Genomic DNA, 144,179 nt, shown 5'->3' with positions numbered 1-144,179 from the left:
ATTTACTTGATTGTCTTCCAATGTTCCTCTCCTGGATTAATCTGATACCTACTCATTACTCCCACTCAACAGCAGGTGTCTGGTCTAAGGCATACTAAAGCATATCTGAGACCTCTCACTGTTTATTTAAGAATTCTTTCATGGATTTATCTTCTCTGGAATAGTTGAAACTTTTCCTTAGATAAATAAAATCTATGTCTAGAAGTTGTGAAGCTTCTATAGATTGCCATTGGGATGCATTAGAGTAAGTAATTTCTAGGTATACCACAAGCCATAGGTTTAGATAAACTCAAACCTATAATACTAGGAACAAGAAGTTTTGTTAAGTCCATTGAATAGACTTATGAACGAAAATTTCCTATCATGTCCTTGTAATAGAAAACTTTAGGTTACTCCATGTGAATGGATCAAACCATAGTTCTCTTGGCTTTCTTCTTAGTTTCTTATCTTGACAATCCATTACTTGTTTAAACTCACAATGGATTTTAATCACTAGTGTCTTCCAAGTTATAAGAAGGTGAGTTCCTAGAAGCTCTCCCACTACAACAAGGTACCGAATCTCTTAGGGAGTGACCCACTCTTTCCATGGTCTCTCTTGTTTAGAATATTTGGTGACACTTGATCATTAATCATAACCTCTATCACCATTATGTTTGAAATTTCATTTATAATATCTGAGCTTGACTGATCTTGCCCCCATCGTTAATCTCTCAGTAACTAGGGTGAAAAAATAATCCAAAAAGTATGAAAAAAATACATTTAGGCTATTTTTGACTGTAAATGATGATCTAACGGTAAAAATTAAATTCTGAAGTTGATTTTCAATTTTAGAGTTTGCATTGTGATGGCAGGACTCACTTAGGGTATGTTGTAGCTTAACTTTGTAACTCCCTTGGGGTGAAATTTGGAGTCGATAGCTTCAGATTCATGATTAAAGTCTGAGACATGACTTGATAGGTCATTAAAATAACTTCAAAATGCAAGTTGAATTATGTCAATCAAATCTATATTGAGTGAGTTATGACCATTTTACTGAAGGTCGTTCTGGGCTCAACGCTCAAGTTGACATCCCAGTGCCCAAGTTGACGTTCAGCGCCCAAGTTGACATGTAATATCAACCTGGACGTTGGGCAAGTTGGAAAACGCACCAGGTATGTATTTTTTGATGCCTAAGTGATATTTATACATCACTTAGCATGTTTATGTCTTCTAGTGAAGCTAGTTACTAGTTCTCTGAGATATTGCTATTTTGCAAATATGGGAGACTCAAAACTCCCAATTTTAGAGCAAGTCATTTTGCCAGAAAAGTGAAAATATGAAGTTGTGAATTTGACTTTTCTAACTTTAAGGCTCTCAATTATTATGAAAAACTAGGCGAATGGTCGAGATGGAATTCAGAATTAAATAAGCAGCAAGCCATTTGTCAACCTGGGCATTGGGTACTCTTTTTGGAGCTTTTGGGATGTCGTTTTGACACTTCCAAGGTTCTTGAGCTTGAGGACAAGGTCTCCTACCCTATTTTTGACCATTTAGGAGGGAATGATCAGAGAAAAATTAACATTTGATGATTGAAACCAACACACTAGGTTGACTGTCAACCTGGGCACTAGGCCCAACACTAGATTAACCTAGGCGCTGGGCTCAGTTTTTAGGCCCTTAGGATTACAGTTTCCTCCTCGAGTTTGCTTGCATCTTCGTTATTTCTGATGACAGAAAAAATGCTCAGAACACTTTTTGAAAAAACTTGTTGAAAATGGCCTAAGTTGACAATATGTCAACCTAGGCGCTGAGTCTAGTTTCAGGTCACCTGGAAGTTCTGCTTGGTCCCCAGAAATAGTTGAATTTTAATCTTTAATGAAAACAGAGAATGTCTAGAAGAATTTTCTGAAAAACTCATCAAAATTAGCCCGGGGTGACAAAATGTCAATTTCGGCGTTGGGCAAGCACCAGGTGTCAACCTGTGCGCTGGTCCCTTGTTTTGGAACCTAGGTTGGGCTGCTTCCCCATTTTTGATGAAGATAAAGAAGACGCACGAGTCAGATTTTTGATATGATGCTTGAAAGTGGCCAAGGTTGACACATTGTCAACTTGGGGGCTCAGTGCCTAGGCACCGGGTGCTCAAAAATAAAAGTTCTTCAAATTTGATTCTAATGCCTCAAACATGTTCAGTTAATGTCCCAATACAAAGTTTGACCCATTTGCACTAACACGGTCCTAAAAAACTGAAATCCTAGTTGGGGTTGTCAACTTGGGAGTTGGGTAAAACCCTTGGTGCCCAAGGTGATTTTCGATGTGCTAATTCTTGTATTTTCAGCTCCCGGGGCCTGGACTTGGATGCTTCATGTATTCAAGGTATATAATGCTGAAAGATAATGAGTTGGAAACAACTTGGCAGAATCCAAAACGCCCATACTAGAGTTCTCGAAGTCAACCTAGGTGCAAGGCTAGGGGCCCCTCTCAGGTTGACTTGTTATGATTCAGGACTACTCAACTCCGGGATGTTTTCTTTCTTGTCACATGTCAAATATTGATGTCCACGTCATTAGGCTACTTTTGGTGTAAGCATTAGTAATTAGATAAATGCTATATTTGGTGTGATTTCAGTAATTGAAAAAATATATCTTTTTGCACTATATCAAAAATATGTTAATGTACAAAATATTTAAGTTAAACTTAATTTTTTTAATTTATTTTTACCAAAAAATTCTATTTTTTAATTATTTTTTTAATTAATAGAACAATTTTAGTCCATATAATATAAAAATGAATTTTTTTTTCTAGATTAAAAAATTAAGCATATATAAATTTAGAAATGTATGATAATAATGTTCTTCATTCTATAAGCTAAATCTACCAAGACTGGTCAACGCTACACATTTTTGACTTTTCTCTTTGTTCATCCAATAAGATCAAGACAAATACTATTATTCAATAAAATTATTGAATTAGTTTAATATATAATTCTATGTTCTTTAGAACAAGACAAACAACATTCAACCTATTAATATTATATATAATTTTTTGTTTTAGCATTTTTTTTTTTTTTTTTGCCGAATAATATATTATATACCATATTCAAGCATCTAATCTACACGAAATTGGAAATAATTGAATAAATACAAATTTATATCCCATTAGGATGGTTCCGTAGAGTTTCTTACTAAATTTATATTAAAAAAATTTACAGTTAAACCCTTTTATATGTGATGCTAACTCCCTCAAAAAAAAAAATTAAAAAAAAAAATAGTGATGTTAACATAGTATTATATGTAATATATTTTTTTAGAAGATATATGGTAATATATTAAAATTAAAAGGAAAAGAAAAGAAAAGTTTTCAAGTAAAAACAAGAGCAAACAAAGGGTAAAGCCAAGTCAACGGTCTAAAAAGGCCACTCAAATGGTAAAGACTCCATTTTTCTTCTTCTTCTTTTCGTTACTTTTTGGTAGCTTCTTCCTTCTAATCCCAAAAATATAGAGAAAAGGGTACTCAAAAAGTGTCGTCAAAGATCTCTCTGCAATCAAAATCTCAAACCTCAAATCATTTCTCTGTTACCTCACACTAGCTGAAGATTAAGGATCTGAGTTTTGGATTTGGAGTGTTAAATAACAAAGTGTTGTCATTTCTAGTATATTGGGTTTTATCAATCTTGTTTTGTCCTTTTTTTTTCCTTTCCTTGGGAGAGAAGAAGAAGAAGAAGAAGAAAACAAAGACCCTTGTTTTCATTTTCATAGATTTACTTGGGTTCTTGTTCAGCTCTCTACTTTATCTGAATTTTGCTGGTTTTTGGGTGTCTCTGGGTGTACATCATACAGTTTCTCTTGAGGTTTGGAAAGAATTGTTGTCTAATTTAGATGGGGGCTTGTTGGAGCAACCGAATTAAGGCTGAAAGCCCTTTTCATACAGGTAACCACCGGTCTTCTTTTTGAATTTCATCAAAATTTATGGTTTCGTTATTATCTTATACTTACTGATTGAGATGGTTTGTTGTTGTTTAGCTTTAAGTCTTTAGAAGAACACGATTTTTGCCTGTGTTGTTAGGATCGATACATGCATATTTTATTTGTTTTAGCCTTAAATGAAATTTAGACAACGACTTCTGCTATTTCCTAATCTGAACCATTAATTGTTCCTTTTTCTATAGAAAATTATGCCTTGAAATGAAAAATTGAGGAGTTATGCTACATGTCATGGTAAATTGGTTTTATCTTGTGCTTGTTTTAACAACTCAAGCTAATACATTACATATTCACAAGGTTTAGCTTTGTAGATAAGAGTGAAATGTGTATGGGTTCATGATTGTCTATATCTGGATACAGGATTTGGTACCATCCTGGTTACTAGTTACTTTGTTTTGTTGAATTTTTGTATGCATATATATCTTTACCCTACATGTGAATAGTGAGTGTTTGTTTGATGTGTCACATTTGGGGTTTTGTTGAAGGGTTTAATTCCAAGAGCACGAGCTCCAGTGGCAAATCCTCATCATTTTCTTCATCAATGACACCTAGAAGTGAAGATGATATCTTAAGGTCCCCAAATGTAAAGAGTTTTACCTTTAATGAACTCAAAACTGCCACTAGAAATTTCCGACCGGATAGCGTGTTGGGCGAGGGTGGTTTTGGTTCTGTATTCAAAGGTTGGGTGGACGAGCACACGCTTACTGCCACCAAGCCTGGGACCGGAATAGTAATTGCTGTGAAGAGACTCAACCAAGAAGGGTTTCAAGGTCACAGGGAGTGGCTGGTCAGTATATTTCTTATATTTTCGATGTTATTATGATTTTGGCTTAGTAACGTTACTGCTTGTCTGTCTCCATAACAAACTTCTATGAAGAGAAAAGTTTTATAATAAACATTACACTATTGAACATACAGGCAGAGATCAATTATCTGGGGCAGCTACATCATCTTAATCTTGTGAAGTTGATTGGTTACTGCTTTGAGGACGATCATCGACTCTTGGTGTATGAGTTCATGCCTAAGGGAAGCATGGAGAACCATCTTTTCAGGAGTGAGTTTGTCCACTCCTCTTGTGATTTCATTTTGAATTATTTACTTGTCTCTTAAAAAAATAGAATGTGTTACCATTCCATTTGTCATCTTCCTACTGATTGCATTCGCTCTTACATTGTTCCAACAGAGGGTTCTCACATTCAACCTCTTTCATGGAAGCTGCGGATGAAAATTGCCCTTGGTGCTGCAAGAGGGCTTGCCTTTCTCCATGGCGCTGAAACAAAAGTCATTTATCGGGACTTTAAGACTTCTAATATTTTGTTGGATTCAGTATGTGTCTTTTCTTTTTTTCCTCAACATATGGTTCATTTCATTGTAATGGCTTTTTTCAAGTTTAACGATTTCACTCGGTAATCTTATTTGCCTTTCCACTGCCTTATCTGTTTTAGAACTACAATGCCAAGCTGTCTGATTTTGGGTTGGCGCGTGATGGGCCGACTGGTGACAAGAGTCATGTATCTACTAGGGTCATGGGAACTTATGGCTACGCTGCACCAGAATATTTAGCCACAGGTATTTTATTTTATTTGTTTTATTTCTTTTATGCATTCTTGACATGTAAGGACCACTTTTGATTTTCATTGTCAAATCTTGAACCCCAAACTTATATTTAAGCTTTCGATGTGTTAGTTGTGGACAAGCTTGTTTGTCTAAAAATCTTTGCTTTCCAAGTGTGTTTTGGTTTCACAATAATAAAACTTGGTGATTTAAGATTTGACTTTCATGGTCAAATCTTGAACCCCAAACTTATATTTAAGATTTTACTTTCCAAGTGTGTGTGGGTTTAACAGTAATAAAACATGGTGATCGATCTTTATAGTATAAGTGTTTTCATCATGTTTAATCTTCTCATACACTTGCATCTTTTGTTGGATAGGTCATCTCACTGCAAAGAGTGACGTATATAGTTTTGGAGTTGTTCTTTTAGAAATAATTTCCGGTCGACGTGCCATAGACAAGAACCGTCCAACAGGACAACACAACCTTGTTGAGTGGGCAAAACCGTACCTGACCAACAAACGAAGAGTTCTTCATGTCATGGATGCTCGTCTAGAAGGCCAGTACACCCTTAGCTTGGCCCAAAAGGCAGCTAACCTTGCTCTTCAATGCCTCGCAATAGAACCCAAGTATCGACCAAACATGGATGAGGTGGTAACAATATTGGAGCAGCTCCAGGATTCAAAAGACAATCCTAAAGGCACTCCAAAAGAGCAGCGCGTAAACAGTGATGCTCATAAATCCAGCCGAAGCAGCTTGATAGATGGTTCTAAACTCAATACTTCTTATCCCAGGCCTTCTGCTTCTGTGCTTTACAGTTAGGAGAATTTTGTTGTGTAGCTATCATATGACTTCTTATTAGAGTTCAAAACATGTTCATAGAGAAGGTTGTTTACGAAATGTATAGTTTTTGTTTAAATGGATGTATGTATATGTAAGTCTGCCATATAAAAATGTTTATCTGAATTGATCATGCAAAGTCCTGATCATGGTTTTAAGTATTTGTTTAACTACGTTTGCAATCAGGTTTGTATGAGGTTGTCACCATGTTTTGAGTACTTGAAATTCAGTTTCTAGTTTGGTTAATTGTCTAACCAAAACTAGAATTGTTTCATCTTTTTTTCTTTCAACAAATTAAGAGTTGTGCAAGTCTCTCTTACGCTATCTTTTGGTATGAAACGGGTCACCTTGGAGTTGTCTCTTGGCTGTAAAAACATGAAGTCTTGTGAGCAACAACACTTAATAAATAATAATAGAAAATCAAATAGTTAGACGTGTAACAAAATATATGAATTTTATTTTTTAAAATTTTACAAGTGCTCTAAACAACTACAACAAATACAATCATGTAAAAAAAGCATTTGACTGAATTTTTTTTACAAAATATCAAAAGAGATAAATGTGTAGCAAAATAACCTTTCTAAAATTACCCAAAGGTATTAAATTGCAAAATTTAGTGAAACATAAATATAAATAAAATTGACGCAATTGAAAAAGAAAATATTAATTGTCCCCCTACTCCTCACCTTGGTCCGGCTGTGGCGTTGGACCTTAACTTTCATCCTTAACCGAACACCTCCATCACCTCACCTTTTCATCACATTTATTTTCTTATTTCCTATCTTCTTCTTCATCATTTCTCAATAGTTTCCTAAGTAAACCAGGCTTTAATTGAAGAGAATAGTAACTTTCAAGTCTACGAGAATTATCAAGAATAAGGTAACCAATTCTTAGTATTTTTTTTTTTTTTTTGAGCAGTGGTCAATATCATTGATAATCAAAATATCATTGGTAACCAAAGAATATCGTACAAGCTAAAGGTCTATGCATCCCAAAAAATAAAATAATAAACAGTTATCTAGCCAAACAAATTATTACTTATCTGAAAATCATACACAACTAATTTATGTGCAACCACATTGGCCGACCGATGTATATGGATCTGGGACAATCCTAAAAATCTAGAAAACATACTTGTTATGTCCTCTAACAATGATCTGAGATCAATGTCTCCTAGCAAAAACACACAATTGCTAAGGGATCAAAATCAACAGACAACAAATATTGAAGGAAAATACCTATCCAATGTCACTAAAATTGCCAGACAGTATGTTTAAATTAATGGAAATCTCCATATTACACTCCTAAGTTAACAGTTGATGTTTGTTCCGCTTCGTCCAAATGTTCCAATTGAAAATAAGATGTTCCAAACTGTTGGAATTTATTTTACCAGGATCTTAGATCTACTCACAAGTATGTTGTTTAACACCCTAAATATGAACAATCTAAAACGATAAATAAACACATATAAAGTTAAGAAAACCTTACATTGGTTGCAGCGGAATAATGTCTCCTTCCACTTAGATCTCTAACCCTTGTATCCTTTCTGTCGCAGAGTATTATCAAGATCTGAGCCCGAATGTCCTTCTCTTTGTGTGTGATCCTTCACAGTCTTCCAATCTATGATTGAGGTACCACTTGCTGTATGTGGGCACTACTCTATCACTGAGGGTTTCGAAATTATGAAGAGGAAAAGAGAGAGAGTAGGTTCGGCTATAGAAGAGAGAGGGAAGGCTCAGTTTTCTGAAAAAGTAATTTTCTGACAGAAAGCTTGTTAAAAACTTATGATTTGACTGAGCCATCACTTTCTGTTTATAGGCAACTACTAGGTTTAGGTTAGTAATTATTTGGCATTAAAATAATGAAAATATCAATTTGAAAAACCATCCCAAGTGGCCGGCCATAGGTGTTAATGGGCCTTACTTGGATTTTGCAGTTTTCACAATTTTTATTTATATTTTCTCAAAAATGCCAATTTTCCAATTCTAACCTTTTAAATGCCAAAACTAATTATTTAAGAACTAAAATAGATTATTAAATAATATTGTCATTTAATTTAATTATTAATAAAACATATAAAGTCGATTAATAAATAAATAAACCTAGAATCTCTTTTCTTTACAATTTCACCCATGCTTAGTGAAAATTCACAAATTAGACATAGTCTAACTTTAGAATTATAATTGATTAATCGCAAATCAATTATTGATTCTTACAAGCAGTATAGTCTCAACTAGAATGGGGACCATGGATCTATATGCTGAGCTTCCAATAAGTGAACCGAATTTACTAAGTAAATTCCTACTTATTTATTCTTCGTTGAATCCACTCTTAGAACTTAGAATTGCACTCTCAGACTTATATAGAGCATATTATATGTTCCACGATATAGATATGCTATCTCACTTAACCATTGTTATAATCTTATTGTGATCAAAGATCCTCTATATAGATGATTTACATCGAGATGGGATAATTTTACCGATCTCACCCCTCAACGTATTTTGCCCCTTAAAACACTTAGCTACCTGTAAATGATGTTTAGTGATCTAAGAATTAGTCACTTAAACAAGAGCTCATCCATTTACTTCTATTTAGCTAAGCTCGAAGGGAATCATCACTTGACTTCTATACACCAGTAGAAGCTATAGATTCCATATTTATGTTCAGCACTCCCACTCAATCATACTATCATGTTCCCAAAATATACGTATCAGCCTGATCCAAAAGTAGGCTTAGCTAATAAATCAAAGAACATGAATAGTACTCCTGAGTTGAGCCTAAGCATATCAGGATTTAGATTCTTTTAATCTTAAGATCAACTACTGATATTGACTTGGAAAGATATGACGGTAAGTTTATAATATCTTAACTAAGTTGGAATATCGGTCTAGTCCAATGTATACTCCATACATTCGAAACTAGTATACTTTACTAATGTCCTGGAAAGAACATAACACTTACTCCAAGTGTAAGTACACATCATCGCTGATTATCACATTAGTGTAAATCCAAAACACTGATGAAACAGGGACTTAGTCTTTTGATTCATATAATCACAATCACATTCCACTGTGTTGACGATACTGTAATTGTGAATAAACATATGATCTGGACTTAACTGATTTTGTGTGTAAATGTAATAAACATATTAAACCATTAGCATGTAAAATTCATGCAAACATAAATCACTTCAAATTTCTTATATTGATAACTAATCAGATTGTAAAGGGTTTTATTTAGGGCACAAAACCCAACAAACTCCCACTTGCACTAACATAAAACAAACTGTGCAAATAAATCAATCTGATGTTTTGATCTTCAGATCAAGTGTAGTATATTTAAATCCACCCAAACTTTTGGAAACTAGTTCATAAATACATTTATGAAACATCCTTTACTATATGCTTTACTCATCAAGGGATACTGAAATCCTTACTGTTTTAAAGTACATCTGAATAAACAGAAGACATATCTCTCATATTTTAAAATATGGAATTGAGATAATACAACGTAGACTTTTCTTCAGTAATATAACTTTCTGGTAATTTCGAATTTACAAAGTTATAATTCTTCTCTGGTGGAACTTGAATTATTATATAATAATTCATCCACCCCCAGAGTAACCACTATCTCATAATTCGAATGAGTTGGGGTAGATACTAGGATAACTGATATACAGTTCCTTAATATCTAACATATAGATTACTTTCATAAATCTTTCTTGAATATCTTTTAATGTTCCTTATTTGATTACATCTCAGATAGCTCCCACTCAATAGCAGATGTCTGGTTAAATAATACTTTTAACCTCTTTATTGTTTGGAGAGTTATCTAGTTGTGACTTTTTGTATTAGTCTGAAACTTTAAGTTTCTTTTAAGACTAAATCATCAACATAGCAGACTAGTATTTGAAGTGAAAAAATACTTGCTAGAGATTAAGTAATCAAAATTAAGATACCATAAAAAGTTATGAGAATTAAGAATTCTTGGCTCAAGTCGTTCGAATAGACTGAACTAGAGTTCTTTTATCTTGTTCTCATAATTCTGATAAGTTATATCTATCCACATGAATGGTTAGATTTGCTTTTCAGTAGTGTTCTTAAGTTCCTATCACAAGTGTCAACCAAATGAAGATGGGTAAAGAATTTTAAAATTCTCCCACTCAACTAAGGTAGTGTGATACATTATCAAAGAACTTTTATAGGTATCAATTTTTACTACAACAGTAAAACTAAATTGGAACATACAATCAAGATCAATGATTTATATTGATAATAGCTAATTCATTATATTACTTCCATGTTTAAAGAAAATATGTGTAACATAGGGTATTGTGGATAAACTCCACCCCTAAGTATATAGAGATTATGATCCACCCCTAATGCTTATAAAGATCATGATTCTTTAAGTGTTATAGAGATTATGTGGAGTTGAATACAATCCAGAGTTCATTAGATATAAAAGATCGTTGAACTGCATAGTTTTCTTAACTTTTCTCCACCCCTATCAGATCAAAAGATCCTTTTTATTAAACAAATTCTCAATAATTGTATTAGAATTAACAATTATTTATAAACATAGAAATAAATTCTAGTGTTTATTTAATATAACTCTATGAAGAGTTGTAAATATTATAGAATTTGTATCAATAATAAAAACACTTACACATACAAACATATAAATATAATGTGGTAATTGTGGTTTAAGATAAAGTAAATGAAGCTCAAACTCATAAATTGCAATTTGTTTGAAATAGAAAATAAAATATTATTAATAAAAAATGTATTGCAACAATATGAGAAAAACAGGGATAAAATCCCTAACTAAAATTCGAAATCCAAATTGTCTTTAAACTAAAATAATTAATTCAAAAATAGATAAATGAGCTTCATCTTCATCTTGGACGATCTTCACCCTTTGTCCAGCTTTCCGATCCAACTCATGAAGATAGCATCTGAGTTCAAGTAGCTTGGCCTGTAAGAAGAAGAAACAAATAAACAAAGTTAGTCCAGAATCAATAATCCAATTGGATAATAATTCACTAAAACTCTTAAAGTTTATAGAAAGAAATACCTTGTTTCTTTGCAAGAAGTTTAGGACATTGGGGTTTCCAATGACCTTTCTCATTGCAGTAGAAACACTTTCCTTTGAGTGCATCACCAGAAGCAGCAGCCTTTTTGTTTTTCATGGCTTTGGCACGCTTCTTGGTGTTTCTCCACTTCTTCTTAGATTTGGGTTTAGAAGCAGAGGCAATATTTGCCTCAGGTTTGACCGTCCCATTACCATTGCTAGAATTTTGAGGCTTACTCCCTTTCTTCTTTGGGCCTCCAATCAAATTTTCATATGTCTGAAGGTCATTGACTAACTCATGAAAGTCTATGTCCTTTTTATTCATGACATAATTTGATGTATAGGGCAGAAATGCTGGAGTCAGACTATTCAAGATAAGACTTACTTGAGTAGTGTGATCCATTTCAGCACCATGATCCTGGGCTTCTTGGAAATAACTTGCCATGAGGAGAGCATGATCACGCACGTTTTGATGGGGTTCCATCCGTGCATTGATATATTTCTTAGTCTCGTCAAAGCGAGACTGAAGAGATGCCCTACCGAATAGCTCAGTTAACTTCGTCATTACTTCAGCAGCCTTTTTGTTTTTAGAAAACCGAGTTTTAAGGGTGTCAACCATGCTGGAAAGCAAGAAGTATAGAGCTTTGTCATTTGCTTTCTGCCAACGCTCATACTTTTCTTTCACAGCTTTGGATGCATTGTCCCCCGACACTTTTGGAGACGGCTCAGTTAACACAAACAAGGCACTTTCTCCTATGAGAGCAATATTAATGTTCTCATTCCATTTTGGAAAGTTAGATCCATTTAGCTTATTTTCGGTCAAGAGTGATAACATGGAATTCATCATGGTTATACAGGATACTACAAAATAATAAATAGAAATCAATAATGGTTTAACAAAAAATGCAATTCAGAAATTATAAGCACATAGCATGTAGGAATGATAAGAGAAAATACTAAAAAAAATCCTAAATAAATTCCAAGGTTTTCAACAAACTAATATCAGTGTCCCGTTTAGGCGAGAGTCAAAGCTACCATCCATTGAATAGAGTTGTCAGCTCATCTAAAATGTTAAACATTCTAGCAACCTTTTATTCGATCAAGATTGGAATCCAGCATTGTCCCGTTTAGGCGAGAGTCAAGGCTATTTTATCTTATGAGCTTCTACCATTGTTTCATATTTTGTAAGTCAAATATAGTCGCCACCATTAGGGTGATCCATACCATGTAAAACACTTACAAAGCTACTTATCTTTCGAGATTAAACAGTGCGAACTTGCTAATGAACGTTCCTCCATTAGGGAGGATTACTCACTAAAACAAACGCTATGTAAAACCAACAATGGAGATCGAATATCTTAATAATAATAAAGCTCATTCTTTAAAATGTATTTTCTTTATTATTTTAATAAAATATATTCATTAAATACGAATTTAGAATTAAAATTCTAAATTAGAATTTAATTTAATATTTATAAAATTATACTTAGATGGTGATGAAATAAATTGAATTATTTCCATCATAGTAGTAATTTTGATATATAAATATTAAGAAAATTAATTTAAGTTGCATTAATTTAAATTAATTTGCAACTCAAATTCAATTTTCATGAGAATATATTTATTGTATTTTGAAAAAGAAAGTATAAAAAACTTTACTATTTCGAAATACTAAATAATAAATACTTAGAAAAAACACTTCAAGCTAAAATATATGCTCTCAAAATAAATATATCTAATATGCAATCTAAATACAAACCTATATACTTTCCACGAGAAATATCTCATGTAAACAAATAACCAAAAGAAATACAAAGAAAACTCAACCATTTAAAAGATCTTGACGAAGATTGGAATAAGTTTACAAAAGCACCAATTAACCTCCTATTTCATTTGTGGATAAATCATATTCCGCGTGTTATAGTGTAAATTTTTTGTCTAATAATACGAGTATAGTTTCATGAAAAGCTTTCACTTGGAGCTAATTTTCACAGAAAAAGATGATTTACTGCAAGTGTACACTTGTCTCCACCCCTGTACTGTTAATTGCAGAAAGTGTTGTAAACCGTAGAAAGTACTGCAGAAAGTGTTGCTAAACGTAAAAGATATTGTTAACTGTAGAAAGAAGAAGTGTGAACACAACAACCAACACAATCAAAGAGAATGATTGGTTCACCTCGCTTGATGTGAACTTGTGAGAAGATGCGACCGAGAAAGGGTCTAATCGCATACTATGCCCCACATAGTAAAAGGATAAGGAGGGCCGAGAGAAGTTAATACTGGTTGTGCATATGCCAATTATATGCGATGACCAAGTTTTTGGGTTTTGTGCCCTAAATAAAAGACATTTCAATATAATCAGATTTACTAATTAATATAAGATCAGAAATCGCTTTTTTATTGCATGGTTCACATGATTTATTTCATGATTATGTTTAATGTATAAATTCTATTAAGTCCAGAACATATATAAATATATATTTATTCATGATTATAGTGTTGTCAACACAGTGGAATATAATCATGATTATACGTTCAAAAGTTTAATTCCCATGATTTGTCACTTCACTGGATTTAGACTGGCATGATAATCGGCAATAAGGTATACTTACACCTTGGATAAGTGTTATGTCCTTTCCAGGGCATTGGCAAAGTTTACCAGTATCGGATGTATGGAGTATACATTGGAAGGGACCGATATTGAACTTGAATAAGATATCATAAACTTACCGTTATATCTTTCTAAGTCAATATCAATGGTTGATCTTAGGTCTATGGATCTTAATCCTTATATGGTTAGGCTCAACTTAGTTGTATTATTTATGTTCTTCAAGTTGTTTGTCGAAGCTAATAAATGGTTCTGACGGATATTTACATCTTGGGAACATGGTAGTTCAATTGAGTGGGAGCAATCATAGATATGCAATCTATAGCTTCTATAAGTATTTAGAAGTGAAACAATGATTTCCTTCGAGCTTGGCTAAATACAGATAAATGATTCAGGCCTCATTTCAGTAATAATATTAGTTTACTGAAGTATCATTTATAGGTTGTTAAGTGTTTTAAGGATAAAATACATTGAAGGGCAGAACAGTAAATTTGTTCCTATTCAGTGTAGATCATCTATATAGGATCTTTGACTATTAAGATTGTAACAATAGACAATCATAACGTATTTATATCGTGGTACATATAGGGCGTTCTATATAATTGAGAGTGTATTCAATTCCAAATCTATAGTGGCGCAAGGCGGAATTAATAAGTTAGAGAATTTACTTGGTAAATTTTAGATCTACTTATTGAAAGCTCGGTTATATAGGCCCATGGTCCCCTCACTAGTTGAAATAATACTGCTTGTAGAATCAGCTAATTGATTTTAATTAATCAATTATAGTTCTAAAATTAGACCATATCTTATTTATGAATTTTCACTAAGTAAGGGCTTAATTATGAAGAAAATAGGTTTTAGTGTCAATTAGTTAATTAAGAGACTTTGTATGGTCTAATTAATAAATAATATAAATGATAATTTTATTTGATAATTAATTATAGTTATTAAATAAATAATTTTGGTATTTATAGGATTGAATTGGAAAATATGGTATTATTGAAAGAATAATAAGTGGTTGAAATAAAGTAATAAAATTGTAACTAGAGAATGGTCCTATTGATGGCCGGCCTTAGTGTAATTTTTGCCCAATATTTTATTCTTTTTTAATCCATATAATTCAGCTCTAAGTCCTAGTTGAAACATTATAAAAGGAACATGATGCTCTCACTCATCCACTTGATGCCTTGAACCAAATCAAATTTAGTTTTCTCTATCACACAACTAGTAGATGAGAGAGTTCCTTCTATAGTGATTTCACCTCCTTCATTGTTCTTCACCATATTCGAACCCTTAGTATAAGAGTGTCATGCCCACATATAGCAAGTCAAGTACTTAATCATAGTGTGTAAGACAATGGTAACCAAACCCGAAGGAGAGAAAGAGATTCAGGCTCAGATCTTGATAATACTCTGCGACAGAAAGGAACAAGGGTTAGAGATCTGAGTAGAAGGAATCATTATATTCTGCTACAATCAATGTAAGATTTTCTAAAACTCTTATGTGTTTAATTTCATTGTTTTAGAGATATTCATATTTAGGATGTTAATTCAACATACTTGTTAGTAAATCTAGATCTTAGTAAAATATTCCCAACAACTGGCCTCAGAGCTATGGTAATGATTTACTTTCATATAATATGGATTTAAAACGATGGATTTTGTTTATTATGTTGATTTGGATGTGTTCATGTTTGTTTATGTGTTATTTGATGAATGTATGTGATTTACAAAAATTTTCCATGAAAATAATTTTATTTTTCATTCTGAAAATATTTTATTTGGATTCCTTATGAAAAATTAAGCAATTTTTTTTACGGAACTTGATTCCGATAAAAATTAACAAAGTTATGGTGATTTGAAAAATCGGGTCCAAGGTGTGTTGAGATGGTGCACACGCGCACCAGGTACTCAGAAAAGAAGGTCCTTGCGCGCACGGAGCTCAGACAAATCTTGTGTGAAGGCTCGACATGTCCCTCGGTTCAGACACGCATGCGCACATCTAGATGCTGCAGGCGCTGAGAAATGTTGTTCATCCGAGTCTGCATCTCTACAATTGCGCGCGCGTAGGAGGCTGGACGCAGCCTCCTCGTGGGCAGCCAAGTGTTTTGCCCCAAAAAATGCGATTTTTTGTGGATTTTTTTTCACAAATTTTGAATTTTTCTAATTTTAAACGCTAAAAATCAAAATAAAATATTATTTTTAATATTTAAACTTAAATATCAATTTTACAAATTAATAATATTTAATTTTTAATATTTTGAGGTTTAAATTCTAAAATTGATTATTTTATTTTAAATTATGGTTAGATTTTAAAAATTTGTTAATTTGTTCATATTTATATATTATTTAATTATAAGATTAAATATTTTAATATTGGCTATATTTTAATTAAAAGATAGCCTTATCTTTTTAATGTGAAATATTATATTAAAATTATCTTATATGATATATTAAATAAATATAAATTTTGAAATTAACTTAGATTTTCTTATAGACATTCTAACCATAATATTTTTAAATTCAAAAATAGATTATTTTGTGGAATATTTATAAATAGTATTTTAAATATTTAAAAAACCTAGATATTTTGTAGAAATTTTGAAAATACTTCATTTGAGATGTTTTGACATATAATTAGAATAATTATTAGTTGTTTATTATTTTATTTTAAAATAATGATTACCTGACCATATCTATTTTAAAATTAATTTATTTTGTTATTTTAATTTTATTAAATTATAAGATTAGAAAATAATATTGAAAATATCTATTTGGTTATTTTCAAATCATTTTTCTTATTAGATATTTAATTTAATTTGATAAAATAATTAAAATAAACCTAGATATTTTAAATTAGTTTTTTTTTTTTGAATTTTAAATTTTGAAAAGATATTTAAGGTTGTTTTAACAACCATAAATTTTCAAAATTTAGTGGGTTAGTTGAATAATAATTTAAATTATATGAGAAATAAATATCTTATTTCACATTTGTTACATGGATTTTGTTTTCAATTTTTTTTTTAACAAACCTATTATTTATTTGATCTAAATTGCTATGATTAACTTGTTGACAGATCCAATGATCTGATTTTAATCATAGTCCAATTGTTAATAGATCCTATAAATAATTTGTAATAGGTAAATTTTGTATTTCTTTCATCTTTGTAAACCTAGAAACATGATATGGCCCATCCAAATCAATTTGACATGTGTAAGCCTATATGTTTGCTTTTGGGCTTAAATGCATATAAGATGCCCATTTATTTCTAGATAGATAAATGGACTAGGTTGCTAAAATAAAATATCACATTTGATAGGTTTATTTAGGCCAAATTAGTATTGGACTTATTCAATGAATAACAATTATTTAATTTAAGGTTAAATTCCTCTCCTTTGGGCCTTGTGTGAGAGTTAGGAGGCCTTTAGTAGTGGGTGCGACATACTGGACCCAACTCTCCCTCACATGAACAACCCCAATTGTGAAGGCCCATTTAACTTATTTAAATAATTGTATTAGGCTAATTATACTAGTTTAACCTAAGTCATTCTAGTTTTCATTCTTTGTCAGACAACTAGAGACTTGGAAACCTCCTTCTATAAAATTCGAATCTCCCCTCTTCTCCTTCATAATTTTGAGCCTTATAGTGAAAGAGTGCATGCCCACCCATAGCAAGTCAAGTACTCAATCATAGTATGTAAGACTGTGAAGAATCCAATACCTGAAGGAGTATTGGGCTCAGATGTTGATAATACTCTGCGATAGAAAGGAACAAGGGTTAGAGATCTGAGTGGAAGAAGAAATATTATTCTGATGCAATCAATGTAAGGTTTCTTAACTTTATATGTGTTTAAATTTTATTATTTTAGAGAATTCATATTTAGGGTGTTAATCAACATACTTGTTAGTATATCTAGATCCTGGTAAAATAATCCCCAATAGGTGGCATTTAGTAACATTTTTGTTTTTAAATTTTTTAATCACAAAAATAGAAGTAAAATTTTTGTTCTTGAAATTTTGTTTTTGAAAAATAAAAATGTGTTCTATAACCATCTTTATTTTTTAATTTTAAAAATAAAAAACAAAATTGTTGACTGTAGATATCATTTTTATTTTTATTTGGTGATTTTATTTAAGTCGGGTCCAAGGAGGTCAGGATCGAGGGCGGGTCCAAGCTCAATTTCTAAGGTCTAAGTTGGAATCGCAGTTTAAAATATTGATTAAAAAATTTTGAAAGTGATTTTTTTTTATTTTTAAAATTTAGATTCTTAATTAAAAAAAATAAAAAAAGTAAAAATAGTTTTATAGAACATGATTTTGGAAAAATATTTTTACTTTTTAATTTTAAAAATAAAAAACTTCTTAAAAAAGTGATAGCAAACGTATCATAAATACTTCCTTAATTTTTAAAATAAAAAGAACTACCGTTTAAGTTGGGTCAAGGCTGGTTTTATTTTAAATGAAATATCAACTTCATCGAATAAATTAGCATTCTGAATATAAAAAGATGTAAGAGTTCACCAGAAATAGAAATATCAGAAATGCTACGATCAGATTGATACCGAGAATGTCTAGCAACATAATGTGTTACTCGGTTTGCTGATCATCTAATGAAAAATAAATTAACATTTGGGAGGATAGATAGCAAAAGCTGGCAGTCTTTGATTAAAAGGCCGAAAGTGGACTTCATTGCTTGGTTGCTTCGAATAGATTGTACAGAAACAAGACTGTGCGTCTCAATTTGAACATGCTGCCAATTATCGATCTTTACCCAACTGAGAGCTTCGTAAATCCCCATGGCTTCAATGACTTTATCTGCATATCTTCCGCCATGGCAACCGGCCCGTGCTGCAATAAGGTGACCAAGGTGGTTTCGGGCAACAATTCTGAAACCATATTTAGTGTCGCTATCAAAGAGTGTTGTATCTACATTAATCTTGATTGTGTTTTCTGCAGGTTTAGTCCATGACTGAGCGCCATCACTGATGTTTTCTAGACAGATTGATGACAACAAAATTTTATCCTATGCTTTATTCCAGTGATCAAGAGCTACTTGTGCAGAAGTAAGCACGTACTTAACAGAGGAGTGATTCTTTTTCCAAACAACTTTGTTCCTAGCCTTCCAAATTGCCCAGCTATACAAGGCAATAAGACAAATCATATCAGCTTCAGCTTGCTTAAAGATGATCTCCAACCAATTACCAAAAGAACCGTCAGGATCAAAAACTACTGGAGTTGCACATTGGCTCCAACAATGAAATGCAAATGGGCAAGAGATGAGGACATGGCTGATGGTTTCAGCTTGTAGATTACAAACAGGACAAGTGACTGAAATATCGACATACTTGCTCACTAGTTGGACACAAGTTGGGAATGCACCTGTAACGGCTCTCCACAAAAAGTTTTTGACTTTTGGGGGAACCTTCAATTGCCATACTTGTCGCCAAAAGTCTGAGTTTGCACCCATCTCTTCGGTACGCTTTTGTTGTTGGAGCATGTTATAAGCACTTTTGACCGAGAACTCACCCGTTCTTTCCCCCTCCCAAGACCATGTATTAATGGAGACATTTGAGCTTAGCGGGATGCCCAAAATAATACTAGAATCTCGATTATTGAACATATCTCGTACAAGGTCATAGTTCCAAGAGCAGCTATGCACATGAAAAAGGGAGCTAACATGTTGGTTCATTAAACCAAGGTGTATTCTTGAAACATATGGGTTATCCTGTAGAGGTAGCCACGGGTGGTTTAGTATGCTTACTGTGTCCCCTGATCCAATTATTCTTCTGACACCCGAACGGAGTAGAGATTGGGTAGTCCAAATACCTCTCCAGACAAAGCTTAGGTTACTTCCTAGCTCTACTGAGAAGAAATCAAAATGGGGAAAGTATCTAGCTTTATAGACTTTTCCAACAAGAGTATTTGGATTGCAAAGTAGACACCAACCTTGTTTAGCGAGCATGGCAATGTTGAAATCATGCAAGTGCTGAAAACCCATGCCACCATCGTATTTATGAGCAGCCATACGATCCCAAGACCTCCAAATAATACCTTTCCCTTTACTAGAAGATGTCTTCCACCAAAACCGGGCCATAAGTTTTTCAATTTCATTACATGTACCAAGTGGAAGGAGGAAGACACTCATAGCATATGTGGGGAGCGATTGGACAACAATTTTCAAGAGAATTTCTTTGCCGACACGAGAAAGAAGTTTTCCATCCCAACTATTAATTCTTACAATTACCTTGGTCTTCAGAAATCCTAGTACAACATTTTTATTTCTCCCAATAATGTTTGGAAGTCCTAGATAGAGGCTTCCTTCAGAGGCTTCAAGCATATGGAGAATATCACAAATCTGGACACGAGTTGTAGGACATGTATTAGGAATTTAGAACACAGTAGACTTAGAAAATTTCACCTTTTGTCCAGATGCAGTTTCAAATTGATTGAGCAAGTTTGAGACACTACCAGAAACACTAGTAGTTGATTGACAAAACAAATAGCTATCGTCTGCAAAGAACATATGAGTGATAGGTGGTGCCCCATGAGCCACCTTGCATCCTTGTAAAAGTCGTTGAGATTCAAACTTCTTGATAAGTGAAGAAAGCCCTTCGGCACAGATGATGAAAAGATATGTCGAAAGAGGGTCACCCTGCTGAATACCTCTCGAAGGAATGATTGGACCCGTAGTATGGCTTCCATGAATAACAGTATAACTGATTGAAGAGACAGATGCCATAATTAGATTAATCCATCTCTCAGCGAAACCCATACAAGCCATAACGAGCCTAAGATAATCCCACTCCACACGGTCATAGGGCTTGCTCATATCTAGCTTGAGAGCCATAAAATCTTTTTTTCTTTTAGCCTTCCTCTTAAGATAATGCATCACTTCAAATGCCACCATAACATTATCTGAAATGAGACGTTCAGGAATGAAAGCGCTTTGGGTATCAGAAATAACAAGGTCTATAATGCTTTTCATACGGTTAGCAAGAACTTTTGAAAGCACCTTATAAGCAACATTACAAAGAGAAATCGGTCGTAGATCACCCATGGAGGTGAAATTCTTCTTCTTAGGGATCAAAACCAAGTTTGTTTCATTCAACTCTGAGACGTTCAGGAATGAAAGCGCTTTGGGTATCAGAAATAACAAGGTCTATAATGCTTCTCATACGGTTAGCAAGGACTTTTTAAAGCACCTTATAAGCAACATTACAAAGAGCAATCGCTCGTAGATCACCCATGGAGGTGAAATTCTTCTTCTTAGGGATCAAAACCAAGTTTGTTTCATTCAACTCCCGCGGAAAATAGCCGGTATCAAAGAAATCAGTAACAAGCTTAACCAAATCTGCTCTCACAATGTCCCAATGTTTGTGAAAAATCCCAGACCCATGGCATCAGGGTCAGGTGCTTTGTCTGGATGCATCTGGAATAGGGCAGTTTTAATTTCTTCTTCGATAAATGGTTTTAAAAGATTTTCATTTTGAGCATTGGTTCCAAAGCATCTGACATCAATGGCAATAGTATTTTGCAAGGAACAATTAGCAGTAAATAAACCTGAAAAGTAAGAGGTGATAACCTGGTCAAGGCCGTTTCCCCAATCGATCCAAGCTCCATCAGAATTTTTTAAGTGAAAAATTTGATTATTCCTTTTTCTGGCACTAGCAGTGGCATGAAAGTATTTGGTGTTTTTGTTCCCGTTGTGTAACCAAAATTGCTTCGACCTCTGTTTCCAATAGATCTCTTGTTGAGATAAGAGTTCAAAGTAATTATTTTGCTCATTAACAAACTCGGCATTCAGGGGAAAATTATGGTGCTGCTTCAGTTGTGCCATTTTCTTTTTACTGGTAGAAATACGACCCTTGAAATTACCAGTGAGATCCGAACCCCATTTTGTCAAATTATCCCCATAAATTTTTATTTTATCAAAGAGGGATAGGTGCCTTTGCATATCCCAGCAGTCTTTTACAATTTGTGCACAAATGGGCTCTCGAGACCAAGCGTTCTCATATCAAAAATGAGGAGCAGTGATAGTACTATGATGGGCATTAGATTGTAAAAAAAGGGGAGTGATTGGAGCTAGAAAAACCAATGTTAGTGAGAGTAGCTTCAGTAAAGGTGTCTACTAAGAGAGACAATTGCTTTATCGAGCTGAATTTCTACACAATAGTCTGTACCTCGCCCATGATCCCAGGTGAAAGGATAGCCGTGAAGGTCCAGATCAATAAGGTTACAGTCATCAAGAACCGACTTGAAACCATCAATAAGAGAAGTTGGGCACGGATGCCCGCCTCTCTTGTCAGATTGGGTTGAAATATTGTTAAAATCACCGATGATACACCATGGGAGAGACGACTCACTGTGCAATGAAAAAAGAAGAGTCCATGTTCGATCACGTTGTCTTCTGTTTGGTTCACCGTAGAAGCCAGTTAAGCGCCATGTCGACATGCCCCTTATACAAACTTCAACATCAATATGATTTGGTGAGATTAGCTTCTTCTGAAATTTTCCAAAACAAAGCCAAGCCTCATTTCCTTCCTGAAGCATCGACTAAAAAGTCGCCTTCAAACCCAAGTTTAACCCTCAAATGCTCCACCAAATATTTTTTACAAAGTGTCTCACATAAAAACAAGAATTTGGGCTTCTTTTGACTACACATGTCTTGTAGGAACTGAACAGCCAGTGGGTTCCCAAGCCCACAGCAGTTCCAACTAATTGTACTCATGGTGATTGGTGGGCCTGAGTACCAGAACCCACCAATTTGTCGTTTTTTGAAATCCCATTAGAACACTCAGTATCATTAATGTCTTGGTCCATCACCTCAGTTATATCAACAGGCCCACCATTTAAAGTTAGGCCCACCCGTCGCCTTTTCAATTCTAAAATAGATAATTCTATATCAGAGGAAAACTTGTTATTATTTTCATTTAAAAAGACAGTTGGCTCATTTATGTCAAGGGTTGACTGCATGGCAAAATTTTTTTGATTATGTTGGCCACGTAAATCATGCCTAGATTCATGGTGAATATCTTCCATGATTTTCTCACCAATTATAGGCTGGAAATTAGAGTTTGTATTAACTGTATCGGGAACAACATGAGTCGTCACTGGTATGCTAGGGACATCGGTCGACCTTGCCGGAGCCATGGAGATGCTGTAAGAAAATTTCTTCCTTTTGGTGGTGCTTTCATGAACAATCCATACGGTTTTATAATGGCTTCTAGAGGCGTATCATAGAGCTTATCACAAAAAGTCTCATAGTGGCCCATAATGCAGCAGATAAAGCAAAAAGTTGGAACACGTTCATACTTGAAATTCGCCCAAAAAGCAACTCTATCGCGTTTTTTAAACTTCATTCTTCTCTTTAGAGGAGTATTTAAGGGGACGGACACCCTAACTCTGAGATAATCACGCCAAACTCCATTAAAGTTATTGGGATCCGATTTGAGAAACCTGCCGATGTAATGACCAACTTTTTGAACGACTTGCTATGTCTTAAACCCTGCTTGTAAATCGTGAATCTGGACCCACATATCAAGGGTATCAAGTTCGGTAGTCTTTAAGTTGTCCTTTATTTGCAGTTGCTTGATTATAAGTTATTTATGGTCATACGTCTATGGACTACCGTCAATAACGCGTTTGATGTCTATTTCGTGATAGAACTGGAATAAGAATTTGTTTTGCTCGAGGATCTTGACTGTGAACCCCTTCCCAGGCTTCCAGAGATCTGCGATCATATTTGGGTCAAGCCTGGTTTAAAAAAAAAGTTCTTTTATTTTTACACTTCAAAATAATTTTTTTTGTATTTTTACAGAATATAACACAGAAACCCATATAGCAACTAACGGAACAACCTAAATCACTACTAAAATTTGTATAGCAACTTACATAGAAACTACCGGAGAAACCACTAAAGTAACTCAAATCATAAATTTAAAAAAATTAAAAAAAAATAATACATGACATAATTCTCTAAAAATAAGTTAGGTTAAAGTGAACCAACTCTAATTCGAAAGGCTTATTGTAGCGGGGCATAGAGAAAATATTTGGGGCTAAGGAGAGAACATTCGATGTGCGGCAAATCGCAACCAATCATGCCTAAATTATACATTATAATATACAATAAATTTCAACAATAGGTGAGATTTAAATTTAACTCAAAAAATTAAAAAAGAGCCTATTAACTTGTTATTGTCTTCATACATATTATTTTCATGTTTTTTTTTAATGGAAATGTTTTTTTTTTAATGGAAATATGACAATTTTGTTTAACTTGAATTAGCCAATACAATGTTTAATAACTCCGCATGAGAGTTATTATTATGAAAAATACGAACTGTTGAGTAACAAGCATTACGCGCAAGGAAATGCGCAGCCTTGTTAGCAGAACGCCTAACAAACTTTAAAGAAATACTACCCAATTCAGACAAGAGTTTCTTACAATCCCAAGCAACCATCCCAAAGGCAGATGGCATTTGTGTACTACTGTTGATGCCTTGTACAACCAACAATGAGTCAGTTTCAAGTGACACATTATGCCAAGACTTACCCTTTATCTAACTTAGGGCCTCCTTGATTTCACAAATTTCAACAATTTTAGGAGCAACATTGCAGATATTGAACTTGGAAACAGCTTCAATGATCCTTCCAGCACAGTCCCTGGCTATGAAACCGACCCCAAAAGAGTTAATAGTTGCAAATACGGCTCCATCCACATTAACCGTAATCGTATCATTAACTGGTTTAGTCCAATGCTCAACATCCAACCCTTGATTATTCTGAACAAGGATTGGTTCCATTCGGTTTTTCTGAGCATATAACCATTGATTAAGGTAAGATCTTGCCTCAAGAACTATACTAGCAGCTGTTTTGACTCTACCTTTCCATAAAACATCATTTCTTGCACTCCATATTTTCCAAGCAACCATTAGAGCTTCAGCAGAAAAACTGCTGGTGCTGCTACATGTGACAGCAGCATACCAGTCACGGAAGTTTGTTGTTGCTGCTGGTGTGATGTCAATTGTAGATCTATTCCAGCACGAAATTGCAAGGACATGGAGAATAGACTCTTCTGCAGTATTGCATACAGGGCATGAATTATTGACATAAACATGCTTAGTTTGGAGTTGTGTACGTGTTGGAAGGCTTCCTGAAATAGCTCTCCAACCAAAATGTAAAACTTTTGGTGGAACTTTTATCTACCAGTAATTCTTCCAAAAATCTCAAGCCAGAAGAGTGTCATGGTCAGATTGATGCAAGTGTCTATATGCACTCTTAACTGAATAGTAACCTGAGCTTTCAAAGTTCCAACTCCATCGATCATTCAAGTTTGTATCGGGAAGGGGAATTCCGAGGATAAGTGCATGATCCCTGTCATCAGGGACGGAGGGACTTATGCCTATACGTAGGCTTAAGCCCTCACTCAAATATATACATTAAATTTTTCACATGTAGATATGTACATATATTAATTCACTTCACTCAATTTATTAAAACCCAATCCACAAAAGCCCTCACTCAATATCTTAATCATAATTCATAAACCTACCCTCATTCTAATCAAGCCCATTTTAAAAGTAGCCTAATACAAATAATAAAAAAATAACACTTTATTAAAAAAAATTACTATTGACAATATTTTAATTTATTTTGTTGAAGATGAAAATTTAAAAGATTTTGACTTAATATTTATTTAAGCCCTCACTCAGTCAAATTTCTGGCTTCGTCACTGCCTGTCATTGAATAAGTCATTAACGACATCAGCATCACAATTCGACCGATCCACTTGCAGCAGACTTGCAACCCAGTTTTCAGCTAAGGCAGGATGTGAAGAAGTGGTATATCGTTGATGCATGCCAGGGAGCCAAGGGTTGTTGGTAATATAGGTAGTTAAGCCATTACCAATTCGAATTCTTGCACCAACAACAATTAGATCTTTGGTTTCATAGATGCTCTTCCAAATAAACGAAGGATTATGACCAAGAGATGCAGATAGGAAAGAGCCAGTAGAGAAATACTTTGCTTTGTAGACTTTGCAAACCAAAGAATCTTCCTCAGTTAACAATCTCCAAGCTTGCTTTCCCAGCAAAGATAAGTTGTACTCCCTAAAGTCTCTAAAACCCAAGCCTCCAATTGTTTTGTGTTTGCATAAGTTCTTCCAGCTATGCCAACTAACACCATGTTTGTCTTTTGAGGATTTCCACCAAAAAGAACTTATTATTCCTTCAAGGCTTCGACACGTTTCCAAAGGCAGAAGAAAGACCGACATTGCATAGCTTGGAAAAGCTTGAGCAACTGTTTTGAGGAGAGTTTCTTTCCCTACTTTAGAGAGAACGACCTTCCCAGTGTTGTACTCTCTTCTGCAGCTTGTCTTTTATAAATCCCAAGATTGCCTTCTTGTTTCTCCTCACTAAGGATGGAAGCTCCAAATACAAACTTGTTCCATCAGCTTCTTGTATTTGCATCAGCTGACAGATGTGATCTCTAGTATCATGAGTAGTGTTGCTGCTGTAAAATATTGAGGATTTATTAAAGTTCACAATCTGTCCTGCAGCTTCTTCAAAGATCTTCAACAATTGGATCACATTAGAGGCTTCTCTCTCATTAGCTCGGCAATATAAGTAACTATGGTCTACGAACAACATATGAGATAATGGGAGCACCATTAGCAACCTTACAACCTCTGAGGTGTCCAATACTTTCAAAATGCTTGATCAAAGCTGAGAAACCCTCAGCACAAATTAGAAATAGGTAAAAAGAAAGTGGATCACCTTGGCGAATACCTCTTGTTGGAATTATAGGTCCCATTTCTCTTCCACTATTCAGAACTTTATAGCGGACAGAAGAGACACAACTCAAAATCAGATGTATCCAATGTTGACTAAAACCCATTTTGCACATCATATCCCTTAGAAATTGCCACTCCACACGATAGTAGACTTTACTAAAGTCAAGACTAAGTGCCATAAAACCTTCTTTACCACGGCTCTTTCTCTTTAGATAATGTATCACCTCATAAGAAATCATAATATTATCAGTAATCAACCTTCCAGGAACAAAAGCACTTTTGTTTGTTGATATCAGTTGTGGCAAGACTTCTTTAAGATGATTGGCAAGCACTTTAGAGATAATCTTGTATAACACATTACAGAGAGAGATTGGCCTAAGAACAGTCATTGAAGATGGATTCCTGAATTTCGGGATAAGAACCATGTTAGTATCATTTAGACCTTGTGGAAGATCTCTTGTTCTCATGAAGCTCCTTACAAGATTGATCATGTCCGATCTTACAATGTTCCAACAACGCTGGTCATAACATCAGGGCCTGGAGACTTATCAAGATGCATTTGGAAAAGGGCTTTACGGACCTCTTCATTTGATACCGGAGCAAGTAGAGAATCATTTTGAGCCTCAGTAACCGTGGTGAGAATATTAGCAGTGACAAGGGTAGTATGTGTATTCGAAGTACAAAAAAGATCACTATAATAATTGACAATAACATCAGATAAACCATTGTTCCAGTCAATCCAATTACCGTGAGTATCTCTGAGCTTGGACACAGAGTTCTGCTTTTTTCTTGATGTGGCATAGGCATGAATGTATTTACTGTTATGATCCCCTTCTCTAAGCCACAGTTGCTTCAACCGTTGCCTCCAGAACACCTCTCTTTGAGTATAGACTTCAAATAACTGTTTTTCAGCTTCTTTAAATCTTTCAATTGAATCACCATCCCTCCCTTTTCTCCATTTTTGAACTTCATCTTTGAGATTACAAATTCTATCTTTGAAATTCCCAGTGCAGTCTTTACCCCAATCGGCTAAAGTTGTACTGCAATGAGATATTTTATTTGTGATACTGCTTCCATGACAGAATTCCCAGGCATCTCTCACGATTTGAGTGCAGAGAGGTTCTCTTAACCATGCGTTCTCGAATCTGAAGTTCTTCCTAGCTGTGATAAAATCATCATTACAAGGAACAAGAAAAAGAGGGCAGTGATCGGAGCTAGACCATTCAAGATTAAAAAGCTTTGCTGAAGTAAATAAATCCATCCATCTTTGATTAGCAAGGGCTCTGTCTAGAAGAACTTCTATCTACTTATTGGTGCCTCTACCTTTCTCCCATGTATACGGATAACCAGTGAGTTCAAAATCATAGAGGTGGCAGTCAGAAAGTGCACGATTAAAGCCTGTAATGAGCCATTCGGGATAGGCATTACCACCTTTCTTATCATCTTGCCTTGTCACATTGTTCAAGTCACCAATGACACACCATGGTAGTGTTGGAAATATATTTTACCAAGATCTAGATTTACTACCAAGTATGTTTCATTAACATCCTAATATGAATTCTAAAACAATGAAATAAACACATAAGAGTTTAAGAAAACCTTACATTGGGTGCAGCGGAATATAATGACTCCTTCCGTTCAGATCTCTAGCCCTTGATTCCTTTCTGTAGCAGAGCATTATTAAGATCTGAACCTGGATCTCCTTCTCTCCTTCTTATTGGTTGATTTTCCACAGTCTTACACACTATGATTGAGGTACCACTTGATGTGTGTGGGCACTACTCTATCACTCAAGAGTTTCAAAATTGAAGAGAGGAAAAGAGAGAGAAAGTGGCGTGTAGAAAGTTTGCTCTGAAGGAATGAGATGCAAGTGCATTGTTTACTAAAGCAAACACTTTCTATTTATAGAATGCCTTCTCGGTTTAGGTTAGAATTGTATGGCATTAAAATAATGAAAACTATAAATGGTAATTGCTATGCATAGTGGGCGGCCAAACAAGGGATATTGGGCCTCACTTTGCAATTTTACTATTTTGTTATTTTTCATATCCATTTTCTCAAAAATACCAATTTTCCAATTTAACCATTTAAATGCCAATTCTAATTATTTAATAACTTAAAAATAATTATTAAATAATATTTTCATTTAATATATTTATTAATTTAGACATATAAAGTATCTTAATTAATAAATAAACCTAGAATCTCTTTTCTTTACAATTTCGCCCTTGCTTAGTGAAAATTCATAAAGTAGACATAGTCTAACTTTAGAATTATAACTGATTAATTAAAATCAATTAACTGAGTCTTACAAGCAGGATGGTCTCAACTAGTATGGGGACCATGGGTCTATATAACCGAGCTTCCAATAAGTCGAACCGAATTTACCAAGTAAATTTCCTAACTTATTAATTCCTTATTGAATCCACACTTAGAACTTGGAATTGCACTCTCAGTCATATAGAACGCTCTATATGTTCCACGATATAGATACGTCATTAGTTATCCATTGTTACAACCCTAATTTGATCAATGATCCTCTATATACACGATTTACACTGTAAAGAGATTAAATTACCGTAACACCCTACAATGTATTTTATCCTTAAAACACTTAACCCTGTATAAATGATATTTCAGCTAAGTGAAATGAGTACTCCACCATTTATTTTCGTTTGGTTAAGCTCGAAGGAAATCATCCTTTACTTTCTATTCGCTAGATAGAAGCTATAGATTCCACATTTATGTTAGCGCTCCCACTCAATTGCACTACCGTGTTCCCAAAATATACGTATCACCCTGACCCAAAAGTAGGCTTAACTAACAAATCAAAGAACACGAATAACACTCTTGAGATTGAACCTAATCATATCAGGATTAAGATCATTTGATCTAGGATCAACAGGTGATATTGAATTGAATAGATATTACGGTAAATTTTAATATATCTAATCAAAGTTCAATATCGGTCCCTTCCGATGTATACTCCATACATCCAATATTGGTAAACTTATATCCTGGAAAGGACATAACACTTTTCCAAGGTGTAAGAATACCTATCGTTGATTATACCATGTCAGTCTAAATCTAGTGTTCTGACAAATCAGTGAATAAACTTTCGAACATATAATTAAGATTATATTCCACTGTGTTGACAACACTATAATCTTTAAAAAATTCATATGTCCTGGACTTAAATAGAATTCATACATTATATATATATATATATAATCATGAAATAAATCATGTGAACCATGCAACATAAAATGTTATTTCTGATCTTAATTAATAAGTAAATCTGATTATATTGAAATGGATTTTATTTAGGGCACAAAACCCAACAGGTAGGTCATATCTCTCAGCCAAATTTCTTAATAAATTCTAGGTTTTTACACGGTTGTTTCGGTGTGGTTCACCATAGCAACCAGTGAGACGCCAAGTAGGCTTATCCCCAACATGGATACTAACATCAGTATGGTGGATAGAGAAACTTAACACTTGAACCTCATCTCTAACTTTCCAAAGGAGAGCAATTCCTCCACTTCGTCCAACAGCATCAATGACTAATAGCCCTTCAAAGCCCAAAGAAAGTCTAAGTTTTTCAACAGAGTCATGTTTACAAAGTGTCTCACATAAAAACACATATTTGGGTCGCTTGTGGATCACCAGATCCTTAAGGAATTGTAAGGCCCGTGGGTTCCCAAGCCCACGACAGTTCCAACTAAGGATACTCATGACCCTTGGTGGGCCTGGAATCCAGGACCCACCAAAGACCCATTTTTTGACAGCCAATAGAGTCTAGGCTCATATCAGCTTCTTCTTCATTAATGACTTCATTAGTTTCCATATTTGTCCTCCTTCTCTTCGTATCTGTAACCATAATTGTGTTTGTTGGCAATTGTTTTTCACTTCTTTCTGATGGAGGTTGACTAACATCTTTGCCATTAACAGCTACATGATACTCTTTAGCATTCATTATGTGTACATTGCCACCTTTTTTACCCTGGTTCATTGCAACAATATCCCTAATATTACGGGATAATTGATTACCAGCATTGAAGACTTCATCATCCTTGCCAAAATTTTCAAACTCATCAGAAAATTGCTTATCAGTGTCAATTCCGGTACGTAACCATTGGGCTCCGATCCTCTGTTTTTTCCTTTTCGGTTCAACCTTCATCCACAATCCATAAGGCTTCTCGATATGATCAATATGGGCTTCAAAAAGCTTGTGGCAGAATTTTTCTGAGTGGCCAATTATGCCACAAATAAAACAAAAAGTTGGGACAAATTCATATTTGAACTGGCACCACAACCAATCACCATTTCTTTTTGAGCTTGATCCTTCTTTTCAGTGGGAAATCTATATTCACAGTGACTCTTATACGCAAATAATCCCTCCAGATACCCATAAAGTTCTTTGGGTCAGATTTTATAATGATCCAATGTAGTTGCCTACATTCCTAGCATTGGCTTCTGTCATGAACCCTATTATGAGATTATGTAGTTGAACCCACATATCAAGCCGATGCAAGCGAACACTCCTTGGGGTCTTCTCCTTGTTTCAGTCGTTCAAAAATCAATTGGATTCTATTGAAAGTCCAGGGACTCCCTTCAATGACTCTCTGAATATCTATTTCATGATAAAACTGGAAAATAAAGAGATTGGGTTCCAACTCTTTCACAAACATTCCATTGCCGGGTTGCCATAGAGAAGCAAGTGTGTTTTGCATTGAGTCAAAATCAATGATCCTTGTAGTTAAGAACCTTCAAACGAGACACCAACGATCATTAATAGGTTGGCCAATATCCTCTGCAATATCATACAGCAGTTCCCCTTCTTCCTCCTCCTCCATTTGTTTGTTATCATATTGCTCATTCAAATTGGCATTTTGTTGACTACTGGAAGCCATGGTCAATTGTAGGCTAGAAATCACACGAACAAGAAAAGCACACACAACACTGAATCACAACAGCATACTCATGTCAAAAGATAAGACATTTTATTGTTTCGCATTACAAAATTTTTTTGTATGGGTATAGCATTAGATAAGTATAATATTGTTCTCTTTTATCTTTTTATTAATTATAAGTAATAAACTAAAACTAAAAGGGTTTGTCTCTAATCTTTGTTCCTTTGCTAATATATCACTTCGGCTTTATTTTTGGCTCTCTAGCACTACTTCTTTATTATTATTATTATTATTTTCATGTTTAATTTATATTGCTGTTCTCCAAGTTGTCGTTTCAACATAATTATCGTTTTTAAATTTATATTGTCGTTTTAGCTTATTATGCGTACAACTACACTGCACTAAGAAAGGAAAAAGTAAAAAAGAAGTCAGAAAACAAAAGAAAAGTTAGACAAACGGAGCTGCTTCTGATTCTGATGATGCTGTCATTGCTGTGTATATTGAAACAAATTTAGCGATAAAAGTAAACTAGCTTGCCAATCTAGTAGACAGTTCAACAAAAAAAAATCATTGTAAAATGAGCATCTTAATTTGATGGTAACTGAAGAAAAAAAAAAGTGGTGTAATTTGAATGATATTCAATTATAACACATTATGATTAAGCATTATCCCAATGGTAGCTCATTACCATGCTAAAATGAAAAAGATTGGGTTAAACGGTAAAACCATCTCAGAATGTGTGTAGAATGACACAACAAAGGGATTTGTTTTAGCCCAATTAAAGGGAATTCAATTCAATTCAAAAAAAAAAAAAAAACAATCAAAGCAAAAGCTGGGTTAATAGCAACCCTGCTTTTGAACACAGAAAGTAGTAATTGGATAAGGGCATAAATACCATTCTTGGTTCTTTTTTTTTTTACCAAGTGAGAGGTGTTTTCATCTCCTCCCTTCTTTTTGGCCTGGAATTTTATCTACATAAATAGATAGATAGAACCTACAACTCCACCGCCCTATCCTTTGCTAGTTGCCTCGACAAAACCAAACTAATACATCAATTTGGCACCATGGTTTTAATACACACCAATCACCGATCAACAATATTACTATTCCTTTATATATTCTAATCTTCATATATTGGGTTTCATCTCCATCTATGATCTATTATCTATTACATGAAATGGTTAATAATAGAGAAAGATACCTCCACAAATTGATTGATTTCTCCATACCTTCGCACTAGGCAACTACAAGACAATAACAATATTTGTTTTTAGTAAAGACCAATGGAACACCCAACAACTCACCCCACATCTTTTATATACGAGCTCAAAATATTAATCCTTCCATTTCCATATGCAATTTGATATTTTTGTTATAATTATCTGAACTTGCTATAGCGGCCTTATCTTGAAATAGAACAATGATAATTTTCTAAAATTTGAAACTCTGCACTGTGACCTTAGGCACATACTAGTACATAATATAGATATGGATTGCACTATTACAACTTTATATATGAATTATATAAGCTTGTAATGTTTGAAGCCCAAAATAAATCATAATAGAAAGTATTATATGTTTCTAATTTAGAGTAGTGGCTAGTACTTTTTTTAGGTTCGTATGTTATAACTTTTAAGTGGTGTTAAATATTAACAATACTCATTACAATTAGATCTCTTGTTATTAATCCTCTCAAATTACATTTAATTATAGAAAAATGTAAATATATATAAATATTGGTAGATCGCATCCAAGACAAAAATGATATTGTTGGTCTTATAATGCCAATAAAAACCATATATATTTTTTTTTTCTTGGAAAAAAATTACTTGGTTTTAACAAATTCACGTATTAACTTTCGGCCCCAACAAAACAAAAACTTACATGATAATTTTGTCACCGATTGAAAGGGCAACAAGGATGATATTATGAAGTGTTATTATTAACCCTAATTGTTGACATTGTAACTAATGACAAAATCATATACTTGAAAGGTCAAGAAATAATCATGTTAGCTGGTGTGAAACCAAAGTTATTATTAATGTGTTATAAAGAACCAAAAAAAGCAATAACGAAGAAAAATGGTGAAGGAAAAAGTACATATGTGAGATGAATAGTAGGCTCCCAAAAATAGTTGAAAATGAAGAAATAATACGTTTAAGAAAGAAAAGGAAATAATAAAAAAAATAATAATAATAAATAGACAAGTCAGTGCCAGTGGAGCATCACATGCTTCTCTGGTCATCTACCGACAAAAAGAGGGTCTACTTCAAATCTTTTGGTTTTCTTTCTCTTTTTCTTTTATTTTTAAAATAAAATAAAAATAATTTATGATTGAAGAGTGGAATTGCTTAGTGAAACCCTAAAATTGGTCAAATTTTGCACTGGGTTTTGTCTAAAACTCAACTTATTTAATGATGAAAAGCTCATATATATATATAACCCTTGCTACGTATTTATATAGCCTTTTTGATTTCCTATGAAATAAAAGATACATAAATGTTCACTTAGTGTAGCCAAATATTTAATGAAAAGCTTCTTCTCCTCCTATGTAACTTGGATTTTGACTTATTGGCATCACATTTAAAATTATACCCGAAAATTGGCAAGAGATTTTGAATATGTGGGCCAAGAAAATTACAAGTTAACAACATGAATATTATTATTTCCATTTTCAAAATAATAATAATAATAATAATAATAATAATTTCTTTCATTACTTGTAGATTAAAGTAGACCTTCGATGTGGGTTGGAAAGTGAATTGATTAAAAATTTGAGGGTAAATAGCGTTATAAGTACTCAAAGTTTTAAGTTTGTAAGTGGCATAATTTTAATGTTTATTTTTAGCGGCATAAGTACCCAATGTTTGTAAAACTGTAAATTTTCTCTAATTTCTTCCGTACAAACTCTGTTACTTTCTTAAACAGGCCACATATAAAGTCTAAATTCTTGATCATTGAGTCTAGACAGAAACATGTAGTATCAGTTACTTCTAAATGTTTCTTTAATAAATTTAAAACGGAGTCTGTACTGATAAAACTGAAGAAAAATTACAGTTTTACAAACATTGAGTTTATGCCGCTTACAAACTTAAAACTTTGAGTAATTATGCTGCTATTTACCCAAAATTTAACTAACCTGTAAATGTAGTTAAGTAAAATCATAATGGCATAGTTAATTGCAAACCACACTAGGTTTATATACGATGCTAAATAATACTGTTAATTATGGTTAAATTCATAATTTTATATATTAAAGAAAAATATATATTTTTTTTCAATAAACATACTCGTAAAAATTTTAGAAAATTTAACAATGAACCCTTACATCAATGCATTTTTATTTATTTTAATATTCAAAATAATTTTTTAATTAAATTTTTTCTTATAGTCATATAAATATTATTGCATCATGAGATCCATTGTAAAAGCTTTGTCTTGCTACTAATAAGATAGAAATAAGAATCAATATAGACGTACCAAAATATATTACAATTTTTACATTAAACAACTTTTGTTTTTTTTTGTTTGAGAAAGAACAACTTTTGTTAATTTAGTTAATATATAAAATATTAATACTATATATGATGTTCTAATAAAAAATATTATTTCTTTAACATTTGTTTTGCACCACAATAAAATTTCACTATAATCGCAATACAAATAAAATTGACTTAATAGGAAGCATTTTTTTTTTTTTTAAGAAACCGGAAGCTTTTTCTTAACCTTCCTGTTAAAAATAAAAGTAAATAACTTCTTTTTATTTTTTACTATAATTTTGAAAATCATTAAAGAAACAAAAAACAAAATTGTAGGAAATCCTTACAAAACAAAAAAGAATTGTAGGGGATCAAACGTAGCCTTGAATGAGTCACTTGTGAACACAATCCAACATTTCAACGTATATTTTCAAATTTTAGAGATATGACACGATGAATCAATAACAAAAACTCAATGGATCACAAATAAAGGTAGAGATCCAAAGTGCTGGCTCTACTTAATATGCAATGTAACAAAATGTTTAACCTTTTTTTTTCCACAAACACAACAAACACATTGTTTTGAGGGTTGACATCTTTATATGGTGAATACTAATTGATTAAAGTCCTCAATAATATCATAACCATGTAAAGTAAACTAAATAAATAATAATAATAACACCACCATAGCATTACTTTATAATTCATGTAGTAACGGGAGTACATTTCATATTTTATATAATAATAATATAATATGGAAAGAGAGAGAAACTGCGGGCTACATTGCTTTTTGCCTCTATTGCAGCCACTTCAGCCTCTTAACTTAAATGGCTAGTTTGGTAATTTCACTAACCATTTTCCCACTTACAAACTCAAAAAACTCATAACACACCCTTCACTTTCACTAACAAAAAAAAAGTAAAATGATTTCCTACCCCTGTATCATATTTCACCCAACTTTTCCCATAACCCTAACCCCATATCATTCTATTACTTTTTTTTTTTCACTCCCAAACAAACACTTCAAATTTTCCTGAGAAAATAGCAGAAAATCTGAAGGCGGGAAACTAACCCCAAGAAAGAAAAAAGAAAAAAACAAAAAACAAAAAAAGTTTAAATTGAAAACAACAAAGTAGAAGGGAAAAGGAAAAAAAAAAAGTGAGGGGTATTAATTAGAAAAGGAAAGGGTATTTTTGGTATCACACACGGAAATTCTTTCCAGTAAATGTTTGACCAAATTGCCAGCTGGGTGGGGCAATGTTCCAGGAAGTGGAGCTCCGCCTATCACTGGCCCGAACCCGAAATGAAAGGGCCTGGCCCACTAAGACCGCATTGGACTGCCAATTCTGGCCCCAGTTTCGGCTCATGGGCATCCACTGGCTCTTAGACCCTTTAATGCTCACCTGCACGATATCCCCTGCACCCGCGACGTTGGTTACCAAAACCAAGTTGAAGTAACGGAAACCGTTAATTGTGAACCTAATTCCACCTGCCTTTCTACATGGAATCCTGTAATAAATAACATAAAAAAAATATTAATATTAATATTCATAGAAACAAAAAGATTTTAATTGATTTTATCATATAACGGTGGGAGTGGGACCCAACTCACACGCGTGGGAGACCGTAACAAAAATAAAATTCGTTTTTTTACAAGACAACTCAAGCAGATTTCCCGGGAAAAGATTTACATGACGATTCTACCCCATTGGAAATGACAAAACCACGAAACGAACCATGACGACTCCTCTTTCTTCGAGGCTTGTTTTGTTGAAATCGTGGGCGAATTGAATTTACCTAAATGCCCTTGACTACTTGGGTCACACGGCAGACTAGGAGGGTATCTGGGTCATTACGAAAGCTAAAAATAGGGGTAAAAAGGATGAAAGAGGTTATGTATTTGGTTTTATTAGGAGGGAAAATGACGTAAAAGCCCCTTACTCATTCGCAACTGACTATTATAGCTGCTGATAAGATTCTGTCGTCGTTCTGTTTGTTTCCCGAGAAAATTCAGTATTCCCTGACCGCTAGTTCTCTAGGCAGACACACGTACGTTCGTATACGACTTTCTTTACTAATAATAAACTCAAACAGTGAAGTGTACTGATGTGATAACCCATGACCATCTTAGAATTACAATTTAATCCCTCAGATTTACAGAGTGTACAAAAAGTAAAGGACAAAACTCACCGGCGGTAGCTGACGGGAACGATTCCGGCACGGTATTCTGCGATTTTGAGAAACATTGGCATAGCTAGGTCGAAGTGAGGACGAGGAGGGTTGCACCAACCACCATTGTCACTGGGTTGAGCGAAGTTAGGAGGGCAGAAATTGGTGGCGGTGACAAAGATAGAAGGGCTTCCGGGGTGACACCATCTCGGGTCTTCGGCGCACTTTAGCTCAAAACAAGCTCCGCAACTTAAGCCATTGTTGAACAGAGCTGTGCTCAGGGCAGCCGTGTTCACACCATACCCTTGACTGTAAAGGTTTCCGTAACCACAAGCTCCACCTGAAACAAAACCCAGAGAAAATTATTAGAAAAAATGATGTTAGTTTTGAAAAGAATCGAGTTACACTGTGTTAGAGATATTATTACAATGGAAGAAAATCAAAATATTACAACTCTATTGTAATACAATACAAAGACCAACAAAGAGATTAAATAAATGTTACAATAACATAATATACAATATATATACACTATATATATTATATATAAGAAATATAGAAGAAGACAAGAACACATGCAATATAAAATATGTGTATATAATAAGAGAATAATATATATGTATAAACACTCACTCACAACCTTGAGTACGTAGATTAGTGGGGATCACCATGACTTGAACAAGGTATTACACCTTTGTTCAAAAGCTTATTTCCCCCTATCTCTAAGCACTAAGGGAACTCTCTAGGAAATAGCTTTGGGAATTATCAAGCCTTTTAGGGTTTTCTAGCAAAGTGCTTTCTTGATAGAAAACTTCTTCTCCAAAATGAGCACCTTAGACCTCTTTATATAGTGTTTAGGATATCACCATTTGAAATTCAAACTCATAACCCCTATAGATGTTATGGACTCAAATGTAACTCTTACACACACCATAACTCCTATAGCATTAAGAATTTCAAATAAAGGTGCGTAACATCTTTTACACTCTTAATGTTGGTGATAATGGTGGAGGTTACTCATAGTAACAACTCCCTAAATGTTACAAAAAGATGATAACTAATATAGTCATATGTTACATATTATTAGTTTATTACACATATTTAATCTATATATTATATTATTATAAATAATATAACAATCCCCCACTAGATTAAATATTATCTCTTTAGTAACAAACTTGTAACATTTGTAACATTTATTTAATCAATCAAAAATATTATATCAAAATATAACATTCCCCCACTTTGATTGACTAAATACACACTTCTAAAGAAATCTTGCTTAGGTGCATTAGGTAAAATATCTTTCGACTTGAATTTTACCTTAGTGTAGTTACCACAAAGTTTGATGAAATTTTGGTTGCCGTAGCATTGAACCATTATTCCTTTAATACAAACCGGTGATAACACACACACCCTCGCTAATGCTCACTTGAGACCGCATGTCTCGCTCTTGCACCGTTAATGGCCATGTGCAAAATTCCAATTCATGGACTCTCTAGAGAATACTCCCAATTCTCATAAGAGGCGGCACCACCTCTAGCCCATATATGTGGAGTTTTAGTGTCTCACCACTCTTTAGACACTTCTTAAGCTTAAGTGAGTTTTCTTAAGCTTAAGCTCCATTAAAAAACCTTTTGGTTTTAACCCTCAATTTTCACAACATGTACTCATCCATAGATGGGACAATTGAGTACCATATTCACTCTATTAACTTGTTAGTACCTATTGAACTTAAGACTAGATGTTTACTAGTGTTAAGATAGGTTACCATCAATGAGCAAAACACTAAGGGAGTTTAGGTCCCATCCCTCGAAAATTCTTGCTTTAATCTTGTACGGAGATTAAGCGATTTGTTATAACCTCTCACTATTGATTCCATGTGAATCATGCATGCCAAAATATAGTGTTCACTTTGTGACCACTTTTCTCCTTAAGTACTTAAGCTTTGAAAATTCAATCATAAAAGATTAATTTTCACACAACTCAAATTCTCAATAATTTTGATACCAAACATATCAATATTAAACACTAATTTAGACACCAAACATGTCTAAATTGCACTTTATTTTAAGACATCAAGCATGTCTCAAATTCTCATATTGGAGTGTGCACCCCCACACTTTCACATTTGAATTATCAAGATAATATCTTGATTTTAAAATATAGAAGACCACTTTGTCTCTATAACTCTTTTAATTAATTTCCTTCTTGAAATTATTTTCACTAAATTTTGACACCAAAATATGTCAAAATTTTACATATGCACATAGCCAAATTTGATTTAGAATTTGAATTCAAAATCAAATAAATTAATCAATAATGTCTCAACACATTTTGATTAAATTTGTGGCTCACCCCCACATTTTTACCATAAAGTGTATATAAAATATCACTTTTGTGTATTTTCCTCTTCAAATGACTCTTTAAGGCCACTTTAAAAATACCATTTGACATTTTTAGTTTTCTCAACAAAATTAAAATATCAAACTCACATTACTACTCATAAAATAATGTGATTATTTTTACTCATAATTTTAAGGTTATCTCCTTATTGAGATTAGCCCAAAATTATACCAAAGTTAACAAAATTCTCATCAATTTTGTTCACAACTTTGATCATTTAAGATTCAAAATTGCTTCTCCAATTTTGTTATCTTTTCACTATTTTTGAATCCACATTGATTCATTTACTTTTGAGTCCAAAATTGTTCTTCCAATTTATGGCTCATTTCACAAGTTTGGATTCACTTTTAATCCATTTGTTCTTGCTTATGACAATGCAAGTCCAATAAAAGTGTAACTCTCATAGTCCACTTTTCCTTATCTCAAATATGAGATGATTATCTCTTATAACCCAATAAAAGATGTAACTTCTCAAAAGCCATATTTTATTATCTCATAAAGTGAGATGTTCACTACCAAATTAAAAAAGAATTTAAAATATTCTTTATTCACAAAATAGATGATAATAATTCTCACAATAATAATAAACACTATTTTATTACTATCAACATTATTATCATGCTATGTAACTCATATGTTAATATAATATGTATGTTACTAATCAATATCTCATATGTAACATACACATAATATCAATATTAAATTCACAATATATATGTTACATATCTCATATGTATATAATATATATACTATAATATACATATATATCATATACACATAATATATATATTAATTACACAACTATATATGTTACATACCTCACACATATATAACATATATATACACATTAATATACATGATATATATTATATACACATATATAACATATATTATGTATGCATGTCTCATATAAATACATAAAAATAATTATTTCTACATATTTAATCTCACTAATATATATTATATCACATGCTCTACATATATATAATATATATTACTCATATATATACATGTTATATATTATATATCTCACATATATACATACAATAACATGATATAAATTTCAAATATCATATATATAATATGATATAAACACATGATCACATATATATAACTCATATATATATCATATATATTACTATCATATAAAAAATATAGTAAATCACATAATATACACCACCATGCTCACCCATGAATGGTTTTCACATATAATCTCTTATCCTTGTGTTCTCACACTTGATTTATCACCTCTTCCATTGAAAAGGGATAAGCTTTTGATTGTTAGAGATATTATTACAATGGAAGAAAATCAAAATATTACAACTCTATTGTAATACAATACAAAGACCAACAAAGAGATTAAATAAATGTTACAACAACATAATATACAATATATATACACTATATATATTATATATAAGAAATATAGAAGAAGACAAGAACACATGCAATATAAAATATGTGTATATAATAAGAGAATAATATATATGTATAAACACTCACTCACAACCTTGAGTACGTAGATTAGTGGGGATCACCATGACTTGAACAAGGTATTACACCTTTGTCCAAAAGCTTATTTCCCCCTATCTCTAAGCACTAAGGGAACTCTCTAGGAAATAGCTTTGGGAATTATCAAGCCTTTTAGGGTTTTCTAGCAAAGTGCTTTCTTGATAGAAAACTTCTTCTCCAAAATGAGCACCTTAGACCTCTTTATATAGTGTTTAGGATATCACCATTTGAAATTCAAACTCATAACCCCTATAGATGTTATGGACTCAAATGTAACTCTTACACACACCATAACTCCTATAGCATTAAGAATTTCAAATAAAGGTGTGTAACATCTTTTACACTCTTAATGTTGGTGATAATGGTGGAGGTTACTCATAGTAACAACTCCCCAAATGTTACAAAAAGATGACAACTAATATAGTCATATGTTACATATTATTAGTTTATTACACATATTTAATCTATATATTATATTATTATAAATAATATAACACACTGATGGGTTCGAGAGATCTAAGAGAGAGAAAGAGAGAATGAGTGTTACCCATTGTTCCAGAAGCGTCGCTGCCGCCATAAAAGGTGGCGTGGGCGTTTTGCCAAGAGCCACCAGTGTAAGGGCCAGGGATTCTTGCATTGGCTACCGTTAGGAGAAATGTGAGTAGTGCTGTGATGTAGAGGACAGTAGCGAACACCATTGTTAACAGTGGGAGAGAGAGAGAAAGAAAGAGGTGTAGGTTTGATGAGGACGAATGGGGAAAGCGGGAAGAGGGTGGGGGTACTTATGGAGGTGGAAAAAGTACATATGTGAGATGAATAGTAGGCTCTCAAAAATAGTTGAAAATGAAGAAATAATACGTTTAAGAAAGAAAAGGAAATAATAAAAAAAAAATAATAATAATAAATAGACAAGTCAGTGCCAGTGGAGCATCACATGCTTCTCTGGTCATCTACCGACAAAAAGAGGGTCTACTTCAAATCTTTTGGTTTTCTTTCTCTTTTTCTTTTATTTATAAAATAAAATAAAAACAATTTATGATTGAAGAGTGGAATTGCTTAGTGAAACCCTAAAATTGGTCAAATTTTGCACTGGGTTTTGTCTAAAACTCAACTTATTTAATGATGAAAAGCTCATATATATATATATATATATATATATATATATAACCCTTGCTACGTATTTATATAGCCTTTTTGATTTCCTATGAAATAAAAGATACATAAATGTTCACTTAGTGTAGCCAAATATTTAATGAAAAGCTTCTTCTCCTCCTATGTAACTTGGATTTTGACTTATTGGCATCACATTTAAAATTATACCCGAAAATTGGCAAGAGATTTTGAATATGTGGGCCAAGAAAATTACAAGTTAACAACATGAATATTATTATTTCCATTTTCAAAATAATAATAATAATAATAATAATAATAATTTCTTTCATTACTTGTAGATTAAAGTAGACCTTCGATGTGGGTTGGAAAGTGAATTGATTAAAAATTTGAGGGTAAATAGCGTTATAAGTACTCAAAGTTTTAAGTTTGTAAGTGGCATAATTTTAATGTTTATTTTTAGCGGCATAAGTACCCAATGTTTGTAAAACTGTAAATTTTCTCTAATTTCTTCCGTACAAACTCTGTTACTTTCTTAAACAGACCACATATAAAGTCTAAATTCTTGATCATTGAGTCTAGACAGAAACATGTAGTATCAGTTACTTCTAAATGTTTTTTTAATAAATTTAAAACGGAGTCTGTACTGATAAAACTGAAGAAAAATTACAGTTTTACAAACATTGAGTTTATGCCGCTTACAAACTTAAAACTTTGGGTAATTATGCCGCTATTTACCCAAAATTTAACTAACCTGTAAATGTAGTTAAGTAAAATCATAATGGCATAGTTAATTGCAAACCACACTAGGTTTATATACGATGCTAAATAATACTGTTAATTATGGTTAAATTCATAATTTTATATATTAAAGAAAAATATATATTTTTTTTCAATAAACATACTCGTAAAAATTTTAGAAAATTTAACAATGAACCCTTACATCAATGCATTTTTATTTATTTTATTATTCAAAATAATTTTTTAATTAAATTTTTTCTTATAGTCATATAAATATTATTGCATCATGAGATTCATTGTAAAAGCTTTGTCTTGCTACTAATAAGATAGAAATAAGAATCAAAATAGACGTACCAAAATATATTACAATTTTTACATTAAACAACTTTTGTTGTTTTTTTTTTTTGAGAAAGAACAACTTTTGTTAATTTAGTTAATATATAAAATATTAATACTATATATGATGTTCTAATAAAAAATATTATTTCTTTAACATTTGTTTTGCACCACAATAAAATTTCACTATAATCGCACTACAAATAAAATTGACTTAATAGGAAGCATTTTCTTTTTTTTTTTTAAGAAAACGGAAGCTTTTTCTTAACCTTCCTGTTAAAAATAAAAGTAAATAACTTCTTTTTATTTTTTACTATAATTTTGAAAATCATTAAAGAAACAAAAAACAAAATTGTAGGAAATCCTTACAAAATAAAAAAGAATTGTAGGGGATCAAACGTAGCCTTGAATGAGTCACTTGTGAACACAATCCAACATTTCAACGTATATTTTCAAATTTTAAAGATATGACACGATGAATCAATAACAAAAACTCAATGGATCACAAATAAAGGTAGAGATCCAAAGTGCTGGCTCTACTTAATATGCAATGTAACAAAATATTTAACCTTTTTTTTTCCACAAACACAACAAACACATTGTTTTGAGGGTTGACATCTTTATATGGTGAATACTAATTGATTAAAGTCCTCAATAATATCATAACCATGTAAAGTAAACTAAATAAATAATAATAATAACACCACCATAGCATTAGTTTATAATTCATGTAGTAACGGGAGTACATTTCATATTTTATATAATAATAATATAATATGGAAAGAGAGAAAAACTGCGGGCTACATTGCTTTTTGCCTCTATTGCAGCCACTTCAGCCTCTTAACTTAAATGGCTAGTTTGGTAATTTCACTAACCATTTTCCCACTTACAAACTCAAAAAACTCATAACACACCCTTCACTTTCACTAACAAAAAAAAAAGTAAAATGATTTCCTACCCTTGTATCATATTTCACCCAACTTTTCCCATAACCCTAACCCCATATCATTCTATTACTTTTTTTTTTTCACTCCCAAACAAACACTTCAAATTTTCCTGAGAAAATAGCAGAAAATCTGAAGGCGGGAAACTAACCCCAAGAAAGAAAAAAGAAAAAAACCAAAAACAAAAAAAGTTTAAATTGAAAACAACAAAGTAGAAGGGAAAAGGAAAAAAAAAAGTGATGGGTATTAATTAGAAAAAGAAAGGGTATTTTTGGTATCACACACGGAAATTCTTTCCAGTAAATGTTTGACCAAATTGCCAGCTGGGTGGGGCAATGTTACAGGAAGTGGAGCTCCGCCTATCACTGGCCCGAACCCGAAATGAAAGGGCCTGGCCCACTAAGACCGCATTGGACTGCCAATTCTGGCCCCAGTTTCGGCTCATGGGCATCCACTGGCTCTTAGACCCTTTAATGCTCACCTGCACGATATCCCCTGCACCCGCGACGTTGGTTACCAAAACCAAGTTGAAGTAACGGAAACCGTTAATTGTGAACCTAATTCCACCTGCCTTTCTACATGGAATCCTGTAATAAATAACATAAAAAAAAATATTAATATTAATATTCATAGAAACAAAAAGATTTTAATTGATTTTATCATATAACGGTGGGAGTGGGACCCAACTCACACGCGTGGGAGACCGTAACAAAAATAAAATTCGTTTTTTTACAAGACAACTCAAGCAGATTTCCCGGGAAAAGATTTACATGACGATTCTACCCCATTGGAAATGACAAAACCACGAAACGAACCATGACAACTCCTCTTTCTTCGAGGCTTGTTTTGTTGAAATCGTGGGGGAATTGAATTTACCTAAATGCCCTTGACTACTTGGGTCACACGGCAGACTAGGAGGGTATCTGGGTCATTACGAAAGCTAAAAATAGGGGTGAAAAGGATGAAAGAGGTTATGTATTTGGTTTTATTAGGAGGGAAAATGACGTAAAAGCCCCTTACTCATTCGCAACTGACTATTACAGCTGCTGATAAGATTCTGTCGTCGTTCTGTTTGTTTCCCGAGAAAATTCAGTATTCCCTGACTGCTAGTTCTCTAGGCAGACATACGTACGTTCGTATACGACTTTCTTTACTAATAATAAACTCAAACAGTGAAGTGTACTGATGTGATAACCCATGACCATCTTAGAATTACAATTTAATCCCTCAGATTTACAGAGTGTACAAAAAGTAAAGGACAAAACTCACCGGCGGTAGCTGACGGGAACGATTCCGGCACGGTATTCTGCGATTTTGAGAAACATTGGCATAGCTAGGTCGAAGTGAGGACGAGGAGGGTTGCACCAACCACCATTGTCACTGGGTTGAGCGAAGTTAGGAGGGCAGAAATTGGTGGCGGTGACAAAGATAGAAGGGCTTCCGGGGTGACACCATCTCGGGTCTTCGGCGCACTTTAGCTCAAAACAAGCTCCGCAACTTAAGCCATTGTTGAACAGAGCTGTGCTCAGGGCAGCCGTGTTCACACCATACCCTTGACTGTAAAGGTTTTCGTAACCACAAGCTCCACCTGAAACAAAACCGAGAGAAAATTATTAGAAAAAATGATGTTAGTTTTGAAAAGAATCGAGTTACACTGATGGGTTCGAGAGATCTAAGAGAGAGAAAGAGAGAATGAGTGTTACCCATTGTTCCAGAAGCGTCGCTGCCGCCATAAAAGGTGGCGTGGGCGTTTTGCCAAGAGCCACCAGTGTAAGGGCCAGGGATTCTTGCATTGGCTACCGTTAGGAGAAATGTGAGTAGTGCTGTGATGTAGAGGACAGTAGCGAACGCCATTGTTAACAGTGGGAGAGAGAGAGAAAGAAAGAGGTGTAGGTTTTATGAGGACGAATGGGGAAAGCGGGAAGAGGGTGGGGGTACTTATGGAGGTGGAAACTCCCCTTTCTCTCTCTCTCTCTCTTAAATTTATTACACCCTTAATTAATGCTTTTGTTTCTCTCTCTCTTACATTTATTTACTTTTTTTTAATTATGGTAAAACAAACAAATTTTTCTTTTTTCAAAGGGGTGAAATTGTTTGGTCTAAGGAAGAAAAAGAATAAAGTATGGTAAATTTGCAAAACTATGTTGAATTATTTCTTCAATATCCTTATGACAAAATACTTCCCTAGAATCTATTAAAAAAATACTTTGCTAGAAATTCTCAAAAAAGAAAAACCTTTATATAAATTTGTGTATTTTTTTGCATGGCTAAAAATGTATAGTGGTGAAAGAAATTCAAATAAAAGTAATTTACATTTGTCTTTTTTTTTTGATTAACTAGTAATGAGAATTTGATAAAGAATGTTAAATTGGATTTAAGCACTTTATTCTTTATTCTAGTAGAACTTCTATTATTTAAGAATATTCAATAATAATTTCTAATTTATTATAAAAAAAAATTAAGTTCTAACTTGAATTAATTATAAATAAGAATAATTTTTATATTGTAATTAGTTATACATTTTTTAAGTCCCGTATTAATAAAATATACTGTTAACGCAAATTTTCGTTAACGATTATGAACCTATTTTTGTAATAAATTTGACACAAAAATTACAAGAGATCTGAGAAAATAATAGAAACAAAAATAACACCAGATTTTTACGTGGTTTTGCAGTTAAATCTGCATAGTCCACGAATTTATCTTATTAAGATATTTTTGGATACAGAATTTGGGTTTTACCATCAGTATATTCCCTTTTCTCTCTAAGATTTTTCGTCCCCTTTTTTGTATAATCTGCTCTTATTTATAGTAATATAGGTTCGCAATTAATTACATTTAAGTTCAAATCCCATAACAATATTTTTCGAAATTATGGGCCTTAATTACGCTCCATGTAAATACGTTCAGTTAATACTAAAAAATCACACAGCTGTGATTTAAACTGTTTGTAAGGAGGTCAACGCTGATGTGGATTTGGACATGCTACCAAATGTATTTCGCTGAGGTGCCTTGCCTAGTACATAAGTGAATGACCTAGTTTACTTGCATTCCAGCGATGGCATGAGCACCAATGTGCTGAGCGAACTTAAGAACTGCTCTTTCACCATAAGGCCTTGCAGACTGGACAATCATGTCTTTCAAGTTATTTTACTTAGTTATTATAATGTATATTATACGCTAAATGTTCTAGTAACCAATTCACCTCGACAATGCTTCTTTACATACAGCGAGGTAGATGCCTCGCTATGCGTTGTCTATGTCTCCCTTGGGATTATGCCTTCTGATGCAAAATGGTTTCTCGTCAATACGTGCATCAATAGTTTGTACATCCTGATCTCGATTAAGACTATATAGTCAGCAAGTTATAAATATTCTCTATTAATTCTGCATTCAATGAGATATTCTATTTTGTATTTAATGATATAATTACCATTATATTTATTTATTCGTATTCTCTGAGACTGACACGTGTCACTTTCTGAAGTACATCCGAATTTTTGGTATAATAATTGCCCCTTAAAAAGTGTTTTTTAAACGATTACCGTGGGTATTTCGGTCATAATCCAATTTAAAAATATGCATGCCTTTGATTTTGGCAGTTTGTGGTTTCGAGGGACATCATTAGCATTAATGAACCATCTTTTCCACTTCTCTCCCATTTTTATTCATTGGATCTTTTACATTTTGATCTGACGGTAACTAAGTTTGAAGTATAAAACTGTAAGGAATCCATTTTTTCACTATTTTTGCCTTTTCAAAAACTTAAGCTTTTTTGAGAAATTCTCATCCTAATTTCCTGAAACTTTGCATGCCCTTCTTGTCTTTGACATTTTTTCTGCAAATTTCCTCGAATTTGCTTTTCGACCTCAAGTGTTCAAAAAATTCATTACGTCGTTCACTTCGTCTCTGGTTGCAGGACTTTTCATCACACGACTACTCGACTTCAAACAGTAAGTGTCCCACTCTTCTTTGTTCTTTTTTTTTTATTATTTTTCTGGGTTATGATCATTTATGTTTCTGTTCTTCCCCTTAGGGATTAGTTTAAGGAATTCTGCAACTACCTCGGGGTTGCCCCTTCTAGCTGAACCCCATCTCGTATAGGATAATTGCGTGCTTGAAGGTCCTATACCATATTTTAGGATGGGAGTGCCCTACTCCTTTGGAGATAGCCTATTTTTACTGGTTCAAGGTAGTCCTTGCGAGGAAAAATGCTACAGGAGGCTTTTACTATCTTAGGACTCATACTGGCGATCGCAGGATCATACTTAGGTTGCCAAACAAGACATAGTTTAAAGAAGAATTCTTCTGGATGACGGGCCTCTCTCCAATAAATACAACTGCCTTTCGCATTATACGTAAGTTTTCTTTCTTAGAAACTTAACTTTGAAATGTAATTATTTGTATTTTTGACGTCGCTTATTAAACTTTTATCTGTTCACAGCGGTTCCCCAAAGACCAATTCCCACTCCTGAGATAGCTGAGCGTCACAAATCTTGTTGAATCTTCCGTTCGGTCTGAGATCGGTAGACTTCTTATGCAACGAGATTAATCTGAGGAGTGTTGGCCTTCTTGCCTTGGATGAATTTACTTGTGACTACAAAGTACCCAAGTATTCTTCGTGGCAAAAGGTCCCAGTTCCAACTAACGAAGAGAGCGTGGACTATGTGGCTCGCGTACATTATCTCGAGAGAACTGCCCCTCAAGAAGAAGGAGCATCCTGAGGTAATCAATGTGGGTGGTCACCCACAGTGCTTAGGGCAGAACGTAACACCCTAGTGTCTTTCCGAGATAGTCGATACAATTTTTACACTTGGAATCCCTTTCTTATAGATCGCATAACACATAGGTTCGATAGTTGATACCCAGAATTACACGTTCAGATTAGCTGTACTAGTTCATACTATGGGATTGCCGAGCAGTATGGGACTATGTTGGATAGATCGGTAGTACTTTTAGAGGTGGTCACTGATAGTACTTTTAGAGGTGCTCCCCATTCCAATATCTTCGTAGGAGAACTAGCTCTATACTCTTATTGTACCGGCCAAGCTTGTAGGTTCTCTTACTTGTTATCTCTATAACTTGGTAGGGGCCTTCCTATTGGGGATTATTTACCAGGATCTAGATTTACTACCATGTATGTTATTTAACACCCTAAATATGAATTTCTAAAACAATGTAATTTAAACACATATAAAGTTTAAGAAACCTTACATTAGTTGCAGCGGAATTAAATGACTCTTTCCGCTCAAATCTCTAACCCTTGTATCCTTTCTGTAGCAGAGTATCACCAAGATCTGAGCTCGATTCTCCTTCAGTTGAATGGATTCTTCACAATCTTACACACTATGATTGAGTACCAACTTTCTATGTGTGGGCACGTACTCTATCACTATAGGGTTTGAAAATTGAAGAGAAAGAGAGAGAGAGAGAGAGAGAGAGAGAGAGAGAGAGAGAGAGAGAGAGAGAGAGAGAGAGAGAGAGAGAGAGAGAGAGAAGGATTCGAATATGAGAGAGATAGAAGGCTCAAATTTTGATTAAAAGGCTTGAGTACATCATCTTTCAGTTTGAGACCATCACTATCTATTTATAGGAATCCATCTAGGTTTAGGTTTAAATTATTTAGCATTAAAAAATTGATAAAATAAATGGTAAAATCATGCTTAAGTGGTCAGCCATAGCATGTGGGCCCACCACTTGCAATATTGCCATTTTTCAACTATTTATCTTATTTTTCTCAAAAATGTCATATTTTCCAATTCAACCACTTAAATGCCAAAACTATTTATTTAATAATTAAAATTAATTATCAAATAAAATTGTCATTTAACATATTTATTAATTAGACTTAATAAAGTCTCTTAATTAACAAATAAATCCTAGAATCTCTTTTCTACACAATTAAGCCCTAACTTAGTGAAAATTCATAAATAAGATATAGTTTAATTTTAGAATTATAATTGATTAATTAAAATCATTTACTTGAGTCTTAAAAACAGTATTGTCTCAAATAGTATGGGGACCATGGGCCTATATAACCGAGCTTCCAATAAGAAGATTTAGAAAGTAAATTCCCTAACTTATTAATTCCTCATTGCACCACTATTGAACTTGGAATTACACTCTCAGTTATATAGAACGTTCTATATGCTCCACGATATAGATACGCTATAAATATTTAATCATCGTTCTAATCCCAATAATCAAAGATCCTTTATAGATGATTTACACCGAGTAGGGACAAATTTACCGTTTCACCCCTCAATGTATTTTATCCTTAAAACACTTAGCTTCCTATAAATGATATTTTAGTAAACTAATATATTCACTGAAATAAGAGCTCTTCCATTTATCTCTATTAAGCCAAGCTCAAAGAAAATCATCGTTTCACTTCTATGTCCAGATAGAAGTTATAAATTTCATATCTATGTTTAGCGCTCCCACTCAATTGTACTATCATGTTCCCAAAATGTACGTTTTACCCGGACCAAAAGGTAGGTTTTAACTAACAAATCAAAGAACATAAATAACACTCTTGAGATCGAACCTAACCATGTCAGGATTAAGATCTTTTGATCTAAGATCAACCAATGATATTGACTTAGAAAGATACAACGGTAAGATTATAATATCTTTACTAAGATCAATATCGGTCCCAGTCCAATGTATACTCCATACATCCGATACTAGCATACTTTACTAATGTTCTGGAAAGAACATAACACTTATCCAAGGTGTAAGTAAGTTTTATCGCTGACTATCACATCAGTGTAAATCTAATACACTGATGAATCAAGGGACATTATCTTTTGAAGCATATAATCACAATTAAATTCCACTATGTTGATAACACTGTAATTGTGAATAACTATATGTTCTGGATTTAACAAGTTTTGTACACATTAAACCATAAACATGAAAACTACATGTAAACATCAATGACTTCTAATCTACTATTGATAACAAATCAGATTAAATTGAAATTGGTTTTATTTAGGGCATAAAATCCCAACACTTCCCAGTTAGGTTTGAACACTCCTACTGTGGGATCTTTGGTGTTCAGGAATACTCTTTAGAGCACTAGGTCTCCTATGAAGAATTTCTTTCCTTAACTTGTTCGTTGAAGCGCCTAGCAACCTTTTGCTAGTAAGCATGTAGCTTAAGGTTGGCTTGGTCTCTTCTTTCTTCTACTTTGCTAAGGGATTTCACTAGCAAGGTGTTGTTTACCTCTTGGTCATAGGTTATCCTCCTATGAGATGGTGGTACCAACTCTACGGGTAACATCGCTTCATAGCCATAAGCTAAAGCAAATGAAGTTTGCCCAGTGGCCATCTTCTCGATGGTGCTGTATGACCAAAGTGTTGGGTTTTATGCCCTAAATAAAACTCCATTCAATGTAATTTATTTTATTCAACATCAATAAAGAAACAAAAGTATTTTTCATTCATTTGTGTATGTTTTGGTTCATCTTGTCAATTGCTTGTCTATTTGATTTATAAATTCATCTGAAACCCTTTTTACATACTTGATCCTGTTTATTGTGTTGTCAACACATTGGAAAGTAAACATGACTATGTGAATAAAGATTCCTAGATTTATCAGACACAGGGTTTCACTGATATGATAATCTACAACAGAGTTTACTTGCATTTGGAGAAATGCTATGTTCTTTCCAGAGCATTGGTTAAAGTAAAGCTCAAGTTGGGTGCATGGAGTATGCATCGGAAGGGACCGATATTGAACTTTGACAGAGATTTATTAATCTTACCATAATATCTATTCAAGTCAATATCGCCTAGTTGATCCTAGATCAAATGATCTAAATCCTGATATGATTAGGTTCAATCTCAAGAGTGTTATTCGTGTTCTTTGATTTGTTAGTTAAGCCTACTTTTGGGTCAGGGTGATACGTACTTTTTGGGAACACGATAGTGCAATTAAGTGGGAGCGCTAACATAAATATGGAATCTATAGCTTCTATGTGGCGAATAGAAAGTAAAGGATGATTTCCTTCGAGCTTGACCAAACGAAAATAAATGGTTGAGTACTCATTTCACATAGCTGAAATATCATTTATACGGGGTTACGTGTTTTAAGGATAAAATACATTGTAGGGTGTTACGGTAATCTAATCCCTTTACAGTGTAGATCATTCATATAGAGGATCATTGATCAAATTAGGATTATAATAATGGATAACTAATGACGTGTCTATGTGGTGGAACATATAGAGCGTTCTATATACTGAGAGTGCAATTCAAAGTTCTATGCGTGGATTCAACGAAGAATTAATCAGTCAGTGAATTTAGGTTATAAATTCTTGATCTGCTTATTAGAAGCTCGGTTATATAGACCCATGGTCCCCCCCACTAGTTGAGACAATATTACTTGTAAGACTCATTTAATTGGTTTTGATTAATCAATTATAATTCTCAAATTAGACTATGTCTATTTGTGAATTTTTCACTAAGTAAGGGCGAAATTGTAAAGAAAGAGTTTTTAGGGCATATTTGTTAATTAAGATACTTTGTATAGTTCAATTAATAAATATGATAAATGACAATATTATTTAATAATTATTTATAGCTATTAAATAGTTAGAATTGGCATTTAAATGGTTGAATTTGAAAATTGGCGTTTTTGAGAAAATGAGATGCAGAAATGATAAAACTGCAAAAATGCAAAAGTGAGGCCCAAATCCATAATGCCATGGCCGACCACTTTTATACGGATTATCATCTGATATTTTTATTATTTTAATGCCAAATAATTCAAACCTAACCCTATGTGGAATGCTATAAATAGATAGTGAAGGCTTCACGAAAAATACAACTTTCACATCTTGTTTCCTTCAGAGAAAAACCTGAGCCTTCTCTCTCTAACCTAGCCGCCACCTTCACTCTCTTCTTCTCTCTTGTAAATTTCGAACCTCTTAGTAATAGAGTAGTGCCCACACACAGCAAGTGATACCTCAATCATAGTGAGGAAGATCGTGAAGAAAGACATTCAACAAGAAGGAGATTCAACACTAAAGGAAGGAGAGAAAGAGATCCAGGTTCAGATCTTGATAATACTCTGCGACAGAAAGGATACAAGGGTTAGAGATCTGAACGGAAGGAGACATATTATTCCACTGCACCCAATGTAAGGTTTCTCATACTTTATATGTGTTTAATTTATAATCGTTTTAGAAGTTCATATTTAGGGTGTTAATCAACATACTTGTGAGTAGATCTAAGATCCTGGTAAAATAATTTCCAACACAAAGGACCTTTGGGAGCAATTCTAGCCAATTTCCTTTTGCCTCTTCAACGCGCCTTTTTAAAGTGTCCTTCAGGTTCTTATTCACAGCTTCTACCTACCCATTCGTTTGAGGATGAGCAACGGCAGAGAAGCTTTTGATGATGTTGTTCTAGTTGTAGAAATCAGTGAACATGTCACTATTAAACTGTTTTCCATTGTCTGACACAATCTTTTGTGGTATTCCAAATCGACATATGATGTTCTTAACAATAAAGTCGAGGAATCTCTTGGAAGTTATTGTCGCTAGGGGTTCAGCTTCTGCCCACTTGTTTACAAGGACTACGACATACTGCACCCCTCCTTCTCCCTTTGGGAGTTGACCAATCAGGTCTATTCCCCATATGGAAAAAGGCTAAAGAGACTACATCATTGTGATCTCATTGGGTGGAGCTCTTGGGAAATTTAAGGATCTTTGGAACTTCTCACATTTTTGACATAGTCCATCGAATCCTCGATCATGGTTGGCCAAAAGTACCCTTGTCAAAGTATCTTTTTAGATAGGCTTTGCCCCTGGCATGATTGTTGTAGAAGCCTGCATGCACTTCTATCAATAAATGCTTGGCTTCTATCTTAGTGATACACCTTAGGAGTGGCATTGAGAAGCCTCGTTTGTATATTACTCCATAAAGGATTAGATACCTAGCTGTTTTTCTTCTCATCTTCTTTGCCTCGTTTTTGTTTTTGGGCAAGGCTCCAGTTTAGAGGTAAGCTGCAATAGGTGTCATCCAAGTTGGATTGTCGTCCAACATATCGACTTCTTTAGGGATGGTAATGCTTTGTTCTTTCAAGAACTGTATTGCCACCAAGTATGTGGTGTCGGCAATGGTATTTCTTGCTAGATGGGCAAGTGCATCTACTATTGCATTCTATTTTCTAGGGACCTGTCTTATTGTATAACCTTCGAGTCGATTTAGTAAGTCTTGGATCTTTCTCAAATAGGCTATCATTCTTTTACCTCGAGCTGTGTATTTACCTAGGACTTGATTTACGACTAGCTAAGAGTCACTATATATGTTCAGGTGGTTATCCCATACTTTGTGCGCCAGCCTGAGGCAAGTGATTAGGGCTTCATATTCATTGTTGGAGGCTTTGAACCCAAACTTGATTGCCATGTCCAACTGTTGTCCCCGTAATGAGGGAAATGCCTGCACCGAATATTTCGCCAGTGCAGCTTCCATTAACATGCAATTTCCATATTGATTTTTTAGGTTCTTCCTGCTACTCTTGCTCTTGCTTCTTCTCTGGCTCTTGCTTTTCTCCTGAATCTTGAGAGATTTTAGGTGATATGCTTGTACATTCAACCACAAAGTCTTCAAGGGCTTGGCCTTTTATGGCCACTCACAGTTGATATGTGATATCAAATTGACCATGCTCAATGGCCCACTTAAGTAGTCGGGCAGATGCTTCAGGTTCTTAAAAAACTACCATAATCGCTGGTCGGTGTACACCCTTATTGGGTGAGCTTGGAAGTACGACCTTAGCTTTCTTGATGCTAAGAATAAGTTGTATGTCAGCTTCTCCATGAGTGGATATCGACTTTCAATGTCGATCGGTCTTTTGCTGATGTAGTATACTGGATGTTGTATACCATCTTCTTTTCTTATTAAGACTGCACTCACATCATGTTCTGTGATAGCCAGGTACACACCTAACTCTTCATTGTCCAGAGATTTTGATATGATAGGAGGTTGAGCCAATTATTTCTTCAGCTCTTGGAATGCTTTTTCACACTCTCCTATCCACTTGAATTTTTTGTTTCCTCTGATTATATTGAAGAAAGGTACACATTTGTTCGTGGATTTAGACATAAATCTGCTTAGTGCAGCAATAGTTCCCGTTAGGCTTTATACTTCTTTGATTGTTGTGGGCGACTTCATGTCCAAAAGGGCTTAGACCTTGTCCAGATTTGCTTTTATTCCCCTAGCATTGACTATGAAGCCAAACAATTCACCTGAGCCTACTCCGACTGAGCATTTGAGGGGGTTGAGTTTCATGTGATACTCTCGAAGGATCTTGAAGCATTCATCTAGATCCTCCACGTTTCCCCAGCCTTTTTAGACTCGACTAGTATGTCATCCACATACACCTCCATATTGCGGCCAATGAGATCTTTAAACATTTTGTTCACAAGCCTCTGATAGGTGGCCCCTGTGTTTTTTAGTCCAAAAGGCATGATTTTGTAGCAGCATAGGCCTAGATCCATCATGAAGCTTATGTGTTCTTGATCTGGTAGGTGCATCTTGCTTTTTTTGTAACCTTAATAAGCATCCATGAAGCTCAGGATCTCATGGCCTGTTGTAACATCTACCAGCTGGTCAATCCTTGGAAGCGAAAAGCAATCCTTTGGATATGCTTTATTCAGGTCGGTGAAATCTATGTACACCTTCCACTAGTTGTTAGGTTTGGGTACCAACATGGGGTTGGATACTCAAAGTGGATAAAATGCTTCAGTTATAATTCATGGGCACTCAGCCTTTCGACTTCATCTCTTAGCGCTTGGGCGCGTTCTTTGTCTAACAACCTCCTATTCTGTTGCATAAATCAAAAGTTTGGATCAATATTTAGTGCATGCATTATCACGAAATGGTCTATTCCGACCATGTCTCCATGTGACCATGCGAAGAGGTCAAGGTTTGCCCTTAGAATTTTACTAGCCCTAAGTAAGGTAACTGGCCATGGCCAGCCAGCCCTATGCTGGGCAATGTCTAGCCGCCCGTTCTCTCCTAAATGGTCGATGCAACCTGTGTATTGACAGGGGTAAATCACACCAATTGCTGGAGTCGGGTGGATCTAACTGTCTGAAGAGATTGTATTCAGTTCTTGAGTTGTTGTCTTGGGTGTTTCCACCTGTTCCCAAACCTAGCTGGTTAAAGATCAGCCTTTGGATGACTTGCTCCTGAATGTTCTGGGGAGGAAGTTCACCATGTTTGCCGGCCAGAGGTGCACCACTAAGGAGTTGGCCAGCCAAAAATTGGCCAAGTGGGGGTGTTGTGCTAGAAATTCCTACCAAATACAATATGGGTTAAACCCATGGTAAGCTAACAAATACAACATGTGTTAATCTAATTATAGGGTTTCATTAATTAAGTAAATATTGTGTTTAGTATGATTTAATAAAATAATAAATAAATGCAACATGTAAAATACACATATTCAACTAGTAATGATATAAAGGAGGTTTATTTTAAAGGAATAATTAACAAAAACAACAAAAAAATTACAAAAATACGGTTTGTGTAGAGTTTTCAACAATTTTTTAAAGTTTTTTAGATTTTATTTACATAGAATATAATTTTTTGGTGTATTTTTATGTTGTACTCTTGTTATTTTGTTATTTGTATATTATTTTTATGTGTTTTATTGTTGTTTTGATGTTTTTTTTCTTATTACATTCATATGATTTTTTTGTTATGTTTTTATAGAATACTGTAAAAAAAAAAAAACTTTAAACTTAAAAATAATATTTTATAAAAATAAGTGTTTTATATAATTTTTCCTATTTTAAGCTTATATATTAGAGTAAGAAGAATGAATATTTAGGTTTTCTTATTTTATTTGTGTAGTTTATGGTTAATTATGGTTTAATATTTTCTATTATATTTGGTTCAAGTTATGATCGTAAGCATGGTCGGGTCAAGAATGTGTACATGGTTAGACACTTTGATAAGACTCTAAGTAAATATGTATGTATATTCATTAAAATATGACCTAGAAATATATTTTATTTACTACAGCGAGTATAAAATATTGAGTAACGGTTTTAAGAACATCTTTAATAGAGTGATAAAACAGTGTAGTAAAAAAGTGACTTTTGAAAGGTTAAAAGTTAAGAGTTAATTTTTAGAGTGAGAGAGGAGGATGCCGTCGATCGTTTTGGCATAGATCTAGAAGATCAGCTGATCTAGTTGAAGGAGAGTTAAAGACCGAGCATGAAGAAGCGGTGGTGGAGCTTGGAGAAGCGGTCTTTCACTGCTCTCTTTCCCTGAGCTTAGTTTTACTAATCTCTGTCTTGTTTATTCCTGACCTTTGCATTGTCCTGGTGTTTTTTGATCCCGTTTTCTTGCTCCCTAGTTTTGTTTTAGTCTTTCTTTCTTGGCTTGCCCCGTGTGTGTGTTTTGGTTCCTTCCTTTTGTTTCCTGAGTCTTTTGTTCTTTCCCCTTTCTGCTTGGTGTGCTTGTCTGAGGGTGGGATTCTTTGTGATTGCTTGGTGTTGGTTGTAACTCTTTGTCATTCGAAGTGTATATTTTTGGTGTGGGTGGGGTAGTTGGTCTTTGTGTGGTGGCGCACATGTTGGTGGAGGCGGCTTATGGCTTGAAGCACCCTTTGTTTGGTCCGTGGTTGCCTTCGGCTTCTTGGTTCCTTATTGTGTTCTCGTCTGATGGGACTCAACCGGGTTTGGTCGCTCGTGGAGAGTCGTCGGTCGTTTTTGTACCAGGTGGAGCGGAGGTCCGTCCGATGACCTACTCGTCTCGAGTTTCGAGAAGTTGGAGGAATCAGTTTTGGGTGCCCTTGGGAGCGTCTGTTGGACGGAGTTCTAGGTTTACTGGAAATGGTAATGGGGTTGGCTTGAATTTGAATGTGGAGGGAAAGGATACTGAGACTTTTCCCATTTTAGCGCCTGCTTCCCTGGTGGTGGAAAAGACCAATCTGTTGGTCAATGGTATTCTTTATCCTGATGGAAATTATTTTGATGTTGGGTCTATTTTTGGTTTGGTTGAGTTGGGCCTTTTGGTTGTTGGGCCGAGGGGGGTAGAGAAAGTCATATGTGGGCCTAGTGCGGTTGTTAAGGAGGGTTTTAGTGAAGTGTTTGTTTTGAGTGGTGGGCCTAGTAGGTGTGTGGGATTGGAGTACTTTATAGGTAGTGGGTCGTGTGCTTCTCTAGGGCCGAAATTGTTTCATTGTTTGACGTTTAATGTGGTGTCTTTGGGTGGTTGTGGGCCGAGAGATGAGCTTGGGCCGGGTTTTTTGGAGAAAGGGAATAGTGCTTTGTGCCCGTTTCTCATTAATCTCTTGGTGGTTTTGGGTGGGTCTCTTGATAAGGTTGGCCCCACCCTTGGGAGTGGAGGGTCTTTGGTAGGAAAGGAGATTCTTTTTGCCAATTCTAATGGAAAAGAGGTAGAGAAAAATTATGAAGAAGAGCGGAGGACTTTGTCTCATTTCTTTAAAGCTCTTGAGGAGTTGCTTTATGATCGTAAAGTTTTTTGGAAGTTGGTGCTATATGAGATCAAGAATTTGGGTGGTGTCATTGGAGTGGCACCTACTTCTGAAATGTACGAACGCACTAAGCATTTTGTGATTGAAGTATCTGGCTCCAGCTTATCTGTTCACTCGGTTACCCCTGTGGAGGAGAATGTCAAATCTCCTCCACAGGCGCCATGAGAGGTGTTGCTTGGAACTGTAGAGGGTTGGGGCAGAACTCTACAGTTCAGGAGCTGAAGTCCCTGCTCAGGGTGCACTCTCCTGATTTTGTGTTTTTGACTGAGCTCAAGGTGGATGCCAATCCACTGGTACGTATTCTAAAAGATCTTCACTTTTATTTCCATATTTTTGTGCCGCCTATTGGTATTGCTGGGGGTATCGTTTTAGCTTGGAAGGCTGGCTTTTGTTTTGAGTGTATCTCATGCTCTCGTAACCATATTTCAGGGCTTGTGTATTCGGATCCCCCTACCCACCCTTGGCTTCTATCGTGTGTGTACGGACCGCCCTACAATCATGCAAAAAAACATTTCTGGACTGAGATCATGGCTTTAGGAGACCGATTTGGTGGTACTTGGTTGATTTTTGGTGATACTAATTTTGTCCTTAGTCATTCTGAGCGGGAGGGGTCGTCGGGTAGGGATCCCTTTATCCCTTTTATTTCTAACCTGGTGGAGTCTCGTGGCCTTATCAATATGCATATTAAAGGGGACATGATGACTTGGGATAACCATCAGTCGGGGGAGAGACATGTTAAGTCGGCCCTTGATAAAGGCATAGTGAATGGTGCCTGGCTTCACCTCTTCCCCAAAGCTACTCTCTGTTCTGTCCAGAGGAGTACTTCTCACCATAGACCGTTATGTCTTGATACGGTAGGGACTGTACCTAAATTTAAGAGGTGTTTCAAATTTGAGAAAAGTTGGACGAGGGATGCTAGAAGCAACCTTGTTGTTGCCAATGCTTGGGTTTCGGTGGGTCATTCTTGGGCTCCCGCACGCGTTTTCAAAAAGATAGGTGCCACTCGGGTGGCTCTGTTTTAGTGGAAGAGAACGCAGTTTGGGAAAGCTGATGAGGAAATTAAAGGTCTGGAGATGAAACTGGATAGAATTCAACTGTAAAGCCCGCTTAGTTAATTTAGAAATTAGCAGTTGTTTATGTTTAATCATGAAATTATTTATAGCCATTTAAATAATTTATTATGGATATTTATGGAATTCAGATATGCATGAGTATGTTATCAGTAGCTTTTTTTTATTTCGCATTTCCGGTGTCCGGTATTTTGGAACGCGGCGTTTGGCTCAGTAGAAATCATAACTTAGTATGTTAGTATTTTGGGGACGGGTTTTAGACATTGGGAATGTCGGGAATGGCCGGGAATTTAGAATGTCCCAAAAATACCCCTTTAGTATGATTTATGTGATTTTATGGTGGAGGGGCAAATTGGTCTTTTTGCCCCATTAGTGTTTTGTCTTATGTGATTTATTAAATGGGAAAAATAAATGTTTATTTTTATTATCTTGGCTGAAATAATATGTTAAATGTGTGAAAAACTCCTTTTTCCCCTTAATTCTACACTTAGTCATATTTTAAAGAAATTTCCAAAAAAATCACACACTCAAGCTCTCTTTTCCTTCTCTCCATTTCGGCTTGGTCTTGGCTGCTAGGGCAGAGATTTTTCTCTTCAATTCTTGTGATTTTCTTCTCATCTAAGTGTAATCCAATTGTAGGTAAGATCCTTGAACTTATCCTTCTATGTTTTCTTGGAATTTTTGATGAAAGATGAGTAAATGCATGTAATTTTGGATGTTGTTACTGCTGATTTCTGTGGTTGTTTTATGTGATTGAAAAGCATGATTTTTAGAGGTTAATTAAGCTAATTGTGGTGTGTAATTCCTAGGTTGAGCATGCTAGAATTTTCTTATGCAAAGTTTAGTTTTCAAAGTAAAAAATTGAGAAATTGTGGCTGTAGTTGTTGCATGATCTAGGTTTTGTTTTCTGCTATGTTTCTATGCTTGATTAGGTGATTCTAAGCTAGCTTAGAGGCTTGTGGGTGAGCTTTAGCCAAGTTTGAGTTCTAACTCAAAGCTTGGAGCTCACATGGTGAATTTTGCCTCTGTGTTTTCTGGGTAGTTTTGAGGCCTTAGAATTGTTCTAGGGGAGGTATAGAACAGGTCTGGAAGGTTTCATGTGATTTGGGGTTGAATTGTGCAAGTTATGAATTTTTGATGTTGTCGTCGCGAGGAACCGGAATTCGGTTGAGCATCCGATCGGATGGGGGTTCAGAATTTCCCAGAACCGGAATTCCGGTTGGGCAACCGGTCTGCCGGTTGGGGATTTTTCAGAACCCTAGTTTTTCCTCGTTTTTGGGTTTTTAGGGGTATTGCCATGCTTTTTATCGATAGGGAAACTTTTAGTTTCAAGTTTTAGTCCCCGGGAAGTGATTTAGCGTGTCACTTATAGCGTTGTGATTTTTATGGTTTAGGAGCCAGTAATCCGCCGTTCAGCTTCAGTTCCAGTCAGGTTGACCGCACACCCGAAATCGGAATCCGGTGTAAGATTAGTATAACAAGATGCATATGTAGATAACATGTTTAGCGTGCATGTAGGAAGCCTGCTAGATTACATTAGATATGTATTTAGGCTTCGAACCACCCAACCCCGTCACGTCGGTACAGCCGGAGTATGACCAGTGAGCCGAGTATGACCGGCTTGACCGATCAGCCGACACTTGGTTGGTGGTTCCGTGCTATTGACGTATCCCGTCCAGACAGCCGGAGTATGACCAAGAATGAGTATGACCGGCTCGACCGATCAGGAGGATATAGTAACACGTCGGTACAGCCGGAGTATGACCAAGAATGAGTATGACCGGCTCGACCGATCGTTGTTACGTGTCAATAGTACCGTCCCTATGAACGTTCGTAACTCGCACCATGTTGGACATGGCAGTAGTGGCTCAGTACCATGTTGGACATGGCAGTAGCGGGACTCAGTGGCTCAGTACCATGTTGGACATGGCAGTAGCGGGACTCAGTATCGTGTTGGACACGGCAGTTAGTATCATGTATGAGTATTATTATGCTTTTCTTGCTGAGTCTGTCGACTCACAGTTTATGTTTATGTGTAGGTAAAAGCAAGGCTTTGGCTGATGGACCGTGAGCGAGCTTATGAGATTGTACATGTCGGGGCGGTTAGGCCTGGAGCGTACGATCATCGGGACAGCGAGGCTGATTTTTGTAACTGGTCGTTAGACGACTTTTATTTTTGTAACAGTTAATCAGTTAAATATTTTTGTAAATGATTTTTATAATCGGGATCCCGAGTCTTTTGTAATATTGTTTATAAGTTTAATTAAAAAAGCAAAATTTTAATTAATCACGTTTTTCCATAAACCTCGTTGATTAGCAACGAGCTGCACAGTATGTTTAAAACTCACGTAATACGCCTATGGTAGTTAGGGTGTTACAATTTGGTATCAGAGCCGCCAGGTTGTCTTCCGAAGATCGTCACGACATGTACAATCATCATCAGCAGTTAGCTTGGTTCACGGTTCAGTAAGCCTTTATTGCTTTAGTAGTTTATTTTATCCAGTTATGAAAAAGAAAAGCCTGTTAGGAAGCATGTTAGTAGCCTGATAGTAGAATAGGCGCATGTTTCGTTTTTAATTTCCAAATTAAGCGGCATTAGTAAGCTCTCGATGATCGTGACCTGAGTGCCGACTCGGGATTTCGAGGCGGTTCAGACTAGATGGACGCCAGACGAAATGTTAGGAGTTAGGGCATCTCAGTCGGGTCAGATCAAGGTCGAGGAGCTCAGTTCCCCTCAAGTGTTATGGACCGAGGTAGAGGTCCCAGGGGCAGGGTTCGCGGTTGGGTGATGTTAACTCGCCGCAGGCTGCCCAAGTCAATCAGGAAGCCCAGAATTGGGAAGTTACGGTTTGCGGAAATGCAAGCCCGGATAGAAGAGCAAGATCTCGAGATTCAGAGGTTGAGACAGCAGGGTGCTCTTGCAGTTCCAGTGCCCGTAGTTCCAGTGGCACCTGCCTCGCCGCTCGTGCCGAGATAGTGGTGGCGGCCATTAGATTGGAACCTTAGTACGAGCGGTTCCGGAAGCAGGCACCTCCGGTTTTCCTGGGAGGTCAGGACGTGATGAAAGCCGAGCAGTGGCTGACGGTGATCACCAAGATCTTGAACTTTATGGATGTCACCGGGAACGGTAGAGTGGTGAGTACCACTTTTCAGTTTTAAGAAGATGCTCTGGTCTGGTGGGACATGGTGTTTTAGATCCATGACGTTATCACTATGACCTGGGAAAGGTTTTAGGGACTCTTCAGTGTTAAATGTTTTAACGAGGCGGTCAGAAGCGCCAAGAGGAAAGAGTTCGCCCACCTGACCCAGCGGGAGAACATGAGCGTCACTAAGTATATTACTCAGTTCAGCCGGTTGGCGAGGTTAGCCTCGGGATTTGCGCCAACCGATTTCAGTAAGAAAGAAAATATCTTGATGGACTTAAAGTGAAGATCAAGTATGACCTTATGATCACTACCGACGATAATACCATCTAAGTTGAGATGGCGAAGAAAGCATGGCGAGCTGAGGGCGCAACTAGATGTATGTGGAATCAGTTAGGACTTCGGAATGTGGCGGGGCTCCTACCCCTTCTGCGTCAGGTTTCAGCAGGGGAGGTAGTGGTTCGGCCATGGACTGGAGGAGGAAATCATCCACTGCATCCGGTGGCTCGAGGCAGAACAAGGGGTTCTGAGGGAACCAGAATCAAGACAGTCGTCAAGCTAGTGTTGAGACCCGTTATTCCTAATGGAGTGTCTCATTAGTATGAGGCATCCTCCGGGTGAGTGCTTGGGTCAAGGTTGTTTTTGTGTGGCTGCTAGAATCTCTAGTAAATTGGGTAGACCCTTTGATAGATATGAATCAGGGTTTGGAACCCTGTTACCTGGCGGAGAATTGGTTATCTCCAATAGGTGGATTAGGTCTATGCCGATCAGGATAGATGGTAGAGAGTTAAGCGCTGATCTGATAAGAGATGAGCTTAGTCGAATTTGATATGATTTTAGGAATGGATTTCCTATCTAAATATTCGGCGAGCATTGACTGTAAGAGGAAGATGGTAGTCTTCCAACCAGAAAGTGAAGAACCGTTCATGATTGTGGGTTCGGTTCAGGGATCTCGGATCCCGGTGATCTCGGCTAAGTCAGCGAGAGAACTATTGCACGGTGGGTGCTTAGGGTTTCTGGCTGTGGTGGTGGACACCACTCGGCCAGACACCATTCGGCCAGAGGACATCAGAGTGGTTCGGGAATTTTTGGACGTTTTTCCCGAAGAACTTCCAGGGTTACCACCTCAGCGGGAGATTGACTTCGTGATTGACTTGGCACCAGGGGTGGATCCGGTTTCTAAAGCCCCGTATAGGATGGCTCCAGCTGAACTTAAGGAATTAAAGATTCAGCTTTAAGGGTTGCTTGACATAGGGTTCATTCGGCCCAGTATGTCACCTTAGGGAGCCCCGGTTTTGTTCGTCAAGAAGAAGGATGGATCTATGAGGATGTGCATCGACTACAGAGAGTTGAACAAGCTGACGGTGAAGAATAAATATCCATTACCTAGGATCAATGACTTGTTCAATCAGCTTCAGGGGAAGATGGTCTTTTCTAAGAGTGATCTCCGTCCGGGTTATCATCAGTTGAGAATCCGAGAGGAGGACATTCCAAAGACGGCTTTCCGCACTAGGTATGGACATTACGAGTTTCTGGTTATGTCATTTGGACTAACCAATGCTCCTGCAGCATTCATGGACCTGATGAATAGAGTATTCAAGGATTTCCTCGATATCTGTGTGATTGTGTTTATCGACGACATCCTCGTGTACTCTCAGTCAGAAGAGGAGCATGAGTTACATCTTCAGATGGTACTGCAACGACTTCGAGAACATAGACTCTACGCCAAGTTCAAGAAATGTGAGTTTTGGTTGTCTCAGGTGTCCTTCCTAGGACACATTGTGGGTAAGGACGGGATCAAGGTGGATCCCGGGAAGATCGAATCCGTCAGGGATTGGCCGAGACCGAAGACAGTGACAGAGATCAGAAGCTTCTTGGGATTAGCAGGGTACTACCGTAGGTTCGTGGAGGGGTTCTCCAAAATCTCAATGCCCCTAACCGAGCTTACAAAGAAGAATCAGCGGTTTATCTGGTCAGATAAATGTGAAGCTAGTTTTCAGGAGCTGAAACAGAGGTTGATTACTGCTCCGGTACTAGCTTTGCCTTCGGACAAGGAGAAGTTCGTAGTCTACTGTGACGCATCCAAACAGGGTTTGGGATGTGTATTGATGCAAGCCGATCGGGTTATTGCTTATGCCTCCCGTCAGTTAAAGGATTATGAACAGCGATACCCGACTCATGATTTAGAATTGGCCGCGGTGGTTTTTGCACTGAAGATTCGGCGGCATTGCCTTTACGGGGAGAAGTATGAGATTTACACCGACCATAAAAGTCTCAAATATTTCTTTACTCAGAAGATTTGAACATGAGACAAAGGCGTTGGTTGGAACTAGTAAAGGATTATGATTGTGAGATCCTTTACCATCCCGGGAAAGCCAATGTAGTGGCCGATGCCCTGAGCAGAAAGGGTCCCGGGCAAGTGGCTAGCATGGTTCAGATCTCACCTCAGCTAGCAGAGGATATGGTTAGGTCCAGCATTGAGTTTGTGGTAGGTCAGCTACACAACTTAACGCTGCAATCTGATCTGTTAGAAAGAATAAAGGTTGCTCAGACGACAGATCCGGAGTTAATGAAGATCCGAGATGAGGTATTGGCTGGTCAAGCCAAAGACTTTTCAGTGTCAGCTAGTGGGGTGCTTTTGTATAAAGCCAGGGTTGTGTTCCGAACAGTGTGGAACTTAGAAATGAGATCTTTGAGGAGGCTCATTCTACCCCGTATTCTCTGCATCCCGGCACCACCATGATGTACCAAGATTTGAACCGTACTTCTGGTGGAACGGTATGAAGAAGAATTTGGTAGAATTCGTATCGAGATGCCTCACTTGTCAGCAGATCAAGGCTGAACATCAGAGACCAGCAGGGTTGTTGCAACCTCTAACCCTACCAGAATGGAAATGGGAGGATATTGCGATGTATTTTGTGGTCGGGTTACCTAGGACCACGAGTATGTATGATTCCATCTGGGTAGTGGTGGACCGATTTACGAAATCTGCTCATTTTCTGCCGGTCAGAACAACGTTTTCAGTGGATCAATTGGCAGAACGGTATGTCAGAGAAATAGTAAGACTTCACGGGGTACCGAAGTCTATAGTTTCGGATAGGGATCCGAAGTTCACCTCCAAATTTTGGCAAAGTTTGCAACAGGCAATGGGTACAAAGCTGAAATTCAGTACAGCATTCCATCCTCAGACAGATGGTCAGTCCGAAAGGACAATTCAGATATTGGAGGACATGCTGAGAGCCTGTGTTATGGACTTTGAAGGCTCATAGAGTAAGTATCTACCGTTGATAGAATTTTCATACAACAACAGTTATCAGAGTACGATAGGGATGGCACCCTATGAACTGTTGTACGGTAGAAAGTGTAGATCCCCTATCCACTGGGATGAGACAGGGGAGAGGAAATACTTAGGTCCAGAGTCAGTTCAGCGGACCAATGAGGCAATAGAAAAGATAAAAGCTAGAATGCTTGCCTCACAGAGCAGACAGAAAAGTTACGCAGATCCGAAACGCAGAGATGTTGAGTTCCAAGTAGGGGACCATGTGTTTTTGCGAGTATCTCCGATGAAGGGGATTAAACGTTTCGGGAAAAGAGGCAAGTTATGCCCTAGGTTTACAGGACCTTTCGAGATTTTCGAGAGGATAGGTCAAGTGGCATATCGGTTAGTATTGCCTCCAGCTTTATCAGCAGTGCACAACGTATTCCATGTCACAATGTTGAGAAAATACGTTTCAGACCCCTCTCATATACTCAGTTATGAGAGTCTTCAGCTTCAGCCAGACATGTCATATGAGGAACAGCCAGTGCAGATCCTGGATAGAAAGGATAAAGTCCTTCGGAATAAGACCATAGCATTGGTCAAGGTTCTCTGGAGAAACAGTAAGGTGGAAGAAGCCACCTGGGAGCTAGAGTCAGATATGAGAGCTCATTATCCAGAGTTATTCAGGTTAGATTTCGGGGACGAAATCCTTTTAAGGGGGGGATAGTTGTAAAGCCCGCTTAGTTAATTTGGAAATTAGCAGTTGTTTATGTTTAATCATGAAATTATTTATAGCCATTTAAATAATTTATTATGGATATTTATGGAATTCAGATATGCATGAGTATGTTATCAGTAGCTTTTTTTTATTTCGCATTTCCGGTGTCCGGTATTTTGGAACGCGGCGTTTGGCTCAGTAGAAATCATAACTTAGTATGTTAGTATTTTGGGGACGGGTTTTAGACATTGGGAATGTCGGGAATGGCCGGGAATTTAGAATGTCCCAAAAATACCCCTTTAGTATGATTTATGTGATTTTATGGTGGAGGGGCAAATTGGTCTTTTTGCCCCATTAGTGTTTTGTCTTATGTGATTTATTAAATGGGAAAAATAAATGTTTATTTTTATTATCTTGGCTGAAATAATATGTTAAATGTGTGAAAAACTCCTTTTTCCCCTTAATTCTACACTTAGTCATATTTTAAAGAAATTTCCAAAAAAATCACACACTCAAGCTCTCTTTTCCTTCTCTCCATTTCGGCTTGGTCTTGGCTGCTAGGGCAGAGATTTTTCTCTTCAATTCTTGTGATTTTCTTCTCATCTAAGTGTAATCCAATTGTAGGTAAGATCCTTGAACTTATCCTTCTATGTTTTCTTGGAATTTTTGATGAAAGATGAGTAAATGCATGTAATTTTGGATGTTGTTGCTGCTGATTTCTGTGGTTGTTTTATGTGATTGAAAAGCATGATTTTTAGAGGTTAATTAAGCTAATTGTGGTGTGTAATTCCTAGGTTGAGCATGCTAGAATTTTCTTATGCAAAGTTTAGTTTTCAAAGTAAAAAATTGAGAAATTGTGGCTGTAGTTGTTGCATGATCTAGGTTTTGTTTTCTGCTATGTTTCTATGCTTGATTAGGTGATTCTAAGCTAGCTTAGAGGCTTGTGGGTGAGCTTTAGCCAAGTTTGAGTTCTAACTCAAAGCTTGGAGCTCACATGGTGAATTTTGCCTCTGTGTTTTCTGGGTAGTTTTGAGGCCTTAGAATTGTTCTAGGGGAGGTATAGAACAGGTCTGGAAGGTTTCAAGTGATTTGGGGTTGAATTGTGCAAGTTATGAATTTTTGATGTTGCTGCCTGCGAGGAACCGGAATTCCGGTTGAGCATCCCAATTCGGATGGGGGTTCGACTTTCCCGTAACCGGAATTCGGTTGGGCAACCGTCACGGTTGGGGATTTTTCGTAACCCTAGTTTTTCTCGTTTTTGGGTTTTTAGGGGTATTGCCATGCTTTTTATCGATAGGGAAACTTTTAGTTTCAAGTTTTAGTCCCCGGGAAGTGATTTAGCGTGTCACTTATAGCGTTGTGATTTTTATGGTTTAGGAGCCGCAATCCGCCGTTCGCCTTCGGGCCCAAAGTTGACCGCACACCCGAAATCTAATCCGTGTAAGATTAGTATAACAAGATGCATATGTAGATTACATGTTTAGCGTGCATGTAGGAAGCCGGCGAGATTACATTAGATATGTATTTAGGCTTCGAACCACCCAACCCCGTCACGTCCAGACAGCCGGAGTATGACCAGGAGCCGAGTATGACCGGCTTGACCGATCAGCCGACACTTGGTTGGTGGTTCCGTGCTATTGACGTATCCCGTCGGTACAGCCGGAGTATGACCAAGAATGAGTATGACCGGTTCGACCGATCAGGAGGATATAGTAACACGTCCAGACAGCCGGAGTATGACCAAGAATGAGTATGACCGGCTCGACCGATCGTGTTGTTACGTGTCAATAGTACCGTCCCTATGAACGTTCGTAACTCGCACCATGTTGGACATGGCAGTAGTGGCTCAGTACCATGTTGGACATGGCCGTAGCGGGACTCAGTGGCTCAGTACCATGTTGGACATGGCAGTAGCGGGACTCAGTATCGTGTTGGACACGGCAGTTAGTATCATGTATGAGTATTATTATGCTTTTCTTGCTGAGTCTGTCGACTCACAGTTTATGTTTATGTGTAGGTAAAAGCAAGGCTTTGGCTGATGGACCGTGAGCGAGCTTATGAGATTGTACATGTCGGGGCGGTTAGGCCTGGAGCGTACGATCATCGGGACAGCGAGGCTGATTTTTGTAACTGGTCGTTAGACGACTTTTATTTTTGTAACAGTTAATCAGTTAAATATTTTTGTAAATGATTTTTATAATCGGGATCCCGAGTCTTTTGTAATATTGTTTATAAGTTTAATTAAAAAAGCAAAATTTTAATTAATCACGTTTTTCCATAAACCTCGTTGATTAGCAACGAGCTGCACAGTATGTTTAAAACTCACGTAATACGCCTATGGTAGTTAGGGTGTTACATCAACAGTTGCCTGCTGGTTCTAGAGATTGGACATTAGATTGTGATACTAGACGTAACCTGAATGAAGCCAAAACTAGGAAAGCGGTTTACCGGAAACAAAGGGCGAGAATTGCGTGGCTTAAGGATGGTGATAAATGCTCAAAATTTTTCTTTCTCTCTGCAGCTATTAGAGGGAGGAGAAATGCTATTGAGTGCATTTTGAATAAACATAATGTCTGGATTAATGAGCGGGAATTGATTGGTCAGGAATTCTTGGATTTTTTCAAAGCTGTTTTCTCAGGATCTAATTATGACCGGCAGATAGACTGTGGTCATTTATTCAGGGAAAGGATTTCTCTTGCGAACCAGGACAAGGTTGTTGGGTGCCCTTCTCGCGAAGAAATAAGAAATACTCTGTTCGCCATGAGTAATCATAAAGCCCAAGGACTTGATGGAATGTCCGTTTTATTCTTTAAACATTACTGGGAGTCAGTTGGAGATGATTTCTGTGATGCAGTCGCTGATTTCTTTGTGAAAGGAAGAATGCATAAGGGTGTGAATTCTACGAATGTGGTGTTGATACCAAAAGTGCGAAACCCGAAGAGACCAAATCAGTTTAGGCCCATTTCTCTATGCAATGTGATGTACAAGGTCATTTCTAAAATTATTGCAAATAGAATTAAGCCTATCCTCCCGTCTCTTCTCTGTCCTACTCAAGCTGCATTCGTTCCTGGAAGGAGTATTCAGGATAATAATGTTTTGGTACAAGAGATTATCCACTCCTTCAATCGGAAGCAAGGAAAAGAGGGATTCTTTGCGATCAAGATAGACCTTGTTAAAGCCTATGATAGGCTGAGTTGGACCTTTATAGAGCATGTTCTTGGTTGTTTCGGGTTCCCTCAAAAGTTTTGTGGTTGGGTCTCTCAGTGCATATCCACCACCTCCCTCAACATCTTTCTTAATGGTGGTCCGGTAGGCAAAATCATACCTTCCTGCGGCATTCGACAGGGTGACCCGTTATCCCCCTACCTTTTCATTTGTGCAGCAGAAGTGTTTTCTAGACTCTTGGAAGAGGAGATTGGAAAGGGTATTATTAAAGGGATACAACTAAGTAGGGGGGGACCGGTGCTCTCCCATATTTTCTTTGCTGATGACCTCATCTTGGTTGGTCGGGCTAACATAAATGAAGCTAAATCTTTTTGGAATTGTCTTGAGAAGTTTTGTTCGTGGTCTGGACAGAAGGTCAATAAACTTAAAACTTCAATATTTTTTAGCAAAAATACCCCAACAGGAATGAGGAGAGGAATTAAAAAAGCTTTGGGTATAGACACCCCTGAGGGAGTTATTAAGTATTTGGGGTTGCCTCTATTTAGATCAAGACAAAAAGATGTTGATTTTAACTTCATTCTCGAAAATCTCATTACTAAACTTCAGGGGTGGAAGGCTAAAACTTTATCGAAAGCGGGTAGGGCTACCCTCATCAAGTCATTGGGGTTGTCTTTGTGTTGGAATTTATTTTACCAGGATCTTAGATCTACTCACAAGTATGTTTATTAACATCCTAAATATGAACTTTCTAAAACGATGAAATAAACACGTATAAAGTTTAAGAAACCTTACATTGGGTGCAGCAGAATTAAATGACTCCTTCCGTTCAGATCTCTAACCCTTGTATCCTTTCTGTAGCAGAGTATTATCAAGATCTGAACCTGGATTTCTTTCTCTGAATCCTTGATGCTGAAACTCCTTTGTTGATGATCTTTCTTCACGATCTTCCTCACTATGATTGAAGTATTGCTTGCTGTGTGTGGGTACTACTCTAATCACTAAGGTAATTTTAAAATATGAAGGAAGAAGAGAGAGAGAGAGTGGCGGCCAAGGTAGAGAGAGAAAGGCTCAGGTTTTCTGATTCAGAAGTGTAATTTTCCTGAAGTCTTCACTATCTATTTATAGCATTCCACTAGGGTTAGGTTTGAATTATTTGGCATTAAAATAATGAAAATATCAGCTTAAAATGCCTACAAAAGTGGTCGGCCATAGCTTGATGGATTTGGGCCTTGCTTTTTGCAATTTTGCAATTTTAAAACTTTTGTATCTGATTTTCTCAAAAATGCCAATTTTCTAAATCAACCATTTAAATGTCAATTCTAACTATTTAATAACTATAAATAATTATTAAATAATATTGTCATTTATCATATTTATTAATTGAACCATACAAAGTATCATAATTAACATATATGCCCCTATTAACTCTTTCGTTACAATTTCGCCCTTACTTAGTGAAAATTTCACAAATAGACATAGTTTAATTTGTGAATTATAATTGATTAATCAAAACCAATTACATGACTCTTACAAACAACATTATCTCAACTAGTGCGGAGACCATGGGTCTATATAACCGAGCTTCCAATAAGTAGATCAAGAATTTAGCACTAACATTCACTAACTTATTAATTCTTCGTTGAATCCACGCATAGAACTTAGAATTGTACTCTCAGTATATAGAATACTCTATATGTTCCACCATATAGACGCATCATTAGTTATCCATTGTTATAATCCTAATTTGATCAATGATCCTCTATATGAATGATCTACACTGTAAAGGGATTAGATTACCGTAACACCCTACTATGTATTTTATCCTTAAAACACTTGACCCCGTATAAATGATATTTCAGCTTATGTGAAATGAGTACTCCACCATTTATGTTCGTTTGGTCAAGCTCGAAGGAGATCATCCTTTGCTTACTATTCGCCAGATAGAAGCTATAGATTCCATGTTTATGTTAGCGCTCCCACTCAATTGCACTACCGTGTTCCCAAAGTGTACGTATCACCCTGACCTAAAAGTAGGCTTAACTAACAAATCAAAGAACATGAATAGCCTTTCAAGATTGAGCCTAATCATAACAGGATTAAGAACATTTGATCTAGGATCAACTTGGTGATATTGACTTGAATAGATTTTACGGTAAGTTTAATTAAATCTAAGTCAAAGTTCAATATCGGTCCCTTCCGATGCATACTCCATGCATCCAACCTGAGCTTTACTTTAACCAATGTTCTGGAAAGAACATAGCATTTCTCCAAATGCAAGTAAACTCTTCTTGTAGATTATCATATCAGTAAAACCCTGTGTCTGATAAATCTAGGAAACTTTATTCACATAGTCATGTTTACTTTCCAATGTGATGACAGCACAATAAACATGATCAAGTATGTGAAAAGGGTTTAAGATGAATTTATAAATCAAATAGACAAGCAATTGATAAAGTGAACCAAAACATACACAAATGAATGAAAAATACTTCTGTTTCTTTATTGATGTTGAATAAAATAGATTACATTGAAATTGAGTTTTATTTAGGGCATAAAACCTAACACTTTGCCCATCTATGCCATGCAGACAACCAAATTTTCTAACTGCCTTGTGAATAGGATTGATGGTATGATTCGTGACTTCTTGTGGGGTTTTGAGGAAGGGAACCATGGTCTTTATCTTAAAGCATGGGATAAGCTTTGCCTTCCTAAGTCTATGGGAGGTCTGGGTTTTTGGAAAACAAAGAAAATGAACCTTGCCTTTTTGGCTAAGTGGGGGTTGAATTTATTGATTGGGAGTCAGTCGTTATGTTGTAAGATCTTGGAGGCTAAATACCTTAGGGGAAAGGATTTTCCTGAGTGCAAGTACAAAGATTCTGATTCCTGGTTTTGGAAGAATGTCATAAAAGCAGTGCAATCCTTCAAAAAGGGGCTTGCAAGAGGGTGGCTGATGGAAGAGACACTAGCATCTGGAGGGACCCTTGGATCCCTCACTTGAAAGGTTTCGTTCCGAAACCAAACGGAAGTGTAGCAATGGACAATAACTGTGTGGCTTATCTCTTGTCTCCTAGGGGTGGATGGGATTTGCATAAATTAAATAGTCTTTTCGATCATGAGACTGTTTCAGCTATTCTAAAAGATGCCCCCCCCCCCCGGAGTTGGAAAAGACAGTTGGATATGGACTTTGGAGAGTAATGGGCGGTTCTCCTGTAAATCGGCTTATCTGTCTCAAGCTTTGGAGAGAGCACCTCCTTGTAATGTCGCCCCAGCACTGTGGAACAAACTTTGGAATAGTAAAATAGTGGAGCGTCATAAGGTCCTTTGGTGGTGCATTCTCTCTCAAGCTCTCCCAGTTCGAGCAGTGATTAAAAGAAGAGTTCAGATTGAGGGTAGTCCGTTATGTGGTTTGAGTGAGGAAACTATGGAACATCTGTTTCTTACTTGTGATGTAGCTATGCACCTGTGGCGTTCATCACCGTGGGGAATCTTTCCTGTGTGTAGTTCCGGTATTCGAGTTTGGGATTGGGTGAAATTCATTTGGAGCCTCAATAAAAGGGGCATCCGAGTTGAAGATGTCTTTCTTTATGCTTCTATTGTTGTGGACAATATATGGAGAATGCGTAATGAGGTGATACACAATAATGGTACTCCTGATATTGTAAAATGTATTGACCAAATTGGGTTTTCTTACGCAGAGTCCCATACTTCTCTCTTGCCTAGTCCTTCGCCGCCTGTGAAGGATTGCTGGACACCTCCACCTCTGGACTGGATAAAATTGAATTGTGATGTTCGTGTGGGCTTGGAGAGTATGTGCATAGCTGTTGTACCTAGGAATCACCTGGGGAGGGTGACCTCTATTCACACGTCCCGGTTGGATTTCTCAGAGGCTCTATGTGGAGAAGCGGCGGCCTGTTGCTTGGCGGTGTCTGTTGCTTTGGATCTAAAGTATAAGTATGTTATTGTGGAGACTGACTCGAGACTAGCAATCAATGCTCTCAATGGGAAGGTGTCCCATTGGGCCATAGAGAACTATGTCTCCTTCTGTACTAAGTCTTCTCCTTATTTTATTTGTTGTCATTTTTCGAATGTTAGTAGGAACTGCAACTTTGCAACTCATAATGTTGCTAAGTGGGCTTTTACCCACCAGGTGTATGGATCGATTCCAATCAACTCCGTTCCGGAGAACTTATTGTGTAACGACCATGAGGTCTAATTTTCATTTAATATATTATTACGCTTTTCTTCAAAAAAAAAAAAAAAAAAAAAAAGGTCAAATACACACCACAATATTTGAAGGAAAAATAAAATGCAAAAATGTCACTTTGCTTGAAATAAAAGCTGAGCCAAAATCCAATAACATTGGCTGTGATTTACTAAAAGAAACTTTGACTTTTCTTTATGGGTTTTAGGTACTTTCTTTATACCAAGGAGCATTAACTATGTACGGTGGTAGGGCAAGATTCATTTGATTTCACATCCAAAAAAAAAAAAAAAAAACTAAATATACTAACTTTGAAGTTTTTTTTTTTTTTTGATAGAATACTAACTTTGAAGTTAAAACTAGAAAAGAAGATAAAATACTTTTACCAAAAGAAGAAAAAGAAGGTGTTGTGATGTGTTGTGTCTAATATAGAGGGAAAAAAAAGAGAATCCAAAGTCCTTAAAGGAATTTAAATTAATTTAATGACTAGTCTACTTTATAAAAATTTTCCTTACCCTTAAAACTTTTTATCTAATCACTTTTTCTCAACTTAAATAATTAATAATTTACTTAATTATTGTCAAAATTGAAACTATTTCAAAAATGAAAATTAGAATTCTTGTATTAGATAAATTTAATCATAAAAAACTTAATATATTTACCCAATTATTAAAATTTATTATGGGGTTAAGATTTGATAACAACTAAGTGTAATAGAGTAGAATATTTATCTAAGAATATACTTAGGATTAAGCAAATTATATTCTCATTGAGGAGTTATAATTAAATAGAATTACACTAGAAAAAAAATTAAAATACCAAAAAATATTAATATAACAATATTAATAAACGGTCATTAATACTATATCATAATACAATTATATTAGAGTAAATATAATATTTATACATGTATTACAATTTGGAATAAAAATTATTAATTTTACGTAAATAAATTTACAAAATATATGTATATATTTTATTAAAATATAATTATTCTTACATAAAAGTATAATTTATTGATACGGGACTTAAAAAATATATAGCTTATTACAATTTAAAAATTATTTTTATTTATAATTAGTTCGAATTAAAATTTTATTTTTCTTATAACAAATTAAAAATTATTTTTGAATAAAATATTGTTAAATAAAAGTCCTACTCTATAACCTCAACAAATCACTCACACTAGCAATATGAAACATAAGGAGTATTTTGGTTGTATGTGCAGAGCAATGGTAGGAAAGCAAAATTATGTGTAGTTTTGGGGAGGATTGATAAGGGAAAGTTAGAAGTGAGGACAAAATTATAATAAAAAATGAAAAAAGAAAGAGAAGGAAAATGAGTAATGTTGTAAAACTATATAAAAAGGTTTATGAAAATAACATAAGAAAGCAAAAAGGTGGGGCCCAGCGCAGCAGTAAGGCTCGAGAGTCGAGTCGAGCCTCACGCCGTCTAGCCCAGCCCAGCCCAAGTCCCCACACAGCTCACATCCGAACTCCCCTCTTTCACTCTTCTATTCCATTTTCATTTTAGTATTAATTTCTTTTTTTTTTTTAGGGAAATTTACACCCACTACTGATTTTTTCCATTTTATTACATTTATACTGTGCCACGGCAAAAACAACATTTATACTGTTTTTTTTTTGGCAGTTTACTGCCTTTTAAACTTTAGCCGTGTAAGGGATTTTCATTGCCACTTGTCACGATAGGGTTTTGCCACGTTTTTTTTTTTAAAAAAAAAAATTAATTGTTTTGATTTGACGGTTATGTGTTCTGATCAAAAAGTATTGTATTTATGTATTTTTCTTTTATTTTTTTTTTATTATTTTCGAATCTAATTTTTGTAATTTGTAATCTCTCTCACCTCAACTGTTCATCTTCTTCCCCATTTTCAGTTTGCTTAGACGGTTGTAATAGTGGGTAGTTTTTTCATTTTAAAAAATTTCAAATCCCATCCGACTATCTTAAACTTCCCTCTCATTTTCCCTCCCATTTTTATTATTTTTGTCTATAAATACCTTCATAGTTCTTCATAATGGCCGTTACTCGTTCATCACCATCTCCGGCCAAAGTTACAAAACCCACAAAACAATCGCAGAAAACCAGACCCAAATCAAAAATGGGTAAAAAAAATCTGAAAGAGAACCCTCCTAGCCCCACTTCCCCTTCTGTTAAAAGAAAAACCATTGCTGGACCTTCGAAGAACACTCGAGGAAAAAGACCTCGAACTGTTGTTGAAAATTCAGACTCAGATTTTGAGTTGGATTCTGAATTTCTTAAGTCGCCTGTTTCTGTTAAGGTATTTTACTATTTATCTGTTGTTGTTTTTGAGGTTTTTTGTTTTTTTGTTAAATTCGATATTTGAAGTTCATATATCTGGGTATTTGTTTGTTTTTGTTTATGTATTTGTAATTGTTTTATATATCTTGTTTGATTTATTTATGTGTTTTTGTTAATTTTTTATTTGTTGTTTTGTTGGTGTTGTTATTTTTTATTTTAGGGCAAGGGTAAATCCCCTGTGAAGGTGTTGCCATCATCAGGTGTTTCTGAAGAAATTCCTGTTAATAGGATTGTTGAGGTTTGTCATGTTATGCATTCTGTTCTATGTTTTTTTGTTGTTGTTATTTTCGTAGTGTTTTTTGGTGTTTTATCAGTGTTTTCATTGTTCTGTTTTTTAGGATTGGGAATGCAAGTACACTCGATCTCAATTTTATCATTCTAGAGTAGTAACATCTGGTTATTACTCTATACTTGGTGACATTAAGAGAATTTTAACTGAAAGCCAATTGGAAATTTTTTCAAAATCTGTGTTTGGTTATTTTCTTCGAATTTCTGAGTACATAATTCATTACCAATTGCTTCATTGTTTGTTGTTGAGGGAGGTTCAGCAGCCTAATGGGTTGGAGTTTTGGGTTTGTGTCCAAGGGAAATACCTTAGGTTTAGTATCGAAGAGTTTGCGTTGGTCACGGGGTTAGATTGTCATGTTGATTCTGATTTTTATCAGTTTAAGCAAGATGATAATGAATTGGTCAAATCTTGTTTTAAGGGGTACAAAAAAATTACCAAGGGTGCTATTCAGACTGCTTTTATTGCTGACAATCTTAAGGATAACGACGATCTTGCAGTCAAGTTGGCTGTATTGTATTTTGTGCAGTGTTATTTGTTAGGTGGTCCCCCTGGTAAAGTTGTTTCGTCTGAGGAAATAGATGTTGTGGATAGTGGTCGATATAATGAATTTGGGTGGGGCAAGCATTGTTTTGATATCACTATGCATTCTTTGAAGGGTAAGATAGATTACGGTTATAAGAGGGTAGTTCGTAGTGACGAGGATGGTGGGTATTACAGATTATTTGGGTTTTCCTTTGGCTATTCAATTCTGGTTTTTCGAGTGTTGCCCGTATGTTATTGGGAAACTATCCTTGTACTCAAATGTTGGCATTCCAAGGATTTTGAATTGGCCTAAATTACCCAAGGACAAGGAGGGTATGGTGAAAATGGATGTCATGAACACCCTCATTTTCGATCGGTCTTTGAAAGAGGTAATCCTGTTGTTTTTTATTATTTTTCCACTGTTGTTTTAATGTTGTTTTTGTATACATTATTTATACTTTATGTTTTTATTGTTGTTGTTATTTTATAATTTCAGTTTCATGTGCATATTGTTTTTTGTTGGTTTTTGTTGTTTCAGTTAAAATTAAGAAACCTCACTCCAACTTCCGTTGAGAGATTGAGTTTGAGCCTCACTGATTTTTTCTCTGGTGAGACTACTCCCGAGGCTGTGAAATTCAAAATTAAAGGTGGTTCCAAGCCCGCCGGTCAACTCGGCTTCGATGGGTTCTTCTTCATCAACCGCTCATGAGAATGTCTCCCGAGTTGAGTTTGAGGAATTTAAAAAGTGTTTATCTCGTTGTTGTCACCAAGGGATTCTTATGAAATCTGTTGGTGAGATGAACAAGAAGCTGGACATTCTTATTGAGGTGTTTTTTTTTTTAATTGTCATTACTTTTTCTGTTATTTTTTTAGTAGTGTTTTTATGTTGTTTTATACAGTTACTTAATTTTTTATTTTTTTTTTCTCAGTCATCCCAAGGTGGTCTCACTCACAATGGATCTCAGTCTGAAGATGCTCTTCGTACTTCAGAAAATGAGGATGATGAAGATTCCACTTCGGAGGAAGACGAGGATGATAAATTCGACGATGACAAAGGAGATGATCATCATGACGATGAAACTGATGATGATGATGATGATCTGGGAGGAGCTGGTGTTGGTGCTGGTCAGGATGAGGCTCACACGGGCGATGTTCGTAACGATGAGGGTGTTGTTGTCCCCGCGGTTGTTTCGAGGGATGATGATACCGGCAAGGTCGATGATGCCAAGAATTCTGACCCTGTGGAACCTATTGCAGAGATCAAACAGGTGTATTTCTTGTTTGGACATCATTTTTGTTTGTGCTTTTTTTTGTGTATTTCTGTGTTTTGTGTTTGTTTTAATAGTTTTTTACTGTTTTTTTTTGTTATCAGCCTGAACAGTCTCAAGGTGGGGAGGAGAACATTGATGTTGATGCAACAATTGCATCTGCTGTTAAAGCTGTGGAGAATTTGGTTTGTGTTTATGTTTTTTTTTTTTTTTATATTTGTATTTATTTGGTATTCTATTGTTGTTTTTATGGTGTTTTTATTGTACTGTTTGAAATTTAAAAATAAGTCTTTTTATTTATCCTTTCTCTTTTTTAGATTGGTTCCTCAACTCATGCCCCTGCTCCTGTTGAGACTTCTGAGAAGACTGATCTTGAAATGGTTGTTTTTCAAGAGACTCTTATTTTACGTCCTCAAAAGAGGGATCGAAAGAAAGGAGCTGTTTTGAAATCTCCATTCATTGAGCTTGCTTCTGGTGCATCTAAATCAGGTTCATCCTCGGTTTCTCCTTATGATTCTGTGTATAAGGTCGTTAAATATGTGCGTGGTTTGTGCCCGTTGGACAACAAGATTGGTGAACCTGTTGATCCGCAATTGGAAGCTGAGTTTGTCAAGTGGGTTGATTCAGGTCTTAGAAAGCATAAATCTAAGTAAGTATTTTTGTAGGTGTTTTCAGTTGTATATCTGTTATTGTTTTCTATTTATTTTTTATTTTTTCATTTGTATTTTGATATTTTTTTATTTGTTTTTTTTTTAGCACAACAACTAATGTGTATTGTAAGGGTAAGGACACTATATTTCCGCCATTTCGTTTTGGTGTTGAGGACATCAGCAACAAGATGTGGTTTCACAACCTTGCCTACCCTAATTGTTTCCTTACCAATTCTGTAAGTTTTTATTTTATTATTATTATTATTTTACATATTATTTTTTTATTTATTTTTTTTAATGTTTTTAAGTGTTGTTCTGTTAGTTTTTTATAAGTTTGAATGTTTTTTCACTTACTTTTTTTTATCTGTTTGTTCAGCACATTGACATCATTTTCTATTATCTTCGTAAGAAAATAATGTACTCAGCCGAGCCGAAAATCAAAGTCACCACAACTGATTGCCTCTTTTGTTCTAGCATAACAACTTTGTATGAGAGGTTTGTTGAGAAAAACAACGATATATCGGTGTTGTCTCTTTCTCACAATGTGGCCCAGTACATTCAAGGTGGTAAGATATTATGTGCCACTCCTTGGCATTTGGTTGATCATGTTGTTATGCCTATCAATGTAAAATTACAGGATCATTGGATTTGTGGTCGTCTTAACATAGTTGACAGGCGCATATATCTGTACAATTCACTGCGTTCTGGGAGGTATATGATCGTCGCCAAAGAGGCTTGCAAGCCTTTCTCTGTTATTTTACCATATTACTTCTCTATGTTAGACTTCATAGGCCTTCGCAACGAAACTAAGTTTAGCACTATGGAACCGTTCCCTATTGTTGCTGTTGATGATTTACCCGAGCATGTCACAGCGTAAGTTTTATGTTTAGTGTTCAATGTTTTTTCACTGGTTGTTTGTATTTTTATTTTTTTGTTGTTGACTTTGTTTTTTATCAGTGTTCTCATAGTGTCTTTTTTTGTGTTTTATTGTTTTTTTTTTCCAGTGATTGTGGTGTTTTTGTTGCATCATTTGCTGAGTATTTCATTGATGGCAAACCCATCCCATCCTCTGATTTTGATGTGGAAATTCACCGCGATCGTTTGGCTGCGTTATTTTATCATTATGGGATGAAGAAGCAAACTGAGAACATTGAAAGTGAATCCGAGGCCCCTCCCAGCCTTCCCAAGAAGTGATTTGCTTTTTCAATCAGACTGTCATTGTTCTTATAGTTTTTTAATGTTGTTTTAATGTTTTTCATGTTGTTTTTCGTAAACAAACATTGGTGTTCTGTTGTTTTTCCTTACGCTTTGTGTGGACAATATGTAATCTTTTATTTTTGTATGTTTTTTCTTATTATTTTTATGTACAAACAAGTTGGTATGTTAAAGTTGTTTGTTTTTTCATTTCACATCCATTCTTTTTTTGTTTTTTTTTTTCTTATAGTTTCTCTGTTTTTTTGAATCCAAATATTCATTTCAGTATTAAAAACACAAACTGTTTCAATAACAAACTTCATATATATATTCAATTTAGTATCCAACATCTTTTAATATCCAATATAGAGTATCAACAATTCCCAATGTAATCAATGTTTTTCAAATAAAAACTGTATTCCCTGTGTATTTCAGAAATTTAAATTCCTCAATATCTAATTCTCATAACGTATGTGTAGTTTTCTTTTGTTTTTCCACTGTTGTTCTGTTGTTGTTTTTATTCCCTTCTACGTCTTCTGCTGCATGTTCTTTTGTTATGCCCCAGTTCACCACATTTGCTGCACTTGTTGTGTTGATCCCTTTCCCATCCAGCCTTCCTTCTTAATGTTTTTGGTCTTCCTGATTTTACTCTTTCATGTGGAGGCAAGACTGTAATATTTTTCACTTCTTCCGGTACCTCCCATTCACTTTGGTGTCCTATTGGGTAAACTGTCCCTGAATAAGTTGCCAGCCAATTTTTTTTTGTGTAGTAATCTGAACAGTAGGTGTACGGGTCCATGTTCATCTCCCTCATCACGGCCACTGCGTGCCCGCATGGCATTTCATCTATTTGGAACCTGTTGCACGTGCATGTTCTTTTTTCTAGGTCTACTTCCCACGATTCTTTCATTCTTGTTACCTCAAACAAGTAATCTGTTGTTGCTTTAACCTGTTTTAAATTTTATTGAAAAAAAAAAAAATCAAACATAGTTGTAATTCCTACAACAACAATACAAAACTATTAAAACAGCACTACAACAACACTACAACACTACAAAAAAAAAAGCATAATTAATATTTTACCTCCAGATTCAATGAGTATGTGTAATTTTTCAACAGTATGTCTTCTTTAGTTGGTGATAGCTTAGTGAAGGTGTTGTGTGCTTTTGTCCTATTAGTATGCGTCCATTGTTGCACCAATGCTCTCAAGCATTCTAGCAGCGTTGTAATTGGTAGCTCCATTGCTGCCAAATTTGCAGCGTTCAGTGATTCTGATATGTTTGAGGTCATTGTGGAATACCTCTTGTTTTGGCTATGAATTCTTGACCACTTTTCATACCCGATTTTTTTGAGGTAAGGTCTTATGCGTTTGTCCAATCCATCCAATTCAGCCATGTGGAACTCGAATTGCTTTTCTGTGTAGGCTTTCACTGCTCCAAAGAATGGCAGATTGTATTTGGCAGCATGTTGTTTGAAGCTTGTTTTAAGGTTGCTCAAAATGTGGTAACCGCAAGAATCGTGTGCAATTTCGGATAGATTTCTCTCGCTTTGATGAGGCTTTCATTTCATCGTCCGAAATTAGGCATTGGTGTTCCCGTACACCATACGCTTCTTTAAATTTTTTGAAGAACCATTTCCAAGATTGGTCATTCTCAGAATCTGCAACACAAAACGCTAGTGGAAAAATATGACCTGCTGCATCTTGTGTGCATGCGCACAACAAAGTTCCCCCATAAGCTGCTTTGAGGAACGTTCCGTCCACAACAACTATCGGTCTGCATGCTCCCCACCCTTTTATGGATGCATCCAACGCCATGAAAACAAAGAGCAAGCTGTTGTCTTCTGCCGTTTTCAGATCCACAAATGATCCAGGGTTTGTTTTTTCCACCATGTGTAAGAAACTCGGTATTAGGCTGTACGAGTCACTAGCATTACCTCTCAAGTCGTTTACTGCATGTTCCTTACTTCTCGAAGCTTTCATATAGTTCATTTTGATGCCAAATCTGTATTTCAACTCCCCTTTTATGTCCATCGCTGTTGCCTTGGTCTTTATGTTCAAGAACTTCGGTTTTATGCATTCCCCTATCAGTTTCGATGTTGCTTGCCTTTGGTCTTCATGCCTTATATTTATGGGGCATGTGTGCATATTTGAGAACCTATTGAAAAAAAAAAACAACAAAAACAACATTAAAAAACTATTAAAACAAACCTGTTGCAGATACCAAACATGTGTATTTCAGTACAAATTGTGAAAACAGGTCATTTGTTAAGGCTGACAACAAAAACAACATTAAAAAACTATTAAAAACCAACCTCCTGATTATGAATGTGTTTGTTGGCCCATTTCTCGATGCTCTTAGTGACCAATTGCAGCTTTCGTAAACACATTTCAGACTGTATTCTTGAGAGCAGGACTTCCACACTTTGTACTGAAAGTTGTTTTTGATTGCGTAGTAGCTGAGGACATTTTTTAGAGTTTCTTTGTCTTTGTATGCCTGTCCTTTTTCCACTTCGGGGTGTTGCTTGTCTGTTATTAACTTTGCATTGTTGATGTCGATTTCTTGATCCAATTTTTTACTGGTGTTTTCAAGTTTTTCTACCATTTCTTCAAAGAAATCCGCATTTGCATAGTCAATTATGTCGAATTTGTCCTCCTCATCTTCTATTGTTTCGACTTTTCCCCTTCTTCCGTTTGCTGTCCCGTTGTGTATGATTCTGTTGTTGTTATGTTGTTTTCAAGCGTTGTTGTGTTGTTTTCGATCATTGCCACATTATATTCATTCGGTGTTGTTGTGGATATCGAATTTGGTGTTGCAGCAGGAGTTGTGTTGTTGTTTTGTTGGTTGACACATAGTGGATATGTCGTGAAATCTGTTTCCTTCATTTTCAATTCCAAGTAAAAGTAGAGGCTTCGATCGTTGCATATTTTGATCGGTGGTATTCCTTCTTTAGCTTGGTACTGTATTTGTAGTGTTGTGCTGGTGTTTTCGCACCCCAATGAAGTAACCAGTATTTGCAGTAGCTCTTCGTACTTGCATTTTGTTGGTATGAATTCTCCACTAGCCACATAGTTCACATAATTGTGATCTTCATTCCATTGTCCATTGCTCTTGATGAGTACTGGTAGTCGTTCCATTACCTGTCATTCCAGGGTCTTATTTAATGTTAAAACAATAGTACAACAACAATAAAACAATAGCAAAACAACAAAAAAAAAATCAACAAAAAAAATAAAATAACAACAATAAAACAACACAAAAACAACCAAACAGAAATACCCATTATTTTTTTTTAAGTTTTTATTATTATATTTGTCTGATACATATATGTATGAATGTTGTTGTAGTACTGACCGCAAAACAACATTAGAACAACCCTGATGTTGTGTTTGAATAATTGTACTAATTTATCGATTTTTTTTTTCCGAAATCATTTTGTGTTACAAACGTCAAATTAACAATAGAACAACCCTCATTTATGTTTTTGCATCATAAATTAAAGAATATCACAGTTGTGTTTTCGTTTTTTTGTTTAAAACTTCAGATCTAAATCTTGTTTTTTTTTTATTTTTAATTTTTTTTGGTTTCTTAAGAATTAAATTATTTTTTGGGTTTGTTGTGTTTACCTCTGTTATTTTGTTGGGACAGTTTTCTGTACGTCTTGTTCTTCAATTCTGATTCCTTTTCAAAAAACTCTTCGCCGGATTTAATGGTTTTTTCTTGGTGATTTCCGTCTCCGGCGTCTCCCCACACACGAACAAGGTTGTTTCCCGTGTGTTTTACTGTTCACAGTAGAAATGAAATGATGTTGGGCTTGGGCAGTACAAAAGTAATGAAATTGGGCTGGAGCAGTAAAAATATTGTTTTTGCCGTGTCCCAGTATAAATGTAAAGTTTTGGTCCAAAAGCAGTATTTTTGTAAAATTCCCTTTTTTTATCCATATTTTAATGAGTTTTTTTTTTTTTTTTTTTTTTGAAAGAAACTTAGTTCCATATTTTTAATGAGTTGATCTAATACATAACATGCAGGATTTCTCTCTGACATTGTATCTTTTATATTTATTCATAATTATGGGTTACTTCGGATATAATATCTTTACAATCTAATGTATAATATGTTTATTTCTTCAAAAAGAAACTATAATTGAAAAAGTGTTGTTTAATATTTTAATGTTAATTTGGGATATCATTTAATTAAAATAATTATTAATAATTGTAATAACAAGCGATCGGAAAACAATATATAAAGTGAAATTATTTTTAATAGGGTATGGAGTATGGATCATATGTGAAACCATTTATTGTTCGTTTAGACTTTAGAGTGTAAAAGAATACTCTCTATATCACAAATCCATGTGCCTTTGCTAATTATTATTCCCCCGTTATCTTTTTATTGTTTTCCCACTAATTCAACTATTTATTTATTTTAACATAATTTTGGGGTAAGAACCTTCTCGAACTTTTTATCATCTAACTAAAAATATTCTTTATGAAATTGTAGACTACTGAATTCTTATTATGAGCCATATGAAATAAAATTATTTTTAAAAATTTAGACAATAAAATTATAACATTTTCAAATAACACACATAGTTTATTAAAATACAACTTCCTATTATTATCTATCGCCAAAGCTAGAATTTTTTTTTTTAAAAAAAAAAACATCGCACCACAAAAATAAAATTATATTAAAATAGCAGTCTTTAAACCAAAAAAATAATATACAAACTCAGAATTTAACACAACTCATATCAGTAGCTCAAAATTACTAAACAAAGCTAAAAGCCAAAAAAAAAATCTTATAGCACTTACCATAGTTTCTCTACTCTATTATTTAATATACATCATTAAAATTTTATTTTTTTTATTTTAGCTCAAACTTTTATATTACATCATACAACATATTCTTTATTTTTCTTCTAAATATTATTTAAATAATATATTTATAAATAAAATATTATATATATGGGTAAAGTGTGTATATGATGTGATTAGAAAAGTTAAAATAATATTAAAAAACGTTTAAAGAACCACTATTTATATAGCTAAATGTGGAGAAAATTTTAGCTCAAAATCTTATGAGCTAAAATAAAAATGAGCTTTAAATTTGTTTACATTTTAGCTATTATAAAACACCAATTGAAAGTGCTTTTAGTAAAACTACTTAAAGGTGTTATCCTTTAGTTAAAGGTAACTTATTAGCTCTCCACTAATTCAAAATAAATACCCCATGCACTATATCTTAATTTTTTTAAATAGCACCTAAATATATGTAAAATGAAAATAAATAGAATCTAAACATCTTTCAGTATTCGCCAAATACAAAACATCAACAATGGTTACTTAAAATAAACAATCAATACATATAAAGTTAAATTTATGAGCAAAATTTTTATAATGGAAGACTCTCAGGCCTACAAAATAACAATAAATACAATTCTATTACCACACATGTTAGAGATTTTATTACTGTAACGCCCTAATATTAAGGCACGCTACAATACCTTTTTCAATTACAGTGCTATTTTTGCTAATCAAAATTTTTTCTCGAAAAATGTGTCAAATTAAAACTTTTTATAATAAATATTAAACTTTATAATTTACATAATGATTTACAAACACAGGGATCCCGTTTCTAAACTTTTATACAAAATGTACCAAAATATAATATCCAGGTCGCTCAGCGACTACAAAATATAACCCCAGATGTCCCGAGACCGAACACTCCAGGTCCCGTTGCCATGACATGTACAATCCCATCCTAGCCAGACTCACTCCTGTTCAGCTTTCGCCTTTCCTTTACCTACACATGGAAGCAGAACTGTGAGTCGACAGACTCAGTAAGAAAAGCATATAGCATATCATATAATACCGACTTGTAACTAGGCGCCCATACACCTATTTACAAGGCTTAACCGATGAGTAAGAACGTTCTAAGTAGGATACGACCATGTAACATGTACCACATGTACTCAGTATACCTTCGTACTAGTGTAGGTAGGGTATGGACCGCACCTTGAGTACTATTAAGTGTTGTACCACAAACACCTTGTACCTTCCCGTACAAATGCTGGTAACACCACGATGTACTTTCAGACATCATACACCTTACCAATGCACTCTGTACCGCAACCGTACAAGTGATGGTAGTGTATGAATCACAACATATAAGCATGCATATACACTAAACATATACATACATTCGCATATCCATATCACACATTATATACAGTTCTTACCTTCTTTCCAGATTCAAGTGTGTTGGCCGACCTGAACGCAAAGTCTCGTGCTAGATGGATGCCCCAATCACATGATGAAATCGGGTAAATCACATGATCAAAAACCCTAATCCGAGAAACCTGAACCCACAACCCTAGGTTCTGTTATATTCTCAAGGGGTTACACTAACTCAAGAAATAGGGAAACACCCAACTACGATACTAAAATGGACGAGAATTGAGAAAGTGGGACATTTGGGGACCCTGCTAAAACTAGCCAGCTTTACAGGTACTGGTAAAACCGACTAGCCGGTTTACACCAGTTCATCCAAAAACCTCATTTCTTGCTCAAAACTCCACCAAATGCAACCAAACCTTCCAGAGTACCTAATCAGGGTATATACAATATACTCCAACCAGTAATTCAATGTAAAACACACTAAATCAATTTATGCCATTAAAGACTAAAGCTTTGAGTTTAAAGCTCAAACTTGAGCAATATCATCCCAACACAACCAAACCAGCATACAAAGCTTAAATTCAACTCAAATTAACCTAAAAATTCAAACCCTAAACATTTCTAACCCTAACAGCTCTCATTTTACAAAATCACATACTCAAACTAAAGAAAAAGCTTCAAAATACATATCCATAGGTTATAGGGTTTACCTCAACTTCAAGAACACTTAATCCTTAGCTTAATTCCAGAAAATTGAGAAGAAAAAGCTGGCATTTCCTCTGGTTTTGTCTCAGCCGAGAGAGAGAGAGAGAGAGAGAGAGAGAGAGAGAGAGAGAGAGAGAGAGAGAGAGAGAGAGAGAGAGAGAGAGAGAGAGAGAGAGAGAGAGAGAGAGAGCTTCCAAGAGAAAATGTCTTTTTCTTTAATTTTCCTTATTTTCGAAAAATGAGAAATATGGTTAATCACATTAACCTTGGCTGAATAATTTAAGTGGCCAGCTGCCAACATCAAAATCAACCACCTAATCCCTTAATCAATAAGACTAAAATGCCCTTTAAGTTATAACTTAGGTATTTCTTAAGACTAGGGGTAAAATGGTCAAATTCCATAAACCCGCTTAACCTCGGTATTTTATTTTCTCCAATATAAATCCCACTAAGAAATAAGGTTCTAAACTTACCTATGTGATCAAATTAGCCATCGATCGCATTTTCCGTTGTCGCCGAGCAAAAATTACAAAAATTGCATAATTCACTTATAAGTCAAATAATACCCCTAGAGTTTAATAAAATCTCCGGAATTGAGAAATTATAACTCTAATGCCCATTTCTAATAATGGGGTCCACAAATAATTAAATTCATAAATAATTATAAAAATAACAGAAATTAGTGCTAATTGTATTTACTAATTCAAATTACTAAAGCGATCATTACAATTACAGTGGAAGAAAATCAAGACATTACAACTCTATTACAATATAATACAAGGACCAACAAAGCGATTAAATAAATGTTACAACACATAATATACAATATATATATACACTATATAAATTATATATAAGAAAGGTAAAAGAATATATATATATAAAAAAAAATATATATATGTATACACTCACTCACAATCTTAAGTGTAAAATAGTGGGGATTACTATGACTTGAACAGGGTATTACACTTTTGTCCAAAAGCTTATTTCCCCTATCTCTAAGCACTAAGGAAACTCTCATGGAAATAGCTTTGGGAATTATCAATCTTTTAGGATTTCTAGAGAAGTGCTTTGTTGATAGAAACTTGTTTATCTATATGAGCACATTAGACTCCTTTATAGAGTGTTTTGGATATCACTTTTTGAAATTCTAATTCATAAGTCATAACCTCCATGGATGTTATGGACTCAATAAAGAGATGTAACTCATGCACACCATAACTCCTATAGAGATGTAACTCATGCACACAACATAACTTATATAGCACAAAAAATTTTAAATTAAGATGTGTAACACCTTTTACACTCTTAATGTTGGTGATAATAGTGGACGTTACTCATAGTAACAAGTAACTCCCCCAAATATTACAAAAAGATAATAAATAATATACATTGTCATATGTTACATATTATTAATTTATTACACATATTTAATTTATATATTATATTATTATGAATAATATAAATAATATAACAATCCCCCACTAGATTAAATATTATCTCTTTAGTAATAAACTTGTAACTTTTGTAATATTTATTTAATCAATCAAAAATATTATATCAAAATATAACATTCCCCCATTTTGATTGACTAAATACACACTTTTAAAGAAGTCTTGCTTAGGTGCATTAGGTAAAATGTCTTTCGACTTAAATTTTACCTTAGTGTAATTACCGCAAAGTTTGATAAAATTTTGATTGCTGTAGCATTGAACCACTATTCCTTTAGTACAAACCGGTGATAACACACACACCCTCGCTAATGCTCACTTGAGACCGCATGTCTGGCTCTTGTACCGTTAATGGCCATGTGTAAAAATAGGAATTATTACATAGAAAATACAAATTGACATTTTATTTACAAAAATACCTCCATAAGGTAAAGATAACATTTATACCTTTTATGTAATTTTAATTACTAAAATAACACTTACACTATCATCACTTACACAATCAGACGATGGTTGCAGGGTGGTTTCTGCGTGGTTGCACGGTGGTTGCATCAGACGAATCAGACGATGGTTGCAGGGTGGTTGCTAGGTGGTTGGCCGAAGGTTGCATGAGACGAAGGTTTCAATCATACAAACGTTTCTGGGTGGTTGGATGAAGGTTGCATCAGACGAAATAACTGTTAGCAAAATATTTAGGCAATTGTAATAAAACTGTAATGCAACTGTTGTGAAACATTAAAAATCAAAACAGTATTTCCACGTACGTAACTCTATCTACATGTCTCTTAATGATTTAATATGAATAAATTCACCATTAGAAATTTAAAAAACAACAAAAATACATCAGGATAAACATTTTTCTATAGTGTTGATGTAATTTTTTTTTTTTGGATTATACTTGAGTTGGATTGTTTGGAAACTCCAGTTCAACTTTTTGAGATCTGCCTTTCATGGATCTAAAAATTAAAGTCACGACATTAGTTTTATGCAAATTAAATTTGATTTCCAGTTGAATTTTAGTTTCGTAGTAGTTTTTCTACACTTTTTTTATGAATTCGAAGCAGCCCCTGTTTTAATTGATTCTGGTCGTCTTCTCAGCTGAAGTCGCCGAAATTAATGGTGGTTCTCTTTCTCATTGAATTTTCATTTCGGTTGCGTTGGGTTGCTGCGTAGTTGCACAATGGTTGCACGATAGTTGCCCAGGAAGCATGGATCCTGAGTTGAAGGTGTGTGTAAGTGGTATTTGTGTAATTTTTTTTATTTGGGTTGTATATTTGTTTTTTAGCTAGCTGAAAGTATTTTTATAATATTGTTACTTTTTTTGGTTAAAACTGAAAAAAGCCCAAATTCTAATTCATAGACTCTTTAGAGAATACTCCCAATTCTCATAAGAGGCGGCACTACCTCTAGTCCATATAGGTGGAGTTTTAGTGTCTCATCACTCTTTAGACACTTTTTAAGCTTAAGTGAGTTTTCTTAAGCTTAAGCTCCATTAAAAAACCTTTCGGTTTTAACCCTCAATTTTCACCACATGTACTCATCCATAAATGGGACAATATTGAGTACCACATTCACTCTATTGATTTGTTATTACCTATTGAACTTAAGACTAGATTTTTACTAGTGTTAAGATATGTTACCATCAATGAGCAAAACACTAAGGGAGTTTAGGTCCCATCCTCAAAAATTCATGTTTTAATCTTGTACGGAGATTAAGCGATTTGTTATAACCTCTCACTATTGATTCCATGTGAATCATGCATGCCAAAATATAGTGTTCACTTTGTGTCCACTTTTCTGGTTAAGTACTTAAGCTTTGAAAATTAAACCATAAAAGATTAATTTTCACGCAACTCAAATTCTCAATATTTTGATACCAAGCATATCAAAAATACACTAATTTATACACTAAACATGTCTAAATTCTCATATTTTAATTTTAAATACCAAGTATGTCTAAATTTTCTCATATTGGAGTATACACCCCCACACTTTCACATTTTCTTATCAAGACAATATCTTGATTTTAAAATATAGAAGACTATTTTGTCTCTATAATATTTCTTAAATTTAATTTCTTTGTTAAAATTATTTTCACCAAAATTTGACACCAAATATGTCAAGATTTTCACATATGCACATAGCCATACTTGATTTAGAATTTAAAATCATCAAATAAATTAATCAACAATGTCTCAACACATTTTGATTAAATTTGTGGCTCACTCCCACATTTTTAGCATAAAGTGTATATAAAATATCACTTTTGTGTGTATTTCTCTTGAAATGACTCTTTAAAATCACTTTGAAAATACCATTTGATATTTTTAGTTTTCTCAACAAAACTAAAAATTCAAACTCACATCACCACTTACAAAATAATATGATTATTTTTACTCATTATTTTAAAGTTATCTCCTCAATGAGATTAACCCAAATATTACACTAAAGTTAACAAAATTCTCTTCAATTTTGTTTACCACATTGATTATTTAAGATTCAAAACTATTTCTCCAATTTTATTATCTTTTCACAATTTTTGAATCCACATTGATTCACTTTATTTGAGTCTGAAATCGCTCTTCCAATTTATGACTCATTTCACAAGTTTGAATCCACTATGATCTTAATTGTTCTTGCTTATGACAATGTAAGTCCAATAAAAGTGTAACCCTCATAATCCACTTTTTCTTATCTCAAATATGAGATGATTATCTCTTATAATCCAATACAAGATGTAACTTTTCAAAATCAATCTTTTATTATCTCATAAAGTGTGAGATGTTCACCACCAAATCAAAAAAGAATTCAAAAATATTCTTTATTCACAAAATAGATGATAATGATTTTCACATCAATAGTAATAAATAATAATATTATTATATTACTATCCGTATTATTATCATACTATATAACTCATATATTAATATAATATGCATGTTAATAATCAACATCTCATATGTAACCATACACATAGTATTAACATTAAATTCATATGTTACATCATGTAACGTATATACATATATATCATATATCATATATCATATACACATAATATATATATTAATTACACAATTATATATGTTACATACTTCACACATATATATAACATTTATTTACACTTAATATACATGTATGATATATAATATATACTATATATGCATGTCTCTAGAAAATAATTATTTCTACACATTTAATCTCACAATATATATGTATATTATATTATATCTCATCATATATACAATACTTACTCATATTTCATATTATATATTATATATCTCATATTTATTATATTCCATACGGGTGACTATTCAATGGTTACATTTTTATTGTAACCATATGGTTACATTTTTCTTTAACCTGTAATAGCAGGTTACTAATAGGTAGACATTCCTTTTTTAGAATTAATTAATTATAATTAATTATGTTCTTAAAATAATTAATTAAATATTTAACCAAACCTCTTTTAGCAATTAATATTTATATTTAAATATTTACTTTAATTATTTTAATAATTAAGCCATTTAATTATAATATTTACAATAATTTTTTTTTACAAAAATTAAACATCTTTTGACACAAATTAAAATTCTCTTCTTATAATAAATTTTTAAATAATTAATTATTTTTAAATGATATTTAATTATTTTGTTACAATTATATGAACTAAGTATGAGGCCTCAAGCTAATCAATTTAACAAGTGCAGCCAATTTTTTTCTAAAAAGTCCTTCAACTTATTTCACTTTTTACTTTTTACTTTTTAAATATTTAAATAAAAAAATTAAATAATTAAGTGTAATAATTTAAAATTAAGATTACAAGTATAATAAAATTTAAATTATGAAATTATAAAAATTTTTGCTATAAAATTTTAAATAATTTAAGTGTAAAAAAATAAATTGCTAAAAGATCCTTATATAGTAATAAATTACAAAAAATTAATTAATAATTATAATTAATTTAATTTTAAAATATAATTAATCTTAATTAAAGTTTTATAAAGAAATAAATTATTAAGTTACTTTTAGGTTACAAGTTATTTATTATTTATTTTTATTTAATTTCCAAATTAATCACAACCATTTAATAGTAATCCAATAGCTTAAAAAAATATAACTATGATGGTTACAATAAAAATGTAACTATTGAAACACCTTCCATACACATATATATAACTCACATATACATATATATATCGTATATATAATTCTTTATATATTAATATATAAAGCTTTCCTATCTCAGTAAAAAAAAAATATACTAATACTTAGATTACTATTTTTTAAAATCGTAAAACACAAAATCAAAAACCACCATGCTCATCTATGGATGATTTTCACATAAAATATATTATTCTTGTATTCTTAAAATCTTGATTTATCTCATCTTTCATTGAAAAGGGATACGTTTTTGATTGTTAGAGATTTTATTATAATGGAAGAAAATCAAGACATTACAACTCTATTGCAATATAATACAAGGACCAACAAAGAAATTAAATAAATATTACAACACATAATATACAATATATATACACCATATATATTTTATATAAGAAAGGTAGAAGAAGATATATATATATATAAATATATGTATACATTCACTCACAACTTTAAGTATAGAATAGTGGGGATCACAATGACTGAACAAGGTGTTACACCTTTATCCAAAAGCTTATTTCTCCCTATCTCTAAGCACTAAAGGAACTCTCATGGAAATAGCTTTGAGAATTATCAAGCCTTTTAGGGTTTCTAACAAATTTGTTAATAGGAATTTGTTCATCCATATGAGCACACTAGACTCCTTTATATAGTATTTTAGATATCACCATTTAAAATTCTAATTCATAAGTCATAGCCTCCATGGATGTTGTGGACTCAATAAAGAGATGTAACTCATGCACACCATAACTCCTATAGAGATGTAACTCATGCAGACACCATAACTCATATAGTATTAAGAATTTCAAATTAAAATGTGTAACACATTTTACACTCTTAATGTTGGTGATAATGGTGAAGGTTACTCATAGTAACAAGTAACTTCCCAAAATGTTACAAAAAGATGACAAATAATATACTTTGTCATATGTTACATATTATTAGTTTATTACACATATTTAATCTATATATATTATATTATTGTAAATAATATAACAACACAATATAATAAAAAATAAATAACCTGAAAGAAAGATGGCAAAACAATCCATATTATAATAATAGAGTTAAAAACTTGAAATACTTATTTGTCAAATTTAAAAAGTCGTTGAGATAAAAGTTATAAGCACAAAATAAATTATTTCTCTTGCCTATTAATCATACCATGGCCACAAAACTATTTATTAAATATATTTATTTTGCAAAAATATTATTAAATATTTATTAAAAATAATAAATTATTTATTAAATATTACATTCTGTACATACACAACACAATTTTTTTTTTTTTTTTAAAAAATACTATTATATTAATTCTAAAAGTCATAATATAATAAACATAATACAGTTTTTCCAAACAATATAGAGCACAATTTAATTAATTCAAATCCTCCTAGTATAATTTCTCAACTATAAATTAAAATTCTATAATATTGTTAATTGTAATCATACGAGACTCTCCCTACTTGTTAAAAATAACAACATACGAGCAAATAGTAAAGTAATCCAACAATATAAATTATTGCTTATATAATCCAAGATCACAATTTATTACACCATCTCTAATGTATATAGTGTATATTATGGATTAAATTTAGTCCAAAATATACCATAAAATTATATTTAGTCCAATTTTTATATTTGTGCTCTAATGCACAAGATACAAATTAGCTATAAAAGTCAATAATATCATTAATACTTATTGAAAATATATAAAAAAAATTAACTTTATTTACATTATTTTAATAACTAATAAATATAAAAATATTAAATAGTATTAATTAGTGCAAATATATAATAAAAAAAAGGTGACATTTATTGTAGGGTAAAATTTGACGCATGCTATTTTTTGTGCAAAATTTGGCACAATTTTTAGCTTGGGCCAAATTTAGCATACATTTTACATTACCATTGAAGTTAACTTTTAACAAAATGTTCTATAAAATAGCAATACACTACATTTATAGCTCTCAATTGAAGATACTCTTAGAGCATTAAATTATACAATAAATATATCTCAATATTGAGCATGACTAATTTTTGAGTCATTTTGAATCATCGTGAATTCTTTTAAGTATCAAAAACATGAATATAAGAGAACTTATGGAGAGCATCCCCTAATAGAACCCTTAATACCTTATCAAAATATTATTTAACACATTCAAACCTCTCATTATATGCCTAAATATCTTAAGGGCTGAAATGAGCATATATTTTTGGCTCATAATATAAGTGATAGTACACTATGATTTAATGGGTCAATCAATCGTCAGTAGAGAACTACCATGTGTGCCTCAAATACAGTTAATTAAACTGACCATAACCATTATGGTCCGAATTACATAATAGACACTATACCATACATAATTATACAGTTACCCCTATATGCTTAAAATGACACTGCATGAGCGATGTTTAATTATCTCAGTCCATATAAAATATTATAACATTCTCCCACTTGGACCACATAATTACATCAACAAGTATTCACGAAATAATAGTGTCTGTATGCAAAAAATCTCAAAAAATACATATGTCTGTAAAACTAATTATGCACCATATTATATCGATAAATATAAATATAATATATAACAAAACATTGGAGAATTACATGAGTATGAATATAACTACCAATCTGGATCCACACATAATATAGCACAATGACTAAGCCATTGGCTCACATCGACAAATGTGCACTCAATATTCAAGAGTGAACCCGAATATGCATGTATCAACAACTAATAACAATCATTAACACATGTCTATCATACATGATAAATATAATGCCCACTGATCAAATACATCTTTGACACCTAGCTATCCAACTAAGAAATGTCTTCTTAGTGCACACTTTTAGGTAAGTCGTGTTAGTGTAGTCATTGACATTTTATTTTTAAGTGCATATTTTGATACTAATAGAGGACTCCACAACTTTTTTACTACAAATGGAACATCATCCTCACCAATGGAGTAGCAAGACTCTTCAAGTTTCGAGAGAAAGATATGATTGCAATATTTATTATATAAGTTTAGTAAATTCACAATAGAGTCAATTACTCTTAACACTGAAATAAAATAGCATAGTTGGAATATACAATCAAATCAATGTCCTCGTAATTTGCATACACACATTATCTCTACAAATGAGGAAGTTTTAAGTGTCCACACAACACCTAATCACAAAATAACTCCTCTTACTATTATACTACATGTACGAGAGAGGAAGTTGTAAGTGTTCATTTAGATTTTACACTTAACCACAAAATAACTCTTCTTACCATTATAAGTGCTTAAAAATGAACTTTGTCATCTATGCAGCGTGTCCAACTGTAAAGCCAACTATTATATGTAATGATATTGGTTTGTTGATTTCTAACTCATCCTTAGTACCATAAGAATGACAATTCAAGTACTAATCTAGCATGCCTATAACAAATATCATGATAGGAATGTGTATACTTGAGTAAGCCTTAGACTGCCTTCAATAAGCATATATGTAGGATAAATTCAAACTTGATCTCTTTGTCATTACTAATATACATGTACATTTATAACATATCAAACTTTAGATTATTTAAATATTCTCAATGAAATCAAAAAATTAATCACAATAATAGTTAGTCAATGCAAACAATGAGATAATTCAGTCTACTGTTGATCTCATCACGAAAAACTTAAATATTTAGAACATATAAGGTTTATCAAGGATTCTTAATCTTATAGAAATTATCAAATAACAGTTTAACTGTCTCAAGAATAGATTATTATCATAAAATATGAAAAATATACAATAACAAGTAACAATAAAAATATATCATTTCTCCCACTGATCTCTCAAATAGTATTGGCTAATGATAATTGTAACTGTAATATCCCAATAAGCCTAATGGTAAATAATTAGAGTTTATATTTATATTATGGGTTAATTAGGTAATAAGTTGGATTATGATCCTACTAATCTATTTTAGCATAAAATTTAAATTTTGCTAATAAGCGTACTTTATAAATTACGGAGATTTATATAGCATGTGTGAATGTAATATGAGCTATATGTGGAATAAAAATATTTTCAGGTTTGGCGACCTCGAAGACCTGATAATTGTGATAAATAAGCGTAATTTGTTAATTACGAAGATTTATTTGAAATACATGGATATAATATGTCACAATAGTTTTAGATAAAAATATTGATGAAATTATTGGAATAAGTTGATAGGAATTTTTAAAAACTATAAAACTCGAAAATCCCAATTTTTGCACTCACCGAAACACTACCAAAACTTATCCAAATCACTCAAAACTTCACAGGGCACATATATACCATAAATATTACCATCCTTACGTAACAAAAATAAAAATCAACCCCTTAAATGAAAAACGCCATTAACGTTCGGACTAAGCTTTAAAAAGTTCCAAACTCGATTTCTAACTCAAAATCACCTCAAATTCAACAAGAAAATATCGAAACTAGTCCCATGACTACCCGAGAACAATTCTATAAGGTCAGAACCTTCATAACTATTCTAATTCACAAAATCTCTATACGAAACCAAATATTTTTAAACTTAAAACGAAATGAAACTATACCTTAAGCCTTCCCTCTTTAAGGATTTGCTATCCTGCTACTACCGGAGCTTAGATCGCTAAGTTTCAGATTGAAAATCGAAGAAAATGAATATAGAGGGAGAAGGTTTTATTGAAAGAGGAAGAACGAGAGTTTCGTTTTGTTATATAAAACTTAATATATATATTCTGAAACGAAACTCAAAAGTTTTGTTATATATAATATTAATAATAATAATATAATATAATAATAATAATATTAATAAAAACTTTATTATTAATAGTTATTTTATTATTTTTTAGCCACTAAGAAATCTCTATTTTTAAGGTATTTGGCTAACTTGAGTACCCTAAAATACCCCGGTATTTCTAAATAGTACCATGCTCACAGACAGCAAGTCAAGTACTCAATCATAGTGCGTAAGATGGTAGTAACCAAACCCGAAGGAGAGAAGGAGATCCAGGCTCAGGTCTTGTTATTACACTGCGACAGAAAGGAACAAGTGTTAGAGATCTAAGCGAAAGGAGTCATATTATTATGCTGCCATCAATGTAAGGTTTTCTAAACTCTTATGTGTTTAATTTTATTGTTTTAGTGAATTCATATTTAGGGTGTTAATCAAACATACATGTTAGTAAATCTAGATCGTGGTAAAATAAAATCCAACACTTTGAGGGTCCGCGGAGCAATTATTTGCCTTTGATAGAATTTTCCTACAACAACAACTACCAGATTACAATAGGGATGACTCCCTATGAGATGTTATATGGTAGGAAATGTCGTTCTTTGATTCTTTGGGATGATACTGGGGAAAGGAAATATTTGGACCCTGAGTTAGTTCAGTAGACCAATGAGGCAATAGAAAAGATTAAAGCTTGGATGCTTGCTTTGCGAAGCAAGAAGACTAGTTATGATGATCCTAAGCATACAGACATAGAGTTTTAGGTAGGGAACATGTTTTCCTAAATGTTTCACCAATGAAGGGTGTTAAGCGCTTTGGAAAGAGAGACAAGTTAAGCCCTAGGTTCATAGGGCCATTCAAAATACTCGAGAATGCCGAGCAGGTAGCGTACAGGCTAGCCTTACCACCATTGTTCGCTATACACAATTTTTTTTATATTTCAATGTTGAGAAAATATGTATCAGACCGACTCATGTCTTGAGTTACGAAGCCCTAGAATTTAATTCAGATCTATCCTATGAGGAATAATCGGTTCATATCCTCGATAAGAAGGATAAGGTTCTTCGGAACAAGACCATAGCATTAATCAAGATACTTTGAAAAAATAGTAAGGTGGAGGAAGCCACCTAAAAATTAGAGTCCAACATGAGGGTTCAATATCTAGAGTTGTTTAGATTAAATTTCGAGGGAAAAATCTTTTTGATGAGGGGATAATTGTAATGACCGCATACTTAGAAGAATAATTAACTTTTTTAGTCCCTGTACTTATGACACTATACTATGATGCCCCTTAATTTATAAGTGTAGTTAAAAATACCCCCTAAAATATATCAGTTGGAATAGTATAATCCTTCTATCTAATTCTGTTAAAATTGACTAAAGTTGACTGTTAAATTAATAATGTGGCATTATACATAGATAGTAGTTGAAAAATTATATACCATTAGGAAAATAAATTACAAGTCATAAAAATTACAATCACAGGAAAAAAAAATAAAAAATAACATCCCAAAAAATAGAATATCATTACCTTAATTTTCCAAAAATCCCATGTTCTTTCTAGTGATATCCATCTCTTCAAATACTGTAGAATCCTAATTTTACATATTTTTCTAATTTGAACTGCTAAAAAACGATTGGAATTATTTTAATAAAATTATTTTTATTAAATTTTTTTAAAAAGGTTATGAAATCATTTTTTAATCATCTTTCATTGTCAGTTATTATGCCACCTCATAGTCAATTTTCCCTCTAAAAAGAGATGAAATTACTACTCTATCCTTTGTTATAATACCACATCATCAATACAAACAGTATTTTTAAACAAAATAAACAGAAGGACTAAATGTATGCATATAAAATTATACAAGGACTATTTGTAACAAGCTGAATAGATTAAGGGGCATAATAGTATAGTGTCATAAGTACAGGGGTAAAAAAGATAATTATTCTACTTAGAATATGGGTTTAGGAAGGAAATTAACATTAATTAACTATATTATATGATTAAATGTGATTATTTTATAATATGATTCCTATTTTTATGAAATGGGCATTAGAGTTATAATTTTTCATTTTTGAAGATTTTTTTAAACTTTAGGTGTACTATATATGATGAATGTGAAAATTTATATTTTTATGATTTTCGCTCGATAACGATAGAAATACGACGGTTTGGCTATTAGAGTCACGTGACTTTAGTTTAGAGCCTTTTATTTGCTGGGGAAAATATGTTTGATATTTGGAATATCAAGATTAGGCGGGATTATGGTGTTTGACCATTCTACCACTGAGCCTTATGGCTACTTAAGCTTGAAGTAAAGGGGTAAACTAGTAATTTTACCTAAGTGGTTAGCTTTGGATTTTAGTGGAATTTCCTAAGTTTATTGTTGATTATTAACTAAATATAAAATCAAATATTATAAAAAATAAGGTTAAGTTAGAATTAAATAAAGAAAATCAGTCAAAGTCTCTCTCTCTCATGACCTCTCTTGAACCAAAACCAGACAAGAATTTGACATAATTTCAAGGTTTCCAGCAAGCATTGAAGAAGTTTTGGAATAGAAAACCAAAGGTAAAGCCCTAAATGTTGGAATTATTTTACCAGGATCTTAGATCTACTCACAAGTATGTTGATTAACAACCTAAATATGAACTTCTAAAACGATAAAAGGAAAACACATATAAAGTTAAGAAAACCTTACATTGGTTGCAGCGGAATAATATGTCTCCTTCCACTCAGATCTCTAACCCTTGAATCCTTTCTGTTGCAGAGTATAATCAAGACCTGAGCCCGAATGTCCTTCTCTTGGATTCGATCCTTCACAGTCTTCCAATCTATGATTGAGGTACTGTTTCCTGTGTGTGGGCACTACTCTCTCACTAAGTATTTTGAAATTGTATCTCTCTTGTATTGTGTGATGATCAAAGAAGAAGAAGAGATGGGCGGCTATATATAGAGAAAAGGGAAGCTCAACTTTCTGAAAGAAGCAATTTCCTGTATTACTGAGTAATTGCATAACTGCCTTATTTGGTGTGAGCCACCACTTTCCATTTATAGATAACTGCTAGGTTTAGGTTAGTAATTATTTGGCATTAAAATTTGAAAATAATAATTGGAAAATGCACATACAAGTGGCCGACCATGGGTGTGATTGGGCCTCACTTGGATTTACAGTTTCCACAATTTTATTTCTATTTTTCCAAAAACGCCAATTTTCCAATTCTAACCATTTAAATGCCAAAACTAATTATTTAATAACTAAAATAGATTATTAAATAATATTATCATTTAATATAATTATTAATTAGACATATAGAGTCTCTTAATTAATAAATAAACCTAGAATCTCTTTTCTTTACAATTTCACCCATGCTTAGTGAAAATTCACAAATTAGACATAGTCTAACTTTTAGAATTATAATTGATTAATCATAAATCAATTATTGAGTCTTACAAACAGTATGGTCTCAACTAGAATGGGGACCATGGATCTATATTGCTGAGCTTCCAATAAGTCGAACCGAATTTACTTGGTAAATTCCCTAACTTATTAATTCCTTGTTGAATCCACTCTTAGAACTTGGAATTGCACTCTCAGACTTATATAGAGCATTCTATATGTTTCACGATATAGATATGCTATCTCATTTAACCATCGTTATAATCTTAATGTGATCAAAGATCCTCTACATAGATGATTTACATCGAGATGGGATAAAATTTACCGTTTTTACCCCTCAATGTATTTGGCCCCTTAAAACACTTAGCTACCTGTAAATGATGTTTTAGTGATCTAATATATAGTCATTGAAACAAGAGCTCATCCATTTACTTCTATTTAGCTAAGCTCGAAGGGAATCATCACTTGACTTCTATACACCAGTAGAAGCTATAGATTTCATATTTATGTTCAGCGCTCCCACTCAGTCATACTATCAAGTTCCCAAAATATACGTATCACCCTGACCCAAAAGTAGGCTTAACTAATAAATCAAAGAACATGAATAGCACTCCTGAGATTGAGCCTAAGCATATCAGGATTTAGATTCTTTTAATCTAAGATCAACTAGTGATATTGACTTGGAAAGATACAACGGTAAGTTTTATAATATCTTGACTAAGTTCAATATCAGTCCAGTCCAATGTATACTACATACATTCGAAACTAGTATACTTTACCAATGTCCTAGAAAGAACATAACACTTACTCCAAGTGTAAGTATACTTCATCGCTGATTATCACATCAGTGTAAATCCAAAACACTCATGAACAGGGACTTAGTCTTTTGAATCATATAATCACAATCACATTCCACTGTGTTGACAATACTGTAATTGTGAATAAATATATGTTCTGGACTTAACTGATTTTGTGTATATATTAAATTTATATTAAACCATAAACATGAAAAATACATGTTAACATAAACCACTTCAAAACTCTTAAATTGATAACTAATCAAATTGTAATGGGTTTTAGTTAGGGCACAAAACCCAACACTACACCCTTCTCTCTCATTTTTGGAAATTTTAGATTAGTTCAAGCATGCAATTTTGAGGGTTAGATTCTGTCCAAACCCTAGATGTTTATGGTTTGAATTCTAGGTTAATTTTAGGATATTTGATGCCTACTGGGTTGGTTTTGATGGCTGGTTGAGGTGCTGAGCATGTTTGTGTTGAAGAACTCAAACTTGGCTCAACAATGGTGATTTTCATATTTCTGGGTTTTAGCTACTATTTTTGCTTAATATATGTTTGTTGGACTCAAATTAGGTGTTTGGATAGCTTCATGAAGTTTGTGTTAGTTTAGAGTTGAAATGAGATGTTTGGAAATTATTTAGCAGAAAATGGTAGATTGTTTTCTCAAAAATGGCCTACCATTTTTACTGGCAGTGACCCAGAAAAATAGTCTGGCATTTTTAAAAAAACGGCCTACTGTTTTTTAAGGAGTTTTCAAAAGTCATATTTTTGTTGTTTTCTCGACATTTAGGATATTGCCACACTATTTATCAATAGAAAAACTTTTGATTTTGAGTTTAAGTCTCTGAAAAGGTTTTAACAAGAAACTTACCTATTTGACATAAATGTGACATATGACCTCCATTCAACAAGAGATATTTCCATTCACTTTGACCGACACACTTGAATTTGGAAACGAGATAAGATTAGCATAAGATATGTATATGTGTATGTGTATGTATGTAATATGCATGAAAAATTATGTGATTTGTACACTACGAACACATTACAGTTGTTGTATGGAGTGCATCGGTACAATATAATATTAAGTGGTATGACACAACGTTACCAATACTAGTATGGGACGAGTACAACATGTATGTGGTATAATATTGCTCAGTTGTGCTCGAGGTACGGATCAACCATACCAATACTTGTATGGGACGAGTACTTAGTGCATCTAGTATAGAGGTCATACTTCTATTAAGAACATTCTTGATTTATCTGTTAGGCCTTGTAGGTAGGTATATGGACACCTAGTTGCAAGTCGGTAATATATTTTTTTTTATACTTTTTTTACTGAGTCCGTCGACTCACAGTTATGTTTGCATGTGTAGGTAAAGGAAATGTGTAGGTTGAGCATCAGTGAGTCCAGAGCTTGTGGGTGATTGTACATATTGGGATGGTTAAGCTTAGAGTGTTCAATTTTGGGACAACATGGGCTCATATTTTGTAGTCGTTGGATATCACACCTTTTGTGAAAAGAATATTTTGAATACTTTTATAAACTTTTAATGGGTTTCCGAGTAAACATGTATTTATTAAAGTATAAATTAAATCGAAAAGTTTTAATTATAAAATCATTGCAGCGTGCCTAGTCAAGTAGGGCGTTAGAATTGTCAACTAGGAACAATTTGGTTTGGAATTTGAGAAGATTCCACCTTTAGCCTCCGCCTGTCCTCACATCATTCATGAGGAAGGGTGCAAGCTTCCATAACCCCTAGAGTTCTGAAAGCTTGAGGGATAAATGTTATCCGTGTTTCCAAATGAGGACACATGTAATTTCCAAAGCCAGTTACAGTTTAATTACTTCAGGCCCAACAGTTGGCCCAACTAAGATAATGGGCCACATCCATTAGCGAAGTCAGCTCTTCTGGATGACAGACATATGACTCGTCTAGTCAAGACAATCCTCCAGCATAGAGTGAATCCTAAAGACATTAGGTGGAGTGTTCGAAGAAGTATTTGGCAAGCATCTGGACATTTAGCTCTGTATCTCATCCATTAATTACCAGATCCCACTATATAATGATTTAACTCACAGGATTTTTTCCAAAGATCATATCTTCCCAATATGGAAAGACAGTAATTGGCGATCAAGAATTTAATGTGTCTTTATTCTCCATGAAAATAGAACACGATTTTGGCAACAATCATCATGATGTGGCATCCACATCAGGATACAGTCGGTGCGCCATGGCCCGAGCTCCACCAGATGGGCCCAAGTCAATGTATTATTTGTATTTGTCCCATCAGTGAGCAAAGTTAATGAATAAGAACCCTAGCACTATATATATAAGAAGACACATTCATGCAAAGGGTTGGAATATCTTTTTCTCAATTGCTCAGGCAAAATCTAGGGTTTAAACACTTATATAAATCATAAGGCTTTTCCAGTCTTATTGTAATAATATTGACTCGTGGAGTAAAGCTCATCAACGCCTCAATCACGTAAAAAATTTGGTCGTATCTCTCCATTATTTATCAATTTCATTAGCTTTCACATATATTTTATTGGTTTCAAAAATCTAAATAAATATTTTAGTACTTTCATTGAAAGTTGAAAAAAGCAGTGATATCATCAAATGTTATATACAATAATCATGGTACTCATCTGAAACAAAACTAGCAGCCGCGATGGAGACACTCCTATGGACGACATAGATCCTGTAGCTAAGGCAAAGAAAAGAGTCGATGGAGATCCAACAGAAACAACCAGATATCCTGCTAAAAGACTCAATGTAATGACAAATACGTTGATAAAAATCCCATCAACAAGAATCACTTGTAAGAATATATATACTACAAAGAAGAGACTATAGAGATAATATTGTCCTAAGTAACTATAGAAAAGATAATTAATTGCAAGCATTGATGGAGAGAGTCATGGAGTTAAGGGGGATGTAGCTCTCTCAAAAAAAATTATATATCACTTTATACATATTAAAAATGTAATATATGTATATATATGTATAGTTAATGATAAACAATCTTCCAAATTAATTTTTCTATAATTTTCCCCCTCCATTTTACAAATTCTTCCTTCGTCGGTAATTGTAAGGAGGTTCTTTATGCATTAATGGCGGTGTTAATAGAAAATATTTTAAATGCAGATGTACCATTTTAATTAAGTTATCTACATAGACATGGTTGGTACATGAATTATAACATATTAATGGGATTGAAAATTTGGCTCCATATTTGTGTACGTACGTATATGACACGTAATGTTAATTAAATAATTACATGGAAAAAGTACTCACCATCACCTGCCAACCAAATCTTAGAGATCTGCCACGTCATCAATAATAATTGTATTTATATGGCCAACACCAATAGCTTAACATGCATGCCATGACATGTGAACATGGCCTTCCTATTATGTTGCTATTTCTTCAAACAATGGACTACATGCTAAGCTCATGTGACCCTTTTTCAGTACTTTCTTTATTTCATAATATCATATTCAAAATTTTGGCAGTAGAGGTAAAGTGTTATTTTGGTTGATTTTTTTATTTATTTGGGATCAAACAAAAAATTTAGTCTATTCTTTTTATAATTATATACGCTATAATTATTTAAAATTATTTGCAAATTTTTAGAAAATTCTTTTTAATAAATTAGTATAATTTTTTTATTGCATCAATCCCCTTTACAACTTATACAAACTTTTGATCAAAAGTCCACAACTATACTTACAATATTTCAATCCACCTCTTATCAACTTCAATCACTCTCTTTGTCAAAAAAGAATCTATTTCTATTCTTAACATCATTTTTTACTTTTTGTACAATTGCATTAACTGTAAAACATTTAGAGTTCCACCAAATTTTATTTTGATTTTTCTAGAGCAGATACACTAATAATGCAAAGGAAACAACCATCACATTGTGCTTGCTGTTTGTTAGCTTTGCATGGGTTAGCCACCTGAAGAAATTTGGGATATTTCCTGCTCTTGAATTCCATTTCATCCAAGCTTTGATTTCTGTTAAACATCTCGAGCTAAAGAGACATTCAAAAAATAAATGTTCTAGTGTTTCATCATGCATCTCACATACTCTACATCTTGCATCTGTTACGTCATTGAATCTTTTCAATCTTGTCCTCGTTTGGAGCCGCTGTAAACACTAGTAAGCATAGTATAAAACTATGTTTTGGGACATTTAGTCTATTCCAAATCATATCAGTCCAATAAGCTCTTGGTTGAGCTTCTAACAGCATTTGATAGGCTTTCTTTTTGCTGTAGGTACTTGTTAAAAGTGGTTGATAATTGGTAGCTAGCAGCTTTAAGTTGGTCTTTAACAGCCACAATATAATACCAACTCCCCGAAGGTGCGACTTTGTAATCCCACAAATCTCTTCCTTATAAGAATATACTATGGATTCATCTAATTCATAGATTATCTTGATTAGATGAGATTGCCCAAATATATTTTCCAATGGCAGCGAATTCCAAATAGTTTACTGTGCTTAGAATCAGGTTTAAATACTTACTTACAACACGTATAAGAAAAAAATAGTCGCGAATATAGCACAATATGTAAATTTTATTTTTAACATTGTAAAATACTTAAAATTTTTTGAATATTTACAAGTGGTCCTAAATAATTATAACATATATGATCATGAAAAAAAAAAATTCACTTCAAAACTTTTTTATATAACCAAATAGATAAAGATCAACTGAAATATGTTTTTAAAAGTGTATTGTAGACATGTTATTTATAGTACATATTACGCATGCAAAATTAATCTTTAATTTCACTTTCTTACATGTATTCTATTCATACATTATATACACTACACATGACTCGTACAGCTATACGAGTAAGTTGATTCTTTAACTATGCAAAGACGTAAATTTTAATTAGAGTCCTTAATTTTCCACGCACAGTGATAGTAATAAACATATAAATTAATATAATTCTACACAATTTAATATGATAGAAATTTAATTTGGGAAATACTAACGTACGTTGTCATTAATTAATGTGGTTCTCTGATTAAATCTATGCACTTACATATATACCATGTATATTTATGCAACAGAAGGGCTTGGAATTATTAACATAAGCCATGTCTTACAAAAAAATTCACCGCAACATCAGTTAATTGTATCATTTTTTTTAATTAGTGTTTGTTCTCTGGAATTATTAAAACCTCAACTATATCAATTAAATTTTGAACAAATGTCTAGTTAGCCATATTATGGGCCGCAAAATTACAAAGTCTAAACATAAAAAAGAAATTACAACCAAAAATAAATTAGAGATTCTATTACATTAAAGCAAGTAGTTACCAATAGTTTCCCTTTAAAGAATTGATAACTGTCTTAGAATTGCTCTCAATCATCACAAAAGGGTGCTTCAAAAAAACCGTTGTTTCTAGGGCTAATGTACAAACAAGTTGCAACTTAACCAATAAGGAGATCAAACCAGTTAAGCCTATTGGTAGTGGCCCATAAAACTGTTCGCTAATGATCTCTAGCCAGCCACACACATAGCCTCACTCCCCACTTTAACATCACAGTTTATCTTGATCCAATCTTTTGGGGGAGATGACCACAAGCAAGTTACGATAGCTGGAGGATGTGAAAACAAACAGGAGCCAAAATCTGCATAACAATGAGTGACAGAGTCAATATATATAATATTTAATGATGTTTAGATTACCTTATCATTTCGAGCATGCCATAATCGTATCCACTACAATTGAAGCATAGAGGATCATGGAATGGAGAGCTTCCCCCCCCCCCCCCCCTTTTCCACACCTGACTCTTTGGTCTTAAGAATGCTAGTTTTAAGAATGAGAGATTTCCCTTCTCCAACGCTTACTACCCAACCTGAAAGCGGATAGCTAAAGCGTTCCACTTATTGAACAAGGTTCTATGGTCGGTCTGCGACCCTTGGATGACGAAGGCTTCGTCTAACCAAAAAATCCTTTCTTTTTCCAACTTTTCAATCTTCCCATTCATTACTCATGGGCCAGCCTTCTTCCCCTTATTCTTTCAATTCTGCTAACGAATAATTGATAATAATTCCCAAATCCAGATCGGCTAGTTGTTCTCCATCTACCCTGACGTCCTTTGACTTTAGGCCCCATAAAAATTTAATCAATTCCCAACATGAGCACGTGACTCAATGACCGGTAAAACACCCCTAGGGGAAGATCTCGACAAATGGGATGCTAAGTTAAAATGGAGGAAAAGGTACTCCATAAACTCCTCACCCACCCCACATAAGGGACAAGAGGTGTTTTCAATCTGCATTCTCTTAGCTAGGAACACTCGATTTGTTAGGGAATAGGAGAGAATACACTGCCAAAGAACCTTATGGCGCTCCAACACCTTACTATTTCACGATTTATTCCATAGGGTAGAAGCTACATCACAAGGAGGAGCATGTTCAACAACTTGGACTAGGTAAGCTAACTTGCTAGAGATGGTTCTTTGGTCCAAATCTACCAATCTTTTCCTTGGGCACTAGACTTAACCCCCTTCAAAATATTACTAACCATCTCAGAATCAAAAAGGGATTTGAACTTTCTGAGGACCTTAACTCCATTGTCTAAAAGAAAGTCATCACCAACCCATTGAAGATAATTTGGAGGATTGACTACAAGGCTAAGATCGAACGCTTTGCCATGGATGACCCACGAGTCCTGCTAGATATTTGTGTCTTTCCCAACAATGATAAACATACATGCACTTTTCTTAAAAATAGTTCAGGCTTTAACAATATTTTTCCAAAATCAGGAATCAGAACTCTTGTAAGAGAAATTCATAAAATGTCTGTTTTTTAGGTACTTGGCCCAAAGGACCTTGCAACAAAGTGATTGATTCTCATTAATCAGAAGCCATTCCCATTTTTCCAAGAAAGCTTGGTTCATCTCTAAACATTTCCAAAATCCCAAGCCCCACGCAATTTGGGGAGACACAACTTTTCTAATGCTTTCAAGTAGAGGCCCCAATTCCCCTTCTCACAATCCCACCAAAAACCTATTACCATACCATTAACTTTAGATGCCAATCTCTTAGATAGTTTCATTGTTTTCATAGTGTAGATTGGACGTGCAAGTCAAACTGATTTGATCATAGTAGCTCAACCTTCTTTAGAGAGGGATTTCCCTTTCCAATATAATTAAATTTTGTGTCCTTTTGATGAGATCTGAAGAGCGGAAGACCCAAATAGTTAATTTTCCAATAATACCATCAATCCCCATAACCTCTTTGATACATCTCTTCATTCCTTCACTAGTTTCATTACTAAAAATGATTGAGGTTTTGAGTTTATTAATTTTTTTGCCAGACCAAGCGCAAAATTTCTGAAGACATTCCTAATTTCTCTTAGCTTTATATATGTTTGCTCAACCTACAAGAATGAGGTCATGCGTGAAGAAGAGATGGGAGAGTCAAGACCCATTTTTGCTCAGCTTAATCCCCTTAATTCCTCCTTTATTAAAGGCATCCTCCAAAATATGGGAGAAGATATCCACTGCCTAGATGAAGGGATAAGGAGAAAGTGGGTACTGCCTAATGCCGCACTTAGGAGCAATTGTACCCACAACATGTCCATTAAGATAAATGTTGAGGGAAGTTGTTGAAACACACTTATAGTGTAACACCCTAACTAACTTAGGCGTATTACGTGATTTTTAAACGTACTGTGCAGCTCGTTGCTAATCAACGAGGTTTATGGAAAAACGTGATTAATTAAAATTTTGCTTTTTAATTAAACTCATAAAACAGTATTACAAAAGACTCGGGATCCCGATTATAAAAATATTTACAAAAAGTTTAACTGTTTAACTGTTACATAAAAATAAAGGTCGTCTAACAACCAGTTACAAAATCAGCCTTGCTGTCCCGAGGATCGTACGCTCCAGGCCTAACCGCCCCGACATGTACAATCTCATAAGCTCGCTCGCGGTCCATCAGCTATAGCCTTGCCTTTACCTACACATAAACGTAAACTGTGAGTCGACAGACTCAGTAAGAAAAGCATAATAATATCATACATAATTCTAACTGCCGTGTCCAACACGATACTGAGTCCCGCTACTGCCATGTCCAACATGGTATTGAGCCACTACTGCCATGTCCAACATGGTACTGAGTTATGAACGTTCACAGGGACGGTACTATTGACAAGTATCCTCCTGATCGGTCGAACCGGTCATACTCCGGCTGCTGGTCATACTCCAGCCTGTACCGACGGGATAGGTCAATAGCACGGAACCACCAACCAAATGTCAGCTGATCGGTCGAGCCGGTCATACTCCGCCGTCGGTCATACTCCGGCTGTCACACCGACGTGACGGGGTTGGATGGTTCGAAGCCTATATACATAACTAATGTAATCTAGCAGGCTTCCTACATGCACGCTAAACATGTAATCTACATATGCATACCGTTATACTAATCTTACCCGGATTCCGATTTCGTGTGTGCGGCCAACCTGACTGGAACTGAAGCTGAGCGGCGGATTACTGGCTCCTAAACCATAAAAATCACAACGCTATAAGTGACACGCTAAATCACTTCCCGGGGACTAAAACTAGAAACTAAAAGTTTCTCTATCGATAAAAAGCATGGCAATACCCCCTAAAACATAAAAATGAGGAAAACTAGGGTTTCTGAAAATTCCCCAACCGGTAGACCGGTTGCCCAACCGGAATTCCGGTTCTGGGAATTACTGGACACCCATCCGAATTCCGGTTGCACAACCGGAATTCCGGTTCTACAGAATTTTTCAAAAATTCCTAACTCAACCAAATCAAACCCAAATGGTTCCAAACCTTCCAGACCTGCTCTAAATACCCCAAAGAACAAATCTAAGGCATCAAACAAACCCAGAATTCACAGATACACAACTTGCCATTAAAGCTCAAGCTTTGAGTTCTAAACTCAAACTTGAGAAATTCCCACAAACATGCATTCAAACCTAGTTAATTCTACTCAAATATACATGAATAAGCCTCTGAAATCAAGTAAAATCATACACAACAACCCAGCAACAGATTCACAATATTTTCACCAAAATCACATATTTAAGCTTAAAAAATCTCAAAGCTTTGAACAACACAACTAGCATGCTTCAAACAGCTCAATTAACATCAATTAAACATGCTTTAAACCTCAGAAATCAACAACCAAGCACAACAATAATAACAGCCACAAAAGCATGCATTTTACTCATCTTTTCACCATTTTTTTCAAGAAAACAAAAGAGGAAAAATTAAGAAACACCTACCACAAACAAGAGTTCCAAAGTGATGATGAATCTAGCTAGAAATTGATGGAAAAACCCAGCCCTTTGAATCCCATGCACCAGCCGAAATAGAGGGAGAGAATGAGAGAAAATTCTCTTTTTCAAAGTTTTCTAATTTTTTACTAAGTGTTAAAATGAAAGGAGAAAATGAATTTTAATGCGTATATCACATTATTTCAGCCAAGATAAACAATTAAAATATACATTTATTCCAATTAATAACTCACATAAGACAAAACACTAATGGGGCAAAAAGACCATTTTGCCCCTCCTCCATAAAATCACATAAATCATACTAAAGGGGTATTTTTGGGACATTCTAAATTCCCGGCCATTCCCGACATTCCCAATGTCTAAAACCCGTCCCCAAATTACTAACATACTAAGTTGTGATTTCTACTGAGCCAAACGCCGAGTTCCAAAATACCGGACACCGAAAATGCAAAATATGCATGCTACTGAATAACATAAATAACAGTATAATAAATTATTTAAATAGCTATAAATAATTTCATAATTAATCACAATTAACTGATAATTTCCAAATTAACTAAGCGGGCTTTACAACTATCCCCCCTTAAAAGGATTTCGTCCCCGAAATCTAACCTGAATAACTCTGGATATTGAGCTCGCATATCTGACTCAAGCTCCCAGGTGGCTTCTTCCACCTTACTGTTTCTCCAGAGAACCTTGACCAAAGCTATGGTCTTATTCCGAAGGACTTTATCCTTTCTATCCAGGATCTGCACTGGCTGTTCCTCATAGGTCATGTCTGGCTGTATCTGAAGGCTCTCATAACTGAGTATGTGAGAGGGGTCTGAAACGTATTTTCTCAACATTGAGACATGGCATACGTTGTGAACTGCTGATAAGACTGGAGGCAATGCTAACCGATATGCCACTTGACCTATTTTCTCGAGAATCTCGAAAGGTCCTGTAAATCTAGGGCATAACTTGCCTCTCTTCCCGAAACGTTTAATCCCCTTCATCGGAGATACCCGTAAAAACACATGTTCCCCTACTTGGAACTCAACATCTCTGCGTTTCGGATCTGCGTAACTCTTCTGTCTGCTCTGTGAGGCAAGCATTCTAGCTTTTATCTTCTCTATCGCCTCATTGGTTCGCTGAACTGACTCTGGACCTAGGTATTTCCTCTCCCCTGTCTCATCCCAGTGGATAGGGGATCTACATTTCCTACCGTACAACAGTTCATAGGGAGCCATCCCTATCGTACTCTGATAACTGTTGTTGTAAGAAAATTCTGTTAACGGTAGATACTTACTCAATGAGCCTTCGAAGTCCATAACACAGGCTCTCAACATGTCCTCCAATATCTGAATTGTCCTTTCGGACTGACCATCTGTCTGAGGATGGAATGCTGTACTAAATTTCAGCTTTGTACCCATTGCCCGTTGCAAACTTTGCCAAAATTTGGAGGTAAACTTCGGATCCCTGTCCGAAACTATAGACTTCGGTACCCCGTGAAGTCTCACTATCTCTCTGACATATAACTCTGCCAACTGATCCACTGTAAATGTTGTTCTAACCGGCAGAAAATGAGCAGATTTCGTAAATCGGTCCACCACTACCCAGATGGAATCAAATAAGCCCGTGGTCCTAGGTAATCCGACCACAAAATCCATCGTAATATCCTCCCATTTCCATTCTGGTAGGGTTAGAGGCTGCAACAACCCTGCTGGTCTCTGATGTTCAGCCTTAATCTGCTGACACGTGAGGCATCTCGATACGAATTCTACCAAATTCTTCTTCATACCGCTCCACCAGAAGTACGGTTTCAAATCTTGGTACATCTTGGTGGTGCCGGGATGCAGAGAATACGGGGTAGAATGAGCCTCCTCAAAGATTTCATTTCTCAGTTCCGCACTGATCGGAACACAAACCCTGGCTTTATACAAAAGCATCCCACTATCTGACACTGAAAAGTCCTTGGCTTGACCAGCCAATACCTCATCTCGGATTTTCACTAACTCCGGATCTGTCATCTGAGCGACTTTTATTCTTTCCAACAGATCAGATTGCAGCGTCAAGTTGTGAAGCTGACCTACCACAAACTCAATGCTGGATCTAACCATATCCTCTGCTAGCTGAGGTGAGATCTGAATCATACTAGCTAATTGCCCGGGACCCTTTCTGCTCAAGGCATCTGCCACTACATTGGCTTTTCCGGGATGATAGAGGATCTCACAATCGTAGTCCTTCACTAGTTCCAACCAACGCCTTTGTCTCATGTTCAAGTCTTTCTGAGTAAAGAAATACTTGAGACTTTTATGGTCGGTATAGATCTCACACTTCTCCCCATAAAGGTAATGCCGCCAAATCTTCAGTGCAAAAACCACTGCGGCCAATTCTAGATCATGAGTCGGGTATCGCTGTTCATAATCCTTTAACTGACGGGAGGCATAAGCGATGACCCGATCGGCTTGCATCAATACACACCCCAAACCCTGTTTGGATGCGTCACAGTAGACTACGAACTTCTCCTTGTCCGAAGGCAAAGCTAGCACCGGAGCAGTAATCAACCTCTGCTTTAGCTCCTGAAAGCTAGCTTCGCATTTATCTGACCAAATAAATCTCTGATGTTTCTTTGTAAGCTCGGTTAGGGGCATTGAGATTTTGGAGAACCCCTCCACGAACCTACGGTAATACCCAGCTAATCCCAAGAAGCTTCTGATCTCTGTCACTGTCTTCGGTCTCGGCCAATCCCTGACGGATTCAATCTTCCCGGGATCCACCTTGATCCCATCTTTACTCACAATGTGCCCTAGGAAGGACACCTGAGACAACCAGAACTCACATTTCTTGAACTTGGCGTAAAGCTTATGTTCTCGAAGTCGTTGCAGTACCATTTGAAGATGTAACTCATGCTCCTCTTCTGATTGAGAGTACACGAGGATGTCGTCGATAAACACAATCACACAGATATCGAGGAAATCCTTGAATACTCTATTCATCAGGTCCATGAATGCTGCAGGAGCATTGGTTAGTCCGAATGACATAACCAGAAACTCGTAATGTCCATACCTAGTGCGGAAAGCCGTCTTCGGAATGTCCTCCTCTCGGATTCTCAACTGATGATAACCCGAACGGAGATCAATCTTAGAAAAGACCGTCTTCCCCTGAAGCTGATCGAACAAGTCATCGATCCTAGGTAATGGATATTTATTCTTCACCGTCAGCTTGTTCAGTTCCCTGTAGTCGATGCACATCCTCATAGAACCATCCTTCTTCTTGACGAACAAAACTGGGGCTCCCCAGGGTGACACACTGGGCCGAATGAACCCTATGTCAAGCAATCCTTGGAGCTGAATCTTTAATTCCTTAAGTTCAGCTGGAGCCATTCTATACGGGGCTTTGGAAACCGGTTCCACCCCTGGTGCCAAGTCAATCACAAAATCAATCTCCCGCTGAGGTGGTAACCCTGGAAGTTCTTCGGGAAAAACATCCAAAAATTCCCGAACCACTCTGATGTCTTCTGGCCGAATGGTATCTGGCCGAGTGGTGTCCACCACCACGGCCAGAAACCCTAAGCAACCGTCGTGCAATAATTCTCTCGCTGACATAGCCGAGATCACCGGGATCCGAGATCCCTGAACCGAACCAACAAATACAAACGGTTCTTCACTTTCCGGTTGGAAGACCACCATCTTCCTTTTACAGTCAATGCTCGCCGAATATTTAGATAGGAAATCTATTCCTAAAATAATATCGAATTCGACTAAACTCATCTCTATCAGATCAGCGCTTAACTCTCTACCATCTATCCTGATCGGCATAGACCTAATCCACCTATTGGAGATAACCAATTCTCCGCCAGGTAACAGGGTTCCAAACCCTGATTCATATCTATCATAGGGTCTACCCAATTTACTAAAGACTCTGGCCGCCACATAAGAATGTGTAGCCCCATAATCAAACAGCACTGAATATAGCGAGTTGTTAATAGAAAGCTGACCTGTGACTACTGATGGGCTGGCATCTGCATCAGCCTGCGTGATAGCGAACACCCTGGCTGGAGTGGGTATCGCTGGAGCTCTCGGTGCCTGCGGTCGGGCCGGGGACGATCCACTTTTGAAGTGTCCGGGCATGCCACAATGGAAGCATCCCTGACCTTTGCACTCACCCCGATGGTGCCTCTTGCAGCTAGGGCACTCGGGATAGGAGAAGCGGGTCTCAGTACCCCCTGGACGACTCCCTCTGTTCTGGTTCCCCCGGAACCTCTTGTTCTGACTCGAGCCACCGGAAGCAGTGGGTGCTCTCTTCCTCTGATCAATGGCCGAACCACTACTCCCCCTGCTATAGCCTGATGCAGGAGGGGTCGGAGCTCCGCCACTCACCGAGTATCTTGGGCGGTCGACATACACCCCACTGCGCCCTCAGCTCGCAGTGCCTTCTCCACCATCTGAGCATAGGTGGTGCTGTCGTCTGTGGTAATCATCAGATCATGCCTAATCTTGGGATTCAACCCGTCTAGATACTTCTCCTTCTTGCTGAAATCGGTCGGCACAATTCCCGAGGCTAACCTCGCCAACCGATCAAACTGAGTAGTATACTCAGTGACGCTCATGTTCTCCCGCTGGGTCAGGTGAACGAACTCTTTCCTCTTGGCGCTTCTGATCGCCTCGTTGTAGTATTTCGCATTAAAGAGTTCCTGAAACCTTTCCCAGGTCATGGTGGTGACGTCATGGATCTGAGACACCATGTCCCACCATACCAGGGCGTCCTCCTAGAACTGAAATGTGGCGCACACCACTCTATCGTTACCGGTGACACCCATGAAATTCAGTATCTTGGTGATCACCGTCAGCCATTGCTCGGCTTTCATTACATCCGGACCTCCCAGGAATACCGGAGGTGCTTGCTTCCGGAACCGCTCATACAATGGTTCCAATCTATGGGCCGCCACCACTATCTCGGCACAGGCGGCGGGCGAGGTGCCACCGGAACTACGGGCACGAGGCTGCGGGAGCACCCCGCCGTCTCAACCTCTCGAATCTCGAGGTCTTGTTCTTCGATCCGGGCTTGCATTTCCGCAAACCGCAACTCCCACCGGGGCTCCACGATCGGGCAGGGAGCCTGGGCAGCCTGTGGCGGGTTCTCATCACCCCGACCACGAGCCCTGCCTCGGGGACCTCTACCTCGGCCCCTAGCAGGTGGGGGAAACTGAGCTCCCTGTCCTTGGTTCGACCCCACGGAGTTGCCCTGACTCCTGGTAGTCCGCTTGGCGTCCATCTAGTTAGAACCGCCTGCGAAACCAAGAGTTGGCATATCAGGTCGTATTCAAGGAGAGCTTACTAATGCCGCTTAATTTGGAAATTAAAAAAACGAAACATGCGCCTATTCTACTATCAGGCTACTAACATGCTTCCTAACAGGCTTTTCTTTTTCATAACTGAATAAAATAAACTACTAAAGCAATAAAGGCTTACTGAACCGTGAACCGAGCTAACTGCTGATGATGATTGTACATGTCGTGACGATCTTCGGAAGACAACACAGCGGCTACGATACCAAATTGTAACACCCTAACTAACTTAGGCGTATTACGTGATTTTTAAACGTACTGTGCAGCTCGTTGCTAATCAACGAGGTTTATGGAAAAACGTGATTAATTAAAATTTTGCTTTTTAATTAAACTCATAAAACAGTATTACAAAAGACTCGGGATCCCGATTATAAAAATATTTACAAAAAGTTTAACTGTTTAACTGTTACATAAAAATAAAGGTCGTCTAACAACCAGTTACAAAATCAGCCTTGCTGTCCCGAGGATCGTACGCTCCAGGCCTAACCGCCCCGACATGTACAATCTCATAAGCTCGCTCGCGGTCCATCAGCTATAGCCTTGCCTTTACCTACACATAAACGTAAACTGTGAGTCGACAGACTCAGTAAGAAAAGCATAATAATATCATACATAATTCTAACTGCCGTGTCCAACACGATACTGAGTCCCGCTACTGCCATGTCCAACATGGTACTGAGCCACTACTGCCATGTCCAACATGGTACTGAGTTATGAACGTTCACAGGGACGGTACTATTGACAAGTATCCTCCTGATCGGTCGAACCGGTCATACTCCGCCGCTTGGTCATACTCCGGCTGTACCGACGGGATAGGTCAATAGCACGGAACCACCAACCAAATGTCACTGATCGGTCGAACCGGTCATACTCGGCTGCTGGTCATACTCCAGCACTCGTACCGACGTGACGGGGTTGGATGGTTCGAAGCCTATATACATAACTAATGTAATCTAGCGGGCTTCCTACATGCACGCTAAACATGTAATCTACATATGCATACCGTTATACTAATCTTACCCGGATTCCGATTTCGGGTGTGCCGTCAACCCGATCGGAATCGAAGCCGAGCGGCGGACATCGGCTCCTAAACCATAAAAATCACAACGCTATAAGTGACACGCTAAATCACTTCCCGGGGACTAAAACTAGAAACTAAAAGTTTTTCTATCGATAAAAAGCATGGCAATACCCCCTAAAACATAAAAATGAGGAAACCTAGGGTTTCTGAAAATTCCCCAACCGGTAGACCGGTTGCCCAACCGGAATTCCGGTTCTGGGAATTACTGGACACCCATCCGGAATTCCGGTTGCACAACCGGAATTCCGGTTCCTCGCAGGAATTTTTCAAAAATTCCTAACTCAACCAAATCAAACCCAAATGGTTCCAAACCTTCCAGACCTGCTCTAAATACCCCAAAGAACAAATCTAAGGCATCAAACAAACCCAGAATTCACAGATACACAACTTGCCATTAAAGCTCAAGCTTTGAGTTCTAAACTCAAACTTGAGCAATTCCCACAAACATGCATTCAAACCTAGTTAATTCTACTCAAATATACATGAATAAGCCTCTGAAATCAAGTAAAATCATACACAACAACCCAGCAACAGATTCACAATATTTTCACCAAAATCACATATTTAAGCTTAAAAAATCTCAAAGCTTTGAACAACACAACTAGCATGCTTCAAACAGCTCAATTAACATCAATTAAACATGCTTTAAACCTCAGAAATCAACAACCAAGCACAGCAATAATAACAGCCACAAAAGCATGCATTTTACTCATCTTTTCACCATCTTTTTCAAGAAAACAAAAGAGGAAAAATTAAGAAACACCTACCACAAACAAGAGTTCCAAAGTGATGATGAATCTAGGTAGAAATTGATGGAAAAACCCAGCCCTTTGAATCCCATGCACCAGCCGAAATAGAGGGAGAGAATGAGAGAAAATTCTCTTTTTCAAAGTTTTCTAATTTTTTACTAAGTGTTAAAATGAAAGGAGAAAATGAATTTTAATGCATATATCACATTATTTCAGCCAAGATAAACAATTAAAATATACATTTATTCCAATTAATAACTCACATAAGACAAAACACTAATGGGGCAAAAAGACCATTTTGCCCCTCCTCCATAAAATCACATAAATCATACTAAAGGGGTATTTTTGGGACATTCTAAATTCCCGGCCATTCCCGACATTCCCAATGTCTAAAACCCGTCCCCAAATTACTAACATACTAAGTTGTGATTTCTACTGAGCCAAACGCCGAGTTCCAAAATACCGGACACCGGAAATGCAAAATATGCATGCTACTGAATAACATAAATAACAGTATAATAAATTATTTAAATAGCTATAAATAATTTCATAATTCATCACAATTAACTGATAATTTCCAAATTAACTAAGCGCGCTTTACATATAGAACCATCGCAAAACATATCTTGAGGCTTGAAGCTTTGGAGCACGTGATTAACGAACTGCCAACTCAATTCATCAAAAGCCTTAACGGATCAATTATAATCGCAAAAAGTCCTACCTTTCCCTTTTTCAGTTTAAACGAATGGATGATTTCCTAGACTAAAATGTTGTTATCTTGTATGTTCCTACTAGGAATGAAAACCGCTTGAGTAGGGAATATTAATCTAGGAAGGATTAGTCTAATTCTATTTAAAATAATTTTTGAGATGACCTTGAAACAACATTGTAAAGAGAAAAATGCTTGAATTAAGAAACTTTCTTCAAATTGGGTACCTTCAAGATGAGAACCTCAATAGTTATTGTTTACCTAAAAATTTGACACGGTGATGTGGACAACAATTTTAACACGTGGTAAGAAGGAATTAACCCTAGGGCCAACCACTAGGACTAAGTTGGTCGACATGGGCAATGGAAACTATGTCGATGCCCTAGTTGACAGCAGTGGGTGCCCAAGTAGGCAACATGATCCAACAAGTTGTTTTTGGGTGCCATCCTTTGACAAAGTTTAGGTGAACAAGTCTTAGTGACCCTAAAATGATGAACAATGAAGCTGAGGATGTCATATGGACGTCCCAGGGCTTAACTTGGGTCTAGCATCAGTCCTGGGCGCCCAGGTTGACATCTTGTGTGCCATCTTGCATCAGTTTTGGTTCCTATAAACTTACATCTTATGGGAAATTTACTTAGCCATTGTCCTAAGATACATGAGACACATGGCGCATGAAAGTTTAAGACTTTGGAGATAAGTCTATGAGAAATGGTACCGGGGCATCATGAAGCCCTAATGGGCATTAAGGTTGACATTTAGTCAATCTGGGCGTACCATGACTAGGGTTTAGGTTTCTACGAACATTCTTGGACCTTGATTACTCAAATCCATCAAGGAACAATTCCAAGACATGATATTTCATCAAAGACATCCTAAAGGAGCAAATTCATAACTATGGGTGCCTAGGTTAACATTCCAACCTGAGCACCAATTTAGTTTCAATGGGTAATGCTTGTGCAAATTTGACGAAAATGAAATATGTTGAGTACTTTTAACCAAAAAGAAGATTGAGCACCAATGAGATGAATTTTAGAGATTTTTCTCCCCACCTAGGCGCCCAGTGCATGCCTAAGGCCATTATGGGTGCTCACGTTAACTTATCTCAACCTAGGGCACTTTGGGAATTCTTTCTGTTGACCTCCCTTTTAGCCAACGATACTGAGTCTTTAAAGCGATGATAATGATTGATAGAATAATAATAAAATAAAACAATAAGAACACACAAAGTTTATAGAGGTTCAACCCCTAATAATGGTAATAGGTTACTCCCTTTTTTTATTACTTATAGAGAATTATCAAGATCACAAGGTTCAACCATGTTGGTTTCTTGAAAATCTTAAGAAAGCTTACAACTATTTTTGGAGAGTGACTGCTCTTTAGAATGCAAAAAAGAAGTCCTTAAATAGTGATATCGACACACTATTAATAAGGCAAGTACAAATACAATTATCACGAGTTAATGAGAGAAAAATTAGGGAAACTTAAATATCAAATCCCATGATTTTCTTAATTGTATAATGTCAAAACTACAAAGATAGGGATTTTAAATAGACTATAATGGTGGAGATATTTAGTGAAAATATCTTTGAGAATCTTTGCTCGCTGTGTGTTTCATTTGAGATAACATTTGCCCAAGTCTGCATGAGAACTTTTGCTTCTATGGGACGTCTTCGGGTTACATGTCGCTCAGATAGGTCACACGCACTTGTACCCATGTATCGTTCTGGACGTTGATGTGAGTTCCTCCCAAGGCATGCATATATTGCCTTGTATCCCAACATTAAATGTGTTGCCTTAAAATTCATATGTGGGAGAGTGTGCTGACGGTTATGGAGAACCAGATTCTGACGGTTGTACTACCACCATGATGAATCTTTATTATTTTTCTTGGGATAAATAAAAATTTAAAACCAATTTACGATCCAACCCTTCAACAATCTTACAAAAAGGATTGAGAAATCCCTATTTTGCCATTTTAGCCATTTTCACTGAGTAAGTTACTTACCCGCTCTCTCTTTTTTAAAACTTTATCTATAATTTCTTTATGACATTACTAGGTGCTTGTTCTTTGCAATTAGATTCTAGGGTTTCTAGGTTTATTGTTTGAATGTGTATACCCCAAGTGCTAATAGTTGATATTGATTTGAATTTACACCAATTTTGCACAAAATTATCCCTTGTTTTTGCTTGGCATTTTATTTTTGGCTCTTTGAAGCTTCTAGGACTTTCAAAATTTCAAATTCTTCTTAATTTAGGGATTTTATCAATTGGATGGTTTTTCCCAAATTTGATTTTTAAATCTTTCTTAGTCAGAGTATCTAGAATGTTTTTCTTTGGAAAAATATTTCCACCTATTTGGTTCCTCTTTCTCTCCTTGTTTTATAGATGAACCCGGGTGAATTCTAGGGAGATGATTACTGGATAGAAAATGACCTATTCCAACTACTCTTTGAAGATCAACCAAGACTCTGTGTAGTGGAATCGTCATCATCTTCAAGTGGGATATCATCATGATCATTGAGTTTTTCTGAGTGGGAAGTTTCGAATGAGTCTTCGAAGCCTGTAGTACAGTATCACCAATACCCCGACCAGATTATTGGAGGCAATAGCTTCTGGCCCCGTGAACTTACAGGGTTAGAGCAGACGTTATTGACACCCTTCGTTACGGTCATCCAAGGGCTTTAAAGAGGCACATCGTGCAGGCGAAGATAGCCATCACTATCGCCAAACACAATATGAAGGCCATTCGACAACCTAGGGCTAGAATGACGAAAACAAAGTAAACCACACAAAAATTTTCTACTGATAAGAAGCTACATGACCAAGAGTTTGTAGAGGCCATTACATCGACCAAGAGTTTGTAGAGGCCATACCACTCTCTACAAAGGAAAAAATGAAGTCTTGTTGTCGATTTCCTCCGTCCAAACTTACTGCTAAGAAGTTAAACAATCTCCTAGCTAAAGCTTTGCTTGGAGATATTGTAGTATTCCTGCCAGGGAAAGGGCAGTTAGCTAAAGGTTTGCTTGGAGATATTTTCACCATATCAATGGTTAAGATAATCTCCAAGAAAACACAAGATATATCCAATGGTCAGGGAGAGTTGTCAGTCATGCATTTAATGCAATGCTTAGAATCAAGATATCTAAATTATGATATTCTCCTCGAGACTCACATCGATGTAATTAGTCATCATTTCGTAAAGCCATGCTACATTAAGGAAAGTAATCCCCACTTGCCAAAGAAATAATTCCACATGTCGTTTCACTTCAAAAAACAAGAAAATGTCAACCACAAACTATTTGATTTGGGATTCATAAAGGTTCCTGTTTTTAGCCTCCACATGTCCTCACATCATTCGGGAGGAAGAATGCAAGCTTCCATAACTCCTAGAGTTTTGAAAGCTTGGGGGTAAATGTTATTCGTATTTCCAGATGGGGACATATGTAATTTTGAAAGTGATAAATCTTGAATATTTCAGACCCAACAACAAGCCCAACCAAGATAATGGACTAGATCGATTATCCAAGTCATGTCTTTCGAATATTGGATAAATGACTCATCCAAGTGGGATAACTCTCCAGCACAAAGTGTATCCAGAAGAACTCAGTTAGAATGTCTGGAGAAGTAATCAGCATGCATCTAGACATCCAACTAATTATCATATTCATTAATTACTAAATCCCACGATATCATGACTTCATGACTTCATTCCTAGGTTTTGTCCGAGGATCATATCTTCCCAGTATGAAAAGATAGTAATTGATGATCAAACATTACTGTATCTTTAATATCCACAAAAGTAGGACACATTTTAATATGTAAGAAACATATATTTTATGTCTCTGAAAAATGACAACTAATATTAAAAGAAACTTTTTTGTTTTTGTTTTTGTTTTTGTTTTTTTTTTATATATTTTAGGCTCTATTATGTTATTTTATTGTTTAAGATACCTTGAGGTTAGCTTTTCTTTTGTTAATATAACTCATATGATGTTTTAGATATTATTCAATTTATTTATAAATTATTTTATAAACCTATTAAAATAATTTTATTTAATCTTGTAATGTCTAAATATAAAAAATAAAAAAAAAATATTTTTTAATAACTTATTAAAGTTATAAAAGAAATAAAGGAGAGTAAATACCACTTTGGACCCTGTGTTTTGCAAAAGTTACCAATTGGACCCTCTATTTTATTAAATGATAAAGTAGACCATGTATTTTCTAAAATTATACAAATAAAACCCTGAACTGATTTTTTATCAAAATAAAACTTAATAATAATCTAATTTAAAGATGTTATAACAAAACTGGTTACATTTTTTGTATTTGTTCGTGTTAGAAATTTTCTTAAAGTTGGTTATATTAAAAAATAAAATTATTGAAAATTGAACTCAGGGTCCTATTTTTAACATTTTGGAAAATATAGGGTCCATTTTATCATTTAACAAAAGAGAGGGTTCAATTAGTAACTTTTGTAAAACAAAAGGATCAAAATGGTATTTACCCAAAAAAAAAAGAAGTGAAAATACCTAATGTTTTTTATTTTATACACTTAAATACATAATGTTTATTTTCAGAGGTAAAAATACCTAATGTTAACAATTCTCTTACACTGTTACTACCACTTCCGTTATTAACTCATAAATATGGACACGTGGAGGGCCCAAATGCATTACATTTATTTATTTTATTTTAAAATTTAATTTTTTTAATATAAAAAATTAAATATTACTTGTTTTTTTTAAAAAAAAAAAAATAAAAGAGATGCAATACTAAATTACCATAGCTGAGTGAACCAGTGTAGTATATGGAATATGATTATCGAATTGAAGTGTCAATATCATGTGAAAATTGTTAATGAGAACAAATTTTTTTTTTCAAACAAGTAGCATTTAGTTTCTGATATTAAGAATATTAAGTTTTAAAATAAAATGAAAAATAAATGCAATGCATCTGAACCCTTCACCTATTCATATTTATGAGTTAACAGAAGTGGTAGTAATGGTGTAAGAAAATTGTAACATTAAGTATTTTTGCCTCCAAAAATAAACATTAGGTATTTAAGTGTATAAAATCTGAAATATTAGGTATTTATGCCGCAATTTACCCTTATTTCTATATTATTTGTATTATTAGTGGGCAAGAACCCTAGCACTATAAATATAAGAAAATATATTCATGCAGAGGGTTAGAATCTCAATTCTTGAGTGCTTAGGTAAAATCTAGGGTTCCAACACTTGTGTAAGTCATGACTTTTCTAATCTTATAGCAATATTAACTCGTGGACTAAGATTCATTAACGCTCCAACCACGGAAAAACTCTGATTTCATTCTTCATTGATTATTTTTCTTTAGCTTTATTATATTCTATTGGTTTCTAAAAATCTTAGTAAATAATAAATATTGGTAAAAATAAATAATAAAAAAGAGTAAATCAAAATATAATTGTTTTTTTTTTTTTGGCTCAAAAATAATTGTGTATATTTATTTAGAAAATATATTTTTTTTATTACTAAGTATTAACAATGGAGAAGAGAAATAAGTATATTAAAATTGAATAAAATAAAACAAACGAAATTAAAAAAAAAAAAAAAGTAAAATAGGCAAATGAAAATACATACAAGTCACACAATATTAAGAAAATATTAAGGGGTATCTTAAGGTGTCAAGCATTATAAAACGTGATATGGTTATTGGTGCAGTTTAATATCGAGTCCTACACATTTTAATTTAACAAATAATATAAAAAAATTGCTAATTACTTATAAAATCACATCATGTGATATTAAATACCTTAAAGTGTCAAATAACAATACTCTAATATTAAAACACTAACATTTAAGGGCTGGTTTGCTTCAGTAACAAAATAGACATTTCTTTTTATAAAAAAACGGAAAAACTACCAAATAAAAAGACAATGAAAAAATAGAAGGAAAAAAAAAAACGAAAGTTGGTCGATGAGCAACTTAGGGCATCTCTAATAGAGAAACTTAAATTTGGTGTTAAATCAACACCAAAAAATTACTATTTCAACACTATTTTTTTTCAATTCCAACCACAACACTAAAAATTACACCAAATATTATATTAATATAATAAGAATATTTTAATACTAAATATTTGTTAAATCCAATAAATTATTGGTGATAGTCCAAACTGCAAAAATTGCACTGCATCACACCATATTTTGCGGTGCGATTTCCGTGATTTTTTAGTTTTACGGTGCGGGTGCGGTTTGGGAAATTGGAAAAACCGCATGTGTGGATTAGTTTAAAAAATGATCAAAAACTGCACTACCCGCACCGCGAATACCCCTGATATTTTTTTAGCACACTTAAAAATATTAAAATACAAACAAATATATTTATAAATTTTTTGATTAATATTTATTTATAATTATTTAGTTCTTTTTAAGTATTATATAATTATTAAAAAGTAAAAAAAAAAAAAAATTAGTGTTGTCTATAGTGTCCACCTAAATATGGTGGGACACGATAGACAAATCCAAAATTGATGTTACTTTTGTCGTGCGGTTGGAGTGATTTTTGTGGAAAATCTCATTATTAATAGTTTTTGCAGGCCCATTGGAGTTGGCCTTATAACCTTATTCACACATATCTATTGGGAAATTTACATGGTATACTAACTTTTGCTATTTTTTTACAAAAATACTTCCAGGCAGTATTTTTTACTTTTTTACTGTATTTTTTTATAAGTTTCATACTGCAGTATACTGTGTTTAGTTTTCACCGGTGTTCTACTGGTGTTTTACTGGTGTTCTACTGTTGTTTTGAGTTGTTCTGCTTTATGTTTTACTGGTGTTTTATAAAAATACAGTATTTTTTAAAAGATTTCCGTGTGACATTATTTTTGTAAAAGTTAACCCGAATTCCAGTATTTTTGTAAGTTTCCCTATATATTAGGCATGAAGGAGGTGACACGGGCAAGTAATCCCTTCAAAACATATATCTTACTTTTACTAATTATATTTAAACAATTATTAAAAAAATTATATTTAAACAACGACATAGTGCGGTATAAAATTGTTTATTGAAACTAAAATCATCAGTCGTCTTATATAAATATAAGCTCATTATTTTCTCTGCTATTATCTACCAATAAACAAAGTTTAGAAAAAAAAATAATAATTAACAAAAATTTATGAAAAAAAAAAAGAAAATAACAACACAAAAAAAAAATTAATATTATATATATACGTATTTATTTTACACTGTTATATATATTTACTAATAAAAAAATAAAAATAAAAATAAAAAAAAGGAAGCAAAAAATTGAGAAAAAAGATGGCAAAAAAATGCAAAAAAAGACTTTAAAAAATATTTTAAAAGAGAAAATAGAGTAAAAAAATAGAATTCATGAGAAAAAGGAGGGGAAATGGTAGGTTTTAAAAGGACAAAACATTAATAATTGGTTCAAATAAAATAAAACATAAAACTCCAAAAGTGGCAAAAAAAAACTACAAATTATTAAGATAATTTTATTCAGTTTGAAAAAAATAAAAAATAGCAAGAACTATGTGAAAATCTCACCTAAGCGGTGCACAACAAGTGAAAAAAACTTACAAAGTTATGTATATTAAAAAAAAAAAAGAGTTAAATTCTAACTCAAGTGAATAAGGATATGTACATAGAGCACTCTAATGGAGAGTTTCAAATATGGTGTATATGCAAATTTTAGCTGATCTTCCTAGAAGTAAATTCCAATTGTGGTGTATAAAGTGGTCGAAATTTAGCACATGCTAAAAATTGTATTATATTTGCACAAAATAAAGCATGAGCCAAGTTTTATACCAAAATAAATATTATTTTTTATTTACTTTTTTTTCACTTATAATTAATGTAATTAATCATAATTTGACATTTAATTTATATATTTTATAGAGTTTTCATATACTTTCAATAAAATTTTAATGCTTTTGTTGACTTTTTTTTTACACATTTCTATCAAATAATTGTTAATTTTACTATAAATAAATTGAAACACTTTATATAAAATTTGGTCCAAATAAAATATTAATTCACTTTTTTTAACTCAAATTATACGAAAAATATTAAGGAATGTGATAAATAACAATCAGGTCTTACAAATTTTGATTGAATAAATAATATAAGAAACACCTAGCCAATTATTAAGTGCTATATTTATATAGTGTCGGATATCTTAAGGTGCTAAATAGTAATGTTCTATTAATAATAAAAAGTTAATTCAACTAAAAATAAATATTATTGTACAAAAAATTATACATAAAAATAATTTATAGGAAAAAAAATAAAAAAAGGAAAATAAGATCATATTTTAAAAAAAAATGTAAAGAAAAAATAAATAAAAAATCATTGATAAGAAAAAGAAAAAAAGAAAAATAAGATCATTTAAAATAAATGTAAAAATAAATTTGTAAAAAAAAATTAACAAAAAGACAAAAATAAGTTTTTTATTTTTACATTTTTCTTATATTATTATTATTTTTATTATTATTATTATTATTTTGTTTGTAAAGATACATTCTTCTATAAATGTTACATGATTTATGTTTTATTTGATGGCAATGTTTGTTTGAAAAATACTCTTGTGCTTGGCTTTCGGCTAAAAAGACTCGAAATAAACAAAGTTACTTAAAACAATGAGAAAAAGATAAGCAAAACAAATTAAAACAAATACAATATGTTTATATACAGGACCACATAGGGTTATGCAAACTAAACAAAACTTTTGTCTTATTCTAATTTCTACATAATTATTTGTTGTGGGATGTGGGGATTTGTTGACTTTGCATGTGCTGGTCAAAATATACAAAAAAAAAAAAAAAAAAAAAAAAAAAAAAAAAAACTCTTCTTGGGATCTAAACTGAAAACTCATTAGATTTTTACATTATAAAAAATATAGTCACATGCAGTTCATGATTATATTTCTGCTTATATTCGATAAGAAATAAATCTTTTATTATTTTATTGTTAGGACTAGGAGGACTTTTGATGAGAGATCATGATCACTCCACTAAGATAGCTCTAATCATTAGCTCTTCTATACTTTAACTTAAAGAAAGTCTCTCTCTCTCTCAATATATAAACTTTTTGTAGCAAGATTTATTGACTTAACTAATTATAACCACATGCATGCATGAAATATTTAATTGTATATTTTAATTCCTTATTGCTACCCCAAATCATTGAAATCATTATTTCGGTTTTCATCTGTTTTCTTTTCTTCAAAACTTTAGTCGCAATTATATGATTTCAAAACTAAGTAAACTACTTATTCAAATTCAAATTCAAAAAAATAAATAAACCATAAAATAATAATAATAACTAAGATAATACTTAACCAAATTAATTTTATATATCTGCATAAGATATATAATTATACATACTAACTAATAACAAGCTAAGCTTTACGTGCAGTAGTTTATAAAATTTTTAAGGGATTTTTTCATTTTTACACTTCAAAACAGTTTTTTTTTTTTACTTTTTGCATTTTTACAGAATTCTACATAGAAATCCTTATTGCAACTAACGCTGCAACCAAAATTGTAACAAAAAATCGTATAGAAACCCCTATTGCAACTAGCGCTGCAACCACTTTAGAAACCCAAACTGCAAATTTGAAAAAAAAATTAAAAAAAAAACAATATATGGGGTAATTCCCCAATTTTTAAATTATAAATAAATATTGACTAAATAATAACATTATTGTTATTCGTATTTCTAGAGGAGTGACATGTGGCGTCTTCGACTTTACCAATAGCTCAATATGGTTAGCCTAAAAGCCTTTCCATGAGGAAAGGACCGACCCAAACAGAAGGATGGGCCCAAGTCCATCCAAAGCCCACAAGACTTGCCTCCGAGATGAGGCTCATCCAGGTCTCAGAAGCCCTCCAGCATTCATCCTGGGACATAACAATTGTAGCCTTCTAGATGGGCGCTGAACGCGTCCGAAAAGGGTACTCCAAGAGGCGCCTCAGAAGCCTAGTATAGGATGATGTGGCTGCCCTTTGACACCCAGTCTCACCGAATCAGGGTTTGTCCCATGTGTTAGAGCATAAGAGTGTGCGCACTACCAAAAGGAAACCTTCCTTTTGTCTAACGACAAAAACTTAACACTACAATACATATACGTGGCGTGCGTCAAACACTTGTCAAGGATCGCGTGGTTCCCGGGCGTACGGAAAGCCTTCATCCCACAAGTTGGACTTCTGCTGGTGGGCCTATAATCATGTATTTTATATGTTTACCATAATAGTGGGCCTAATTTACACAGAAACCCTAGTGGGTCACGGGCATACTCGGACCCTGTTCTTAGCCTATAAATATCACCCTATACCTTCATGCCAAGGATTGGAATCTAAGAAATTAGAAAACTAGAAAGTGAGAAAACACTATAGCAAGAAGTTAGGGTTCTTTAACTTGTAAAATCCCATTGTAATACATTAAGGCCATTCGGCCAAATATTAGAATTTCTTAGTCTATTAGTCTATTTAATTTCTTAGCTCTCATTTTAATTAGTTTTCAAAAATCTCGGACAATATTATAGTGCTTTCATTGAGAGCTGAAGGAAGATCTGAAGCTACCTTGTGTTCGCAACAATGGTGGCTACAAGGAAGACCACCGTTGCACAACACACTCATCAGGGCCAAGATGTCATCATGGATGACGTCAACCTACTCCCTCTAGGGCACGCTTAGTCGAGCACTGTAGGGGATGGGGAAGCGTTTGAAGTTAGTAGCCAACCGGTTGATGAAACCCATCATTAAGAACATGAGAAGAACCCTGACGACAATGGAGAAACGGAGGAGGACGACAGTAAGATCAAAGATGGGTATTATAAAGATGGATATTACAATGAACAAGACCCTAAGTGGTTCGAATGTTCGGTGAGCTCACTGAAGGTCAACAAAAGTTGGCGGCGTAAGAAGAATTCTCTCTCCATATGCAGAAAACATTAGCATGGTTGCAAGCCAGACTCAACGATGTGGAGGAAGACTCTAAAGAGAATGCTCTAGAGGAGCCTATCGATAAAGAGAAAATGGAAAACCCTGCTAACACCAAACCATGCGCTCTTGAAAAGGACAAGGGAAAAAGGAAAGTAGGTGAACCCCTAGCAAAAAATACCCCAATTCCTCCTAGAAACAACATGGCCACTGATGCCTTTGGGCTTGGACACCCTTCTGCTCTACGAGGCAGATTTGTGCAAAATAATAGGCCTGACACTCAAGTGCAAAGGCCTACCATTAAGGGGATAGAAAAACTACCCTAGTGATTCAATTAATCAGGACGACGAGGTAGAAGAGATCTCCCCTAAGGAAAATTGGTCCACTGTTGACCTCCTTAGTGGCTCAACTCTAAGAGAGAAAAATCCAAGGGAGAAAAGGCAAGACCTTGTGAAAATGATCTCTGGAACCACATCAATGATCGGATCCATGGGTTTGAGCTTCTGAATAATGACACCAAATGATTGGAAGAGAAGATAGCCTCCCTAACAAAAGCTTGTGTGGAAGTAGAGTGGAGCTATATCTTTGTCAGAAGATGAAGATCTGAAACCCTGCATTAGACAAATCATAGTAGCTCTGTTACCAGAATATTTTAAAATTCCCCAGATGAAGTGTTACGAGGGTAGGATGGACCCTAGGGCCCATCTATCTAAGTACAATTATTTAATGCAAGTGGCGAGAGTTAGTGGTGATGTCAAGTGCTTGTGTTTCTCGCTAACATTAACCCAATCTACCGAGAATTTGTGGAAAAGGCTTCCTTCGAGATCTGTCTATGACTCGAAGGAGTTGTAATCAATCTTTTAGAAATAGTTAATTGCTACAAGGTATTATGACATGGAGGTTAGATCCCGAACCAGCCTCAACAACAAGCAGGCAAGAGTCTAAAGAACTTTATTCAAAGAATAATGGAGGCAGCAACCAAAACCAAAGTTAGCGATGACATGAAACTCATTTCCCTCCAGTCTGCATTGACTGTAGGCTCCTTCCTGTGGAGAAAAATACAAATAAAAAAGGGTCTAGACACTATCCAAGTTTATGTCCAAGGCCCAATGAATCATTAACCTAGAAGATACATATGTTCAGGCCTTTGGAGTCGCTTCGGCACCTACTCCACCAACCACTAATTCGACTTATACTTTGCAAGTTTCAATTTCGACAGTCACACTTCTCAAAATCTAGTACACAATTCCCACTTTCTACGAACCCATTTCCTCTAGGCACACGCCTACACAGACTAATTTCTCTAGGTTTGGAGCCATACAGACTGGATGTAGTGTCGCTCGCAGATAAGCAAAGAAACAAACAAAAGTTATAAAATTGAATATGAGCCATTCCTATAACAAAATAAGTGGGAAAGGAAAAAACTCAAACGAGGCTCCAAAGAAAGGAAGGATTAGTATGAGCAAAAATACACTGAATACACCATATTGATTGACACTCAAGAAAATGTCTATAAGGCGACATGCAACATGGTTCATTACAAGAAGCCTCCCAGGATGTATAATGGAGGGAAGTAGAAAAGGGAACAAAGAAAAAGATGTGAGTACCATGAGGAGGTGGGTCCCACCAACGAGTGTGACCATTTGAAGGATGATATAGAAACATTGGCCAGAGTAGGACACCTCGGCCAGTGGGTGGAGATTCCCATCATCTATCCCAGACGAGTATCGCACACAGACAACTTATCATTCCCGGATAACAAGCAGCCATAAATCCTCCCTAGGGAGTAGGTTTCCCTCAAGCTCCCAAAATAGGACCTCCAACTTTACCTGCTCCGCCAGTGCAGACCATGGTAGTAGTACTATTGCCTAGACTTGGGAATCCCTAACCACCTAGATTGGCCCCACCACCTGTTGACGGCTACATCTCAACTATATCCAAAGGGCCACACATCATTGGAAGCACTCACAATGCGTAGGAAAGATATTTGAACGAGTTAGATCACGAGGGGGAAGTATGTGTCTTAGTACAGTCCCTAGCCTAGCATCCCCGAATGATGGACCTTCCCATCACTTTCATAAAATAGGATGACAGCCAAGTAAAATTTCTTAATATTGACTCGCTAGTCATTGAAGCTCAGATCACAAATAAGAGGATGTCCAGAGTACTAGTGGACAACGAAAGCTTTGTCAAAATATTGTTCAAGTTCACCTTCCAAGTGATTGGGTTGACTGAAGCTAACCTGATGTCCTACCCAATTCAACTTCAAGGCTTTAATCGTGATTCCCTAATTCCAATGGGGAAAATCCAGCTCCCAATCACTCTAAATGGGGGTGTAGCCAGAAGTTCCAGTGCCTTCGCATTTAAACATTGTACATTTGCAGTGGTAGACTGCCCAACTACCTATAATGCTATCCTACGATGCCTTGTATTAGTCAATTTCAGAGCAATTACTTCCATTAGGTAGTTTTGCATGAAGTTTCGATGTGATAATGGAAGTGTGGGAGTAGTTAAAGGCAATTATAAGAGCATTAAGAAATATTACAATGTCTCTGCCAAATTGGTATATATGGTTAGAGAAGAAGTTGAAGAGTTGTAACACCCTAACTATCTTAGGCGTATTACGTGATTTTTAAACGTACTGTGCAGCTCGTTGCTAATCAACGAGGTTTATGGAAAAACGTGATTAATTAAAATTTTGCTTTTTGATTAAACTTGTAAAACATATTACAAAAGACTCGGGATCCCGATTATAAAAATATTTACAAAAAGTTTAACTGTTTAACTAATACATCAAAATAAAAGTCGTCTAACGACAGTTACAAAAATCTCAGCCTTGCTGTCCCGAGGATCGTACGCTCCAGGCCTAACCGCCCCGACATGTACAATCTCATAAGCTCGCTCACGGTCCATCAGCTACAGCCTTGCCTTTACCTACACATGAACATAAACTGTGAGTCGACAGACTCAGTAAGAAAAGCATAATAATATCATACATAACTAACTGCCGTGTCCAACACGATACTGAGTCCCGCCATCGCCATGTCCAACATGGTACTGAGCCACTACTGCCATGTCCAACATGGTACTGAGTTTTGAACGTTTAGGGGACGGTACTATTGACAAGTATCCTCCTGATCGGTCGAACCGGTCATACTCCATTCTTGGTCATACTCCAGCCTGTCCCGACGGGATAGGTCAATAGCACTGAACCACCAACTAAGTGTCAGCCTGATCGGTCGAACCGGTCATACTCCGGCTGCTGGTCATACTCCAGCCTGTACCGACGTGATAGGGTTGGATGATTCGAAGCCTAAATACATAACTAATGTAATCTAGCAGGCTTCCTACATGCACGCTAAACATGTAATCTACATATGCATACTGTTATACTAATCTTACCTGGATTCCGATTTCAGGTGTGCCGGTCAACCTGACTGGAACTGAAGCTGAGCGGCGGATTACTGGCTCCTAAACCATAAAAATCACAACGCTATAAGTGACACGCTAAATCACTTCCCGGGGACTAAAACTTGGAACTAAAAGTTTCCCTATCGATAAAAAGCATGGCAATACCCCTAAAAACATAAAAACGAGGAAAACTAGGGTCCCTGAATTTTCCCCAACCGGTAGACCGGTTGCCCAACCGGAATTCCGGTTCTGGAAAATTCAGAACCCTCATCCGGAATTCCGGATGCACAACCGGAATTCCGGTTCCTCGCAGGCAGCCAACTAAAATTCTCATAACTCGACCAATTCAACCCCAATTGGTACCAAACTTTCCAGACTTGTTCTAAACACCCCAAAGAACAAATCTAAGGCCTCAAAACTACCCAGAAAACACAGAGGCAAAATTCACCATTAAAGACCAAGCTTTGAGTTCCAAAACTCAAACTTGGTTAAATCCACTAACATGCACCCAAACCTAGTTAATTCTACTTAACTAAGCATAATAACACCTCTGAAAACACACAAGAACATCCAGCAACTTCACAGAACAAAATGAACCATTTCTTTCAAAAAATCATACTTTTTCACATAAGCATTTAACCAACTAGAACAAGGATTCAAGCATGCTATACAATCTCATTAAACCTAATTATATCAACATTTAAACAAAGAACAACAACAATAATAATCAGCAGCAACAACATCAAAGATTCAAGCATGCAACACCCATTTTCATCATAAATTTCAAGAAAAACAAGGTAAGAAACTAAAGCCAAGAAATACCTCAATGAAAATTCACTTTGATCTAGCTAAACCACTTGAAATCACCAAGCAAAACCCAGCCCTTGCACAGCCAAGCCTTGGCCGAAAAGAGAGAGAGAGAAAAGAGAGTGTTTTCTTTGGAAAAATTCTATTTTCAACACTTAGTCTAATTTTTGTAAAAATGAAAGAATTAAACATAAATACCCACTTATCACACTTCATTTCAGCCAAGTAAACATTAAACAAATATTTATTTTTCAAATAATACACTCACATAAGACAAAACACTAATGGGGCAAAAAGACCATTTCGCCCCTCCACCATAAAATCATGAAAATCATACTAAAGGGGTATTTTTGGGACATTCTAAATTCCCGGCCATTCCCGACATTTCCAATGTCTAAAACCCGTCCCCAAATTACTAACATACTAAGTTGTGATTTCTACTGAGCCAAACGCCGAGTTCCAAAATACCGGACACCGGAAATGCGAAATATAAAAGCTACTGATGACATAATCATGCATTTCTGAATTCCATAAATAACAGTAATAAATTATTTAAATAGCTATAAATAATTTCATAATTTAAGCATAAACAACTGCTAATTTCCAAATTAACTAAGCGGGCTTTACAACTATCCCCCCCTTAAAAGGATTTCGTCCCCGAAATCTAACCTGAATAACTCTGGATATTGAGCTCGCATATCTGACTCTAGCTCCCAGGTGGCTTCTTCCACCTTACTGTTTCTCCAGAGAACCTTGACCAATGCTATGGTCTTATTCCGAAGGACTTTATCCTTTCTATCCACGATCTGCACTGGTTGCTCCTCATATGACATGTCTGGCTGAAGCTGAAGACTCTCATAACTGAGTATATGAGAGGCGTCTGAAACGTATTTTCTCAACATTGAGACATGGAATACGTTGTGCACCTTCTTGATAAAGTGGAGGCAATGCTAACCGATATGCCACTTGACCTATCTTCTCGAGAATCTCGAAAGGTCCTGTAAACCTAGGGCATAACTTGCCTCTTTTCCCGAAACGTTTAATCCCCTTCATCGGAGATACTCGCAAAAACACATGGTCCCCTACTCAGAACTCAACATCTCTACGTTTCGGATCTGCGTAACTCTTACATGCCTTTCTGTGAGGCAAGCATTCTAGCTTTTATCTTTTCTATTGCCTCATTGGTCCGCTGAACTGACTCTGGACCTAGGTATTTCCTCTCCCCTGTCTCATCCCAGTGGATAGGGGATCTACATTTCCTACCGTACAACAGTTCATAGGGTGCCATCCCTATCGTACTCTGATAACTGTTGTTGTATGAAAATTCTATTAACGGTAGATATTTACTCCATGAACCCTCAAAGTCCATAACACAGGCTCTCAACATATCCTCCAATATCTGAATTGTCCTTTCGGATGACCATCCGTCTGAGGATGGAATGCTGTACTGAATTTTAGCTTCGTACCCATTGCCCGTTGCAAACTTTGCCAAAATTTGGAGGTGAACTTCGGATCCCTGTCCGAAACTATAGACTTCGGTACCCCGTGAAGTCTCACTATCTCTCTGACGTACAGTTCTGCCAACTGATCCACTGAAAATGTTGTTCTAACCGGCAGAAAATGAGCAGATTTCGTAAATCGATCCACCACTACCCAGATGGAATCATACATACCCGTGGTCCTAGGTAACCCGACCACAAAATCCATCGTAATATCTTCCCATTTCCATTACGGTAGGGTTAGAGGCCGCAACAACCTGCTGGTCTCGATGTTCGGCCTTGATCTGGCGACAAGTGAGGCATCTCGATACGAATTCTACCAAATTCTTCTTCATACCGCTCCACCGAAGTACGGTTTCAAATCTTGGTACATTTTGGTGGTGCGGGATGCGAGAGAATACGGGGTAGAATGAGCCTCCTCAAAGATCTCATTTCTCGGTTCACACCTTTGTTCGGAACACAAACCACGGCTTTATACAAAAGCATTCCACTATCCGACACGAAAAGTCTTTGGCTTGACCAGCCAATACCTCATCTCGGATCTTCACTAACTCCGGATCATCATCCGAGCGACCTTTATTCTTTCCAACGGATCGGATTGCGGCGTTAAGTTGTGAAGGCGACCTACCACAAACTCAATCTTGGATCTAACCATATCCTCGGCTAGGCAGGGTGAGATCCGAACCATGCTAGCTACTTGCCGGGACCCTTTCGCTCGGGGCATCGGCCACTACATTGGCTTTTCCGGGATGATAGAGGATCTCACAATCATAATCCTTTACTAATTCCAACCAACGCCTTTGTCTCATGTTCAAATCTTTCTGAGTAAAGAAATACTTGAGACTTTTATGGTCGGTATAGATCTCGCACTTCTCCCCATAAAGGTAATGCCGCCAAATCTTCAGTGCAAAAACCACTGCGGCCAATTCTAAATCATGAGTCGGGTATCGCTGTTCATAATCCTTTAACTGACGGGAGGCATAAGCGATAACCCGATCGGCTTGCATCAATACGCACCCCAAACCCTGTTTGGATGCGTCACGATGAGACTACGAACTTCTCCTTGTCCGAAGGCAAAGCTAGTACGGAGCGATAATCAACCTCTCGTTTCGGCTCACGAAAACTAGCTTCGCATTTATCTGACCAGATAAATCGCTGATTCTTCTTTGTAAGCTCGGTTAGGGGCATTGAAATTTTGGAGAACCCCTCCACGAACCTACGGTAGTACCCAGCTAATCCCAAGAAGCTTCGATCTCCGTCCTTGTCTTCGGTCTCGGCCAATCCCTGACGGATTCAATCTTCCCGGGATCCACCTTGATCCCATCTTTACTCACAATGTGCCCTAGGAAGGACACCTGAGACAACCAGAACTCACATTTCTTGAACTTGGCGTAGAGCTTATGTTCTCGAAGTCATTGTAGTACCATCTGAAGATGTAACTCATGCTCCTCTTCTGACTGAGAGTACACGAGGATGTCGTCGATAAACACAATCACACAGATATCGAGGAAATCCTTGAATACTCTATTCATCAGGTCCATGAATGCTGCAGGAGCATTGGTTAGTCCGAATGACATAACCAGAAACTCGTAATGTCCATACCTAGTGCGGAAAGCCGTCTTTGGAATGTCCTCCTCTCGGATTCTCAACTGATGATAACCCGAACTGTAATGACCGCTTTAGTAATTTGGATTAGTAAAGGCAATTAGCACTAATTTTTATTATTTTATTATTATTTGTGAATTTATTTAATTGTGGACCCCAATATTTAGAAATAAATATTAGAGTTATAATTTCTCAATTCCGGAGATTTTATTAAACTCTAGGGATATTATTTAGTTTATATGTGGAATATAATATTTTTGTAATTTTTGTTCGGCGACAACGGAAAATGCGATGGATGGCTAGATTGATCACATGGGTAAGTTTAGAACCTTATTTCTTAGTGGAAAATATTTTAGAGAAAATAATTATCGGGTTTGAGCGGGGTTATGGAGTTTGACCATTTTACCCCTAGCTTTTGAAAACACCTAAGTTATTAACCTAAAGGGCAATTTGGTAAATTGTTTGGGGTTGGGTGGCTGCCTAGGGGTGTGGCACGTGGCCATTTGTTTTCAGCCAAGGGAAAATGATGTTTTCCCAATTTGAATTATCCCATTTAGTTAATTAAAAGAAAAAATTCAAAGAAAAGTCAAAATAGAACTCCTTCTCTCTTTCTTCTCTTTCGGCTGGGGCTAGAACCAGGGGGGAAACTCATCCTCAAGCTTGAATTTGCTGAATTTTAAGCAAGGTTGTTGGGAACTCTAAACAAGGTAAACCCTAGACACTCTCTAAGTTATGTGTTTCTCTAGTTTTAATTGGTTTGAGTATGTAATTTTGAAGGATAGGGGCTGTTAGGGTTTAAAGTTTGAATAATCTCATTTCTAGGGTGATTTTAAGTTGATTCTAGGTGCTGGATTTTGGTTTTGTTGAGTTGTGATGGAATTGCATAAGTTTGTGCTTTGAAACTTAAGCTTTGATCTTTAATGGCATGTTTGGATTCAATGAGTTTTTCTGGGTTTTTCTTGTTGGAAGATATTGTGTATACGCTATTTAGGTGTTCTGGAAAGTATGGTGGAAATTGGGGTCGAATTGGTGAAGTTTCGAAGTTTGGGGTTTTTCTGCAGGGAAAACCGGTTTATCGATTCGCGAGCCAGGTTAACTGTTTTACGGGCGAGCCGAAGCCGGTTTTCGGTTTTGGGATTTCGGTCACGGTTTTGCGGGGTTCTGAAAAACCAAGTTTTCAACCCTCGTCCATTTCAGTGCCATAGTTGGGTGTTTCTCTATTTCCTAAGTTAATGTAATTCTTAGTGAGTATAGCAGAGCCTTAAGTTGTGGACTCGGGTTTCCCGATTTAGGGTTTTGAATCATGTAACTTACCCGGTTTCAATATGTGATTAGGGCATCCATCTAGCACGAGATTTCCGTTCAGGTCGGTCAGCACGTTTGAATTTGGAAAACAGGTAAGAACTGAATATAACGTGTGATATAAATATCTGGGTGTATGTATATGTATGATATATATATGCATGCTATGTGTATCTTTGTATGTGTTTGGGTGATATCATAGCGACACAACCATTGTGTCGATTCAGCAGTACAGGCATCGTACTGGTTAAGAGTGTTATTCACCCTGGAAAGTATGTTTTGGTACTATCATAGCGACACAACCATTGTGTCGGTTCAGCAGTACAGGCATCGTACTGGTTAAGAGTGATATCATGGCCAATCATACTTTTGGATGCTATTGATGCTATCATAGCGGCACGAACATAGTGCCGGTCCTAGAGCACGATTATAGTGCTGGTAGGAGTGATATCATGGTCAGTAGCACAAGCAGTTAGAACGTTCTTGCTCATCTGTTAAGCCCTGTAGATAGGTGTATGGGCGCCTATTTACAGGTCGGAATTTATGTGATATGTTATATGCATTTCTTACTGAGTCTGTCGACTCACAGTTTCTACTTTCATGTGTAGGTAAAGGAAAGGCGAAGGCTGAACAGGAGTGAACCTGAGCTCGGGTGAGATTGTACATGTCAACGCAGCGCGACCTGGAGTGTTCGGTCTCGGGACATCTGGGAATTTGTATTTTGGTAGTCGCTGTGCGACCTGTAATAAATGTATATTTTGAAAAGTTAATTTTACAAAGTTTGAAAACGGGATCCCGATATATGTAAATACTTTATAATATTATAAAGTTTAATATTTAATGCAAAAGTTTTAATTTGACACGTTTTTCGAGAAACTTCTTTGATTAGCAAAGATTGCACAATAATTGAAAAAGCACTGTAGCGTGCCTTAGCATTAGGGCGTTACAATTTTGGTATCAGAGCCGCCAGGTTTGTCTACCGAAGCTTGCTAAGATATGTACAATCTTCATCAGAGAAAGCTCGGTTCACGGTTTAGTAAGCCCGTACTTGTTTAGTATTTTCTTTTAAAAATTACGAATGTGAAAGCATGTTAGGATGCATATTAGATTGTAGCTGTTTATGTTAAGTGCATTGCCTTAAAATCCATAAGTGCGGTAGTAAGTATGTAAATAGGCCGTTGCCTGACCAGACTGACTTACTAACTGACAGGTTAGTCTTATAAAATGGACACCTGGTGCTATATGGGGAGTCAGAGTAAAGTTGCCAGGGCTAGTAATGGTTGGAGAGAATGGAGTCCAAGTTGTCCCCGTAACCAAGGTGAAATCCCTTGGAGGGCTTCCGACGGGAGTGATGGTTATCCGTCACAGGCTCCGTTGGATTTGGAGGAAAGGTTTGCGAAAATGGAAGCTGTGATTCAACGACATGAAGAAGAGATTCAGAGGTTGAAACAGCAGAGGTCTCCTGTAGTATCTATACCACATATGTCAATCATTTTTGATTCGGTATTACCAGCAAAGCATGGAATGGATGGTAATCAAGTGGAACCATTACATGGAAAGATTTGGATCCAAGAACCTTCAGACTTTCAGGGAGGTTCAAATATGAAGAATGCTTCTTGGGTTGGAAGCCCTGAAGAAATTATTATGAGACCTCACGAAATTATGGTAGAGGGTCAGAATATTACTTGCCTGAATTCAAGTTATGGTGAAAGTGGCAGGAGCTCCATGATTGAGCAAAATAGGGAACCTACGTCATCAGTGGTGGGTTTGAGACAGAACAAGCGGTTACGAAGGTTTCAAGGCAAGGGAGGACGCCAGGGTTATTCTTACCCTGAATGCCCACGTTGCATGAAACACCATCCCGGAGAATGCAACCGAAAGGTATGTTTTCAATGTGGCAAGGTTGGGCATTTTAAAAAAAGATTGCCCACAGGTGGAGAAAGAAGAACAAGAGCAGAAAGCGATATTTGTTCCTACCACGGTGAATGCTAATGCTCAAGCTGATGATGCAGCAAGCCCTTCTGTAGTGGCAGGTTAGCTCCCTGTAAACGACTTCTTTTATATCATGTTGTTTGATTCGGGAGCTGCACATTCATATGTAGCTATGAGAATGATTCATTTTTGGGTAGGCCTTGAGATATTTTAAAAAAGAGGGTTTGGAACCCTAGTGCCTAGTGGGGAGTTGGTGGTCTCTAATAGGCGCATTAGGTCTATGCCAATTAGGATCGAAGATAGGGAGTTGAGCGTTGATCGTATAGAACTGGAATTAACTGAGTTTGACATTATATTGGGAATGGATTTTTGTCCAAGTATTCGGCCAGTATAGATTGTAAGCAGAGAATGGTTATTTTTCAGCCAATAGGTGAAGATCCATTTGCTTATGATTGGGTCAGTTCAGGGGTCTCAGATCCCGGTTATTTCTGTATTAAGGGCTAGGGATTTACTACGCAATGGCTGTGTAGGATTTCTAGCGGTGGTTTTTGACTCCAGCAGACCTGAAACATTTGGGCCTGGGGAAGTTAGAGTGGTAAAAGATTTTCTCGGCGTCCCGAGGAGTTACCGAGATTGCCGCCACAGCGAGAGATTAATTTTGTAATTGATCTGACACCTGGAGTCGAACCTGTTTCTAAAGCTCCATATAGGATGGCTCCAGCAGAACTCAAGGAGCTTAAGTTGCAACTTCAGGGGATGCTGGACATTGGGTTTATTCGACCCAGTGTATCGCCCTGGGGAGCTCCGGTTCTCTTTGTGAAAAAGAAAGATGGATCCCTCAGAATGTGTATTGATTATCGGGAACTTAACAAGCTGACGATTAAGAATAAGTACCCGTTGCCCAGAATCGACGATTTGTTCGATCAGCTTCAGGGAAAGACTGTGTTTTCAAAGATTGATTTACGGTCGGGTTATCACCAAATTAGAATTCGGGAGAAGGACATATCGAAGACTGCCTTTAAAACCAGATATGGGCACTAAGAGTTCTGGTAATGTCATTCGGATCGACTAATGCTCCTGCTGCCTTTATGGATCTTATGAATAGGGTATTCAAGGATTTCCTCGATAACTGCGTTATAGTGTTTGTCGATGACATCCTTGTATACTCTCAATCAGAAGAGGAGCACGAGCATCATCTCCGAATGGTATTGTGGTGACTTAGGGATCACAAGTTATATGCAAAGTTCAAAAGTGCGAATTCTGATTGTCTGAGGTGTCCTTTCTGGGTCATATTGTTGGGAAGAATGGATTATGGTCAATCCAAACAAGGTGGAGTCCGTGAAGAATTGGCCGAGGCCCAAGTTTGTAACGGAAGTTCAAAGTTTTCTCGGTCTAGCAGGGTATTATCGGCGTTTCGTCGAAGGATTTTCTAAAATTTCTACGCCCCTAATCGAATTGACCAAGAAAAATCAGAAATTTGTGTGGTCAGATAAGTGTGAAACAAGCTTTTAGGAGTTGAAGCAACGTTTGATAACAGCTCCGGTGTTAGCTTTACCATTAGATCAAGAGAAATTCGTGATTACTGTGATGCGTCCAGACAGGGTCTGGGATGTGTTCTCATGCAAGCTGATAGAGTTATAGCCTATGCCTCTCGTCAACTGAAGGATTATGAGCAGCGCTATCCAACTCTTAATTTAGAGCTCGTTGCTATGGTTTTTGCTTTAAAGATTTGGCGACATTATCTTTACGGTGAAAAGTGTGAGATTTATTCTGATCATAAGAGTCTTAAATACTTTTTCACCCAGAAAGATTTGAATATGAGACAGAGAAGGTGGTTGGAGTTAGTTAAAGATTACGATTGTGAAAATACTGTATCACCCCGGGAAAGCCAATGTTGTGGCCGATGCTCTAAGCAGAAAAGGTCCCGGACAAGTGTGTACTACGGTTATGATAGCCCCTCAACTAGCCTCAGAAATGGTTAGTGCAGGAATTGAGTTCGTGGTCGGGAAGTTACATAATTTAACACTCCAATCTGATCTGTTGGAGAGAATCAGAAAGGCACAACTGGAAGATCCCGAGCTAGTTAAAGTTCGAGACGAAGTATTGGCTGGTCGGCCTAGAGGCTTTTCAGTCTCGAGCGGTGGAATGTTGTTATATAAAGCTCGAGTTTGTGTTCCTAGTGTTGATGAGCTTAAGAAAGAGATACTTGATGAAGCTCACACCACGCCTTATTCCTTGCATCCGGGAACCACCAAAATGTATCAGGATTTGAAACCCTACTTCTGGTGGTATGGGATGAAAAGAGATGTGGTAGACTATGTGTCCAAGTGTTTAACCTGCCAGCAGATTAAGGCTGAACATCAGAGGCCGACAGGATTATTGCAACCTTTAGTCCTTCCAGAATGGAGGTGGGAGGACATTGCAACGAATTTAGTAACTGGATTGCCTAGAACTACGGGAATGTATGATTCAGTATGAGTCATCGTAGACAGATTCACAAAGTCAGCTCACTTTCTACCAGTGAAAGTTACATATTCAGTGGATCAGTATGCTGAATTGTAGATGAAAGAGATAGTTTGTTTCCATGGAGCCCCTAAATCTATTGTGTCAGATAGGGATCCAAAGTTTACATCGAAATTTTGGGTGAATGTTCAGAAGGCTATGGGTACCAAGTTAAAGCTTAGCATAGCCTTTCACCCTCAGACTGATGGTCAATCAGAAAGAACTATTCAATTTTTGGAAGACTTACTACGAGCCTGTGTTATGAACTTTGAGAGTTTTTAGAGTAAGTGCTTGCCTTTAATTGAATTCTCCCACAACAATAGCTACCAGAGTACAATAGGGATGGCTCCCTATGAGATGTTATATGGTAGAAAATGTCGTTCTCCTATTCATTGAAACGAGATAGGAGAAAGGAAGTACTTGGGTCCAGAGTTAGTGCAGAGGACCAATGAAGCTATTGTTAAGATCAAGGCTCGGATGCTTGCTGCTCAAAGCAGGCAGAAAAGTTATGTTGATCCGAAGCACAGAGATGTTACATTTCAGGCAGGGGAACATGTTGTCCTACGGGTTTCACCAATGAAGGGTATTAGGCGCTTCGGGAAGAAGGGTAAGTTAAACCCTAGGTTCATTGGGCCATTTCAGATACTCGAGGTCGGGTAGGTAGCATATCGGCTAGCAGCGTTATTGGCTGTTCATGACGTATTTCACATATCTATGTTGAGGAAATACGTATCAGACCCGACTCATGTCTTGAGTTATGAAGCCCTTGAACTGTAACCAGATTTATT

At 35.3% G+C, this 144,179-nt stretch overlaps 10 protein-coding genes and 2 long non-coding RNA genes across 12 annotated transcripts; 5 read left to right on the top strand and 7 right to left on the bottom strand.

The window, feature by feature from the left end:
* Positions 1-3,298: 3,298 nt before the first annotated feature.
* Positions 3,299-6,538, top strand: LOC115697504 (receptor-like cytoplasmic kinase 176). The gene is made up of 6 exons (XM_030624532.2): positions 3,299-3,906; positions 4,445-4,746; positions 4,878-5,013; positions 5,143-5,285; positions 5,405-5,528; positions 5,893-6,538. The coding sequence occupies exons 1-6, from the start codon at positions 3,855-3,857 to the stop codon at positions 6,333-6,335; spliced, it is 1,200 nt and encodes a 399-aa protein (XP_030480392.1). The 5' UTR covers positions 3,299-3,854; the 3' UTR covers positions 6,336-6,538.
* A 17,767-nt stretch (positions 6,539-24,305) lies between these two features.
* Positions 24,306-25,279, bottom strand: LOC115696551 (uncharacterized). Its single transcript, XM_030623447.1, has 3 exons — positions 25,240-25,279; positions 24,620-25,108; positions 24,306-24,532 (listed from the first exon to the last, which is right to left on the bottom strand). Exons 1-3 carry the CDS (start codon positions 25,277-25,279, stop codon positions 24,306-24,308), a joined length of 756 nt encoding a protein of 251 aa, XP_030479307.1.
* A 483-nt stretch (positions 25,280-25,762) lies between these two features.
* On the bottom strand, positions 25,763-26,305 carry LOC115696552 (uncharacterized mitochondrial protein AtMg00310-like). The gene has a single exon (XM_030623448.1). The coding sequence runs from the start codon at positions 26,303-26,305 to the stop codon at positions 25,763-25,765; it is 543 nt and encodes a 180-aa protein (XP_030479308.1).
* Positions 26,306-35,883: 9,578 nt separating this feature from the next.
* LOC115696554 (expansin-A6-like) lies at positions 35,884-42,431 on the bottom strand. The gene is made up of 3 exons (XM_061101857.1): positions 41,851-42,431; positions 37,407-37,725; positions 35,884-36,725 (listed from the first exon to the last, which is right to left on the bottom strand). Exons 1-3 carry the CDS (start codon positions 41,999-42,001, stop codon positions 36,416-36,418), a joined length of 780 nt encoding a protein of 259 aa, XP_060957840.1. The 5' UTR covers positions 42,002-42,431; the 3' UTR covers positions 35,884-36,415.
* Positions 42,432-44,179: 1,748 nt separating this feature from the next.
* On the bottom strand, positions 44,180-46,462 carry LOC115696959 (expansin-A6). The gene is made up of 3 exons (XM_030623857.2): positions 46,138-46,462; positions 45,704-46,022; positions 44,180-45,021 (listed from the first exon to the last, which is right to left on the bottom strand). Exons 1-3 carry the CDS (start codon positions 46,286-46,288, stop codon positions 44,712-44,714), a joined length of 780 nt encoding a protein of 259 aa, XP_030479717.2. The 5' UTR covers positions 46,289-46,462; the 3' UTR covers positions 44,180-44,711.
* A 12,650-nt stretch (positions 46,463-59,112) lies between these two features.
* LOC115696555 (uncharacterized) lies at positions 59,113-59,973 on the top strand. The gene has a single exon (XM_030623450.2). The coding sequence runs from the start codon at positions 59,113-59,115 to the stop codon at positions 59,971-59,973; it is 861 nt and encodes a 286-aa protein (XP_030479310.2).
* Positions 59,974-77,822: 17,849 nt separating this feature from the next.
* LOC133039644 (uncharacterized) lies at positions 77,823-78,367 on the top strand. Its single transcript, XM_061118550.1, has 2 exons — positions 77,823-78,047; positions 78,197-78,367. The coding sequence occupies exons 1-2, from the start codon at positions 77,838-77,840 to the stop codon at positions 78,365-78,367; spliced, it is 381 nt and encodes a 126-aa protein (XP_060974533.1). The 5' UTR covers positions 77,823-77,837.
* A 70-nt stretch (positions 78,368-78,437) lies between these two features.
* On the top strand, positions 78,438-79,278 carry LOC133039643 (uncharacterized). The gene is made up of 4 exons (XM_061118549.1): positions 78,438-78,485; positions 78,588-78,926; positions 79,031-79,115; positions 79,244-79,278. Exons 1-4 carry the CDS (start codon positions 78,438-78,440, stop codon positions 79,276-79,278), a joined length of 507 nt encoding a protein of 168 aa, XP_060974532.1.
* LOC133039642 (uncharacterized) lies at positions 78,442-80,453 on the top strand. Its single transcript, XM_061118548.1, has 3 exons — positions 78,442-79,575; positions 79,683-79,812; positions 79,953-80,453. The coding sequence occupies exons 1-3, from the start codon at positions 79,304-79,306 to the stop codon at positions 80,451-80,453; spliced, it is 903 nt and encodes a 300-aa protein (XP_060974531.1). The 5' UTR covers positions 78,442-79,303.
* Positions 80,454-80,583: 130 nt separating this feature from the next.
* LOC133029333 (uncharacterized) lies at positions 80,584-81,899 on the bottom strand. Its single transcript, XR_009683483.1, has 2 exons — positions 81,854-81,899; positions 80,584-81,719 (listed from the first exon to the last, which is right to left on the bottom strand). It is a non-coding gene; the product is annotated as an uncharacterized LOC133029333 (long non-coding RNA).
* A 354-nt stretch (positions 81,900-82,253) lies between these two features.
* Positions 82,254-83,373, bottom strand: LOC133039641 (uncharacterized). Its single transcript, XM_061118547.1, has 2 exons — positions 83,084-83,373; positions 82,254-82,926 (listed from the first exon to the last, which is right to left on the bottom strand). The coding sequence occupies exons 1-2, from the start codon at positions 83,371-83,373 to the stop codon at positions 82,254-82,256; spliced, it is 963 nt and encodes a 320-aa protein (XP_060974530.1).
* A 248-nt stretch (positions 83,374-83,621) lies between these two features.
* LOC133029165 (uncharacterized) lies at positions 83,622-84,806 on the bottom strand. Its single transcript, XR_009683353.1, has 2 exons — positions 84,396-84,806; positions 83,622-83,909 (listed from the first exon to the last, which is right to left on the bottom strand). It is a non-coding gene; the product is annotated as an uncharacterized LOC133029165 (long non-coding RNA).
* Between the last annotated feature and the right edge of the window lie 59,373 nt (positions 84,807-144,179).

The sequence above is a fragment of the Cannabis sativa genome, chromosome 7 (genome assembly GCF_029168945.1).
Source record: "Cannabis sativa cultivar Pink pepper isolate KNU-18-1 chromosome 7, ASM2916894v1, whole genome shotgun sequence".
NCBI lineage: Eukaryota > Viridiplantae > Streptophyta > Magnoliopsida > Rosales > Cannabaceae > Cannabis > Cannabis sativa.
The sequence above is the reverse complement of the archived record's forward strand: the minus strand, read 5'-3'. Positions and strand labels throughout refer to the sequence as shown.

Excerpts from the sequence above, each read along its gene's own strand:
- LOC133039644 (XM_061118550.1), top strand. The coding sequence starts at position 77,838 with ATGGTGGGTATTACAGATTATTTGGGTTTTCCTTTGGCTATTCAATTC. Across the intron at positions 78,048-78,196 it reads TCGATCGGTCTTTGAAAGAG|TTAAAATTAAGAAACCTCAC; the intron begins GTAATCCTGTTG and ends TTGTTGTTTCAG.
- LOC133039642 (XM_061118548.1), top strand. The coding sequence starts at position 79,304 with ATGGTTGTTTTTCAAGAGACTCTTATTTTACGTCCTCAAAAGAGGGAT. Across the intron at positions 79,576-79,682 it reads CTTAGAAAGCATAAATCTAA|CACAACAACTAATGTGTATT; the intron begins GTAAGTATTTTT and ends TTTTTTTTTTAG. Across the intron at positions 79,813-79,952 it reads ATTGTTTCCTTACCAATTCT|CACATTGACATCATTTTCTA; the intron begins GTAAGTTTTTAT and ends CTGTTTGTTCAG.
- LOC133039641 (XM_061118547.1), bottom strand. The coding sequence starts at position 83,373 with ATGGTAGAAAAACTTGAAAACACCAGTAAAAAATTGGATCAAGAAATC. Across the intron at positions 82,927-83,083 it reads AACACATTCATAATCAGGAG|GTTCTCAAATATGCACACAT; the intron begins GTTGGTTTTTAA and ends TTTTTTCAATAG.
- LOC115696555 (XM_030623450.2), top strand. The coding sequence starts at position 59,113 with ATGAGAGGTGTTGCTTGGAACTGTAGAGGGTTGGGGCAGAACTCTACA.
- LOC115696959 (XM_030623857.2), bottom strand. The coding sequence starts at position 46,288 with ATGGCGTTCGCTACTGTCCTCTACATCACAGCACTACTCACATTTCTC. Across the intron at positions 46,023-46,137 it reads CGACGCTTCTGGAACAATGG|GTGGAGCTTGTGGTTACGAA; the intron begins GTAACACTCATT and ends GTTTTGTTTCAG. Across the intron at positions 45,022-45,703 it reads GTTCCCGTCAGCTACCGCCG|GATTCCATGTAGAAAGGCAG; the intron begins GTGAGTTTTGTC and ends TATTTATTACAG.
- LOC115696554 (XM_061101857.1), bottom strand. The coding sequence starts at position 42,001 with ATGGTGTTCGCTACTGTCCTCTACATCACAGCACTACTCACATTTCTC. Across the intron at positions 37,726-41,850 it reads CGACGCTTCTGGAACAATGG|GTGGAGCTTGTGGTTACGGA; the intron begins GTAACACTCATT and ends GTTTTGTTTCAG. Across the intron at positions 36,726-37,406 it reads GTTCCCGTCAGCTACCGCCG|GATTCCATGTAGAAAGGCAG; the intron begins GTGAGTTTTGTC and ends TATTTATTACAG.
- LOC115697504 (XM_030624532.2), top strand. The coding sequence starts at position 3,855 with ATGGGGGCTTGTTGGAGCAACCGAATTAAGGCTGAAAGCCCTTTTCAT. Across the intron at positions 3,907-4,444 it reads TGAAAGCCCTTTTCATACAG|GGTTTAATTCCAAGAGCACG; the intron begins GTAACCACCGGT and ends GTTTTGTTGAAG. Across the intron at positions 5,529-5,892 it reads ACCAGAATATTTAGCCACAG|GTCATCTCACTGCAAAGAGT; the intron begins GTATTTTATTTT and ends TTTGTTGGATAG.
- LOC115696551 (XM_030623447.1), bottom strand. The coding sequence starts at position 25,279 with ATGACACTCTTCTGGCTTGAGATTTTTGGAAGAATTACTG. Across the intron at positions 25,109-25,239 it reads GATTTTTGGAAGAATTACTG|AAGAGTCTATTCTCCATGTC; the intron begins GTAGATAAAAGT and ends GCAATACTGCAG. Across the intron at positions 24,533-24,619 it reads TCCTAAAATTGTTGAAATTT|GCATCAACAGTAGTACACAA; the intron begins GTGAAATCAAGG and ends TGGTTGTACAAG.
- LOC115696552 (XM_030623448.1), bottom strand. The coding sequence starts at position 26,305 with ATGTCGGTCTTTCTTCTGCCTTTGGAAACGTGTCGAAGCCTTGAAGGA.
- LOC133039643 (XM_061118549.1), top strand. The coding sequence starts at position 78,438 with ATGAAATCTGTTGGTGAGATGAACAAGAAGCTGGACATTCTTATTGAG. Across the intron at positions 78,486-78,587 it reads AGCTGGACATTCTTATTGAG|TCATCCCAAGGTGGTCTCAC; the intron begins GTGTTTTTTTTT and ends TTTTTTTCTCAG. Across the intron at positions 79,116-79,243 it reads AGCTGTGGAGAATTTGGTTT|ATTGGTTCCTCAACTCATGC; the intron begins GTGTTTATGTTT and ends TCTCTTTTTTAG.